The 123770-nt window shown below is 34.2% G+C and overlaps 12 protein-coding genes, 1 long non-coding RNA gene, 1 other non-coding gene and 3 pseudogenes across 24 annotated transcripts; 2 read left to right on the forward strand and 15 right to left on the reverse strand.

The window, feature by feature from the left end:
* Nucleotides 1-654: 654 nt before the first annotated feature.
* Nucleotides 655-1878, reverse strand: LOC145621940 (uncharacterized). The gene has a single exon (XM_081676369.1). The coding sequence runs from the start codon at nucleotides 1876-1878 to the stop codon at nucleotides 655-657; it is 1224 nt and encodes a 407-aa protein (XP_081532495.1).
* A 5304-nt stretch (nucleotides 1879-7182) lies between these two features.
* LOC145609976 (uncharacterized) lies at nucleotides 7183-12412 on the reverse strand. The gene is made up of 3 exons (XR_014106202.1): nucleotides 11927-12412; nucleotides 10953-11539; nucleotides 7183-8384 (listed from the first exon to the last, which is right to left on the reverse strand). It is a non-coding gene; the product is annotated as an uncharacterized LOC145609976 (long non-coding RNA).
* A 1398-nt stretch (nucleotides 12413-13810) lies between these two features.
* Nucleotides 13811-19450, reverse strand: LOC145609987 (transcription factor GTE6-like). The gene is made up of 9 exons (XM_081665246.1): nucleotides 19296-19450; nucleotides 18840-18939; nucleotides 17986-18207; nucleotides 15952-16029; nucleotides 15431-15655; nucleotides 15199-15297; nucleotides 14610-14668; nucleotides 14303-14453; nucleotides 13811-14199 (listed from the first exon to the last, which is right to left on the reverse strand). Exons 2-9 carry the CDS (start codon nucleotides 18903-18905, stop codon nucleotides 13993-13995), a joined length of 1107 nt encoding a protein of 368 aa, XP_081521372.1. The 5' UTR covers nucleotides 18906-18939; nucleotides 19296-19450; the 3' UTR covers nucleotides 13811-13992.
* Nucleotides 19451-29151: 9701 nt separating this feature from the next.
* LOC145610003 (trans-resveratrol di-O-methyltransferase-like) lies at nucleotides 29152-30803 on the reverse strand (annotated as a pseudogene).
* A 2029-nt stretch (nucleotides 30804-32832) lies between these two features.
* LOC145610011 (trans-resveratrol di-O-methyltransferase-like) lies at nucleotides 32833-35688 on the reverse strand. The gene is made up of 2 exons (XM_081665260.1): nucleotides 34644-35688; nucleotides 32833-33528 (listed from the first exon to the last, which is right to left on the reverse strand). Exons 1-2 carry the CDS (start codon nucleotides 35421-35423, stop codon nucleotides 33217-33219), a joined length of 1092 nt encoding a protein of 363 aa, XP_081521386.1. The 5' UTR covers nucleotides 35424-35688; the 3' UTR covers nucleotides 32833-33216.
* A 6175-nt stretch (nucleotides 35689-41863) lies between these two features.
* On the reverse strand, nucleotides 41864-45542 carry LOC145610022 (trans-resveratrol di-O-methyltransferase-like). The gene is made up of 2 exons (XM_081665268.1): nucleotides 44684-45542; nucleotides 41864-42327 (listed from the first exon to the last, which is right to left on the reverse strand). Exons 1-2 carry the CDS (start codon nucleotides 45461-45463, stop codon nucleotides 42013-42015), a joined length of 1095 nt encoding a protein of 364 aa, XP_081521394.1. The 5' UTR covers nucleotides 45464-45542; the 3' UTR covers nucleotides 41864-42012.
* An 80-nt stretch (nucleotides 45543-45622) lies between these two features.
* Nucleotides 45623-48196, reverse strand: LOC145623673 (trans-resveratrol di-O-methyltransferase-like; annotated as a pseudogene). The gene is made up of 2 exons (XR_014110185.1): nucleotides 46785-48196; nucleotides 45623-46578 (listed from the first exon to the last, which is right to left on the reverse strand). The product of XR_014110185.1 is annotated as a trans-resveratrol di-O-methyltransferase-like (transcript).
* A 256-nt stretch (nucleotides 48197-48452) lies between these two features.
* On the reverse strand, nucleotides 48453-49655 carry LOC145621971 (uncharacterized). The gene has a single exon (XM_081676370.1). It carries the CDS (start codon nucleotides 49653-49655, stop codon nucleotides 48453-48455), a length of 1203 nt encoding a protein of 400 aa, XP_081532496.1.
* Nucleotides 49656-51308: 1653 nt separating this feature from the next.
* Nucleotides 51309-56291, reverse strand: LOC145623675 (transcription termination factor MTERF15, mitochondrial-like). 3 transcript variants are annotated; one of them, XM_081676527.1, is made up of 2 exons: nucleotides 54937-56291; nucleotides 51309-51881 (listed from the first exon to the last, which is right to left on the reverse strand). In XM_081676527.1, the coding sequence occupies exon 1, from the start codon at nucleotides 56155-56157 to the stop codon at nucleotides 54943-54945; it is 1215 nt and encodes a 404-aa protein (XP_081532653.1). In that variant the 5' UTR covers nucleotides 56158-56291; the 3' UTR covers nucleotides 51309-51881; nucleotides 54937-54942. The 3 variants fall into 3 exon arrangements, with proteins under 3 accessions (XP_081532653.1, XP_081532651.1, XP_081532652.1); XM_081676525.1 differs by lacking the exon at nucleotides 51309-51881 and adding an exon at nucleotides 51891-53272; XM_081676526.1 differs by lacking the exon at nucleotides 51309-51881 and adding an exon at nucleotides 54658-54807.
* Nucleotides 56292-56595: 304 nt separating this feature from the next.
* LOC145623674 (uncharacterized) lies at nucleotides 56596-64783 on the reverse strand. 3 transcript variants are annotated; one of them, XR_014110186.1, is made up of 5 exons: nucleotides 63515-64783; nucleotides 60290-60376; nucleotides 58428-58726; nucleotides 57835-58003; nucleotides 56596-57023 (listed from the first exon to the last, which is right to left on the reverse strand). XR_014110186.1 is itself a non-coding variant. In XM_081676524.1 (2 exons), the coding sequence occupies exon 1, from the start codon at nucleotides 64733-64735 to the stop codon at nucleotides 63521-63523; it is 1215 nt and encodes a 404-aa protein (XP_081532650.1). In that variant the 5' UTR covers nucleotides 64736-64782; the 3' UTR covers nucleotides 61455-61788; nucleotides 63515-63520. The 3 variants fall into 3 exon arrangements, 1 of the variants encoding a protein (XP_081532650.1); XR_014110187.1 differs by lacking the exon at nucleotides 60290-60376; XM_081676524.1 differs by lacking the exons at nucleotides 56596-57023; nucleotides 57835-58003; nucleotides 58428-58726; nucleotides 60290-60376 and adding an exon at nucleotides 61455-61788 and having other exon boundaries at nucleotides 63515-64782.
* A 1364-nt stretch (nucleotides 64784-66147) lies between these two features.
* Nucleotides 66148-69494, reverse strand: LOC145610033 (uncharacterized). The gene is made up of 3 exons (XM_081665280.1): nucleotides 69141-69494; nucleotides 67219-67310; nucleotides 66148-66530 (listed from the first exon to the last, which is right to left on the reverse strand). Exons 1-2 carry the CDS (start codon nucleotides 69492-69494, stop codon nucleotides 67224-67226), a joined length of 441 nt encoding a protein of 146 aa, XP_081521406.1. The 3' UTR covers nucleotides 66148-66530; nucleotides 67219-67223.
* Nucleotides 69495-70299: 805 nt separating this feature from the next.
* On the reverse strand, nucleotides 70300-75538 carry LOC145621987 (uncharacterized). The gene is made up of 4 exons (XM_081676371.1): nucleotides 75533-75538; nucleotides 73869-74861; nucleotides 71474-71552; nucleotides 70300-71245 (listed from the first exon to the last, which is right to left on the reverse strand). The coding sequence occupies exons 1-2, from the start codon at nucleotides 75536-75538 to the stop codon at nucleotides 73905-73907; spliced, it is 963 nt and encodes a 320-aa protein (XP_081532497.1). The 3' UTR covers nucleotides 70300-71245; nucleotides 71474-71552; nucleotides 73869-73904.
* Nucleotides 75539-76447: 909 nt separating this feature from the next.
* On the reverse strand, nucleotides 76448-80774 carry LOC145623677 (putative serine/threonine-protein kinase PBL1). The gene is made up of 5 exons (XM_081676528.1): nucleotides 80344-80774; nucleotides 78530-79194; nucleotides 78141-78398; nucleotides 77748-77867; nucleotides 76448-77312 (listed from the first exon to the last, which is right to left on the reverse strand). Exons 2-5 carry the CDS (start codon nucleotides 79151-79153, stop codon nucleotides 76692-76694), a joined length of 1623 nt encoding a protein of 540 aa, XP_081532654.1. The 5' UTR covers nucleotides 79154-79194; nucleotides 80344-80774; the 3' UTR covers nucleotides 76448-76691.
* Nucleotides 80775-85262: 4488 nt separating this feature from the next.
* TRNAS-GCU (transfer RNA serine (anticodon GCU)) lies at nucleotides 85263-85344 on the forward strand. Its single transcript has one exon. It is a non-coding gene; the product is annotated as a tRNA-Ser (tRNA).
* Nucleotides 85345-93422: 8078 nt separating this feature from the next.
* Nucleotides 93423-98462, reverse strand: LOC145610042 (putative tRNA-splicing endonuclease subunit sen54). 6 transcript variants are annotated; one of them, XM_081665322.1, is made up of 6 exons: nucleotides 98175-98461; nucleotides 95991-96212; nucleotides 95777-95908; nucleotides 94728-95195; nucleotides 94011-94178; nucleotides 93423-93928 (listed from the first exon to the last, which is right to left on the reverse strand). In XM_081665322.1, exons 2-5 carry the CDS (start codon nucleotides 96134-96136, stop codon nucleotides 94040-94042), a joined length of 885 nt encoding a protein of 294 aa, XP_081521448.1. In that variant the 5' UTR covers nucleotides 96137-96212; nucleotides 98175-98461; the 3' UTR covers nucleotides 93423-93928; nucleotides 94011-94039. The 6 variants fall into 6 exon arrangements, with proteins under 6 accessions (XP_081521448.1, XP_081521431.1, XP_081521439.1 ...); XM_081665305.1 differs by adding an exon at nucleotides 96697-96734 and having other exon boundaries at nucleotides 93423-94178; XM_081665313.1 differs by adding an exon at nucleotides 96673-96734 and having other exon boundaries at nucleotides 93423-94178; nucleotides 98171-98461.
* Nucleotides 98463-101461: 2999 nt separating this feature from the next.
* LOC145623678 (small ribosomal subunit protein eS10z-like) lies at nucleotides 101462-103780 on the forward strand. The gene is made up of 5 exons (XM_081676529.1): nucleotides 101462-101571; nucleotides 101703-101751; nucleotides 102353-102629; nucleotides 102739-102874; nucleotides 103450-103780. Exons 1-5 carry the CDS (start codon nucleotides 101569-101571, stop codon nucleotides 103537-103539), a joined length of 555 nt encoding a protein of 184 aa, XP_081532655.1. The 5' UTR covers nucleotides 101462-101568; the 3' UTR covers nucleotides 103540-103780.
* Nucleotides 103781-109321: 5541 nt separating this feature from the next.
* LOC145610078 (RING-H2 finger protein ATL74 pseudogene) lies at nucleotides 109322-110668 on the reverse strand (annotated as a pseudogene).
* Between the last annotated feature and the right edge of the window lie 13102 nt (nucleotides 110669-123770).

The following is a 123770-nucleotide window of genomic DNA, read 5'->3' on the forward strand; positions in this document are numbered from 1 at the left end:
GTTGTTTATACTTAGAACCCATTGCTTGGAGTTCCTAAGTCCAAACCATACAGAAAAAAATCTATAATCAAGCTTTTAATTTAAAGCAATAAAGCATACATTACACTTAACTTCTACTCATTGCAAAACAACAAAAAATGGCATTGCAATGAAACCTTCACAAATATAATGGTTTACAGCCTTTCCTAGTTCATTTCCAGCAGTAGATATGAAGGCTACTCAGAACAAGGAAACAATATTGCGAGAAGATTGAAAGTTAATCTGATAAAAATAACAAGGTTATCATTGCCTGATGCCATATGCACTGACTAACATACAGCAGCACTAGAATTTGATGACACCTTTAAGATTGGCTTTTACATGTTACCACATTGAGCGGCCCTACTGTAGAGCTTGTCAGCTGAGCATAAACTTCATTGACTTCCTCAAATAGAAGAACAAGCCTTTTCAAAAACACAGACTCATTCAAGATGGCAGCACTTGGAAGAGAGTAATTCATTTGTATAAGACCTTTCTGTAGTCTGAAGATTACTGAAGTCAATACTCTTTCTTATAATCAAGAGTTGTAACATCAGAGCACTGCAATCAGTTCACTTCCAGCAAGAATGCGTGGTAAATATATCAAAATTAAATATCACCTAATACATTGCACTCTTATCTAGAAGCAATGGGATTCGATGTCATATTTGGAAATCTTCTTCCAGTGAGTGACCCTACTGTAGAACCTGTCATCAGAGCGTAAACTTCATGCACTTCCTCAAACGGAATAACAAGCCTTTTCAAGAACAGAGACTCGTTCAATTTGGCAGCACTTGCAAGAGAGTAATTCATTTGTATAAGACCTTTTTCCTTCAAAACCTGTAAGACTCTATGCCTAGGCAATAACCTCTTCTCAATGCTACAAGTGAATAAACAGATATTGGATACCAGAAATTCGGGCTTAAAACCCAGCTGGTTCATCAAAAAATCCAATCTTGCCTTGATCTTTGCCTCAGCCGCTGTCAAGCACATAGGATTTCGTCTTATCAATGTATTAACATCAGATTGAGTCCATCCAAAGCTCTTAAATATTTCACATTTATCCTCAATTCTCTTATCACTTAAGCCACTTATCAATTGAAGGCCATAATTGAACATCGAAGAGTCTCGAGAAATCCCAATTTTTTCAACCCGACTCAAGTTATCTTGAAACAAATCAGTCCTCATTAAATAAGGTTTAGGGTGACGACAAATTTCTTTCCGGATTTTGTCAATAGGAATGCTGCAATAATTTTGCAATAATTCAATATTGAGAATCAAATACTTAGCAGAGATTCCAATATAGGTTGCATGGCATCGCTTGAGCATAGTAATTACATTATCATCACTACCCAGAACAGTCCTAAAAGCATGAATTGCAGGACCAACATGTGTATTCAAAATTGATGGGTTCATAACAACAGTTTGAACAAGATCAGACCCAGAAATACCAAATTCATTAAGAAGCTTAATTTTGGGAATTAGGGTTTTCCCAACCCTAGCAACTAAAATCCGCGGAAATCGACAAACAATTTTCCTAATATCAGATTGTTGAAACCCAAGTTGATTAAAGAACTGAATTACAGAAATAGCATTTTCAACAGTATCAAATTCACTCACCCTCCTCGCCCCTACAGCTTGCCGCGCCACTGCGAGCTTAGCGGAAGTAGAGTGAGATTGTTGGGGAGAAAAACCCAGAGAATTGACCAATAAATTGGGCAAAGTAGAAGAGAGAGAAGGGTTACCTTCCTTAGTTGATGTTGAGTACAACAATGGAAGGCGCCAAAAACCAGGTAGGTAGGAGTAAAACCCTCGGACGCCATTGTTGATGCTTCTGCAACTGCACCCAATTTTTATCATTTTAGGAGTATTTTGTGGGAATTTGCTTTGAAATATTTTGTACTTCATACTCCGTATGATATTGTGTGGGTCAATAGCAAATGGAGTCGAATTCGGGTTTCATATGGTTTAATTAGGATCGTCTTTCTCATGTCAAGGTGTGAAGTATGTGTTCGATAATCGATATAGTAAGGGGTAGTGATAGACCACTACCAGGTATGGACTCATTGGGTCCATACCAGGGACAAATATGTAATTTTGCGCAATATTTCCATGGTAAGTCATCAGATTGTACTATGGTGTAAAAAAAATATTCTCTCTCCTCTTACAATTCTACAATAACAGTATTCAACTCTATGATAATTGTATTAAAATTAACCATAACAGTATACAATTCAATAATAACAGTATACAAGTCAATAATAACGCAGCACCGACAACCAACCTCTACCCCCTCATATCCAAAATCTTTCGATCTCTGAGAATTGAACCCACCGTTTTTCATGGCTGCAATTGTAAGTATAGACCTTGAACATTCTTCGTCAACCTTCGACTATCATCTTTCATCAACCAAACTTCGAATAACTCCTTTAATTTGAATCAGCCACAAAATTCTCACCTTCAGTACATCGAGCACCGCTCCTTGAAGGGAAGATTACTGCAACTTTGATGGGGTTTTTGTGGGACTGATTTTCCGACCACCGGAGCTTTTCTCGTGAGTGGTAGTTTTTTGAGTTCCTGTTTTTTTACCCTCTAATCCTTCTTCCTTTTCCATTTTGTTTTAGCTTTTTAAATTTTACAATTTTTTTTACGTATTTTTTTTATTGTGGTATGGACTCCAACTATCCATACCTGGTAGTGGTCTATACTTACTCATATAGTAAGTACTTGGGTGTTGTGTAAAAAAAAAAAAAGGTACTTGGGTGTTGAAACACGTTTGTGTACCTCGTACGTAATTGCTAGTTCCCGTAGATTAGATGCGTTTTTCTCTAATTTTATCGAGTATTTGTTAGCAATTTATATTCTACAGTAGTTTAATCTTATACCCTTTTACATTCTCCTTGTTTGGGTCCAATTTATGTCAATTGGACCGGTCCATAAATGATTCAATTATAAGCCCAAGGTCAAAGGTCCAATCCTCCAATCCATGCCAAGTCAAAGTCAGTAGCCCAGTCAACATGACAAGCCCACTTGGCTTGCGGCCCATATCTCTAATTGTGCTGAGGTATAAAAGCATTCACTTCTCCCACTTTGCATTTATTCACAAATAGCCTCAAGCAATTAATACTCTTGCATAGCACATTCTCTCTACAGGAAACCCTCGGCCCTGCATCACAAAGGACCTTGTCGAAGGTCCCATTGTTGCCACCACCTCATCTCTGAGGCAACCACTAGATCAACCACCACCAACCTAATAATGTAAACATGACATGACATGTCAGCAACATGTGTTGGCGTGCCGCCTATCACCTTTTTTGATTTGACAACTAAAAATATTTCGACAAAGACTTGAACTCAAGACCAACAAGTAATAAGTTACACTTAAGTCTTACCACCTTAGCTATCTATTTACTGTGTTTTTTTATCCAACAAAATTATAGTTAAATTGGATAAAATGATTGATCTTTAATTGTAGTATTCGTTCCTATGATGCAATGATCATACGATTTAGAAACATTAATTTTGAAGTTTAGGGCCTGTTCCGATTGACTGAACTCAGCTGAACTGAAGTGAACTGAACTGAACTTATTAACTATGGATTAGTGATCTTTGATTATTTATTGATTATTTATTACTATATATATGTGTATATACAAATGTACATATTATTATTATTATTATTATTAATTATTGTTGATTATTATTATTATTATTATTATTATTTATTGATTATTATTATTATTGTTGTTGTTATTATTATTATTATTATTATTATTATTATTATTATTATTATTATTATTATTATTATTTATTGATGATTATTATTATTATTTATTACTTATTGATTATTATTATTATTATTATTATTATTATTATTTTTATTGTTAATATTATTATTATTATTATTATTGTTGTTGTTGTTGTCGTTGTAATAAGAGCTTAAAAGAATGAAATTTGGCTTTATATCATTAGCAATATCATTAGACGTAAATTAAGTGCTGAACTGAACTGAATTTCAACGGAAGAGAACAGACCTTAATATTGTTTTTCGACTTGATGAAGAAAAAAAAATTATATTTGTGTTAAATAATCAATAGTTGTTGAATATATTTAAATCATAACATACAAAATATTGATGAAGACGATTCTCCTAATACAAATATTTTTCAAATTATAAAATTGTTAGATGATTATTAAACATTAAGAAAAAAAAACGACAATATTATCAAACTGAACAAGTACAAACTAGCAACCTGAGACATTATTAAATATAATTAGCACAATTTGTTTTCTTCTTATGATTACATTTGGTTTGACCTAATCAACCTCAAAAAGACATTCAGATTTGAATAGTCTTAAAACCTTATTCTTAAGCTGTACATAAGAATATTTAATAAGTTGATCTAATGTGTTCATAAAAAGGGCGTGAACAAATCAAAGCTCGTTCGTTATCGATACAAATGAGCTTCAACATAAATTTAACCAAATGAACTCAATTTGAACTATTATGCATTTGATTCGTTTAAGCTCCCGAACAAGAGTTGACTTAAGTGATAAGTCGTTTGATGTCGTTTAAGAAAGGTCTTGATTTGAGCCTCACCGAATGCTAAAAACTTTTGTTGGGAGACTCGCCTACCATTAATCATATGTGCGACTTGGGTACCAAGCTCCGTTGAATTTGAATAGGTGGGGCATACTAAAAAAAAATCACAATTTAATATATATAAATAAAAAATTATAATACATTGGTCACGAGCTCTATTAAATTAAAATTGACAAATTGAACTAAACCTAACCTAATTTTTTAAATTTTTTTTTTTTTGACAAGAACATAACCTAAATTTAAAGTTTTTGTTCCTCTCAAAAGACTTTCAAAAAATTGATATAAATATTACTTGATTGTAAAGAGTTCATCTCCGAATCCAAGTGACCCTATTGCCACTTTTAGCCTAAAAACACTTGTTTTAAAATTTTACTATTCATCCTGTTATGACCTTTAAAATAGTCTGGTTAAATTTAAGGAAAACTGCTCAAAATAAAGTGTATGTCATTATTAATCAATATATAGGGTTACAAGTTTACAACTTACAAGACATTACTCCCTAATTCTAAATTTGTGTCAAATATTATGAATAAAATATCTAACAAGTCCGAAACAACATGATATACAATTTAAGTATATCAAGGTCAAATTAGGTATAATTTGTGATATAAGGAGAAAATCACTAACTACACTAGCGGTTTTACCTTTTTCTCCTAAAACCGCGTTATTTTATCCTTGGATAACACCCATCCTAAAACCGCGTTATTTTATCCTTGGATAACACCCATCCTAAAACCGCGTTATTTTATCCCTGGATAACGCCCCTTTAATTTCTAAAACCGCGTTATTTGGATAACACCCCTTCTGAAACCGTGTTATTTTATCCCCGGATAACACCCCTTTAATTTCTAAAACCGCGTTATTTTAATCCTTGGATAACACCCTTCTAAAACCGCGTTATTTTATCCCTGGATAACACCTCTCCTAAAACCGTGTTATTTTATCCATGGATAACACCCCTTGATTTATATACAATACAATCTTCTTATAAATTTGTATTTCCCCAGCTCTAACTCATCACTCTATTTTTCTATGAAATTTTGCTTTACTTAATTTAATAAAATGCCCTAATTTCCCTACAAAAACAAACACAATACCAAACATAAATATATATATAAAAAAAAAAGGTTTTTTTCCCAGGCATTACTTGGCTGAACGTCTAAGGTTTTCCAGGCAACATGCCCTCTGTACTTCCTTGGATTTACTAGTTATCAATCGTACACCATACTTGTTGCTTCGAGAAATTGTCGTGTGAATCGATGGAAAAAATAAGCTTAAATCTTTGCCAAGTCTCCCCTACTGTTGTGAATTGGAAATCACTTCAAACAAAACAAGATCCCACTCTAAGATAATCAATTCACACGAGAATTTCTGGAGGCAGCAAGTATGGAGTAGGATGATACGAAGTATATAATAAGGAAATCCAAGCAAGTTTCCTCTACTTGCTTAATCACTAAAACAAGAAGACACAATCTAATTGTCGAATTCATAACCTTTTATATGTGAGTTCAAGACAAACTTGTGAATCTTACGAGACCTATGAAGCATCATGACTATTTCCATAATCTCGTTAAACCTTTCCAAAGAGTTATCAAACTCGTCATAAAGGAATTCGAGTTAAGTCATTGATGCCCATGTCCATTGCCATCTTTTAGATAGTATGCTCGTTTTCTAGCTTCGACTGCTAACTTGCTTAGGAGTGAGCTTTCTCAACTCTTTCTCTACTAACTTTCCTAAAAGTACAAGAGGCTAGATTATAGGCTAATTGCTGTAAATTAGCAATGATTGTTTTACACTCCGTTGGTGCATCATTTTCTTCTCATAGCATCTATCTGGATTAGGTTGCTGGAATCCGTCTCCATCACTGCTCTGCTGATAGATCCTCAATGCTTTTGATTGCGTGGAGGGCTGCTATAGCTTCTGCTGGTTTGTATGGAGGAAATTGCACAAACCTTGTTAGAGCGTTGTGATAAAACCTGATCCCCTATGAACCTGCTTCCCATTCCCGTGTTTGTTTCCCTTCAGGCTTTTCCATGCTCCATCTATTATGGCAAGGATTAAGGACCAACCCTGTTCTTTAGTACTTGAGGATAAAATTCTTTCTGCTTACTGTTGCTCTCAATTATAGTAGTCCTTAGGATAGTGTTTATACTGCTGTGAATCCTCCTATCTTGCGACCCGGACATAATCCATCAGATAACAAGAGAAATTTAAAAAACTGTCCCAAAATTCTATAATCAAGACTGTATTTTAATCAGTGCATTTGACAAAATACAGGAAAGTAGTACTACAAGGCGTATAAAGCATCAAATCCAACATGTATTTTCAATTTCTATTAGCAGGTAAGAAAAAGCTACACTTTATCCTAATTTGAAATATTTTGAAAATGTTTCTCAATAACAAATTGATCAGAATAGTGAAAATCTTCGGGTAAGACTACTTATTAGAACAAGCATACTACAGGTTGCAAAAAAGCAAACATAAAACAGGTTGCAAAAAAGCAAACATAAAACAGGTTGCAAAAAAACAGACATAAAACAGGTTGCAAATATTTGCCTGCAAATAAAATAAGGATTGTATACTTATTTAAGTGATCAGAACAGAGAGGAGTTCAGAGATAAAAGAGATGTATCATGAGCTTTAAGGAGAGAACTCACCTACAAGCAAAGAAATTATTTTATTGTACACATATGAGCATAAAGAACTGCAGAGGGCAGAAACAACCCGCAGTCCCGCACTATTGTCCCTATAAGCAAAAGCCTCTAAACGGAGGATTTTTTTTTAATGCATTAGTCTAAGCAGCATATATTTCAGTTCGTTTAAAATTAACAATGTAAGTAACTGATGCCTCATGATAAAATCGTTTCATCAGGGCAACAGTTAAGGTAATCCGTAAATATATGATTTCAACTAGCTGACTGGCAACAAAAGCATTGTGCAGTTACCCATCATCCAGTAGCATCGGAACCCTGGTTCATATGTTGAAAAATATGACATTCAACTAGTTGACAACAAAAGCATTGTGCACTTACCCATCATCCAGTAGCATCGGAACCTTGGTTCATATGTTGAAATGGGAATTTGCCCTTCCTTGAGTTAGCAGCTTTGCATCAATACCAACATGGTTTGCATAAATATCATGAACCTCCACATATGGGAGTACTAAGCTATTCACAAACTTCAACTCATTCATCCATATAATAGAATAAAAACAGTAATTCTTCTTGATCAAACCTTTCTCCTTTAAAACCAGCACGACTTGATGTCTCGGTTTTACTCTCTTCTCCAAACTACAAGTCATGAAAGCACTTCTTGACATCAGGTAAGCAGGCTGGTAACCCAGTTTACACATTAAAAAACCCAATTTCTTCTTAGTATTTAGCAATCCACAAAAAAATGGAAGGCATAATTCCCAGAAAAAGCAAAACATGGTTCACCAAGGTCATTGAGGTGGTATAATAGTGACATCGGTCTTCAACTCATGGTTTAGGGAAATCTCATGGGCTCGCGTCGTTAGAAGAATTTTTCTTATCTTGTCCCTCAAGTGGGACCCCTTCTTTTTACAATGTTTTGTTTATATATCACGGTGATAAACTTGTATCTTTTTTTCTCCATAAAGGCCAGCCACAAGTAACCACAAGTTTCTTCCAGTCACAAGAAAGCATTATCTTTGGCTTTCCCAACTACAGTTGATTGCTTCTGATCTTCTTGCATGATGTCCACCATAATCACTAGGCTCTCCTCATAATTGAAAAGAAGAAATCTGTACAGCATAAGAATTGCTTTTGAGTTCAAATATAACACCATGTATAAATCTAATACTCCGTAAAATAATTTTCTTAGTACTCTCTTATTGAACAGTTGGATGGCATGTATAAGCATGCAAAAATATATCTACATGGATGTTGAACATAGAACTGCCTATCTGATTGTTATCAATCAGATGGGAAGGTTTTATTAATAGCAAGTCCTTTTAAGGCAAAAGAATATAAGTCTATAACAGGGGAATCATACAAAGATGAGCATGATAAATTATCTTTTAGATTGGGTAGGAGAGGGTCGAAGAAAATAAATAAATAAATAAAATAAAATAAAAGTAAAAATAAAAAATTAGAGCTAAACACAGCACAATGATTTTTAGGGTATATGTGTATTTTGTATGAAAAAGTTAAAAAAAAAAGCAAGTAATAATTGTGTGATATTTTTGAAAGCAGGCACATCATTTAGGGACACCAAAAAAGAAAACAGGCACGTCAAAAAGGGACTGAGGGAGTAGTAGATAAAAAGCTAAAACTTTGGAAGTCAGCAAGTGAACAGGAAAAAAAGGGATGGAACAACGCAATTCATTCCATCTTATGAGAAAATTTTCATGGCACACCACTCTAATTTTAGCAGCTGCCAACCATTCATTTCCCACATGTCCGATTTATGTCAATTGAGTAGCTTTTGAGGGGACAACTCAGCAAGTTCTTGCTATTCCATCATCTTACCAGCAGCTAAGACTGAGACACTCTTTCTCCTAAACTGATATTAAACTGCTATGGGTACCCTCTTACATAACAATCAAATTAGCATAAACTTCAGCTAAGAGACATGATATTAAAGGGAATCACTTGTAGGAGTAAAAACTCAGATCCCCCCAGTTCCTTCAGGCTTCATTCCCCACGAAAGCAACCATAAGTTACTTCAAGAGAAAAAAATGACAACTACTTACTGAGTAGCTTGAACTATTCATCCAGATGCCATGAGTATATATATGTATCACAAAGTCAAACATAACAGATTTACTTTCTTCTATGCTCTCAGCACTAGTTAACTGCCTTCGAGTCTTCGACACATACGAGGTTTCTTCAAGTTCAAAGAAGTTAGTTTACCCTATATATACAAAAGACAACTAAAAATCTGAAATTGTGTGTGCAAATCCTACAAGCCAAACCCACAGCACCATATTTCAGTGCATTCTACTGGATTAAAAAATCAAACAGCATCTGCATATAACAGGACTTGAATTTCGATTTCTGTATTATTAATATCTTTGTGAGTTTTGCATAAACATCTAATAAAACTTTTCAGAAAAAAGTAGACAGTCAACTAGTATGGCATCCAATGATGCATTATAAATTATATCATCCTCATATCCCTTCACCACCAGTAATTCTCTGTATCTGAACATTAGTCCAAAGCTATAAGATAAGTAGCACATACAAGAAGTCAAGAAGCAGAGTCATGACCTAGCTCATTCATGAAAAGATTTATGAGATATTTATCCATCAGATAGCAAGAGAAAATATAAAAAACCGTACCAAAATTCTATAATCAAAACTGTATTTTAATCAGTGCATTTGACTAATACAGGTTAGTAGTACTACAAGAGTACAAGGCATATAAAGCATCAATTCCAACATGTTTTTTTTTTCAAATTTCTATTAGCAGAAAAGAAAAGGCTACACTATCCCCTAATTTGAACCATTTTGAGAATCTTTCTCAAAAACATATTGAACAGAATAGTGTAAACCTTGAGGTAAAATTACTTATTAGAACAGGCATACTACAATTACAAACATAAAACAGGTTGCAAACATTTGCCTGCAAATAAAACAAGGATGATATAATAATTAAAGAGATTAGAACAGTGAAAAGTTCAGATAAAACACAGATGTATCATATGAGCTTTACACTTTGTTTGGATAGGAAGAAATGGAAGGAAAAGAAGAGAAGAGAAATAGAGGGGGACAAAATCTCTTGTTTGGGTAAAAGATTGGGGGAAGGAAGGGGAAGGAGAGGGAGGGATCCATTTTCCCTCTCTCTTTAATAACCATAATCTCTCCAAAATTGGAGAGATTTGGAGGGAAAATGGAGCTCACCTCCCCCTCCCTTTCTTTTCCCTTCCCTTCCTCCATTTTCCCTCCCCTTCTTTTCCTTCCTTCTTTGCTATCCAAACAAAGCGTTAAGGAGAAAACTCACTTACAAGCAAAGAAATTATTTTATTGTACATCTATGAGCATTAAGAAGTGCAGAGAACAAAAACAACCTGCCATATTGTCCCTATAAGCAAAAGCCTCTAGAAGGAGGTTTATTTTTTTGTGAATTCATCTAAATAAAGTAGCATATATTTCAGTTCGTTTAAAGTTAACATTTAACAATGTAGGTAACTAATGCCTCATGATAAAATTATTTCATTAGGGCAGTAAGTAGAAACAAACCTTTAAAGGTTGAACATTACACAGATTTACAGTAAAAATAAATCTACTTCAAGATAATGGTAACAGTTATGGTAATACGTGAAATATATGAATTCAACTAGTTGACAACAAAAGCATTGTGCACTTACCCATCATCCACTATCATCGGAATCCTGGTTCATATGTTGAAATGGGGATTAGCTTTTCCTTGAGTTAGCAGCTTTGCATTAACACCAACATGGTTTGCATAAATTTCATGAACCTCCACATATGGTAGTACTAAGTTATTCACAAACTTCAACTCATTCATCCATATAATAGAATAAAAACAGTAATTCTTCTTGATCAAACCTTTCTCCTTTAAAACCAGCACGACTTGATGTCTCGGTTTTACTCTCTTCTCCAAACTACAAGTCATGAAAGCACTTCTCGACATCAGGTAAGCAGGCTGATAACCTAGCTCACACATGAAAAAACTCAATTTCTCCTTAGTCATTGCTTCAGAATATCCTAGGCAACTAGGAATTCTCCTTATTAGCTCCAAGAAATCAGATCGTGTCCATCCAAAGCTCTTATAAACTTGAAATTTAGACTCAATATTCTTCTCACTAAGGCGCCTTAGGATTCGGACCACATACAAGAACATGGTCGAGTCTCGAGAAATCCCAAACTTCTGTTCAGCCTTAATCAAATCATCCTTAAACAATAGAGGACTTACAACAAAGGATTCAGGGTCCTGCATAACATGTTTCTGGATATTATATGGGATGCCATAGTTTTTCAACAATTCAGCATTCGAAAGCAAATGCTTACGATGAGCTAAGAGCCTTACACACATTCTCATCACTACCCAAAACTTGCCTCAAAGTTTGGATTACAGGATTCAAGCGCATACATAATAATGTAGGATTTAGGACTATAATCCTAGATAAAACAGACCCAGAAATTCCGATTCCTCGAAGAAACTCAAATTTGGGTTTTAGGGTTTTATCAACATTAGACAATAAGATTCGAGGTTGAACTAAGATGATCTTCTAATCTGGGATTCATCAAACCCATTTTGTTTGAAGAAATTAGTGATTAAATTAGCATTACTAGCCTTATTAAACAAATCAGTACTTACATTCGTTGCTTTTGCTGATTTCGGACGCTGAGCAAGCTTGGTAGAAGTGGAGAGAGATGTTGGGAGGAAAACCCTAGAACTTCAACCAAGTAATTCGTTAAAGAAGAAGATGGAATAGCTTCAGTTGAGGAAGAACATGATGTTGAATAGCGTAGGCGATGAAAACCATGGATGAAGTTGAGAGCTTGGACGCCATTGAAGATGTTGCTCCCACATTTCAGTTTCATCATCTTCAATGTGTAAGAATAACTTTGTTGATGTGTTTATGAGTAGGGGTGTCCCACATTTAGGGGTGAGAAAAAAAAATCAAGGTATTGGATTAGAAATTTCTTAGGAATCGCTAAATCGAAACTATAATTCATTATGAATCACAGGTTATGGTCGAAATTCTGGGTACGTAGTAAATTTGAGAACCTGTTGCGACAGGTTCCGATTTTAGTTTCGATTTTCATTTTTCAGGAACATGTTGAACAGGTTCTGATTTTCATTATGTGAGTTTCAACTTTGGTTCCAGAAAAATTTAACAAGTACCCTGCAGCCCCATTCCTGGAAATTTATGGGCCCTAGACATAATGTAAGAAAAAGGCCTCTTACGTAACAAATTTTTTTGCATGCAATAGCTTTAAATATAAGACAATGAAAATAGCTTATATTATTTGAATAGTAAGTTTGCATATACAATACTGGAGTAATAACTTTGCATAATATTTCATAATTGAATAAATATGAAACATTGTAATTGAAAAGATTAATATTTTAGAGCAAATACTCATAGAAACCGGAAGATTAGAAGAAGAAGTGAAGAGGTTATATTGCATTGTTATCTCCACTTGATTGACATCTAAGTAATTTAATGTTAATTGCTAACTAGTAACTAAATGCAGTAATTATCTTTTTTAAAAAAAGCTTTTTTTAACGAGTAAAACTACATAGTAAAATTCTACAGCTATGCAAACTGATTTTTTTAAAAACATTTTTTGTGCCCCTTCCTGACGTAGTTATTCCTAATTACTACGTAATTTATCTAAACCAACTTAACGTAGCATTTTTAGTTTTTTACTAAAATAAAATGCAATTATTTATAATTTTGCGATTTTTGCCATTTACTACGTACTAAGAAACAAATTCTCTAAAAGATTGTACTTTTTCACTTTTTCAGTTTTCCCCGATTCATTTGAAGTTTGGCTAACAAAGTAGAATTTCTCCTGTGCTTCAAGCTGAATTCATCTCCATAACTCCATTGGTGTAAATAAATTTGTGAGCTGTGTAATTTTAAATTCGAGCAGCCAAATTCAAAATACATGTAGGAAACACAATTGTATATAAAAGTAACTAAGAGTGCAGATAATATCATGGAGACATGGACTATACGCCTATACTTATCTACACACTGATGTCTAACTACAGAGTTTGTCGAAAAGGTTGATTGTTATAAGATAATAATGGTGTTGTCACAACTCACAAAGATGTCGGGATGGCGCGCAGATGGATTGCTGAGTTCCCACTGCCTCCTATAGCCATAGTCCCTTGGTGGTTTCACAGATTCAACCCTTTGCTCACCTTCTTCCCCTTCGGAGAAAGGAGACGTAATTTCCTTACATTGAAAATTTTGAATTATGAAGTTCAATAATTAATCCCTTGAAAAATCTCCCAGTGATAGTGATATAGCCAGTCAAAGGATATAAGATACCAAGTATATAGTTCGGGATAGACTCCAAACACTCGAGTTCTAATCGATAACAACCCAGCGCTTGTTCTAGACATGTAAGGGCTGTTGATACCATTCTAAAGTGTGAACCTTCTGTAGTTCGGGTCACTTATGGCCTCGTAAGGCACTTAATAAAGATTCTTATCCAATCATTCCCTGCTCTTCTAAAAAATATTCCAAGTTTAGACTACATCCTACATCCAAACAGCCTACATACAGCATCAAAGACGGAATAATAATTATTTTAAAATATTAAAAAAAAATAAAAATAAACAGTGATCATATTTCCTTCAAGATAATACTATACAGTTGCAGATCATATAGACCATAGTTCATCTATTGGACATTATTCTAACAATCACGATGCTACCTTTTTACGCTTTTTGGCAGTCTTGGCAAGGGCATCACAGTTCTCCCTTCTTCGTTTTGAATTGTTATTATTAATACTATTGACATTATTGTTATTGTTTTCATTGTTGTCGTTATTGTTGTTGCCACCCAAGCTGCCTTGAGATTGCAGTGCGTCTCTTACAAAGAATTTTAGCCTCCATAGTGTGGATTCACTCTGTGCAACCGAAAGCAATGTCAAAGGACAAATAAAAATAACATGATCTGACAATATACGGCAGACAATATATCCTGACTAAACTGGATAAGGAAAAGAATACCTGAGCATCAATATCAAGGTCCACCTCCTCAGCATTTGCTAAAAACCCAGGATTGCTCTGGGAAACAATCTCTAGAGCTCTACTGAGATCATCAGTGGATAGCCTTGTGAGGGCTGTGCCAAGCAGCCTTTTTTCTTCGGTTGACATTTTCCTGAAATTTAGTGAATCAAATTCAGTTTCAAACATGCAGGGAGCACATAGTCCGGTGTTCAGCAAAAAAAAAAAAAAAAAGAAAAGCCACAATCTGATTCAAGGTTGCTAGCAAGTACGGCAACTATAATCTGTACATAAGACAATCATCATTTACCTGCACTTTAGAACCAGCTGTTCCCTAAGATCATCAAGGTGAATGTCTGCCTCGAAAAGCTGATAATTTAGTTCAAGGGAAATATATTATGGTCAAGTACGAATTTAGGTGTGATAATTCAATGAATAGAATTGCATAATGAATTAAAGCATATGCATAAACATTGCCTGAAGGGGGAAATTGTCATGATATAAAAGCCAGTTACCCTGATAAACTTTCTATGAAAAACGAATTTGTAAATCTCTACTTGACAATAAACCAAACACCCGTTAGTCTACTCCACAAAAGAAGAGCACGAGAGTAATGCAGAGTACTATTATTATTATTAGACACTGAAAGTAAATATGGAGCTTTAAAAATAGGTAGTCGTGTAACCATCAAAAAAGTGGTTGTGGAATTTATTTAGCAGCATCAAATTTGGAGTATTTTACTTGTGATTTCAGAAGTATTTTGTTTTTTTTAAAAAAAAGACTATACCTCAGTGAGCTCAATATCTCATAAATCACGTCTGACAGGAACGTTAATTACATGACTGCCAAAGATTAAAGTTTCAATGAAACAAAGCCCAATAACTCCAAAATAAACAAACCTCATTGCTGACATCCCTTGCCATTTTGGCATAAGTAGCCTCTCGAGCTAGCTGCAGACTAAGCTGTACATGAGCTTCCTCTTCTTCTCGCCTTTTTTCCTGCAACAGCAGCCTGCCTTTTTCAGAACCATGTGAAAAAAAGGATAAAATATGGCAAATCACATATAACAAAGAGCTAAGTAGCTAACTACTATTCACACAAAAACAGTGGCCTTTTTCACTGGAATCTCACCTCTTCTGCAACTTTAGGCAAAAATTGTAGCCACTTTTCTTCAAACTTTGCCAGCAAGGTTTTTGCCATGACATGGTATTCATTCTTTTCACCATTATATTTCATTGCATTCTTGAAAACCAACCTCACATCTGCACATATCTCCCGTACATGTTTATAGCCACTACCGTCCTTAGCTTCCATTTGTTTCTTTATCGTACTGAAATCCATAGGTTTTTCAATAATCTGGTATAAGGAAAAAATGTTAAGTAATAACTCATAAGGCACACAAAATGACCAGCAAAAGCAGATAAAGCTTGAAACAAATCTAACAATAATATTCCTACAACTTCTAACAAATTATTGGTGAACAATATCAAACATTGACCACAAAAGATCAAAACAAAAGGTGATAGGATGGAGCAGAGTAGTGTTCACAAAACTCTTTTTTTTTTTTTTTTTTTTTTTTTTTTGAAACAGTGCTAACAGAACAAAACGAAACTAAACCAGTGAAAAAAAATGAAATAAGGACTTTATGTTACCTCATAGTAATCATCCAAACCAAGGCCTTTAACATCTACAGGCTCCATAAAAGGCCATGCACACGGGTGTTTAGTGATCTAAAAAGCAAAGGAATAAAGGGTAATATCAGGACAATTTAAATAACAACCCATAAATTTGCGGCAATTGATCAAGACCGTAAAAACAAGGAAAACAACTGTACAAATGTACAATTGTACAAAGCCATAGGCAGCTTTTGAGGATGTCCACAGATTAAAAGCACAGCAAACATTCAGAACTTTTCCTGAATCAGCATAAAATCAAGTAAAGATGTTTTAGGAGAGGCCTTATTCTTCTTTTATAACTCTAATCCTACAGCAGCCTACACCTTCTTAGCCACCTCAAAGGCATCAGCTTAATTAATTTTTCGATAAGATCATTTCAAAGGTTTAATCTGATAGTGAGGTTGAAAAATGTTTGGCTGGGTCAAAGTAAAACTTCCCAGTTATCCAGCACTACAAGTTTAATCCATGTAACTGAGGACAAGTTGTCCACAAAACAGCCAAAAATAAAAAAATAAATAAGTATATCAAGCCAATTCTATCATATTTTGTCTTTTAACTAACATTGCTGCATTAATTTCAGGAAAAAAAAAAAAAAAAAAAAAAAAAGAAAAAAGAGCACCTTAGCCGTTATCCTATGCTCCTATTCTGCTGAAAAATGTACCTAAAGCAGTTCCCTTGAGCATTCACCCATCCCGTTCAATGAAGACATTAGGGGTGAGCAAAAATTCCGGGTACCCGGAATTGGAACCGGAATCGGTTAGGAACCGGCGGGTCCGGAACCGAGATTGGACCCGGTGGTTCCAATTCCGGGTAATAAATTAAGGATCCGGTTATAACCAATTCCAATTCCAATTCTCAACTTTTTGGACCCGGAACCGGTTGGGTACCCGGTTACCCAATATATCCTAAACTAAATAAATTTCAAATAATAAAAATATGTTAAATGTATCTAATTTGTACAATAAAAAAAGTATTATTAATATCTAACATGAATACAAATAGCTTAATGCATATATAAATATAAGTATTAAACACTAATAATGATACTAACTAAAATGAGAATTATAATTTGTATTATATTTTAACAATTACATACATAAGTGGGTACCCGGAACCGGAACCGGTACCCGGTGGTTCCAATTCCAATTCCTAAAATTTAGGACCCGGTTAAACCAATTCCAATTCCGGTTCCGAATTTTAGGACCCGGTTCCAACCAATTCCAAGTCCGGGTCCTAAAATTTTGATCGGGTACCCGGTTTGCTCACCCCTAGAAGACATCGAAACCCACAATGTGGACTTTTAGTAGTTTAATCTAGATTGCGGATCTTAGTCCATGAGTATAGACACCGGAACTAAAGTGAAATGAGTTAAATTAGATATGCACACAGCACACCCCTCCATTAATTGAAAATTTCCCTCCACTTGTTGGTCATTACGCTCTTAATTACAAATTTTATAGCTATAGTAATCCCCCCACCCCCTCCCCAAAGGACAAAGAGGCTAGAATTGAGGGTGTTGATTTACGGGTTGAACCATTGAGCTGCCGTGCACTTTTACATCCCTCAGGCCTTAGCTAAACATATCTGTTAGAGTCTGCTAATTCCAAGTCATCATGCTCCAAAATTCTCACAAGACTAAATATAATCAATTAGTTCTGACTTCAATCAAGCACGGGAAGCAAAATCAGAAAAGCTCTCCTGTTATTGATCTAATCTATCCCAATGAGCAGTCTATCGAACCGTTGCAATTGATGTTCGGTGCCGACGACAAGGAAGAGATTTGCAGAAAGTAGGTTTTTATGATCTGATAAACTTATTAACTCAAGTTGAATAGCTCACACAAAAATCTTGCATTTCATCTATTGAGCAGTCTCAAATACCCTTTTGTCTCATTTATAATCGATTTGAAATCAGAATTCTGATCTAAATCCTAGTGTTACGATATGAACAATCTAAAAGGTACTTCTAATTTCCTTTAAAAGAAAAGAGAAGAGAAGAGAAGAAAATGACCTCATGTAATATTTTGCCAAAATGACATATCAGCTCCTGCATTCTCTTTGTGACATCTGTTTCCTTGCTTGTTGCATCCTGCTGCTGCTTTTTAGTGAGAGCAACATGTCTCTCTTTATCCTTGTCTTTGTCTCTGGAAGCCAAGCCACCTTTCGAGCTGTTTGCTTGCTTTTTACTGCTGTTAAAGTAGAATTGCTCAATCTCATGAACTTTTTGCTCTATCTGCATATATGTATATATTAAATGTTATTCTATCTCATACAAACAATAAAAACAAAAAGATAAATAAAAACAACACTCTTAGACTGGTCTAGATGACAGTCAACATCAGTAATACAGTTCTAGTGCGAAAATGACTTTCAACAAAGAAAGCATGCTCAAGTAAAATTTTTATGAGATAGATATATAACAGATAGAATCTTAATGAAACAATCTATAACTGCATGTTACCTCACTAGTTATCTATGTTACATTCAAAAGCCAAAACAAACCGTTTCCTGGTTTCACAGTTTATATCAGGAGTTCAGCATAGGACACATACTGCAAATTCAATTGATGTAAACAAAATCCTTACAAAAAAAAAAAAATGGATATTGATGCCAACAAAAATTAAAATGCAAGACGAAACAAGATGAAACATCACAATTTTGACTATTTTAGGAGGGCACCTGACCCATATATCAGTAATTTCAGAGACCAAAGCAATCATTATCGAATATCATATGAGCTTGCATAGTTGCATAATTGAAGGGATTTAGGCCTCTAAACTAGCAATCACCAAACAAATATAACCATTAAAATGAGCAATAATTAGGCAAGTAATCACCTAACTCCAAATTCAGAAGCAAACTCACCCTATTGACATGTGACAACACTACGTCGACACGATTTTTGTAATCTTCCATCCCACAATCGCCCATTTCCTGAATTGTCAATTCAATTCCCACCCTCCATCTGAAATAGCAATTGCAAACTGTTTAGCATAGGACTGATATATCCTCAACAACGAGAATCATACATAAACTATTCAAAAAATCTAATTTGAAAAAAAACCCTAAACAAATTCAAATGCTTTCCAAACATTTTGCAGATGATTTTACTAGCATAATCAAAATTTCAAAAATCAAACACAATTGCACTAATTGATTCATAATTTAAGCCTAAAACAAACATAAGCACAAAGATATATATCTAAATTATCACGAAAAAGCCAAATTCAACAGAATTTAGAGAGAATCAAAATGCATAAACAAATATATAAGAATATTAAATATTCAATCAAATAACAGTAATAATGCTTGATTACATACCAAATTTCAATTTCTATATAATCAGAATAATTAAATTTGATTAATTAGCTTCAAATTGAAGAAAGCAGAGACAGAGCAAGAAGAGTGAGACTTGAGAGAGTGTTCGGAGAGAGCTCGGAAGTTCTTTTTTTTTTCCCTCTATTCCATGGAAATATGGGATGTTGTTAAAGTATAATCTTCATGGAAAAATGGGCACGGGTCATATGTTGGGTAGCCCCACATGTCGTGTTAGTGTCTCGTGCTCAAGTAAATTGTGTCTAAAGAATAAGTTATAAATTTTTTGGTAAAAGAGAGAGAGAGAAAAGTGGGTCGATCCATCGCGCTGGTGATAGGACTGTGCTATTATATGTGGTTTACCACACCGTGTGATAGGGGTTAATTGAGTTACTCGGTCAAGGGTTACTCGATCAGGGGTTACATGAGGGGTTCGGTTAGGGGTTACTTAGTCATGGGGAACTTGAGAGGTTTGGTCAAGAGTTATTCAAGTTACTCGGGAGGGGTTACTCAAGGGTTTACTCACTCAGGGGTTACTTATGCTCAAAATTTGCTGCTTTTTAAAACCGGGAGGTGCCAATGGAGCCTCATCATTAACAACATTCAGATTCTCGCCTATGTTGAGATATTGTTGTGTAATCACTTGCAATTTTTCTACATTCTTCCCAAGTTAAGACTCTGCATTTGGACTAAGTGAGAAAAATAGCTTCCGGTGCTGCACCTAGAGCCTAGAGGGCCTTTGCGAACCGCTCTAAGATCATTATACCCTGGTAGTCTTGCATTGTTGTGGCCCTTGAGCTTGGACAACCTCCCCTTCTCTTTCTCCCTCTCAAAAGCAGAGAATCGGGCATTTTTTTTTTTTTGGTGAAGCACCAAACCATGGGTCGTATTCATATACTACCCTTTTCTCCAAGAGTTTCTTTTTCTACAAATTAAATTGACATTCAATGTATTGTTCGTGTGGTCCATTCGCTCACAATAGGGCAATAGTAACAAAAATTAGCAAGACATCCATATTGAATACTACACCATTTTGAGGGTTGTGAACATATGCAATTTTGATACCCTTACGTAGAGGTTTGTTAATGTCAATCATAATTTTCACCCTCAAATATTTGTCCCAACCAAGAGGATTCAAGTCATCATACTCTAGCAACCCTCCTAAGTGTTCTATAGACTTGGTTGGAACTTATTAGATCTTATTTAACTTTTTTTTTTTTTTTAGACAAGGAGATCTTATTTAACTTATAGGAACTTATAAGACCTTATTAAATTTATTAGACCTTATTAAACTTATTAGATCTTATTGTAACTTATCTGAACTAATATGAATTTATTAGACCAAAAACTTATTTTTAATTATACGGTGGAGAGAACAAGCCTTAGGTGTCAATTAACAAGTTAGTAGTACTTTTGTACAATTTATTTTAAAATGGTTGCAATTGACATAATCAAAACTTTGAAAGACTGCAATTAGCAAAATTTTCTTTTCTTGATATAGTATTTCAATTCAATTTTTGCAATATTCAATTACACTATTTTAATGAGTGTCTGACCAATTTTTATTCTTAATACAATTACATGAGATCAAATGTAGTTGTGTAGTCATGTACCCCCAATTTTTTTTTTAAATGCACTAGTCTAATAGGCACAGTTGTTGAGATGTATCTTTTGATTATTAATAGGAAAATTTATAATAAAAAACCTTTTAAAATAACTTTTTTGTCTTGAAAAACCTTTTAAAAAATTTCTTGGTGTTAAAAATGTTTTACTGATGGTAAGATATTTATCAGTGAAGGGATGAAGATAGGAAGTAAGTAGTAGAATGGTAGGAAAACTCCTTTCTTGTTTTTCAACCTAAGTTCACAATACGTGAACTTTCATTTATATAGCCAAAATAATTGAATACAATATTATACATTATTGAACTTTATACAAATTATTGTACTTAGTAAAGTCTTCATTGACTTTAATTACCACATGTGAAGTTCAACTCAATCATGTTTCTCAACACTCCCCCTTTGAACGTTCACATGGAATGGGGTACAAGTTGCCTCATTAAAAACCTAGTTAGGTAAAACCCTGTGGGATAAAAACCATAGCTAGGGAAAAAGAGTACAACTATATTGTATTATATGTTTTGTTGTACTGTCTCGTTAAAAACCTTGTCAGGAAAAAACCCAGTGGGATAAAAACCTGATCGAAGGAAAAAAGAGTGCAGTACATATAATACTCCCCCTGATCTCAGCATAGTTCACGAAGATGTCGCATTCCAATTTTGTGAACTAACTGCTCAAATTTCTTCGAAGGAAGTGATTTGGTGAACAGGTCAGCAAGATTTTCACAAGACTGAATTTGCTGGATGTTTATTTCCTTGTCCTTTTGCAGATCATGTGTGAAGAACAGTTTTGGGGCAATATGTTTCGTTTTATCTCCCTTAATATATCCTTCAGTTACTTGAGCGATACATGTTGTATTGTCTTCAAAGATGATGGTTGGGTCTTCTGTTATTGTGTTCATTCCACACTCCTTTTGGATATTACTGATCATCGACCTCAGCCACACACATTCCCGTCCTGCTTCATAGAGGGCTATCAACTCTGCATGATTTGATGATGTCGCGGTCAATGTCTGCTTTGTTGATTTCCATGATATTGCAGTGCCGCCATAAGTGAACACATATCCATTTTGTGACTTGGCATTTTGAGGATCTGATAAGTATCCAGCGTCTGCATACCCAATGAGAGCAGCATCTTGTTTTGGTTGGTAATATAAACCAAGGTCTTGTGTCCCTCGTAGGTACCGGAGTAAGTGTCGAACTCCCTTCCAATGCCTATATGTTGGTGCATTGCTGTGCCTGGCTAACAAATTCACAGAGAAAGCTATGTCGGGTCTAGTATTATTAGCTAAGTACATTAAGGCTCCAATTGCACTTAAGTATGGTACTTCTGGACCCAAAATCTCTTCATTTTCTTCTCGGGGTCTAAATGGATCATTTTTCATATTCAAAGAACGAACAACCATTGGGAAGTTGGTTGGAGTTGCTTTGTCCATGAAGAATCGTTTCAAAACTCTTTCTGTATAGTTTGATTGATGGACAAAAATACCATGACTCAAGTGCTCAATTTGCAGTCCAAGGCAAAATTTAGTTTTCCCAAGGTCTTTCATCTCAAATTCTTTCATCAAGTATTTTGCAGTTTTCTCGAGTTCATTTGGGGTTCCGATGATATTTAAATCATCAACATAAACTGCAATGATAGCGAATCCTGATTGTGATCGCTTTATGAAAACACAGGGACTAACTTGGTTGTTTTTGAATCCTTCTCTCATAAGGTATTCACTCAGACGGTTGTACCACATCCTTCCAGATTGTTTCAATCCATAAAGTGACCTTTTTAGTTTTATGGAAAGCAGTTGTCTAGGCTTGTGGTTTTCTGGTATTTTTAGTCCTTTGGGGACTTTCATGTAAATGTCCGTATCGAGTGACCCATACAAATACGCAGTCACTACATTCATTAATCGCATTTGCTGCCCTTTTGTGACTGTCAAACTTACCAGAAATCTTAATGTAGTTGCATCAACCACTGGAGAATATGTTTCTTCATAATCAATCCTTGGAATTTGAGAAAATCCTTGGGCTACAAGTCTTGCCTTGTATCTAACTATTTCATTTTTCTCATTACGTTTTCTCACAAATACCCATTTGTATCCAACGGGTTTTACACCTACTGGTGTAAGGGTTATTTTTCCAAAAACTTCTCGTTTTTCAAGTGACTTTAACTCAGCCAGCATTGCCTCCTTCCACTTTGGTCAATCACTCCTACGTCGACATTCTTCTACAGTTCTTGGTTCAACATCATTTTCATCAGACACGATGTCGATTGCGATGGAATTTGCAAATGTTTCATTAACGATAACATCTTTCCTATTCCACTGAGTCTTTGTAGAGACGTAATTCATTGAAATTTCATTGTTATCGATGTTTTGAACATCTTGTTCATTCCCCGTAGGGTTGTCTTCTTGTTCGTCCCCTTTTGGATTATCATCATTTTCTTTACTTTCATCCACATTTGGTCTTTCTTGACCTTCTGACGGGGGAACATCATTAGTCTCATTTTCTATTCCATCCAATCTTTTCAATTTTCTTGGCTTAGAATCTTTTGAACCAAGTGGTCTTCCACGCTTTCTGCGTGCCTGAGATTCATTTTCTATGGCCTTATTACCAGTTGGGATTTCAATACGTGCAGGGGCATTTTCTGCTGGTATATGTGATTTTGTCACCTTCTTTGTGTCTACAAATGCATCAGGCAATTGATTTGCAACACTTTGTAAATGAACAATTTTCTTAACTTCTTGTTCACACATATTTGTTCGTGGGTCTAACATCAACAGTTGTGTTGCATTCCAATTGAGTTCAATTTCTTTCTTATGTGGGTCCACTTTCTCTCCCCCTAAGGCTGGGAATACTGTTTCATTAAAGTGACAGTCCGCAAATCTAGCCGTAAATAAGTCACCAGCCAATGGTTCAAGGTATTTAATTATAGAGGGGGATTCAAACCCGACATAAATTCCCAGCCTTCTTTGTGGACCCATTTTTGTTCGTTGGGGTGGAGCAATGGGAACATATACAGCACAACCAAAGATTTTTAGATGTGAGATACTTGGTTCTCGACCACAAACAAGTTGTAGTGGTGAGAATTTATGATAAGCTGTAGGTCTCAATCTAATTAGCGCTGCTGCATGTATTATAGCATGTCCCCAAGCAGATGATGGCAATCTTGACCTCATTAATAATGGTCTTGCAATCAATTGTAATCTCTTAATTAGTGATTCAGCTAGACCATTTTGTGTATGAACATGAGCTACTGGGTGTTCAACATCAATTCCAATTGACATACAGTAATCATTAAATGTTTGGGATGTAAATTCCCCAGCATTGTCAAGTCTTATTCTCTTTATTGTATGATCTGGGAATTGTGCTCTTAATTTGATGATTTGGGCAAGTAATTTTGCAAAGGCAACATTTCTACTTGAAAGTAGACTAACATGTGACCATCGTGTAGAAGCATCAATTAAAACCATGAAATATCGAAATGGTCCACATGCTGGATTAATCGGCCCACATATATCTCCCTGTATTCTTTCCAAGAATTTTGGAGATTCAGTAGCAATTTTGTTCATGGATGGCCTTATTATTAATTTGCCAAGTGAACATGCAGAGCATGTTAATTCATCTGATCGGGGAATTTTGACATTTCTTATTGAATGTCCAACTGAATGTGCTATTATTCTTTGCATCATCCCAGTTGCTGGATGTCCCAAACGATCATGCCATAAAATAATCAAATGTTTGTCATCTAACTTCTGGTTAGATACCATATTGATTTCCACGGGTCGTATGTTTATACGATATAACCCCGAAGAGTATGCTGGCAATTTCTCATATATATGTTTCTTGCCATGTTTTTCTGCCGTGAGGCATATATACTCTTTTTGATCTGTCGTCATTGTTTCTAGATGATAGTCATTTTGGCGTACATCTTTAAAGCTTATGAGATTTCTTCGAGATTTACTCGAATATAAAGCATTATTGATTATTAATTTTGTTCCATTTGGAAGCATTATACAAGCCTTTCCAGATCCTTCAATTAATTTAACTGACCCGAAAATAGTGTTCACATTTGCTTGAAACAACTTTAGTTGTGAGAAATAATTTCTATCTTTTAAGATAGTGTGCGTTGTTCCACTGTCCAAAAGGCATTGATATTCGGAACTAACTTCAGGTAGATCCATATCTTCATAAAATAAATTTGAGATTAGTTTAGAATAATATCATACAAACTTTTATTGATGATAAAGATTAAAAGTACATGACTAGAAATTTAAAATACAGGGAACTAAGAAAATACATTAAAACATAGCATATGTTACATTAGTAGATGAGAAACCTAAGCATTGTTGTTTTCTCCAAGAATGAAATCATTTCCAATTTCAGCATTATCCATGAAATAATCGGATACATCAAGGCTGGGACAAGGAGCATTTTCCTCATTAACATAATTTGCTCTGCATTTTTCTCTTTGCCCTTTACAGAAGCCTGGTAAAGATATACCAAATGTTTGGTCGTACGACAAGTACGTCCCCAATGTCCTGTCATGCCACATCTGTAACATGTGTCTTTTCCTTTCGAAGGAGTTTGTTTGTGGCTTCCAGATGACTGCCCCTTCTGTTTTTCAAAAATTTTGAAATTACTGTTTCTTTGAAAATTGTTTCTACCACGACCACGGCCGCGTCCGCGATAATTTCCACGGCCTCTTCCACGGCCATTGTAATTTCCACGTCCACCTCTTCTTGTAGCATTTGACTCGGGTGGATAGGAATTTGTTGCATTTGCCTCATGATGAGTGGCCAAAGACCCAGTTGGTCTCAGGTTATGATTTTTCAACAAAAGTTCACTATTTTGTTCCGCAACAAGCAATATACTCATTAATTCATTGAACCTTTTAAAACCTCTCTCACAATACTGTTCTTGCAACAGTATGTTGCTTGCATGAAAGGTAGTGAGTGTTTTTTCAATCATGTGTTCATCCAAAATTGGATGATCACAGTATCTCAATATAGACACTATCTCATGTATGGTTGAATTATAATCAATTACGGATTTGAAATCCTGGAACCATAAATTTGTCCAATCAAATAATGCCTTAGGAAGGAGCACCCTTTTGTGGTGTCCAAATCTTTCATTAAGACAATCCCATAATTCTTTGGGATCTTCAACCATCATGTACTCAGTTTTAAGGCCTTCATGTAAATGATGCCTTAACAACACTAAGGTTTTTGCCTTATCTTGTTCAGTAACAGGTTTTGCAACAGTCATTGCAGAAGTGGTAGTATCAGTTGTTTGACCAGAGGGACTTTTATTTTCTTTAACAGTATGCTCCAAGCCTTGAGCTTTCAAATTCATCATTGCATCCACTTTCCATTCCAGAAATTTCTTTCCAGATAAATCTAAGATGCTGAACTGTCTTTTCATAAGGTCTCCCATTTTAGCTACAACAAATTACGTGATAATTAGTTTATAATAACAAATTATATGTACAACTCACATGTTTAGTTCTTCCATATTTATAATTAAGTTAATAAGACACGTGATAATTAAATTTAATATAATAATAAACCATAAATAATATAGTTTTTTCTCCCCCTTGGTTTATTATTGTGAGTAATTATATGATTAGACAAAAATTAATCATGTTAGTTGCAAAAAAAAAACGACAACAATAGCAGTAGTAACAATAATTATAATGATAACGGTAATATTATACAATGATGATTAACAACAAACAAACATAATAAAACAAAAACAAGCTTTTAATATACTAAAACGACAAAATAAGTGAGTTTTACTTATACATAATGACAAAAACTAATATTGCTACTAATTGAACTACAAGCGCCGTAATTAGAAGGAAATATTGTTTTATCTTCCTTAAATCTTCTTCAAAGGTGAATTTGTGGGTGTTTTGGGTGTTCTGGTTGCCGTCGTCGGGGAACATATCGGAGAAGAAGGGGGTGATAAAATTTTTTAGGTGATTTTTGGATAAAAAGTGGGAAGGGATAAGGGATTTATGGTGAAATTGGGGGAAAATCCGCCTTTTATAGAGGTAGGTTTATCCGTTACTGTTCTGTACAACTGTAAATATATCATATAATAGTCTAATGTACTGGCATAAAATTATGGTCCGTATATATATATTTATAACTGTAAAAGGTTATCACACTGGGAATGCAAGCCATAGTGGTCCGAGAGCCTAATATCTATAAGAGATCATGGGTTCGAAAACGGAAAGAAACACAAAAAGTATGTAAAAGTAAGAAAAATAATAAGTATAAAAGGCTGCATCTTTTTGTTAATCTAGTTAATAATATGCATGCAAAGTTACTACTTAGCAATTATAATAACTAAGATCAAAATTTACGTAAAATGAGTATGTAATATCAACATGAATCAAACAAAGAAACATCAAAAACAAAAGATGATAGTAATGAATTCACAAGTAAGAGAACTTTCACCGTTGTTTTGAGGTATATATAATACAGTAAATGTTTGAGTTTCTGGTATAGAGGATCCCAAATATGGGCAACTATAGAGCATACTCCTCGAAACATTTAGAAGTAGGTATAAATATACCTAACTGGAAACTGGTGCTGATAACGTGTTAAAAATGTTTTACTGATGGTAAGATATTTATCAGTGAAGGGATAAAGATAGGAAGTAAGTAGTAGAATGGTAGGAAAACTCCTTTCTTGTTTTTCAACCTAAGTTCACAATACGTGAACTTTCATTTATATAGCCAAAATAATTGAATACAATATTATACATGATTGTACTTTATACAAATTATTGTACTTAGTAAAGTCTTCATTGACTTTAATTACCACATGTGAAGTTCAACTCAATCATGTTTCTCAACACTTGGCAAAATAAAACCTATTTGTAACTTTTTTTTTTTGTTGAAAACAACCAAACCTTTTTTTGCGGCGTTGACCCACCCATGTCCATGTCATGTGCTCTTTTATTTACTATTCTCATCCCCTTTCTTCTACTTTTCCTCTAATTCCCTAATTAACCCCTCTAATTTAAACCCTCCTCTCTCTCCCCTCTCTTTATACTTGGCCATGGTCAAAGTTCATTTAATGTGAAGAAGGTAGTTGCTTTGTTGCAATAGAAGGTTTTCCCAATTACCTTTGATTAAGGTAATTGCTTTAGTTCTTAAAAAAAAAAAAAAAAAAAAAAAAAAAAAAAAAAAAAAAAAAAAAAAAGTAATTGCTTTAGTTATGCTTAATTTATCACTTTTTTTTTATGTTTACGGAAGTTTTCAACAAATTAGGGTTTGTTGTCCCCTTTTTAATATTTACGCTAATTTCATAGGCAACTATGGTTTGGGACAATAATTACATTACAATGACTTATATGAATGTGCATTGCCTTACCTGGACTTTAATTAGACATATCAATCTTAATTTAACAAGTACAATAAAATGAAATTGAGTTCAAGCAATTCGCTTAACAAATACACCAAAAGGAACTAACCTTAACAGTTGTTTTAAAGCATGCAACACATAATTTCTGGCCAAGTTCAAATAGAGAGAAAGGTTTAAATTAGAGAGGTTAAGGAGGGATTTGAAAAAGGGGGAGAAAATAGTAAAATAAAAAAAATGGACACATGACATGCACATGATGGGTCAACACCGAAAAATGACGAGTTAACGTGGGGAAACGTGCAATTTCATTTTTGCTTACTTCTCTTGTTGTAGGGATCTTGATGTTTGCTCGAACAAGGTCTGCATCCAATTTAAGAATTACAAGCAATGTTACAAAGCATTAAAAAAATTGTGCTCCCATTCTATGAAGAACGTGAGTATTTCTTTTACAAAAGGGAATTTTTCTCTAAGTCTGTAACATAATGCATGGAAGTATGTGTAGACTTCTATAAATATTATTGATGCTTATATATGATTGTCATTAAACGTGTTGACTTTGATATGATGAACAGATTGGAAATCGATGGAAGTGTGGTTGATTATGAATTGATTTTGAAAGACAAGGTTTTGGTATCGAATGCCTTTGATGAAGTGCTCGCCTACAAAAACAATTACTACAACCAATTAGATACAATTCAAGCTCTCAACAACCGAGTAGCAAATGCTTGAGAAAGAATTCAGCACGATTATAGGTATAATGGAGAAATCCAAAATCTAAAATTAATACCATTTTAGGCAATATTTTAAATGTTTATCCAACGCCCCGAAGACGTTCGTTAGCAAGATCCTTATTATTATTATTATTATTTGAAACAAAAGCATGTATAATTGTATATAGTGCATTGAATAGGAGCGAAAAATGAAGAAAGTATAACGCTAGATTTAATTCAGTTTATTTAAGTACCTTGTTCATCCCATCAAAAAAAAAAGGACCTTATTCATTATTATTATGATCAAACTAGAAAGAAAAAAAAGTTTATAACTTTAGATACATTATCGTCGTAAGTATGATTTTATATTGTATAATATCTTTCACTTTGAAATGAAAAAAGTATGAATATTACAATTTTAAGGTTATCACCTGCGTTTAAAAACTTACAAGGGATAGACCTCAATGATGGACCTTGACTCTAATATAGGATAGATCTTATAGTCATTCAAACCAGCACTGATAAAAAGCTTTTTCCATTCCTCTTCATTTCTTTCCTTACCCCCAGTGGTAGCATTCATCATCAGCATGTCAAACACCAACTGGGAATTCAAGTAATTAGGTATGTTATTAGCATTCTCCACCACCATATCAATGATAATTATCTTGCCTCCTCCATCTTTGCTAGGAATTGCCTCTTTGCATCGCTCGAGTATTTTTATGCAATCTTCATCACTCCAAGTATGCAATATCCACTGCAAAAGTTGCTTCAGACATTCAGTTAGTGCATGGACACGGCAACGACTATATTACTCCCTCTATTTCTAAATGGTCATACAAGTATAAGTATAACATATGACAAAGGTTAGTAAAATTAGATCATACAATACAAATATACAATACAAAAATAGATCATATAAGATGAAGTTGAGTACAAAACAAACTATTTAGCATATGATTAGTATAATGAGCTAGTTCTGAATTATCTAACAAATTAAGTAAAACTTGAAAAGGAATGACAATTAGAGATTTTTACCTTGAGTAAGACAACTTGAGCAGGAGGAACAGCCTCAAACATATCACCTCCAACATACATTAAGTTGCTGCCATACTCTGTGAATCCCTGAACTACATGTGGGAGATCAAACACAGTGCACCTTAACTCAGGGAAAAGCTTAGCAATGGCCTTAGCCATTGTTCCATTGCTGCCACCAACATCAACTAACTATTCTACCCTCTCGAGTAATCCCTTGAACTCATTATCAGACATCAACAAGCTCACAACAAATTGAGTATCTATCACTTGCCATAGCGTTGTTGAAAAGCTTGTTGAACTCGGGTACACTAGAGGCATATTCTCATATACTCTTTTTATGAGCAATATGAAAAGGAGTATCATCCTCACTTTGAAACCAAGTAGCAAAGTTATAAGACGATTCAACCGAGATTGGATCAAGTTCCATAAGCACAAAAGGAGCTAGGGTGAGAGGGTGATCCTTCAACAGAAGTTGGGAGTTTATGGTAAGAACAAAGGCTTCTTCACCACTCGATAATTCTTGCTTGGAAAAAAAGTTGGAATGAACAAGAAGGCACATTAACCTACCTAGAGAATGAGCCTTGCTTGGATGGAGACACAATGGAATAGCTAGCTCCCCAAGACTCATAGGATTTCCATGATTTCGAATGGCATCTGGGATGCCTAGCTGAAGTGCACACTTTAAAGCCATAGGGGTTAGATAAGAGAAAGTATGATTCCATACATGAGTTTGTGCACCCAGCAGCTCTTTTGCTGGTTCATTGGCAACACTCATGAGATCCATATTTGCAAAACAATACACAATTTTTTTTTTCTATCTAAACATATATGTAACAAAGGTTCTTTGTTAAATGCTTTATTGCTGTAGATAAAGTGACAGACTGCCAGGCTTGGTCATAACTTCAACTACAAAACTCTTATGTGGTGTTCATTAATGTTCAAATCAATTCACATAGTTTCATGTTTTGATTGAATTGTCAGATGGTTTGATGAAATTATGGCCATATGTATGTTAATGATAACATATAGTGACAAAAGATTATGACTTATAGTGAGTTTGTATATTGCACTCAGACTTTTAGAAATAGAGACAAAAATCTTGTTGGACATCAGTAATACAGTTCAAGTGTGAAAATGACTTCTAACAAAGAAAGCACGCTTAAGTAAAAGTTTTATGAGATATACATATAACAGGTAAATTCTTATTGGATCAACCTACAACTTCATGTTACCTCACTAGTCAATTATGAACTTTCAAAAACAAGAGCATCATGGTGATGAAGGAGATAGTATGTGGTCTTGTTCTTAAGTCTTTCAAGTTATAACCAATTCAAAAAAGTTCTTTAACAGATCCAGACAATACCAATATTAGCTTAGACTTCAGTTACAGTTATAGTCAGGTCACATATAAATCAACTAGAGCTAGGGATGGGTGTCATAAAGAGTTATTTAGTGCCTCTGATCCATTACATGATTCGAGTAAAGAAATTAAAATGTGGTAAATTTGTTTAAGCATCATAGTGATCATACCATTCCATCATCAGAAGGTTCTTACTTGGGACTGGAATGCTCAATAGGGGACTCTCGATCTACATGTTCATCCTTTATTGTGGAACCAAAAAGAGGCTCTTCTAACTTTACTTGTAAGGTAATAAGCTAGGTATTAGAGAATAACTCGATAGAAAGTGTATACAAAATCATGTACATTGTACATAAAAAATCTCATATGGATACCGCGGTGAGTGTGTAAGACGTCTTCATAGGACACATACACATGTATATCTTCATTAATATTCATTATCACTCATAAAGCATATGGTTTGCTGGTTCAAAAGCAATATATTAGAAATTCACATGGGACAACTTGTCTCAAAATACACATAAACATACTTCTACTCAGTAGATTTACCTTAATTATAACAAAGTACAAGTACCAAAACAATAGGTAGTTATGTCTACTAGTATATTATTACCATACATTATAATTCATAGTGATCTGATAGTGAAATACAACCACATTGACTATGCTTTTGGTACTAAAAACTCTTAACTATTATTATAGTTTGAAGGTTCAAAGCGATAAGTATTCAATGTCATATTGGCTTGCATTATTGAAAGGCTTTAGGCATTTAATGAGCAATAATTAGGCATTTAATCACCATACTCCAACTTCAGAAGCAAACTCACCCTATTGATATGTAACAGCACTAGTCTAGTAGTCTAGTTGTCGACACGATTGATTCTTGTAATCTTCCATCCTACAATCACCCATTTCCTGAACTGTCAACTCCCACCCTCCATCTGAAAGAGTAACTGCACAAAAATGTTTAGCATGCCAGTCATTCCACTTGTCTTGAACATAACAAAAATTACCATAAAATTAAGCACAATTCACACTAATTGGTTCAAAATTCAAACCAGAACTATAAATCCAAGAAATATATTATGGGTATCCAGAAAAAAACTACTTTTTAACCATAAAATGTTTTATAGGACTATTTTTGCTCTTGGATTTTTGTTAAGTTATGGGAGCTTTTGTGGTTCACCAACCTTTATTTCAATTATGTGAGGGGTATTCGTAATAGTGTAAAACTTGTTTGATTTGCATCTATATGACTATATATATGCTTTCAAAGTTTTAAAAATCATAATTTTAACTTATAGCTAAATAGAGATGAACATGAAAAATGATCAAAGGTGTACAGCACGCGTGCGCAAACATAAGTGAAAGTTAAATTGAGGCCAGACTCTAGTACAAACAAAGTTCTTCGAAAAGTTTCAAACAAAATAACTATGTTTCCAAACAAATACAAATAAAATAAGTTATACAAGAATTGTACAAGTTTGTACTGTAAAAATAAAATAAAACAGAGCCTTATGTCAATGACCAGTAACCTTATTCGCAAAAGGTCACTTCCATTAATACATGCACACACAAAACCTTACACCTTAATAATTTGATTATCTCGATTATACAAGCATAACAACATAATTACACAAAACATTACAGCTTAATAATCAAGTAAGTTTGATTGTCTTAACACTCTTGATTATATAAACCAAACAGCATAAGTACACATAACATTACAACGTAATAATGAAATAATTTGGATTATTTTAGCTAAACAAATTAAACAACATAACCACTGCACCTTAAGAATGAAATAATTTTATGGCCATCATCCGCGTATAAAAACTTATAAGGGATAGACCTCAATAACAGACCTTGACCCTAAATTACGAAATATCTTATAGTCATTCAAACCAGCACTGATGAACAACTTTCTCCATTCCTCTTCAGTTCTTTCCTTACCTCCAGTAGTATTCATCATCTGCAAGTCCAACAATAACTGGGAATTCAGGTAATTGGGAATGCTATTGTCATTATTGTTCTCCACCACCATATCAATGATAATTATCTTGCCTCCTTCACCTTTGCTAGGAATTGCCTCTTTGCACCGCTCAAGTATTTTTATGCAATGTTCATCACTCCAATTATGCAAAATGAACTGCAAAAGTTGTTTCGATAATTAGTGCATCGACAAGATGACAACTATAATCATTTCTCTATTCCAAATAAAAGTTTCATTTGCTCAATATACGTTTATTCAAAAGTAATTAGCAAAAGATGAAAATTGGGTTCTATTAACTAAAGGAAAATATAATAAATATAGTAGAGCTTGGTAAATTAAACTGACTTTAGAAAACAAACATAACAGAAATAAATATTTTTAAAAAATAATAATAATTAAAAAAAAAAAAAAAACTAAAACATAACAGAAATAAAACTTTTGAGTTAAGACAAGATTTTTTAATGAAATGAAACTTTTATCTTAGGAAAAAAAAAAAAAAAAAAAAAAAAGAATAGTCAGTTTATACAATGAGCTCTTCTCTAATCATAGGCATTTATAACTCCTACATAAAATAAAATAATAATTAATAATAAAAATAAATAAATAAATAAAAGGACAAACATAAAGAACAATGCACGACTCTTTATATACAATAGTTGTAAGTTTGCAACACTTGGACTTTCTACTCATACAATAACTTTGAATACAATGCCTCATATCAGATGTTATTGAATAATACTCCCTCTGTTTCACGTAATTTTTCTCATTTCTAAAGTAATTTAAGTTTTTTTATTATTATTATTTTTTTATTTAAAAAAGTAGTGTTAGTTAATAGATGTGATCAATTCATGATGTTATTTCCCTGAAAAATGAATAAAGTAATATTGGGGAAATAAAAACATGGAACAACCCAACATAAACAAAAAGTAGAAAGAACCTCGTGAAACAGAAAAAGTATGTTGTTATTTAGTCTCATTGTATATTTTTCAAATATCAATTTATATTGTTTTACAAATTAAATCATAATTTCATATAATTATGGAGGTGCATTGGCAGGTCGCAGGTGTTTCAATCAATAATCTAAAACAAGAGTATAACATATCACTTGAAGTTAGAAAAATTAGACCACATGTATCATATACAAAAGTAAGATAATATAACATGTAGTTGAGTATAAGTTAACATATATAACCTATTATTTGTATAATAAAGTATAATTGAGTTATCTAACAAGGAAAGGAAAACTTGGAAATGACAATTAGCAATTTTACCTTGAGTAAGGCAACTTGAGCAGGAGGAACAGCTTCAAACATATCACCTCCAACATATACTGGGTTTTTGCTGTACCATGTTGATCCCTGAACCACATGTGGTAGATCAAACACAACACACATTAACTCAGGGAAGAGGTTAGCAATGGCCTTAGCCATGGCTCCATTGCCGCCACCAACATCAACTAACGACTTAACCCCCTCCAATAAGCCCTTGAACTCATCTTTGGACATCAACAAGCTCACTACAAAATGAGTATCACTGGCCATAGCATCACTGAAAAGCTTGTTAAACTCGGGTGCACAAGAGATATATTCCCATATGCTCTTTCTATGAGCAGTATGAAAAGGATTATCATCTTCATTTTGAAACCAACGAGAGAAATTATGTGACGACTCAATCAAGATTGGATCAAGTACCATAAGCGCAAAAGGAGCTAGGGTGAGAGGGTGATCCTTCAATAAAAGTTGGGAGTTTACAGTGAGATCAAAGGCTTCTTCACTACTTGATATTATTTGCCTAGAAAAGAAGTTGGAATGAACAAGAAGGCGCATTAGCCGGCCTAGAGAAAGAGCCTTGTTTGGATGGAGTGACAATGAAGTAGCTAGCTCCGTAAGAGTCATAGGCTTGCCATGCTTTTGAATGGCATCCGGGATGCCTAGCTGAATTGCACACTTCAACGCCATGGGGCTGAGATAAGAGAAAATATGATTCCATACATGAGTTTGTGCACCCAGTAGCTCTTCCGCTGGTTCAATGTCAATGCTCATGGGATCCATTGCTCTTCACACACACACACACACACACAGAGAGAGATCTATCTAGCTAATGTAACATAAAGTTCTTAAGCAAAATGCCAAAGATAAAGTGACAGGCTGCCAGGATTGGTTTATTCATCAATTAATAACAAAGTTACAAAATGTTTATAAGGTGTGCATGGTCAATACAATTCAAATTAATTTCGTGGGTAGAATGTCGATTTATGCTACAATGAAAAGATGGAAGCGGAAGAAAATGTGTCCTCGACTCATGTGTAACATGTATGTTGATCATGAGTAACATATAGTGATACAAAATGGTGGGACAAAAGATTAAGGCCCAAAAAAGAGATTGTACAATTGCACTCAGTGTCAAATGCATATTTATTTCTTTCTTTCTGAAATTTACAGATATGCAAATGTCTACATAATCTTAATTATGAATCCGCCTTTGCAAACAAAGATACAAGTTTCAATGCATGCGTTAGTCTTCACTCTTGAGCGATCAGCATCATATGAGCTTGCATTATTGAAGGGCCTTAGGCCTCTAAAGTCTAAATTAGCAATAACTTCACCAAATATAGTATTTCTAAAAATGAGCTACTACCTCCGTTACAGGTTATGTGCAACGATTTGACATAAAGCAGAGAGGGAAAATGTCTAAACGTTGCACACAACCTGTAACGGAGGTAGTATAAAAAACTTCAATTTTCAGAAGCAAACTCACCTTCAACACTACACGTCGATAACACTACGTCGACATGATTATTGTAATTTTCCACCTCACAATTGTCTTTAAGGCGTTCTCCACCCTCCATTTGACATGATCCATTGCTCTTCACACACACACACGTCGATAACACTACGTCGACATGATTATTGCAATTGCACAAAAACGTGTAGTACATACTCAAATGATCAAAATTTCCACCCTCAATGGGCTCCATCTGAAATAGCAATTGCACTAAAGACGTGCAGCATATACTGTTATGATCAACAACCAGCTAAGCAACAAGAAGCGTACATGAATTAATTAAAATAATATGACAAATTAACAAAAACCCTAAACAAATTCAAATGATTTCCTAGCATTTTGCAATTCAGGCCACTTGTCTTATATATAATCAAATTTTCCATAAAATTAAGCACAAATCGCTCTAATTGACTCCAGATTTAAACCAGTATGAACATAATTTCGAGAAAAACATCTAAATAAGTGAATAATAATCACGAAAAATCCAAATTCAACAAAAATAGAAAATCAAAATGCATAAGCAAATATAATTAAAAGAACTAATTTCAATGAATTAAGAAGTAATAGAATATAGTGCTTGATTACATACCAAATTTCATGGTAATGGTGAATAATTAGCTTCGAATTAAAGAAAGGGAAGAGCGCTCGGATGTTCTCCATTTTAAAGGGGAGCCTTCATTATAAAAAAAAAATGGGTTTTTCTAAGCTATGCCCCTAAACTTTTTCGGTTTCTAAGCTGTACCCACGGTTTTTAAAACGTCTAAGCTATGTCCTCCACCTTACTATTTTTAATTAACAATACCCTATATTATCAACAGTAATTAACCGACGTTAAGCTCTGTTAGTTGTCGTTGCTAGTTAAAATAGAAAATAAAAAGAAAAAAAAAACGATTGAATTCCCTTTAAAAAAAAACGATTAAAATAAAAAAAAAAAAAAAACTTCCTGTTCCCTTACACACACTGATCAAACTCCTCTTCTACTCTGTTTCATAAACACTCAAAAGAAAATCAAAACCCTTAAAAAGTAGTGCCCAGAATTTGCGATTGAAATCAAACAAAGAATGCGATGAGCGATCTTCATTTATAAACACAGCTTTCGTTGTTGAATTTCGCGGATCGAAACTCGTCTTTGTGCTTGCGTTTTGGTTGCGAGGTGGAGTCGTGGTGGCTGGGCAATTGAATTATACCTAAGGTCGAAAATTTCGGACTCTAAGACAGGTAATTTCACATAAATTTCTGAAATTTAAAGCTATTCTTTGTTGTTTTACATATATTTGGGCGTAATTGTGATTGTTGATGTAGCAATTGATTCTAGGCTTGCAATTGCACTTGGGACTAACAAAATCCCATTGACAACTAGAAATTGCTGGAGAAGAACGGGAGCTTGTCATCGTAATAGCTAAATTTTTTGGGCTAAATTTTTTGTAGACAAGAAGAAACAGGGGAACTGTGTTATACAAGCCCCCTTTTATAATACAAGTAAAACCCTAACAATTATGGCGGCAAATATTCCCTCCAAACAGAGGTACTTAACAGTTCCACAACTACTAACGGAGTTTAAACGTAATTGGTTATTGTTAATTAAAAATAGTAAAGTGGAGGGCATAGCTTAGACATTTTAAAAACCGTGGGCACAGCTTAGAAACCGAAAAAGTTTAGGGGCATAGCTTAGAAAAACCCAAAAAAAATTGTCAATATAACCTTTGACCCGTTTTTTCTAAATAATACAACCTTTGATCCGTTTTTTTTTAAAATAATACAATCTTTGAATTAAACCTGAATATTACAATTTTTGGGGGTCTTAACTTTAAACAAGACTAAAAACTTGTAACCTCTTAAACCGGTTACTTATGACACGTATCATTGTGTAATCGGTCTAAATATTAAATTTTGATTTTTTAAGTAAACAATTTATTTAAAACAAAACAAAAAAAAAAAAAAAAAAAAAAAAAAAAAAACATCTCCCCCACCCCCAAGCCTACCTTCACGCTCATCCCCGACGGCCTAAACCTCCGATGACCCCAACTCTACCCTTCCCCATTCCCCGCCCAACTAGCAACCGCTAAAATTACCTTCTCTTCCCAATTGATTGTAGATTTTGCATAATTTGAAGGGGTTCCGATAATGGACAAAGGGGGAAGAATCGATGGTCGGGAGACTCGGGAAGTGAGGAATCAAGGCTATCGTGGTCAGAAAGAGGAAGAATCAGGGCTGCTGTGGTCCAGAAGGTGAGAATTTGGGGCTTCTTTGATTCGAAAGGGTAGGAATTGGGAAGTGTAGGTATTTTTTGGTGGTGGCGGTGGTCGGGATTTGGGCCTGTTATGGTGTGATGGACAGTTTCGGATTAGTGGAGGGGAACTGAGGGTTGACAACGTTGGTCGGGAAAGGGAGGGGCGGGTTTAAGTGGTGGGGATGGGGATCAGAGTTGTGTAGTGGTGGTGGGGTTGGGTGGAGCAGTGGTGGTGTTTGGGGAAAGGAGAGAGAAAAAGAAAAAAAAAATTATTTGATTGGAAAGGAAACAATCCTCAAGGAAAGCCCAAAGATTTGGGCCTATAAGGAATAGCTAAATTTGACCTTTTCATAAAAGATAATTCGTCACTCATGCGCACCCCAAGACTACTCCCATCCAAGCACGTTTAATTATGGAGTATTCTTAGCATATGAGCTCCTTAAAAGGAATATGCATCTTGTTGATATGAGTTGTATATCAAATCTTTTTAAAGCAATCATGAGGGGTATTACATGTAGAGTATCAAAAATGCAATAAGTCTTAGCTGCACTCTTATGAAGCTAATTAGATAGCTGCACCAGCACAATAAAATGAACATTTAATAAATAAATGTGAACACATAAAAAATAATGAACATTAAGTAAAAAAAAATATGAACACGTAAAAATTAATGAATATTCAGTGTAAAAATATGAACATGTAAAAAAAATAAATGCACATCTATCTATATATCTATACTAAAAGCAAATGAGTAATGACACTTGTCACTACGTTATGAATAATTTTCCCACCTTTTTATTTTTCCTTTTTTCTTCTCCTATCTTTTTATTTAAGGAAATTAAGGAAAACAATTGGAAGGTGGAACATATTAAGTTAATAACATACAATATAAGTAATATAAATAAGTCAACCATACCATTTACAAATCTGTACAAAATATTAAATATTTTAAATTAAAGTTTGACAAAAATTGTGTTATACTAAACATTTTGCATACTACATCAATACTAGCTAAATATAACTTTGCCTTTACATATAAAATAATTAATGGTTTCATAGATCAAATCAGGAAAAAAAAAGGCGTTGGATATAGCTCAATATAGGGCTAATATAGCTAATCTATGTATGCATTTTTTAAATAATTATTGATATTAATTAAATCATTTAAATAAGTATTAGAAAATTTTAATTGTGTAAAATATTATGAGATAATAGAGGAAATATTAAAGAGACATATGAATCTTTCAAAAAAAAAAAAGTAGACATGTGTAAATAAGTCTTTGTTCATATAGCTGTCATACATACATTTTCTAGCTTTTTATTAAGGAATAAGTAAACTATGAGGGAGTGCAATTTAAATTTTATTGTTGTAAAAACCGGTGAAAAGCAGGAAGTTATGAACCCAAAAGGATATGCATACAAAATTAACATTAGAATCTTCATTTATGTTGTAGAGGCAGTTGGAAAGATTTTTTTTATCCATGGTTTTGATTTAAAATTTTATGAAGTAGGCAATGATTTCATTTTTCTTGAATGTATATATCTTTCTAAAGTCTCATCAACTAATACGTTTTTCAAGATGGAATCCATAAAAAATATAAAAAAATAATAAAAAAATTGGTAAAGACATAGATTAACTTAGCCGAATTTAAGATGATAAAAAAAACCAAAGGGAATGAAATAGTGATACAATGTGAATGCTCCAATAAAGTCTAAAATATCGCGTGTTTGAACTTATCTATTTAAATATGTCTAAAACCGAGTAATTTTATATATTGAGCTATTGCTTTACTTTTATTTTATTTTTTTTAATTTAATTTGATACATATAACTAATTTTAAAAAATAATAAAAAAAAATTAAAAAAAAAACTAGTTTAAAATGATTTTTTTTAAAATTTATTATCGTGCATGGCACGGGACTTAAAACTAGTTTAGTACTAAAATGTGATCTGAATATGTTAAAAAAAAATATGATCATATAGTATACTAAACATGAACATGAATTATCATATAAATATATAATCATACAATTGATGGACCACAATCTTTAAAATGAGCATATAGTAAAATAAATAAATAAATAAAATATAAATTATGAACACGTAAAATAGACATTTAGTAATAAAAAATGAACATTTAATAATAAAAAGTGAATACGTCAAAAACAAAATATGAACATTTAGTGTATTAAATATGAACATCATCATATAATAATAGAATAGTTAAATCAAACCTAATAAAATGAACATTTCACAAAAATATATGAACACTAAATAAAATAAACATTTAGTATAAAAAAATAAATAGGAAAAAAATGAACAGGTACAAAAAAAAATATGAACATGTAATAAATTCAAAATGAACATGATTTTCATATAGGTTCAAATAAATTATATATAATTATTAACGAAAAGTAAGGATAAAATAAATCGCTAAATATGTTCAATTTTTATGTACTAAATGTTCATTCTTAGTGTATAAAATGTTCAAATTTAGAGTACTGTGTGTTCATTTTTTAACCTTTTTTTTTTCCAGAAAATATACCCAAATTCGATTGTAATTATTTTAACTCTAGAAATTTGAAGATTAACCTTGAATCTAATTTTGATTCATCATAGAGACAATAATTATCGATATATAACATCGTACATTAGGAATCACAAATACAAAATTGATATAAATCAACAATTTTATAACATTCACATAAAAAAAAAAAAAAAAAAAAAAAAAAAAAAAAAAAAACTCAAATTTACCTCAAGATTCACCATCGTGACGAAGATGATGGCGATGAAGAATCCTTCATTGGTGACAAATTGGAGAATATCCAAAGTAGAAGGAAAAAAAAGTGTAAAGATTGAAGAAATTTAATTTATAATGAAAGGAACAAAAGAGGAGGGATAAAATTTTGAATGGAAAAGAAAACAGAGGAGGGAGAAAGTTAATAGAGGTAAGAAAGAAGGAGAAAGAGAGTTAAGATAAAAGAAAGGGAAAAAAAATCGTATGTTCATTTTTTAAGAGCTATATGTTCATATATATATGTGTTATAGCTAGCTTAGTTGCACTAGTGTGTAGCTAAAAATTTGTATCCAAAATGAAATTCCAATTGTTAAAATCATTGGCTTTCTAAAAGTCCACTTTTATGGCACACCTAGGGCAAGCTAAAATAATAATTTTGATGGCATTTATGCTAATTGTATACTGTATTTTTTTCTTCAGATTTCATTAATATGCATCTTTAAATATTTTTCTTCTTATTATTTCAATTATTAATTTTAAATAATGTGGTTCATATATATCCTTAAATGTAAATTATTTTTATATCTAATTCTAATCTTTTATATACAATGTAATGCAATATAACATAAATTACAAGAAAGATTAACTCTAACCATGCATCACACGGCGTGCACCCCTAATAAGGTAACATAATGTGCAAATGAAACTATTCAATAATTTTTATTACAAGTACACGCACACACAAAACATAACACCATAATAATCTGATTATCTCAATTGTACAAACAAAATAATATAATTACACAAAACATTACAACTTAATAATGAAACAATTTTGACTCAATTATACTAGCCAATCAACATATAATAATACACAAAACATTACAACTTATAAAGGATAGACCTCAATAACAGACCTTGACCCTAGATTATGAAATATCTTATAGTCATTCAAACCAGCACTGAAAAACAACTTTCTCCATTCCTCTTCAGTTCTTTCCTTACCCCCAGTAGTAGTATTCATCATCTGCAAGTCCAACAATAACTGGGAATTCAAGTAATTGGGAATGCTATTATCAATGTTGATCTCCACCACCATATCAATGATAATTATCTTGCCGCCTCCATCCTTGCTAGGAATTGCCACTTTGCATCTCTCAAGTATTTTTATGCAACGTTCATCACTCCAATTATGCAAAATACACTGCAAGAGTTGTTTCGATAATTAGTGCATCGACATAATGACAACTATAATCATTTCTCTATTCAATAAAAAATTTAATTTGCTCAATGTATGTTTATTCAAAATTAATTAACAAAAGATGAAAAATGTGTTTTATTAACTAAAGGAAAATATAATTAACATAGTACAGCCTGGTAAATTAAACTGACTTTACAAAACTAACATAACAGAAATAAACTTTTGAGTCAAGGCAAGTTTTTTTTTTTTTTTTTTTTTTTGGAAACAAGTTAAGACAAGATTTTTTAATGAAATACAACTTTTATCTTAGATGGATGGAGTAAAAAAAAGAAAATAGCCAGTTAATAATCTTGCATTAAATTAATTTTGGCATTCTTAAAAGATCTTGTATAGCCACTGGAAAATTATAGAAGTAGGACCTGTTCTCTTACATTGAAATTCAGTTCAATTCAGTTCAGTTCAGCTCCTAATTTCCTTCTCTTATAAAATATTCATTTCATTTCAGCTCAGCTCAGCTCAGCTCAGTGCCCGTAATAGATAAGTTTATACAATGAGCTCTTCTCTAATTATAGGCAGTTATAACTACCACATAGATATAAATAATAAACAAAATAAAATAAAAGGACAAACATAATGAACAATGCATGATTCTTTATATACAAAGTATACTATTCCATCTAATAGTTGCAAGTTTGCAACACTTGTTTCTACTCACACAATAACTTTGATTATAGTGTCTCACAATATATATAAATATCATATGTTATTGAATTATACTCCCTTTGTTTCACCTAATTTTTCTCATTAATAAAGTAATGTAAGGTTTTTTTTTTTTTTTTTTTTTTTTTTTTTTTTTTTTTTGTAAAAAAAAAAAGTAGCGTTAGATAATACATGTGATCACTTCATGATGTTAGAGAAACAACACGAGCAAGTCAATTTGAGGAAAATAACATTATTTCCCCGAAGAAAATAAAAAAAGGAATAAAGTAATATTGGGAAAAAAAACACGAAACAACCCTACATAAACAAATATTACAAAGAACCGTGTGAAACAGAGGGAGGCCCTGTTCTTTCGAGCTTCTGGGCAGAGCAGAGCATAACAGATCAGATTTCAGCAGAGCAAAGCAAAACAGAGCAGAGCAGAGCAGATTTCAGCAGAGCAGAGCAGATTTCAGCCGAGCAGAGCAGATTAGATTTTATTATTATTATTATTATAATTATTTCATCATCATCATCATCATCATCATCATCATTATTATTACTACTACTATTATTACTACTACTACTACTACTACTACTACTATTATTATTAAATATTAATTATTATTATTATTAAATATTAATTATTATTATTATTATTATTATTATTATTATTATTATTATTACTACTACTACTACTACTACTACTAATATTATCGCATTATTATTATAATCATTAAATTTTTAAAGTTAAATATTAATTATTATTATATTAATTATAATTATTATTAAATATTATTTAATTATTATTATTAAAAATTAATAATTAGTATTATCTTTAAATATTAGTCATTATCTTAATATTAATTGCTATTATAAAAATCAATTATTGTTATTATAATTAATATTATTAGTTACAAATATTATTATTACTGTTAGTATAATTACTATTATAATTACTATTATTATTATTATTATTATTATTATTATTATTATTATTATTAAATATTAATTATTATTGTTATTATTATTATTATTATTATTATTAATTATTAATAATTTATTATTATTATTATTAAATATTAATAATTATTTATTATTTTTTTTATTTTTTTATTAAATATCAATTATTAATTATTGTTATTATTATTATTAAGTATTAATTATTATTATAATTAAATATTAATTATTATTATTATTAAATATTAATTATTTATTATTATTAAATATTAATTATTATTATAATAATTTAATATTAAGTATTAATTTTAAGTAGAGCAGAGCAGATTGAAGCAAAGCAGAGCAGAGCAGAGCAAAGCAGATTTCAGCAGAGCAGAACGGGGCCGGAGTATGTTGTTAATTAGTCTAAATGTATATTTTTCAGATATCAATTTATATTGTTTAACAAATCATAATTTCGTATATTTATGGAGGGGCATTGGCAGGTATTTCAAACAGTAATCTAAAACAAGAGTATAAGTGTATAATATATCACTTGAAGTTAAAAATTTAGACATACATATCATACAAAAGTAAGATAATATAACATGAAGTTGATTATAAACTAACATATATAACCTATTATTTGTATAATAAAGTATTACTGAGTTATCTAATAACAAGGAAAGAAAAACTTGGCAATGACAATTAGTAATTTTACCTTGAGTAAGACAACTTGAGCAGGAGGAATAGCCTCAAACATATCACCTCCAACATATATTGGGTTTTTGCCGTACCATGTTGATCCCTGAACCACATGTGGGAGATCAAACACGACACACGTTAACTCAGGGAAGAGGTTAGCAATGGCATTAGCCATGGTTCCATTGCCACCACCAACATCAACTAACGACTTAAACCCCTCCAATAAGCCCTTAAACTCATCATTGGACATCAACAAGCTCACTACAAAATGAGTATCACTGGCCATAGCATCACTGAAAAGCTTGTTAAACTCGGGTACACAAGAGATATATTCCCATATACTCTTTCTATGAGCAGTATGAAAAGGATTGTCATCTTCATTTTGAAACCAACGAGAAAAATTATGTGATGATTCAAAAAAGACTGGATCAAGTACCATAAGCGCAAAAGGAGCTAGGGTGAGAGGGTGATCCTTCAATAAAAGTTTGGAGTTTACGGTGAGATCAAAGGCTTCTTCACTACTTGATAATATTTGCTTAGAAAAGAAGTTGGAATGAACAAGAAGGCGCATTAACCGGCCTAGAGAAAGAGCCTTGTTTGGATGGAGTGACAATGAAATAGCTAGCTCCCTAAGAGTCATAGGCTTGCCATGCTTTTGAATGGCATCCGGGATGCCTAGCTGAATTGCACACTTCAACGCCATTGGGCTTACGTAAGAGAAAATATGATTCCATACATGAGTTTGTGCACTCAGTAGCTCTTTTGCTGGTTCAATGGAAATGCCCAAGGGATCCATTTGAGCTTCACACACAATAAAAAAAATTCTATCTAGCTAATGTAACATAAAGTTTTTTAGTAAAATGCCAAAGATAAAGTGACAGATTCATCAACCAATAACAAAACTATTATCAGGTGTGCATTTATGGTCAATACAATTCCCATTATTCCGTGGGTAGACTGTCAATTTATGCTACAATGAAAAGATAGCAACTGAAGGAAATATGTCCTATGTGTAACATACTAACATGTACGCTAATGAGTAACATATAATGATACAAAATGGTGGGACAAAAGACTAAGACAATAGTGAGGTTGTACGATAGTCACATATTTATTTCTTTCTCCCTTAAATTTACAGATATGCAAGTGTCCAAAGAAGCTTAATTATGAATCCACCTTAGCATACAAAGATACAAGATTCTTGAGCGATCAGTATCAGGCATCATATGAGGTTGCATTATTGAAGGGCTCTAGGCCTCTAATTAGCATTTCACCAACAATAACATTTCTAAAATGAGCAACAAAAAATCTTCAATTTTCAGAAGCAAACTCACCCTACGACGTCGATATCACTACGTCAACACGATTATTGTAAACTTCCAACTCACAAGTCACAACCACCCGTGTCCTTCCTCGTCTTTAAATCATCTTCCACCCTCCATGGGCTCCATCTGAAATAGCAATTGCACAAAAAACGTGCAGCATATAGCAATTCATTGCACAAAACATTACAGCTTAATAATGTAACCATTAATTTGGATTCTCTGAACAGTAAAATATTTACGGATATCATGCGAATCTAGAAAATTATAAGGGATAGACCTCAATAACAGACCTTGACCCTAGATTACGAAATATCTTATAGTCATTCAAACCAGCACTGATAAACAACTTTCTCCATTCCTCTTCAGTTCTTTCCTTACCCGGTTACCCCCATTGGTAATATTAATCATCTGCAAGTCCAACAATAACTGGGAATACAAGTAATCGGGAATGTTATTCTCGTTGTTGTTCTCCACCACCATGTCAATAATAAATATCTTGCCTCCGTTTTCTTTGCTAGTAAATTGCCTCTTTGCATCGCTCAAGTATTTTTATGCAATCTTCCTCACTCCAATTATGCAATATCCACTGCAAAAGTTATTTCTAATAGTGCATAAACATGACGACAACTATATTACTCCCTCTATTGCTAGATAAAAATTTCATTTGCTCAATGTAAATTTATTCAAAAGTAATTAACAAAAGATGAAAATTGGGCATTAATTGATTGAAGGAAAATAAGAAATATAATAGAGCTTGGTATAAACTTGGAAACGACAATTAGGGATTTTTACCTTGAGTAAGACAGCTTGAGCAGGAGAAATAGCCTCAAACATATCACTTCCAACATATATTAAGTTCTTGCCATACCCTGTTAATCCCTGAACCACATGTGGGAGATCAAACACGGCACACCTTAACTCAGGGAAGAGCTTAGCAATGGCCTTAGCTAAGGTTCCATTGCCACCACCAACATTAACAAACGATTCAACCCCCTCCCATAAGCCCTTGAACTTATCGCTAGACATCAACAAGTTCACAACAAATTGAGTATCACTGGCCATAGCACATTCAAAAGCTTGTTAAACTTGGGTACAGAAGAGATATATTCCTATAAACACTTTCTGCGAACAGTATGAAAAGGAGTGTCATCATCATTTTGAAACCAACTAGAGAGATTATGTGAGGATTCAACAAAGATTGGATCAAATACCATCAACACCAAAGGAACTAGAGGGAAAGGGTAATCCTTCAATAAAAGTTGGGATTTTAAGTGAGCTCAAAGGCTTCTTCACTGCTTGATAATAATTGCATGGAAAAGAAGTTGGTATGAACATGAAGGCGCATTAACCGGCCTAGAGAAAGAGCCTTATTTGGATGGAGAGACAGTGATGTACCTAGCTCCGCAAGAGTCATAGGCCTATCATGCTTTTGAATGGCATTTGGTATGCCCAGCTGAATTGCACACTTTAACGCCATGAAGCTTATATAAGAGTTAATATGATTCCGTACATGAGTTTGCATCCAGTAGCTCTTTCACTGGTTCAATGGCAATGTTCATGGGATCCATTTTTGCTACTCAACACAAATAAAATGTTCTATCAAGCTAATGTAACATAAATGCAAAAGATAAAGTGACAAACTGCCTGGATTGGTTGATTCATCAACCAATACAGTCAATACAACTCACATTGTTTTGTGGGTAGATTGTCTGTTTATGGTAACACTGAAGAAATGGTAACATATAGTGATACAAAATGGTGGGACAAAAGATTAAGACTCAATAGTGATGTTACAATTGCACTCTAAGACTCAGAGTCACATATTTAATTTGTTCTTTCAGAAACATGCAGGTATGCAAGTGTCTTCATTATCTCAGTTATGAATCCCCCTTTCAAGTTTCAACTTTCAAAAATTATGTATGAAAACTATTTCAATAAGTACATTTTAATTGTAAGCGGACAACAAAATCTTTAAGAGTCCCTTATATAAATGAGATGAGAGGAGTTATTAATTGAGAAGTTTGAAAGAGCTATTGACAATATAGATTGAGAAAGCAAAATATACAATTATAAAAAAAGATCAGTGGAGAAGATAAGACTAGTTAGAAAGCTTATAAAGGCTCTATTTGAGAACTTAGGTCCAATCTAAGTGTAGGATCCATGAGAGAAATTTGTCATGACAAAATATTTATGTTAGGTATAACTAAGCAAACTTCTAGAAATTTCAATGTTAAACAAACCAAAAAAGGAAGAGGTCCTAAAGTAAAAGATGCAGCTTAAAATCATCAACATTGCAGTAGAAAAATTAACAAGAATTACCAAGACGTATCAAAACTCAAAAATAACAAATTTATTCAACAATTCTTTCAGCAGCTAGGATGATGCATTAGAGTGTTTTTGGAGAAATTACTAATCTCAATAAACTAAATGTTACATGCTGAATTGCAGGCTTACCAAGCATCAAGATGCATTGGAATCTGTTTTCGATGATCCTAGAGTCAGCAACTCCAAACTAATACCTGTGTGTTGGGAATAAACTCCATGGACTTCCTTATATGGTAGCACGAACTTCTTCAAGAACTGAGACTCGGTCAGTGAAATGTAAGTTTGAAGGTTGTAATCTGCCTTAATAAATCCTTTCTCCTTCAAGACAGTGAGTGTCTTATGTCTAGGCAAAATTCTCTTCTCCAGGCTACAAGTTAACAGGTTACACCTCTTTGACAAGTAACTAGGCTCGTAACCCAGCTCGTTCATAAGAAAATCCAACTTTTTCTTGATGGTAGCTTCAGAGAGTGCCAAAAGAAAAGGGCTTGATGATGAAAGAGTTGTAATATCAGACTCAGTCCACCCAAAACTTTTAAACATTTCTCGTTTCGACTCAATAGTCTTCTCGCTAACAGAGGTCAGTAACACAATACCGGACAAGAACTGCGGAGACTCTCGAGAAATCCCCAATTTCTCTTCAACCTTCATCACTGCATTCTCAAAAAAATCGAGTTTTCGAAGGAACGGGGATGCATCCCTAAGTAGGCATTTCTGGATTGATTCAATGGAAATTCCATAACTCCTTAACAAAGCTACATTAGGCACCAACACTTTGGGTATACAAGAAAGCCTCAAACCATTGGATTTTTTCAGAATTCTAATCACTAGGTGTTCACATCCCATAATTTCTCTCAAAGCTTGGATTGCAGGAACAATATTGGAATCTAAACCCATAAAATATATAGAAGGATTCACCCTTATAAGCCCAGCAAAATCAGACACAGAAAACCCCAAATCACGAAGAACTTGGGTCTTCGGAGCTAGGGTTTTATCAACATTACACAACAAAATTTGGGGATCAGAAATTACAGCATTTCGAATATGAGATTGTTCCAATCCAATTTGTTTGAAGAATGTAATCACAGAATTAGCATTTTCAATGAAATAGAATTCACTGACCTTTTTTGCACCTCGACCTAAGCGATGGTGAATGAGCTTAGTAGAAGTCGAAAGAGCTTGTTGCTTGGAAAACCCTAGAAAATCAACCAAGTAATCTGTGAAACCAGAGTTGACTTGGGTAGGTATTGAAGATGAAGTTGAATAGAGTAAAAGATGGTGGAATCCATGGATGAAGTTGAGAGCTTGGATGCCATTGAAGTTGCTGCGAATTTTAAGCATCTCTTCCAAACTTTCTGTTTATGTTCTTAGTTTGCTCGTTCCATAATTACACTCTTACTGATACTGAGTTTGGGACTAAGGGTTGGGTTCTGGCCGTCAGGGGTGCCTAAGAAGTGTGAACCGCGTCACTCGCGATTAGGGGCGTTCAAAATTTGGTTTTGACCACCGGATCGAACCAAATTATTTGGCCCGATCTCCGAGTCAAGAATTTTATTTTCCGTTTCCTAGTGGATTCCGTTAAGTGATAGTGAAATTTAAATTATGTGATTTGAGGTGGTAGCAAAATAAAATAAAAGTTAAGATGGGTAATAAAAGTGAACTAGGGTGTTTAAATGGCAGCAAAAGTGAAATTTTACTTAAAATTACCCTTAACAGATTTGGTAAACTTTAGTCGTATGAGCTTTTATTTATACTAAACATACAAAAATAAAAAACGCTAAAATAATATTATTTCTTTATTTTTTTGGACCATTTTTCCGATTCAGTCTTAGCTTAATCGGTTCATTCTCCAATTCTTGAAATTTAATTTTCCGATCCAGTCTGGTCTTGGACTGATGAACAGCCCTGTTGTCGTGATTAGATGCGTCAATTTGGATACTCAAATCGGCTTTATCCTAAATTATTGGGTCTATAAGAGTTGAAATCTAAAATAGGTATTTTTCGAATTGGATCAATCATGTACTTTTTAATACCTCCACTCATGAGTAGTTTGGATTTCAATCGAGTAAATGTTTTGTTGGGTTTGAATTATTTCAAATTAACAAGTCTGTACTCTTTAACTTATACTTTCAAGTTTCAAGCTTTAAATGAGTTTGAATCTAGCTCAATCAGTCATTAATTCAAGAAAAACAATACAAATCTTTTAAAATTTTATTGAGATATGTATTTTTTTTTAATCACATGGACTAAATGTCGTACGAGTAGTTGCTAAGAGAAGCAATTCTTATTTTTCGTAACACGGCTTTACAATGTTTTTTACAGTATAAACTACAGTATAAACTGAATTAAACTTATTAGAGTGAAACTGAACTGAAATGAATATTTTATAAAAGAAGAAAATAATGTGTTGAACTGAACTGAAATGAAGTGAAAATAATCATATCAGAACAAGCCCTAGTGTATGACTATTGACTACCTATAGTTCAAGTGGAGTAAAATTAGTTAAACAAGATGAGACATGTTAGCAATCAACCTTAATTATAGTACTTCCTATCCCAATTGGATACCCCCACCCTAAACATTAGGGTTGAAATTATAAACAACAATGTTCAAGAAAGCTTTGCAAGTATGACACCAAGGTTGAGAAACAAAAATTACTACATCTTCCTCACAAAAACACCACGTAGCTAAATATGGCAACACACCTTGCCCATAAGAAATTTCAAGCATGAAGAAAGGAACACTAAGAGGAAGTAGAAACTCTCTCTTGGTAATGAGACTTTGGTTCCTACTTACGGTTAAAACCAAAATACCTACAATGATTGTATGTTTAAGACGTGGCTGAACCATTCAAAGACCTTGAGTGAGCAAGAATGCTCAGGCCACCAACAAGCAAGCTAGGTGGTGAGCAAGTGATGAAGTTAGAGCTCGAGCTTGGGAGAGTTAACAGGAGAATAATCCTTTAAAAATTACATGCATTTTATAAGACTTGGAATCAATTTGATAATTATAACTCTACCAAGTACCAACAAAACTTGGAATGAAATTACTTAAATACACCAGTTATTGACCCTAGAATAAGAAAAAAAATCTTAGTCACAGAAACCAACACTTATAAACAAGTTTTTCCATTCCGCTTCAGCTCTTTCCATACCCCCCAGGGTAAGATTCATCATCTCACATGGGGATAATCTTGCCATCTTCATCTTTGCTAGGAATTGCCTCTTTGATAATCTTTTTTTAAAACCCGACGAAAGAAGCTTATATTATATGGGGATGATTAACAAAACATCCTGTAAACCAATGTTTGGAGCAAAAACAAACAGACCAGACGCCATGGAGCATAGAAATGAAAATTTTGCTCTCATGACATCCAAAAGTGGATTAACCCGCATCAAAGACTGAAAATAAAGCTGAAAATAAAATCTGAAAGTAACAAGGAAGGCAGCAGCCACTGTAGTAGACATAAGGGAGTCAGCATGCGACTCAAGAGGTGCAGCAGAAATTATTTCAATTGTAAGACTCAAGAGGGCCTCTTTGATCATCCCTGCAATCATACTATATCCACTGCAAAAGTTATTTCAATTAGTGCATGGATACGACTACATACTCCATCTCTTTTTAAAATAAATGTCTTTCATATGCTCGGGTTAGCGGGCTAGACACTTTGGAAGTGAGGGGGAGAAGGGTAAGGGAATCCCAACCCCAAAGGTGCCTCTAGTGGGGTTTGATCCCACAACCTCTTAGTTGTGAGAAACAAACTTGACCACTAGACCAAGCTATGCTTGGTGCCTCAATTTCATATTGACCATCCTACTTTGACCAATTTTGTTTCACAAAAAGTTTCCAAGTAGGAAAAACAATAAGAAATACAGGAAGTAGCAGAGAAATTAAACTAGTATAACCTATAATAGATAAGTTTAGACAATGAGCTCTTCTTTCATTATTACTACTCCGGAGTACTACATAGAAATAGGTTAAGCAGAAACTATAACGCATAGTTACAGAAAACTTGAGCAATTGGACTTTTCTATTCATACTATAACTTCAATAACATTTTTTTTCTCAGGGAAGTTTAACTTCAATAACGTTGTCTTACAATTACTATATAAAAATCAAATGTTATTGTGCAATACACAGTATGTTGTTAATTGGTCTCACCGTAATCTTACAAAAGTTACAATATATAACATATAATTATGGTTAAACTTATGCAGTAATAGGTGTGTCGATGAAACTAATATAAGTATTCTAAAACAAGAGTATATCAGTTTAGGTTAGAAAATTACACTATAACATACAAAACATAATACGGAGTATCATATAGGATAAAGTTGAGTATAAAACCAACTTATAAAACCTATCATTTATATAAAGAAGTACTTCGGAGTTATCAAACAAGGAAAGGAAAACTAAATGACAATTAGTGATTTTAACTTGAGTAAGACGTTTTGTGCAGGAGGAACAGCCTCAAACAGATCTCTCCAACATATATTAAGTTCTTGCCAAGCCCTATTAATTCCTGAACCACATGTGGGAGACTAAGCACAACATACCTTAACTCACGAAAGAGCTGGGCAATGGCCATATCCTTGGACCATGGTTCCACTGCCGCCACCAACATTAACTAATGCCACAACCCCTCCAGTAAGCCCTTGAACTCATCGTTGGAAATAAAAATAAAACTAGAGATTTTACCTTGAGTAAGACGGCTTGAGCAGGAGGAACAGCCTCATGCATATCACCTCCAACATATATTAAGTTCTTGCAAACGCTAGTAATCCCTGAACCACATGTGGGAGACCAAGCACAACACACCTTAACTCAGAGAAGAGCTGAGCAATGGCCATAGCCATGGTTCCACTACCGCCACCAACATCAACTAATTACTCAACCCCTCCAATAAGCCCTTGAACTCATCGTTACACATCAACAAACCCATAACAAATTGAATATCACTGGCCATAAAAGCGTAGAAAATCTTGTTAAACTCAAGAACACAAGAGGTTTATTCCCATAGTCTTTCTATTAGCAACAAGAAAAGGAGTATCATCTTCATTTTGAAACCAATTAGAGAAGTTATGTGACAAATCAGCCTATATTGGGACAAGAACCATAAACGCGAAAGGAGCTAGAGGGTGAGGGTGATCCTTTAATAAAAGTTAAGAGTGGGGAGTTTACGGTAAGATCAAAGGCTTCTTCACTACTCGATAATATTTGCTTGGAAAGAAGTTGGAATGAACAAGAAGGCACGTTAATCGACCTAGAGAAAGAACCTTGTTTGGATGGAGAGACAATGAAACAACTAGCTCCCTAAGAGTCATAGGCTTGCCCTGCTTTCGAATGGCACCTGGGAAGCCAAGCTGAATTGCACATTTAATTGACATGGGGATTAGATAAGACAAAAAATGATTCCATATATGAATTTCAGTACCAAATAGCTCTTTTGCTGGTTCATTGGCAATTTTCATGGATCCATTTGTTCTACGCTACACAATACTTTCTAACTAACTTAAAATACACTTTTTTTTTAATATTAAATGCTAAAGATAGAGTGATATGCTGCCAGGCTCACAAAACTTTTATGGGGTGTGCATTAATGGTCAGATTAATTCACATTGTTTCATGGGTTGATTATGTTGTATCCACGTATGAAAAAATGAAAATATGGCCATATTTTTATTTAGGAAAAAATATAGTGATACAAAATGGTGGGACACAAGATTAAGGCTCAATAGCGAGGTTATACACTTATACTTAGAACCCCATATTTATTTCTTTCTGAAATTTGCGGGCATGCAAGTGTATACACAATCTCAATAATGAATCCACCTTTACATACAAAGAAATAGATCTAAATGCACAGGATGCGTATTTCAAATTTCAAAAAATATATATGATAACCATTTTAGAAGAGTACATAATATATACTTCGTATTAATCATAGGTGGAGACCAAACTCCTTAGAAGTAAACTCTAATAACAGAGATGAGAGGAGAGTAAATCTCAGACGCTAAAGAAGTTTTGGGTTTTAGCACATGCAAGTATGCAACACAACCTTATCTTTTGTGTCTGTTAGATTCATACACAATACAATGACACAACAACAAGAAAAAGGATTACTGATAACTAAAGTAACAGAAGTCGCCCATAGGAAAAGCTATTGACAAAATACTTTGAGAGAGAAAATTATAAAAAAAAACAAAATGAGTGGAGAATATAAGACTAATTAGAGTATGGGAGTTTAGGTCCAATCTAATTCTGATAACCTGTACAATTTGGAGGGAAATGTGTGTCATGAGTTGATATATATTTTATGTATCACAAAGCAAGCTTTCAGAAATTCAGACATTAGAGAGCAATGTTAATATAACCAAAAAAAAAGCTGAGGTCCAAAAGTTAAGTACAGGTACATTGAGGAAACCATAGCATAAGGATGAAGCTCTAAATCCTATTATAGCAATTGTAAACACGATACATTACCAAGAATCACCTAGATGAGTAAGAAAAAAACAAAGTTATTCCATCGATCTTTCAGCAGCTAGGAGGATGTATTAGAGTGTTTTTGGTGAAATTACAGAAATCAATAATTTAAATGTTACATGCTAAATTGCAGGCTTACCAAGCATCAAGCAGCTTTGGAATTTGTTTTTGATGATCCTAGAGTCAGCAACTCCAAACTAATACCTGCGTGTTGGGAATAAACTCCATGGACTTCCTTAAATGGTAGTACAAACTTCTTCAAGAACTGAGAATCGGTCATTGAAACGGAAGATTCAAGAAGGTAATCCATCTTAATAAAACCTTTCTCCTTCAATACAATGAGAGTCTTATGTCTAGGCAATATCCTCTTCTCCAGGCTACAAGTTAACAGGTTATACCTCTTTGACAAGTAACTCGGCTCATAACCCAGCTGATTCATAAGAAAATCCAGCTTTTTCTTGATGGTAGCTTCAGAGAGTCCAAAAGCAAAAGGACTTGATGCTAAAAGAGTTGCAATATCAGACTCAGTCCACCCAAAACTTCTAAACATTTCTCGTTTCAACTCCATAGTGTTCTCGTTAACAGAGGACAGTAACATGACAACGGACAAGAACTGTGGAGACTGTGGAGAAATCCCCAATTCCTCTTTAACCTTAATCACCGCATTCTCCAAAAACTCGATATTCCGAAAAAACGGGGCTGGTGCCCTAACAAGGAATTTCCGGATTGATTCCATGGAAATTCCATAACTCCTCAACAAATTTATATTAGGCACCAACACATTGGGAACACTAGAAGGCCTCCAATGACACTTTTTCTTCAGAAACCTAATCACTAGCTGTTCACAACCCATAATTTCCCTCAAAGTTTGAATTGCCGGAACAATATGGGAATGTAAACCCACAAAATATGCAGTAGGATTCATCCTTAAAAACTCAGCAAAATCAGACCCAGAAAACCCTATATTATGAAAAGCTTGAATCTTAGGAATTAGGGTTTTATCAACATTACACAACAAAATTTGGGGTTCAGAAACTACGATATTTCGAATATGTGATTGTTCCAATCCAATTTGTTTGAAGAATTTAATAACAGAATTAGCATTTTCATTGAAATAGAATTCACTGACATTTTTCCTACCTCGACGTAAGCGATTTTGAGCGAGCTTAGTGGAAGTGGAAATAGCTTGTTGGTTGGAAAACCCTAGAAAATCAACCAAGTAATCGGTGAAACCAGAGAAGACATCTGTTGAGATTGAAGATGAAGATGATGTTGAAGTTGAGAAGAGCAGAAGATGACGGAATCCATGGATGAAGCTGAGAGCTTGAACGCCATTGAAGTTGCTTCGAATTTTGAGCATCCCTTCCAAACTCCCTTTTTTTTTTTTTTTTTTTTTTTTTTTTTTTGAAAGGAAACTCCTTGTTTTGTTCTACTAACTGTCGTATGGAGTGTTTTGTGTTTACTAGGGTCTAGGGGCTGGGGGCTCTAAATTGCCCGGAAAGTCGAATTCGAGCTGCTCGATTCAAGTGCGAGTGAGATTGAGATTAAAAGAAATATTGCACGTTTAGAGTTAGGTTTGGGGAATTATTCGATTTGAAAAGACAAATGCCTTAACACGTATGGTACGTCTGTATTAAGAACCTTGTAATAGAACTATAGAAGTATGTAGTATTTAATTTGAGTTGCTTTAATAGAACTATAGAAGTATGTAGTATTTAATTTGATCTCATTTGAGTTGCTTCAAGCCATCAAATAGACAAGGTCGAACTCTACACTAACTATTCTTTCAAGCACTTAATGAGTTTGAACCTAGCTCATAAAGATGTAATCATGTAATTACTGAAAAACAATACAATCCGTAAAAATAAAAATAAAAATGAAACATATCTTTCAGATAGTAATGAGATTTTTGTATATATCCCACATCTACACATAGTCCTCCGTTCATCAACTCCGAAAATTTTCTTTCTTCAATAACTAATGACAAAACAAATCACAATCATTGAACCCTTCAAAAAACAGCCTGCAATAAGCGCTTCAATCAGTAGCTAGTAATCCCAACCTCATAACTCTGCACAATAAAGCACTCCTTATTACTTATTAGACAACCCATCGACTGTCAAGCTTCTCAACAGGAACCAGTTCGCCAACCCGACTTCCTGTAGTACGTAGTAGAAGTAATACTACGGCATTAGAATGGGGCACAAACATCTCCTTGTATTCTAGCTGCAAACCCAAAACAAAACCCATCAGAAACCCTAGATCTTAATATACCCTAAACCCAAAAAATCTAAATCACACAAAGCCTACAGATATACTGCTATTTGACAATTTAAATGGATTAATGGGATTCTGTTCTTCTTTCACCCCCAAAAAAATTAAATAATAATAAAAAATAAATAAATAAATAAAAAACAAAGATGATATGTATGAGAAAACTAAAAGAATGATTATACTTAAAACTGTGTTCATTAGGTAGACAGTGTGCAAGGCTTTCAGAACCAGAACACATCCAATGTGCTTTCTACTTTTGCAGCTTCTCAATGTTGCTCTCATCAAGCTCATCCCTCCGTGTCTTCTTCTGTCCCAATTCTTGTAAAATCTCTCTTTCTCGGTAGAGATAAAACAATCAATATTAATAAGTGGATTCCAATAAACACTTTGCAGAATTTATGTTGCTTGGCAAGAACAAGAGGGAAATTCCAGCAAGAGGAGGCTCAAAATTGTGTGATGATCGAGCCTAACAAAAATTGGTTTGCCAACAAAAGAACAGGCAACTACTGCAATTAAGATTAGCGTAATAGTATGTTGCGATTGATGGTACTATACACTCATTCTCATCAATTTACTGCCAAAATTAGGCCTAGTATAGTTTGATTTATTCAGTATTGTTTAATATCAAGTAACAACATTGGAATCAATCTCACAACTACACCAAAAAAAGAATATACCAGCATTGAGAATACAATCTGTAAGGTGCTGCAAATAGTCATATTCTAAGAATTGACATAAGTAACAGAACAATATTGATTCATACCATGAGCTTAGACTTTGGTCCCTTAGAAGGGTGTGGTCTTGATAGTATCACGAATGGCTGAAACACCTTAGGCATAGGAGGATTTGTACGAATGGGAGATAGCTTTGCCTCGCGCTTAACATTCTTCAAATTCAGAGACATAGGGATACTATCTGCTCCATCATCTCTCCTGAAACATACACAATTGAAGCATCAGTCTCTGGGCTATATAACATAAAAGAATCTAGTCCACCCAAAATTCAACCCAAAAATAAAATAGAAAACATATTCAAAGGGAAAAAAAATTGTTTTTTCATTTAAAAAAAAAAAAAAAAAAAAAAAAAAGAACTTTATCTTTGTCTATAAATAACTACCCGAGTACTACGTAAATAATTACCCAGCACTCTTAAACATATCAAATTAGCAGACCCATTTGTCAAAGAAAAAAAAACAAATTAGTAGACCCACAAAAATAAAACCCCTTATTCATGCACCAAACAATCAAACATGAACATTAATTATTTAATAATACTTAACAAATAAAATTATAATCAAAGAAATGGATAGTCTACAACTTAAAAATAACTCTGTAGTTATCAACTTTAGAAGTCTACCGGCCGGAAGCTGAGTGACCGACCGAGTTGGAGGGGAATTGTTCTGAGATGAAGTAGCCGCAATCTAACTCATCTTCAAGAATCCATTAGAACTAACTGAGATACTCCTAGGCAGAGTAACACGAGCTTTCTCCTCCTCCCGATTCTTCTCGGTCACACTTGTTCGATTCTGATTAGTACTACACAATCCTTCACCCCAGTTCCCACTCTTTCTCTCCCCTTTTCAAAGCCACCACCATTGTCGCCTATCTACTCAGTAGCTGCGTAGAGAGATGAAGAGACTAATTGCTCCTGATAAGCTGCAGACCACAAACAAAACTCATCAGAACCCCTAAATCAATTAAATTTGAGAAACTAAAAATAAACAGTAATTTGCCAATTACTACCGCAAGTTAATACCACTTTGTAAATTACTACCGCAAATTAAAAAAGTTGTGAATTACTACCGAAAATTTTTTTAAGATGTTGCAATTACTACCAAACCCCCATTAAACCCAACTATAACGTAAAGTGTCAAAGAACATCAATTACTGCAAAGAACATCAATTACTGCAAAAGGTTTTACCAGCAAGGGTATCAATAATTATAATTTATAACACTCCATAAGAGTGCCAAAACACAGTTCACAATCTTAACGATTCAGTAAAACCAAACAAGCATTCAGAAACTCTTTAGTTAGCAGCACCTCAACTCTGAAAAATGGTCACACAAAAATTCTAGTCAATCCAGCACTGAGCATTATACATATGATTCCTGAAATTTTAGCATTTCAGATTTCAAAAGCACCTTAATTATACTGATGAGGTTGGCACATATTCTTGTAGCCATGTGGCCGATGTGGGTCTTTCTATTATACATACAAAGGATCCAAATCTTAAAATGGCAAGTAACAAACAGAAATGTGAGAGCAACTCCAACATAAGCTTATCGATACAGGAGTAAAAAGTAAAGTGTCGGAAAAGGAGTAATTTATACATCAACCATGCACATAAATCAGAATATGCTTGTAAAGATCAGATATCAAACACTTGAAGCAAATGCAAGCAAAAATAAGGAAAAACTAAAATACCAATTGCATAGGTGTTCAGTTGATACCTCTTTAGTGCCAATCAAGAGTTATTCCGATTATAAATTGTTCGCATAAAAAAAGGTATTCACAACCATGTGTATTATCATAAGGGGGAAAAAAAGAAAGAAAGAAGAAAAATGGGAGATTAAGCTATATAGCTTAAAAGCTTCCTTAAATAGCACATAGCTCTACCAACAACATGAACGCGATAAATTTCAAAAAAAAAAAAAAAAAAAAAAAAAAAAAAAAAATTCAAACCAGAAATAGGGCTCAAGATCTAGTGGACCATAACAATGAAATTATCTCTACCACGGCCCATCATTGAGATAGGAACCTCCGAATAAAAGTCACATTATGCCTATGCTCTGTAGAAATTCTTCAGCTTCTTTTCTAAGGGCTGGTTTCTAAAGCTTAGCTTCATATCCCCAAAAATATTCAAATAAATCAGTTCACTCAATTTATAACACAATCAGGCGGTTCTGGTGCCTGACAAATTTTCACATAATACTTTATTTGTCCCTATTTGTAAAGGGGAGTCAAGAAGTCACCTCACTCATCCAAGAGTAGGTGATCTAAGCTGAAAATTTTGTCAACGAAATTCTTAATGCAAGCAAAACTTACAAGGAATACACCCAAATTTGCAAATAATATTCAGAATTCACTATTACAATTCTACATCATCGTAACACGTCACATCAACCACCGGCGAAACCGTATGCATCACCAATTTATAATTTATCACTATTACAATTATCAATCACTGAACATAAAATCAAGCAGAAAAATGAATTACCTTGTCATTACCCAGACAGTCACAGTACTTGAGCTTCTACACATAGATGTAATCCCCATTACTCACCTTAAATTGACACAGTCCCACCTACATCCCACAACAAATTAAATACCCCAATTAAACCTTAAAATCAAAACACACCCAATCTCAAACAAAAGGTACAAAATCATCAAAAGAGACCCAAAAACCACAAAATAATCTAAGGAGACCTAAAAACCACACTAAATTCTTGTTGCCTCAGAATATCAAAGTAAATTACATATCAAAATTACAGCCTCAAAATTGACCTTTAAAATTTCTAATAGCTTCACTAATTGTAGCAATAGTTCAATAATCTAGCATAGAACAACCAAAAGTTGACTTACCTCACAATTAACTTAACGATAAACCCAAAACAGAAATTGATATTCGATGGTTTTGAAAAAAGTATGAGCATATCTCAGAAGCTGCTTCAATATAATGGAGGAAAAAGAGCTTCAAGCTAATGGAGAATTAATTCTCTGCCTTCTCACATCAAAAGTCCCAAAAAAGAGGAAATTGACACCAAAATAAGCAAAAAATCAAACCCTTCTCCCCAAAAAACATAAAACCCTAAAACAATCGCATCAAAATTAACTCTTCCTTCCAATTCAAATAATTTTAAAAAAAAATCAAATGAAAAAAGCAAGGTGAAAGATGGAGCTTAGACATTGGGCGTGGAGGCCATGGATCCGTTCCTGAGAAGTTGTTGGGAAAGAGAGGAGGAAGATGGAGCTTAGACATTGGGCGTGGAGGCCATGGATCCGAACCTGAGAAGTTGTTGGGAAAGAGAGGAGGAGAGAGAAAGAGAGTAGGAAGAGAGAGCCAAATGAGTGATGGTGAGGGAAAACGGGAGAGCAAGAACAGCAAAAGGTATTGGATGGCAGAACTGTAAAACAAACCTAGATGGAGGGTAGTATCGTCCACGCACTGTCCTACTATTCATAAGGAACAGTGCCGGTGAACTTTTCACTTATTAAAGAGTGTAGATTCTCCACCAAAGTCCACATCTACTTAAGCAAATTCTAAAACATAAACAGTTAGAAGCCTCACTTGGGTCAGATGAGATTGCATTAGTATAGATGTTAATTACACTTAAATAGTTAAAACCATTTCCATTACAAAACAAGACTAATAAGACATTCTATAAAGTTCAAGAAAAGACTAATAAGAGACAATTTCCACTCCTATACAGCTCACTCCTTACAATGGCAAGACTCATCATCCCCAGAGGAGTGATATACTAACTCTTGTCTCCATATACAACAAATATGGAAATGTTGTCCTCGCTATTGGTCTCCATCATCATATCTAAAACAATCATCTTGCCTCTTAGGTCGTTGCTAGGAATTGATCGTTGCACCATTGAAGTATCTTTAATCAAGAAATCAATGATCATGACTCAAATCATGCAATGTACATCCTTACAGCCTTCTCAAAAAATTTCTACCATACTATGATCTACTCCCACAGTCTGACCCCTGACAAAATTTGGATCAGAACTGGTCAGTTAGATCATATGTATCAGTTTAATCTGTATAAAAGAGATTCAAGAGAAACCTAACTTTACTAAAGGAGCAACATACAGTATCACAACGAAACAAAAGAGAAAAGGTTCACAAAACCGCAAGTGTAGAAGCAGCAACATTCACAAAAACACTAAGTAGTATTTGCTATGACAATAACAATAAAGCTTAAAAAGAGAAAGCTAACAAAGTCAGGGAAGTCCGGCTTGACTGTATCAGCAATACAGCACCAGGCCTTAAGGATTCAAACAAAATCTTCAAGTTCTTGATAATAGTTAAATAGTAAATTGAAATCTAAATGCAACAAAATCCTCAGCTAAAAAATATTAAAATACAGATAGTAAAAGAGCAGATATAAAAGTAAATTAGAAGTTTAGAACAACACAGCCTGCAAGTAGCAATTCATAGATATCTAGCTTAGGTTGGAATAAGGTCTCAAATAAGAAGAGACATAAAAATAGGTTCAAATTGCCTATTTATAATCATAAATGAGATTGCTAAAAGGAGCAATTCACAAATGAACCTTCTAACAGGAGCAATTCCAAACAAACTAATATTTCCTCAATAAATCCGGAAAAGGCTTTGAATTCTCACTTGACTATGATTTAGCTTATTCTAGTAAAATTTCTTACGAAGTGTACATAATTGATCCTTTTAAAACTGCTAGGGAAAACCAGCAAAGGCTCACTCTTTCTAAGAGAAATAGGACAGTGATTCCTCATTCTAATAAGGAAATATAGGCAAGAAAAGCCCAACAAAGCAATCACGGATTAAAGTAACCAACATCTGAAAAATTAGGGCAAGATCAACCACAGTTCCACAGTTATTTCCAAATCTTTACCAAAATTCTCTAAATTGCAGACATTTCTTTTCCAGGAAACCAGAACAAACGAAATATGATGTCTTTGCAAAACACAATTGAATCACAGCCACCTTACTGACGAGGCAACTGACTAACAGAATGACTAGAAATTTAATTATTCCCTCCATCCCTCTTAAAAATGGTTCCATTATTTCCATACATGAGATTGAGCACTCAGTAGCTCTTTTGCTAGTTCATTGGCAATGCTCATGGCTTCATGGGATCCATGTGTTCGTTCTACACTACACAAAATTTCTACTTTGTACCTAAATAACGTAAAATAAACTTTTTAATTTTTTGTTAAATTTTAAAGATAAGAGTGGTAGGCTGCTAGGCTTGGTTCAATCATCAACCACAAAACTTTTATGCAATGTGCAATGGTCATAAACTCATAATGTTTCATGGGTTTATTTTCTGCATATGGTAAAATGAAAACGTAACCATATGTTTGACCATGAAATCATATAATGATACAAAATGGTAGGACAAAAGATTAAGACTCAATGGTGAGGTAGTGCACTTGTACTCAGACCCAAATATTTATTTCCTTCTGAAATTTGCAGATATGCAAGTGTCTATACAATCTCAACAACAAATCCACCTTGACATACAAAATATACTAGATCTAAATGCACAAGATCCGCGTTTCAAAATTCAAAAAATAAATATGAAAACCATAATAAAAATCCCCATGATGAATCAAAAATAACTAATTTATTTCCATCATTAATTAAGTAGATTGGAGGATGCATTGGAGTGTTTTTGGTAAGTAAACTGAATCCAATAAATTAAATTTTATATGCTACATTGAAGGCTTACCAAGCGTCAAGCAGCTTTGGAATTTGTTTTCGATGATCCTAGGGTCAGCAACTCCAAACTAATACCTGCGTGTTGGGAATAAACTCCATGGACTTCCTTACATGGTAGTACAAACTTCTTCAAGAACCGAGACTCGGTCATTGAAAGGGAAGATTCAAGAAGGTAATCCATCTTAATAAAACCTTTCTCCTTCAATACAATGAGAGTCTTATGTCTAGGCAAAATCCTCTTTTCCAGGCTACAAGTTAACAGGTTACACCTCTTTGACAAGTAACTAGGCTCGTAACCAAGCTCGTTCATAAGAAAATCCAACTTTTTCTTTATGGTAGCTCCAGAGAGTGCCAAAAGAATAGGACTTGATGATGAAAGAGTTGCAATATCAGACTCAGTCCACCCAAAACTTCTAAACACTTTTCGTTTCGACTCAATAGTCTTCTCAGTAATATGGGTCAATAAATAGACACCGGAAAAGAACTGTGGAGAGTGTCGAGAAATCCCTAATTTCTCTTCAACCTTATTCACTGCATCCTCAAAAAAATCGATATTCCGAAGAAACGGGGATACATCCGTCAGTAGGTATTTCCGGATTGATTCAATGGTAATTCCATAACTTCGCAACAAAGCTACATTAGGCGCCAACATTCTGGGCACACGCGAAAGCCTCAATCGACGCGGTTTCGTCAGAATTCTAATCACTGGGTGTTCACAACCCATAATTTCTCTCAAAGCTTGGATTGCAGGAATAATATTGGATTTTAAACTCGTCGAAAATATACGAGGATTAACCTTTATAAGCTGAGCAAAATCAGACACAGAAAACCCCATATTACGAAGAAATTGGGTCTTAGGAATTAGGTTTTTATAAATATTACACAAAAAAATTAGGGGTTGAGAAATAACGGCATTTCGAATATGAGATTGTTCCAATCCAATTTGTTTGAAGAATGTAATCACAGAATTAGCATTTTCAATGAAATAGAATTCACTGACCTTTTTTGCACCTCGACGTAAGCGATTTTGAGCGAGCTTAGTGGAAGTGGAAAGAGCTTGTTGCTTGGAAAACCCTAGAAAATCAACCAAGTAATTCGCGAAACCAGAGTTGACTACTTTTGTGACTGAAGAAGAAGATGATGTTGAAAATGAGTAAAGTAGAAGATGAGGAAATCCATGGATGAAGTTGAGAAATTGGACGCCATTGAAGTTGCTCCGAATTCTGAGCATCCTTTCCAAACTCCCTGTTTTTTTTCTAAGTACAAATCTGTTATTCTTTCGTAAATGGTTTGAATTTAAATCAACTACGAGACTAGTGATCGAGTTGCATTTTCCAAGGAGTTCAAGTGCGAGTGTTTGTGAGATTAGCCTTGTAAAGAGTTTAAGTGCAAGTGTTTGTTACATTAAGGGTCTATAAGTCTGTTCATATTTATTGATTCGAACCGAATTAATTGGAGTAGGGATGTCAATGGGGCGGGTCGGATGTTGGTCTTCCCATCCCCATCCTTACCTTACATTTTCATACCCATCCCCATCTCCATCTCCACCCCCGTGGTGGGTCCAATACTCATCCTCATCTCCGCCCCGACGGGTACAACTCTAAAACCATCCCCGCCCCACCCCACCCCCCCCCCCCACTTGGATATCCATCCCCACCTTATTCCCACCAAAGACCCACCTAATCTCCGTCTTTCAAAGACACAATCCTACATAATTAATACGGATTATAATAAAATAAAATAAAACATTCTTAAAATTACATCATACATTTATGTTTATAATATAAGCATAGTAAAAAGTATTATAAATTTCACGTAATTATTTTACAAAATAGTATAAATTATATAATTTTGCGTTTAAAGATATATAGATGTAGGTATGAGGTGGTGATGATGCGGGTACGAAGTGGGGCGGGGGGAACAACTTAAAATCCACCTCCGCCCCACCACCGGCCAAACCAAGACCCATCCCCGCGCCCACTGACATCCCTAAATTGGAGCAGAACTAAACTGAATTGAAATTAAGCTTAAGTGACAAGCCCTAAATGTGAAGTATTGCATGTAGAGTTATGTTTGGGATTTGTTTGACTCGAAAAAATAAATGCCTTAACATATACTTTGCTGAGTGTTTCAGTTTTACCCGTTTAGAGCGATTTCGGGGCAGTAATGATGGGGAAAGGGAGTGGGGTGGGGTCGTCGGCGTTAGGAGATCGTTTGGGCGCCGTCGTGCCGGCACAGGGAAGGGGTGGCTATGAGGTTTCGGAGCAGCGTAGATTGGGGAAAGGGAGGTTGGATGATGGCTAAAGATGGAGCGGTGGGTAGTGAGGTGGCTGGACTGTGGGTGGGCCCCACCAACAAAAATAGTAACGACATAAGACAACATGTAGTGATATCTATAATTTTGGGATTTGGGTGGTAGTAAGATAAATTAAAAAAATTAAACAGGTAGTACTTGTTGCTAACCATGTGTTAATTACTTCATATTACGTTAGTTTTACACTTTTCGGCTTTTCCCTTACCAATGGGCATGTGAAACAAAACAAATTGCTCAAGGTTAGGGTTTTAAGATCGTTGACAATAGATAAGAAATATTCGATAGTTAGGTGCGAGATTGCATTAATATAGATGTTAATTACACTTAAATAGTTAAAACCATTTACATTACATAACAAGACTAATAAGACATTCTATAAAGTTCAAAACAAGGCTAATAAGAGACAATTTCCTCTTCTATACAGTTCACTCCTTACAATGGTATGATTCATCATCTCCATGAGGAATGATATACTAACTGTCATCTCCATCTCCAACAAAAACGGAAATGTTGTCCTCTCCTCACTATTGGTCTCCATCATCATATCTAAAACAATTATCTTGCCTCTTAAGGCGTTGCTACGAATTGCATTGTTGCACCATTGAAGTATCTTTAATCAAGGAATCAATTACCATGACTCAAATCATGCAATCCTTAGCAGCCTTCTCAAAAAACTTCTTCCATATTCTGATATACTTCCACAGTCTGACCCCTGACAAAATTTGGATCATAACTGATCATATGTATCAGTTTAATCTGAATACAAGAGATTAAAGAGAAACCTAACTTTATTAAAGGAGTAACATACAGCATCACAAACTGCAAGTGTAGAAGAAGCAACAGTCACAAAAACACTAAGCAGTATCTGCTATGACAATAACAATAAAGCTTAAAAAGAGAAAGCTAAGTAAGTCAGGGAAATCCAGCTTGACTGTATCAGCAATTCAGCACCAGGCCTTAAGGAATCAAACAAAATCTTCAAGTTCTTGATAATAGTAAATTGAAATCCAAATGCAATAAAATCTTCAGCTAAAAAATATTAAAATGCAGATTGTAAAAGGACAGATATAACAGTACATTAGAAGTTTAGAACAACACAGCCTGCAAGTAGCAATTCATAGATATCTAGCTTAGGTTGGAATAGGGTCTCAAATACAAAGAGACATAAAATCAGGTTCAATTTGCCAATTTATAATCATAAGCTAAAAGGAGCAATTCACAATTGAAGCTTTTAACAGGAGCAATTCACAAACGCACCAATATTTCCTCCTTAATAAATCCAGATAAGGCTTTGAATTCTCACTTGACTATGATTTAGCTTATTCTAGTAAAAACAAACTTAGTATACATAACATAATTGAGCCTTTAAAAACTGCTATGGAAAACCAGCAAAGGCTTACTCTTTCTAACAGAAACAGGACAGTGATTCCTCATTCCAATACGGAAAAATAGGCACGAAAAGCCCAACATCACAGATTACAGTAACCAACATCTGCAAATATAGGGCAAGATCAACCATAGTTCCACAGTTATTTCCAAACCTTTAAGCAAATATCTCTAAATTGCAGACATTATTTTCCAGGAAAGCAAAACAAACGAAATATGACGAGTTTGCAAAATACAATTGAATCACAGCCACCTTACAGACTAGGCAACTGACTAACATAATGAATAGGAACTTAATTATTCCCTCCATCCTTCCTAAATAGGGCACATTTGGTGAAGGAATCGGCCTGTACGATACCACAATTATCCTTGATTATGTAAGAACTGAGAATAAGCATATATTGTAATAGTCCTGGTACAAGGAGCAACAATAGGAGACAAAACAAATTAAGACTAGGGACTTAGGGAGTGTGGCTACATAGGACTGAATTTTGATACCTTTGAGCAGTAGAGGACAACCATTACTAATATTAGGTTATTTTGCAGTTTTGCTTGACTAAAAAATAAAAGTAGCAAAGCAGTAGAAAGGTATGAGATTTGTATTGTGGTCCGTGGAATGAGCTCTTCTTTCAGTATTACTACTACGTAGAAATAGGTTAAACATAAACTACAATGCATAATTAAGGGGTAAAGCTCTAAACTACAATGCATAATGAGGTCCAAAAGTTAATACAGTTACATTCAGGAAACCATAGCATAAGCATTAAGCTCTAAGTCCCATCATAGCAGTTTTCAACATGATACATTAACAAGAATCACCAAGATGAGTTAAAATACAAAGTTATTCCATCAATTTTTCAGCAGCTAGGAGGATGCATTAGCGTGTTTTTGGTGAGATTACTGAACTCAATAAATTAAATGCCACATGCTAAATTGCAGGCTTACCAAGCATCAAGCAGCTTTGGAATTTGTTTCTGATGATCCTAAAGTCAGCAACTCCAAACTAATACCCGCGTGTTGGGAATAAACTCCATGGACTTCCTTAAATGGTAGTACAAACTTCTTCAAGAATCGAGACTCGGTCATTGAAACGGAAGATTCAAGCAGGTAATCCATCTTAATAAAACCTTTCTCCTTCAATACAATGAGAGTCTTATGTCTAGGCAAAATCCTCTTCTCCAGGCTATAAGTTAACAGGCTATACCTCTTTGACAAGAAACTAGGCTTATAACCCAGCTTGTTCATAAAAAAATCCAGCTTTTTCTTGATGGTAGCTTCAGTGAGTCCAAAAACAGGAGGAAATGATGATGAAAGAGTTGCAATATCAGACTCAGTCCATCCAAAACTTCTAAACACTTTTCGTTTCGACTCAATAGTCTTCTCACTAATACGAGTCAATAAATAGACACCTGAATAGAATTGTGGAGACTCGAGAGAAACCCCCAATACCTTTTCAACCTTATTCACTGTATTCTCAAAAAAATTTGGTATTCTGAATAAACGGGTAAGGTGTGCTAAGTAGGTATTTCCGGATTGATTCAATAGAAACTCCATAACTCCGCAACAAAGCTACATTAGGCACCAACATTTTGGGTACATACGAAAGCCTCAATCGACGCGATTTCGCCAGAATTCTAATCACTAGTTGTTCACAACCCATAATAACTCTCAAAGCTTGGATTGCAGGAACAATATTGGAATATAATCCCATAAAATATATAGAAGGATTCACCCTTATAAGCTCAGCAAAATCAGACACAGTAAACCCTAAATTACGAAGAACTTGGGTCTTAGGAATTAGGTTTTTATCAACATTACACAACAAAATTTGGGGTTGAGAAATAACGGCATTTCGAATATGAGATTGTTCCAATCCAATTTGTTTGAAGAATGTAATAACAGAATTGGCATTTTCAACAAAATAGAATTCACTGACCTTTTTCCTACCTTGACGTAAGCGATATTTAGCGAGCTTAGTGGAAGTGGAAAGAGCTTGTTGGTTGGAAAACCCTAGAAAATCAACCAAGTAAATGGCGAAATCAGAGTTGACTTCTGTTGAGATTGAAGATGAAGATGATGTTGAAGTTGAGTAGAGTAGAAGATGACGGAATCCATGGATGAAGTTGAGAGCTTGGTAGCCATTGAAGTTGCTGCGAATTTTGTGCATCCCTTCCTGTGTTTGTTGTAACTGGAGTACTGACTGAGCATTGACTAAGGAGTAGTTCCTAGGGGCTGGGGTTTGGGCTTTGGGACTCTGGAAGTCTGGATCGCTCCGAGTAGGCGAGTACATCCGTTATATGTTACGTGTAACTTTTAGGCGGTATGTATAGGTAAAGAAAGTAGCATGTTATTATATATACGTAGTACTTTTTTGACTTTTTTTTTTTTTTAAATATTACTTAGGTTTTGTGAATTAAGAAAAAGCGTAAAAAATGGAGTATGTTAAAAGTGTTTATAAAAAAAAAAAAAAAAAAAAAAAAAAAAAAAAAAAAAAGGACAAATGGGAGATAGAAATGGTGGGATAAAACTGCAAGAGTGGTTGTTATAACAGGTGAACAAGGGTAAGTAGGGAATTTCGTGTATTAACACGACCAAAAAGTGAAAAAAAAATAAATAAAAAAATACTCCGTCTGTCCGTCATAAGGAAATGGTGTAATTAATATGCAATTTTCCAAAGTGAAAAATGGTACTCCCTCCGTCCCTAAATTACATTCCTCCTTTCTATTTTTGGTATTCCAAAATTACATTCCTCCTTTCTATTTATGGTAAGTTTTTTTTAGTAAATCAACTCTCTTTTTCTGTTTTATATTTAATGCTTTCTCACTCATCCTTACCTAATCTCACTCATAATTCTTGTACCAAATTCCAATGAATATGATTGGTTAAAAATTTTCAATTAGGAGCATGTGATTGATCCTTTTTTTTTTGCAAGGATTGATGACATGTCATGAGTAATAACTAATCTATCTTTGTACTTCCCATCACATTATCTAATTATTGTTATTTGTCTTATTCTTCCCTCCTTAATTCCCGTGTAAATTTCCAAAGAGGAATGTAATTTAGGGACGGAGGGAGTACAAATAATATGCAACTTCTAAAAAGGAAAATGGTACAATTAGAAAAACGAAGAAAGTATAATTATAAAAATGGGTGTTAAAAAAGTTGCGATTATTATGAAACAAATTGCATAGTGTTTTACACATCTCCCTAACCAATAAGCATGCCAAACTTAGGAAGTTTATAACAGATGTAGTTTTAGCCTTAACCTTGGGAATCTTTTGCTTATGCATCAATTTTCCTTAAAAATAACAATGGCATTAGCCTTTTAATATAATCTATCTTCTCCTTGTATAGAAACATAAGCATGTCAAACAAAACAAATTGCTAGAGATGTGGTGTTGAGATCATTTACAAGAGATAAGTAATTGTTTTGAAATAGTTATGATTTCCCCTAACCAATCGGTATAGTTTTCAAAGAGTCGAAAGTGCAATTAATAAAAATAAAATAAAATAAATAAATAAAATTAAACAAAAAAGGAAGTACTTATAATTTTGCAATACTAATAGTTAAGTTAGGCAAAGAAAATAAGAAATCTAATCAAGTTTTAGACAATTCTCAGCCAAAGCCCATATCTACTTTACCAAATTCTTCAACATAAATTTTTAGGAGCATCACTTGTGCATTACCGCAGATGTTAATTACACTTAAATAGTTAAATCCATTTCCTTTACCATTACTTATAACTGATAACTAAAGGACGGCCAATATAAAGTTCAAAACCAAGACTAAGAAGAGAATTTCCACTCCTATACAACTATACAGTTCTCTCCTTACAATGGTAAGATTCTTCATCTTGATATCCAAAATGGTCTCCAATATTGTCCTCACTATCGGTCTCCACCCACCTTATCCAGCCTCCTAGGTCGTTGCTACGAAATGCATCGTTGCACCATTGAAGTACAACTCATGCAATGTACATCCTTGGCAGCCTTCTTAAAAAAATTCTTACATATCATGATCTTCTCCCACAGTCTTGACCCCTGACAAAATTTGGATTGTAACTGGTCAGTTAGATCATATGCATCAGTTTAATCTGTATGCAAGAGATTAAAGAGAAATCTAAGTTAATTGAAGGAGCAACATACAGCATCACACAGAAACAAAAAGAGAAAAGGTTAATAAAACTGAAAGTGCAGAAGAAGCAACAGTCACAAAAACAATAAAGCTTAAAAAGAGAAAGGTAACACAGTCAGAGAAGCCCAGCTTACTTTATAGCTGTATCAGCAATTCAGCACCACGCCTTAATCAAACAAAATCTTCAAGTTCTTGATTATTAAAACTTGAATTCTAAATGCAACAAAAAAAAAATAAACACTCAGCTTTAAAATATCAAAATACAGATGGTAAATAGGCAGATCCAGCAGTACATTAAGTTTAGAACTACACAGGAACACAGCCTGCAAGAAGCAATTAGGCCATTTATAGATAGCTTAGGTTGGAATAGTTTTGCAGATAAGGAGAGAGAAAAATAGGTTCAATTTGCCAATTTCTAATCATAAATGAGATTGCAAACAGGAGCATTTCACAAATGAATTTTCTAACTCACAAACGAAACAATAGTTCCTCAGTACATTCTGATAAGACTTTGAATCCTCCCTTGACTATGATTTATTGCTAGCTAGCTTCTTTTTTATTTTATTTTTTTGAAAGGTTGCTAGTTAGCTTATACGTAATTGGTCCTTTTATAAACAACTAGGGAAAACCAGCAAAGGCTCACACTTTCTAACAGAAACAGGACAGTGATACTACATTCCAAAAAGGAAAAATAGGCAAGAAGAGCCCAGCAAAACAGTCAAAGATTATAGAAACCAATATCTGCAAAAATAGGCGAGATCAGCCACAGGTCCACAGTGATTTCGGAATCTTTAAGCAAATATCACTAAATTGCAGACATTTCTTTTCCAGGAAAGCAAAACAAACAAAATATGCTGTAGTTGCAAAAAGCAATTGAATCACAGCCACCTTGCTGATGAGGCAACTGACTAACAGAATGAATAGAAAGTTAAAACATTCCCTCCATCCCTCTATAATAGGGCTCATTTGGTTAGTGGAATTATTCAGGAATTGGGTTGTAAGATACTACATATCCTTGATTATTCAAGAAGATTTGAGAATAAGCATATATCTAATTATATATTGTAATAGACCCAGTACAAGGAGCAGCACTATGAGACAAAACTAATTAAGGAAGCACTAGGGACTTAAGGAGTGTGGCAACATAGGACTGAATTTTGATACTCTTGAACAGTAGCGGACAAACATTATTGATATTAAGTTATTTTGTAGTTTTGCTTGAATATGAAAGGGAATTAGCATAGCAGTAGAAAGGTATGAGCTTTGTATTGTGGTCTGTGGAATGAGAGAGAATGGTAACCTCGGGTAACTAAGAGAGTGATAACCTTAAGTTATCAAAGAGAGTAATAATAGCCTAAAGCTATTAACCTATCATTTGTACCCTCTTTTGCTATTATCAATCAAAACTTCAAGCTTTCATCTATATTTATTTGCCTTGTTAAATCAGAAATACAAAGTCAGATAAGCAGTGTATTACATATATCATGCACAGGAGCACATTATCTTGTAAGCAGACTCAACGTACATTTTCTACAAAACACTAACTGATCATGCCTCTCTTCCATGCTGAAATTTCCTAAAACACAGACATACTAAGAATCAGCCATACCTCTACTAGTATACAACAATCGTATCTTGCCTCTTTTCAAGTAGTTAAGCAATACAGCACAAAAAACCTTAAAGAAATCACGTCAGCACACCAAGTAATTTGTTGGGCACTGATCATATGTGAATAGAGTGACGAGAGCCTAGTAGTAAGGATAATATGGGAAAGATCATAGTTTAATCTGCTTAGTATGGAAATTTGGCCTATTACTTTGAGAGTTGAGGCATACCAAACTGGAAAAGTGGCCAGTTAGAAGATAAAGAGAGTAAGTCAGGTACAATAAAGCAAGCTTCTTTAACTATCCAATTTTCAATTGCATGCAACAGAATATACTTCATGTACCCAGCCAGCTAATACTTAACCCCTCCTACCACCCCCCCCCCCCCCCACCTCCCAGCCTCATTTGCATCAGGTTTGATTATGGGTTACCAAATTAATTGATCAAAATGCTATACATAACTACATACATCTGCCAAAACTTTCCAAGTAAACACCCCTCCCCCTGGAAAAGAAATTATGAAATCAGTAGATAGGCATGTCAATAAAAAACGAACTATTATAATAACCCCGAATCCGGATTAGCCCAAAGGGTAAACCGTGTGAAACACCAAAAAAGAAATGAAGCACAGGAGAATGTAACAATTGTAGGTATGTAGCCAAGACAATGCTATGAAAGATTGTAATTTGAAAGTTCGAGTTCTTTTAAGAGTACCAACAATAACATCCATATTCAAGAAACACTAGTAATCAGCTATTACAGAGAAACTAGCATTTGACAACAAAGACTCTTCAACAGAAAAAATCACTTCCAAGAGCAACTAATTCTATCATCTATTTTTGTAATATCATTTGCGATAATAAAAAGAAGGTACGGCCCAAATGAAAAATCAATCATACTTCATATATTGTACAATGCACTTTACCTATCAATCAACAGCAATTGATAGCTGATATCATCTTCAGGGCTTGTCGTCACCCGCTCTTCCTTCATTTGAAGGTTTCACAGAAGAACGATCTGTAAGTTTAGCTAATTCTTTAGCATAAACTTCACGGATTTCCTCAAATGGAAGCACGTACCTGTTCAAGAAGTGTGGCTCTGACCGGTTTAAAATAGTATATAGAGCGTGATCCTTTTTAATCAAACCTTTCTCTTTCAGAGCCAAGAGGACTCTAATTCGTGGTATAATTCTCTTTTCCAGACTATAACTTAACAAGGCACCATGAGACATCACATAATCAGGGCTAAAACCCAGTTCCTTCATCAGATATTCCAATGACCTCTTGATCCTAGCTTCAGACAACCCCAACAACATTGGATTTTTCCTACCGAGGGCTAAAACATCTGATCTCATACACCCAAAGTTCTCAAACATTCTAATCTTTGATTCAATATTCTTTTCACCAAAGGAAGCCATCAAATGAACTCCATCCAAGAACCTCGACGAATCACGAGGAATACCCAAATATTTTTCAGCTCTAATCAAGAAACCCTTAAACTTTTCAATTTTCCTCAATAAAGGGGAATGTGATTGATATGAAAAGCGTTTACGAATTAAATCAATGGAGACTCCATTACTCCGCAACAAAGCAACATTGGATATCAGATTGTTACTCATACCACTAATTGATGTCCAATGTGATTTCTTCATAATAGAAATTACATATTCATAATTACCCATAACATCCTTCAAAGCTTCAGTTGCCCTAACAAATTGAGGGTGACAATTGAATAATACATAAGGATTAACAGAAACAACCTCAACGAATTCGGGTTTCGAAAACCCAATTTTCAAAAAATGATCAATTTTAGGTTTTAGGGTTTTATCAACTCTACAGAGCAACACCCTAGGCTGAACAGATACAACAATTCGAATCTGGGAATCGTCAAATCCATTTTGCCTAAAAAAATTGAACAACTAAATCAGAATTAGAGACGAATTTCGAGCTACTCACCTCATGTTTGCGTTTATTGACTAAATGATGTTGTTCGAATTTGGCGGAAGTGTAGTGAGCTTGTTGCTTGGAAAACCCTAGATTATCAACCAAGTAATTCGCCAAAAAGGGGAATTTTTTAATGGAGGTTGACGAAGAAGTTGAATAGAATAGTGGATTATGGAAATTATAGGTGATGAAATTGAGAGCTTTGATGCCATTGTTGTTGCAGCAAAGCTTGAGCATCTTGCTAGCCGTAAAGAATGATTTGTTATGGAGGGAAACACAAATATGGAGTATATGAGATGGGACTAACTAATTAATTATGTGAGGGCTAAAGAACCCAAGTATTCCGTACATGGGTCCAACACGAGACACGACCCACGATTGTAACTAGCTTTTTTTTTATTTCTTTCGCAATCATGTTCTTTATTTAATTTCTTTTTTATTGGACATTGGATATAAAATGACATCCCTACACTTCCGAATTGTTGTCCAACCACCTGCATGATCACATTCAGTGTTTTACTTTCATAGGGCCTTTGTTCTGCTACAATTTTGTGGAATATCATCATCCACAAATATATTTATCAAGGCAGTTCAAGGTGCTTGACAACATTGATCTTGATCTAACCATTGTTGAATCTCATCTCACACCCATTGTATTCAAGGCTAATTGAGGCCCAAATGCCATAGAATTCAAGAAAGATTATCAAAAAGGAGTTGAGACAGTGGCGGGAGATTAATAGTCAGTTAGCACAAAGCTAACGACCTCAAGCGGTCCAGCCACCGAAGTTGCTCCCTCCGTAACCCTCAATGAGCAGTCCCACACTGCATCGTCCCCTACTGCCTCTGATCCTCTCTATTTCTACCCCTTCGGTTCAAGGTGATGGGAGTGAGGGGCCTCGTACCTCTCCTGAAGATGGCGGGAATAGGGAGGCTCATAGCCGTTCAATTGAAGGCGATGGAATAGAAAAGACTCCAGTTGAGAATCCAGTTAAGGGCAATGGGTGGGGGGGGGGGTGATAAAGAGGCGTGGTATGTCGCCTCCCTTTAGAGAACCCGTATTGGGCCCAAGAATTAACTAGGGTGTACCTGCAAAAAACCCATAGATTTCAATTTTTTTGGACCAATCACGTGTTGACACATGTCTTTAGTAACTTGTAATAAAAGGTTGTTAGAGGCAAAGTAACCTCCTAGTTGGGACTTGGGATTATTAGATAATAAATTGGGATTATTAGAAATAAATCACAAATAGTTAAAAACATTAACGTATATTTTCCTAAAAGTATCGACTTAGAAAAGAAAAATAAGTACTCATAGATCAATTCAAGAAATATGTTTGATTTAAATCATCTGAAAATCCAAAAATTTGTCATCCTCTACTTTATGTACTTCGTATGAAACAACTATTTACCATATGAAATTTGCTAAATGAAGTAAAGGACTTAAAATTGGAAGTGAATATAACATTTGCAGTGTGATTATTGAGGCCGACTTGACTGACTCAAGAGTCAAGAGTTCAGGGTGATCAAGCTAGAAGCAAGCGAGGGCGAGGGCGAAAAAATCGTAAGAAAACCACATTTCTCTCATAAACTGCAGCATATTCTAGAGGGGTTACACTCGAACTGGATATCTACAAAACCACTATCCTCCACAGGCTATTTCATGAGGCATGTGGTAAAGGGGAGGAACACCATATTTATACTGTATAATAAATCATGTATAACTCGAAAAAGGATAAAAACCCAAAAAAAAAAAAAAAAAACATATGGGGACGAAGAAAATGGGGGGAAAATTCAAGATATTAACAATCAGAACCCTTCAACACTAGATCTTCGGAATCCCACTGATGATGATGATTTTCGGGCCTCTTGGCGTTCAATGTCATCCAATGAAAGAAGTGAAGAACAAGCACGAGGAGGAAGTGACAAGGGCAAAGTGAGAGGCCTTGTTGGAGAGATGGAAGAGGTGTTGGCCCTAGATGGTGAGGGGTGAGAATAACTTTGGCGAGGTGGTAGACTGGGTGATCGAAACATCTGCTTTCCAGCAACAGTTCCTGGTTCTTGAAGAGGAAACCGGCAGGAATGTTTCATATCTTGTATGGATTTGAGGTTCTCCACAACTGTTCTCATTGTGGGTCTCTCTGAAGGGTCTTTCTGAAGACATTTTTGAGCTATATCAGCAACTGTTTTTGCTGCTTTTATGGGGAATCGCCCTTTCAGCTGAGGGTCCATTATTAAGGAGAGCCTACATTCATCGGCAAGGAATGGCCAGCTCCATTTGACTAAGTTCCTCTCCTCTTTGGATCGTCGACTATCCATATTCTTCCGTCCAGTGAGAACTTCTAGGAGAACTATTCCGAAGCTGTAAACATTGCTTTTAGGCGTGAGTAACCCTTTCTCCACAGTCTCCACAGAAAGATTCCCTAGTGCCTGAAAATCAGGTAGCAAAACTTGTTTACAATCTTAGATAAATGGTTTCGTGAAACAAAAGCCACATTCCACTACACGGGGATGGTTCAACCAAACGTAAGGATAATATTTGTGTTCATCCTCAGTACACAGGGTTATTGAGGGCAATCAGAATATAATAGGTGAAAGCATCAGTATAAAGTCTAGAATCTATATCCTTAGAAAAAACACCCAATATAGAGATCCAAGAGCAGTCAGTTAGGAAATGAATGATTAGTGTATTTAGTATTTTCTCAACTCAATCTCATGGTTCTAAAGACTATTTCAAAATGGTATGTGTAAAATTATGAGACAAAAATAAGTTATGTTTATGTTTATCACTTCTAACACAAATCTGCAAACATCAAGAACAAGATTATGACCTATTATACCAAGAGCAATCGCAGTATTACTCACCGAAGAGGTATTGGAAATATCTGTTTCTGGGAGGAGGCCAACGCAACCATATCCTGAAAGCTTTGCACTAAAATCCTTGTCAATCTGAATATTTACTGCAGTAAATTCGTTGTACATTGCCTGCAGAAGTAAGAAGATAGCTTTCATCAGACATGCAAGCTTGTACCCTCTTTAACAACTGAGATCAATCGATTTGTCAACAATGAGACAATCATACATATAGCGACGTACCCAAAGACTGTACTATACAAAACTTGATTGCTACACGGTATCTAAAGATTTTTCTTTGGAAGTTTCAAAGCATAATTATCACAGTTATATAATAAGCTCCAATAGACAGCAAACATTAAATGTATTCATCGCCAGAAAGGCATGGATATAGATCGCAATTACCTGGAATGGACCTTGTTCATGTAAGAAGGTAAGTCCTTGAGCGGCACATAAAGCTACTTTTACTCTCGTATTCCAATCAATTGGAGGACCATCTGATCTACCGTATAATAACCGATCTAAGCTTCCATGATGTAGCCTTTCATAGACCAATATCCTCTGGTCAGAGCCATCTCGTGCATGATAACCAAGCAACTTACATAGGTTGGGATGTTGAAGAGATGCAAGTGTGTTCACCTCATTCACAAAATCCCTTAAACCCTATAAGACCCAAACAACAGCATGTGTGTTAGTATTAATCCTCAAAATGAACTTGCTGTGTAAAATTTCTCAAAAACATTGACGGTTATAGTCTCATTGCATTCACATAATACAATGCAAAAACAAGTTACCTGAGCTGTAGGATAAAACCGGGTAACAGTGGCTTCAATCTTTCTCACACTAGAAGAAGCATCACAGAAGGAAGCCTTAAACATAGTTGAAGAAAGACTCTCGGATGTACAAGTTTCTGATGAAATACTGTGGCAGGCAGATGTAATTTCTTCATAGGAAAAATTTCGAAGTGTTCCTGATGGAGGTAGAGGCAGTGGACCTGAAGTACATAAGGGGCCACTGGAATTTCTCACTTTAAAGCTTCCTGTACTTTTCAGGGAGCCAGATACATGAGGCGAAGGAAGAGGGAGAGGCTGTGGACTAGGCGATCTTTGTTCTTGTGGTAATAGTACATGGGATCTCGGCTCTTCTCTCTCTTCACATTCAGTTGATGACAACTCTCTTTCTCCATGAAAACTTGATGGCGCAGAAAGTGCACGCATCCTATTACTAGTCAATTTTTCTGTGGGTTGAGCAGGCTGCCCTCTGGTGCGAAAACTTGGAGGGGCTGATTGCAGGGCATGACTGCGGATTTGTGGTTCAGGAAGGGTTGTTGGTGTACTTTCCTGGGGGAGTACACGTTTGATATGTACACTATGATCAGTCTTCTTCTTTTTACCTTTTAAGACTGTGAAACAACCCATTTTATTCACAACTCTTCAAGCATGTAACTCAGTCTAAAATCCTGTGACACATGCGAAAACAGAAAATGAGCATCGACCAAAAAAACACAGTTTGCTGTATCAATTACTGAAATCTCACCACACCAAAAAAACAGCATAATTGAAAACATTTTACAGCATACAGGTACAAACAACAATAATGTGAAAGCCTTAATCCCAATAAGATGGACCGATCGAGTCGGCTACACAAATGTAAAATAAGAAGTCAAACTGATAATGATGCCTTATCTAATAACCAAAGCTCCTAAACTACAGCCAAGGAACCTAAAGCTTGTGGCATTGCCTCTCACAACTCGATAGACTACTAACATCCAATCAATAATATCACCTATCCTAAAAGACAACAAATTAGAACCAATTAAACATTCCTATGCCTCCATATGAACATAAAAATCGAAAAACTCGATCAACCTCATTCGCACCAGCTGCTCAACCAAATTAAAACTCCATATATGTTCAAATTTATAGTGCTAAACTACGACAGAATCCAGAAATAAGTAAGGAGCTTAACATCAAATTATTCCATTATTTCTTAACACCATACTGCCCCACTCACCTCTGATTTAAAGAAAAACTGAATGTTTAAAAAAAAAAAACATCCATGAATAGATATTGAAAAGTATAACAAGCAAACAAGTACTATTTCAAAAAAAGCATATTAATTCCAAATTAGAATTGTCAAAGTTTTTATCCATTCAACTGTAACTCCCCCTGAAAATCCGCCAGCAAAAAGTTAAAACGAATCTGAATCACCTGTAGATTATTACAGCAAGTACACTATCAATATTCATCATTAACACATAACCCGATACTCGAGATCGAATCCCGTCTACATCACTAACTTTGCAACTCTATGTACAACCAAAAAAGGGGGGAAAACTAAGAATACCCAGATCCAAAATACACCCATAAATCATCCTGGCAAACAAAATTAATGACAAAAACCCAAAATTGAACTAATCTACAACAAAACCCCAAATTCAAAAAAAAGAAAAGAAAAACATAAACTCCAAATAAAAAATAAAACCCCCAATAAGTATAATGGATCAAACTAGCAGCTCAATTAAATTTAATTAAATGTAAACAAATTGCACAACTTTAATTGAACAAATTAGCCCAAAAAAATACAAGGAAAATTAGAAGAAAAATACCTGAAATTAGCTAACTTTATACAATCAAAGCTATGATCTTTATTGGTGAGGAAGTAGGAAATGCAATGAAAAATTAAAAACCCAGCAAGTCAAATGAAAGCTGAAGAAGAAATGAGGAAAGGTCATAAAGATTTTTCAAAATGCCAAAAAAAAAAAGGGAAAATATACAAGTACTAGTAATACTATGAATTGAACAAGTTTCGGAGTGGAGGAAAGATAGAGAGAGAAAGTAGAGAGAGAAAAGGCGGACCCAATGAGGCAGTGGTCAAACCTACCATAAGAACTTGGATTTTTAAATACCTTTTTTAAAATTAATTTAATGTTTTTTATAAAATTGTTTTTTCTTTTTTTTTTTTTTTGAAGGATTTGTATTCTGTATTTAATAAAATTAGTGTGATGGCATCATTAAATTTGATGAAGTAAAAAGAGGTTGTGTAATCAAAATATTGAAATGAAGCCCAACAGATTTTTGTACTAGTACTTCCCTTTCAGAAATTAAGGTATTAGACGATTTTACCCCTATGTGAAATGACGGTTTTGCTCTTATATTATTGGATTTTGGACTCTACTCTAAGCGTATGTTCTCATTGACTGAACTGAACTGAACTGAACTGAACTGAACTGAATATTTTATAAGAGAAGAAAATTAGGACCTGAGTTGAGCTGAGCTGAATTGAACTGAACTGAATATTTTATAAGAGAAGGAAATTAGGAGCTGAACTAAACTGAACTGAATTGAATTGAATTGAGCTGAACTGAACTTAACTTAACTTAACTGAATTTCAACGTATGAGAACGGGCCCTTAGTAACCTTCCTAGATCGGTAATAACAAACTAGATCATGGAAAATGATTTTGGGTCACTTGTTGTGAGAGCATGGTTTACATCTAGCTTCTTTCAAAGAGGTGTGCCAAAAATCAATTTTCCTAACTTATTAATCTTGAGCTTTAGTGTAATGGCTAACATATGAGACAAATTGGGTAAAATTGAGAGCAGCATAAGCGAATTTGGATCGTAGTAGTGCACATGAATAACATTGTGACGATAAATTCCTAATACCCTAGCGTTGCTTCTTTGAATGGGTAGTTGTTGTATTTTATGGTATTATCATTAGTAAAATTGATGCATGATAATAACTAGCAAGTTTTTTTGCCTATATTTTGATAGTGTCATTCCTCTTTTATGGGTTTTATGCACTCGTCTCAAGTGTTATTAATGATCTGGTTCATTCAATTCATTATACTTGGTATTGAATTTAAGTTGGATTCGAAAAGCTAAGATCAATATATATATGGGATTCTTTATTTATCTATACAAGAGCTAAAATAGATTGTGAAAGTCACATTTTCTATTTTGACAGATTGTTTTAAGCTATAAAGTGTTACAAGCAACAAGATTGAAGTTGAAAATTTAAGTTATGTTCAAATATAACATATTTAGTTGTTTATATAACATATTACGTAACTTTTTTTAAAAGGTATCTTTGTACTTGAGTAACATCCCCATCATCATTCAAGGAATTATAAGGAGTTTAAAAGGTTAAATGGATTTACAACGAGTTGAATAAGTTTCGTTTTGAATGGTCTAAAGACATGATTAACATTTGAATTTTAAGATCTATTAGTTCTATTTTTTTAAGTTGCTTTCATTGTCAAATATTTTTGTTGTCTAGTAATTAATATAGTCATTTGAAGCATAAATATTATTGTTATAATTGGAATGATCAACTCAAACCTTCTCTTCCATTTTTTTGGGTATGTAGTTACAAAAATAATTATTTCAAATACTTCCCGGTGTTATAAATTTTAATACTTTTGATGTTGATTGTTCATCACCTTCCATTTGAATCTGTATAGTTATTAAATATGATAACAAGTGTAAAGCCCTGTTTGATTCACCTTAAAAAAATAATATTAAGTAAAAATAATTTCAATTCAGTAAAAATAATTTCAGTTCAGTAAAAATAAGTTCAGATCAGTAAAATTAATTTCAGTTCAGTAAAAATAATTTCAGTTCAGTAAAAATAAGTTCAGTTCAGTAAAATTCAGTTTTCTTAAAGAAGAATTATAATAGAAAATCAGTAAAAATAATTTAAGTTCAGTAAAAATAATTTAAGTTCAGTAAAATTAAGTTCAGTTCAGTAAAAATAAGTTCAATTCAGTAAAAATAATTTCATTTCAGCAAAATTAAGGTGAATCAAAAAGGGCCTAAATATTATCTAGTAATATTCGGAGTATTTATCAATCATGGAGCACATCAACTTATAATTTCATAATTTGAATAATAAAAGCAGGGGTACAAAGATGACAAGTGTAACCATTAGTTTTTACTAGTCTAAATTATTATTATTATTTTTTTTTTTTTTTTTTTTTTTTTTTTTTTTTTTTTTTTTTTGTATGTGCTCTTAATTCTTAGATCATATATAAACTTATAAAGTATGTATCATGCCATTGCATGACATACACCTTACAAGTAGTTTTTACTAGTCTAAATTTATACAAAATCATGTATTCGTGCATGAATAATATCACTCTCACCTTTCACGTATTGTTGAATTCAACATAATTGTATTTAATTATTACCTCAGCTCGTTTTTTCCTTACTTGTTACACAAATGACATTCACAAAATTTTCCAAGAGTTCATAAAAATTATAATCAAAGATGTATTCCATACAATTAAAGCTTTTACCGATAAGAAATTAGAGCGAGACATAAAAAGTACTACTTCATATTTCATTTAAATTTTTTTTTAAAACAAGTTACTTTATATTGATTAAAACGGTTACTAATAAAATTAAAATAGGACGGAAGGAGTATGACGGTATGAATTACCGATGACAATCTAGTAATCCTCATAAGGACACGAAGCTCATTTTAGACAATCAAAGAAATTGGATGAAATTAGAATAAAAATAGTGAGATCGATGGCCAATTATGTCAATTAAGTAGGTGTCTAAATTTTTCAAAGAAAAGCACCTTGATTGAAGTGACAATCCAGTCAAAGGTCGGAGATATAAACTTAATTAAAATAATTAAATAAATAAATAAACTATAGTATGTGAAAAGGCAAATCCAAAAAATAAAGAAAAAAATTATAAAAAGCATATGTTTTTTATTTCTATTTTCATCACTCATTATCAGTATATTTAGTCAAAGAAACCCATCGAAAGAGGTCTTTGACTCTTAATATCAGCCGTTTGATGAAGAAGAAAGATAATCAATCGACGGTCCAAAATAAGTATGGTGGACCCCACATTTTACTAAATTAATGTTTTTATAATGATATTATATGTACCCTCACGCGCGGTAGCACGCGTGCAAAGGTATATTCTGATTGTAGACGAAAGTGTTAGTGGGCCCCAGTTGAAGTAGTATGATCCTGTTCTAATAAGTGGGACCCACTTCGTGCTAAATTTCAAAAATTGTTTAAGATGTTTTTACATAGTCTTTGGATTTTATGTACAACTCACTTGAGCTTGACGCCATTCGGAATTTGAGACGGCTTTTAGCTATTCAAATCTTTAGATACCTTCTGTCATTAAAATTAATACTCCTTCCGTTTCTTTGTAGTGTCTTAGCGTTTTTTTAGTTTGATTTTCTCTTTAGATATACCTTACAAAGTTACAAGTTTACAACTTTATATGACTATGAATTTATAATCTATTTTATTTAGAAATAGAGGTAACATATTTTATCATTCGCTCTTGTAAGCTTATACCCACGACATTCACTCTCATCAATATTATTATGTTGCCATATCAAAACAAAGTGAATATGCTATTATGGCCATGAGTGTATGTTAAATTTTTCACTATTATATGGGGCAAACAAAAAGGAATTAAGAGAGTATCATCTTATTTTCTCCACCTCTTAAGGTTTATTTTATACAGGACTTTTGCGGTTTACTCTGCATTAATTTGTACGCAGCATAAAATTGTGAAGATGACATTTGAATTTTTTTTTTCTTAAAAAAAAAAGAGAGGAAATGAGACAATTTTAAAGAGAAAAATTTACAAAAATTATTTTTGCTAGATTCATTTCAATTCTTCATTTGTTGCAGAATATTAGTCTCATTTAGGATCGAACACTAAACCTCATGGATATAAATCATATAATATATCACTCTTCTTTCCATCTTAGCATTCTTAGCCAATATCAATCAATATTATTTATATGCACCTTAATAATATATACTTCCTCTGTTCTTTTTTACTTGACCTGTTTCTTTTATCACGCTTGCCAATGCAAAACTTTAACGATCAATAACTTCAATTCTCTATAACTAAAAATTATAAAAGTTATATATTATGATAGTACTTATTGAGACGAATCCAAAAAGATCCTACATGAATATATTTTTCCTTACATATTATTCACAAAAAACGGTCAAAGGAGGGGTGGTGATAATGTAAAAGTCAAAGCGGGTCAAATAATAAAAAACGGAGGAAGTATTGAGTACGACTATGTTATCTTCACCTTATTTTTTTTTAAGCAAATCTTCACCTTATTTTTGTTGAATTGAAATTAATTTTATTAAACTGATATTATTTTACGTATAATTTTACATTATATTTCTTTTTTAAACTTATAAATTTTATAGTGAGCAAAAAAGGCTTGAACTAGGCTTAATTTATTTTTATTGAAAATTATTTCTTAAGGATGAAGAGAACATATTTATTTCATATCTCTATAGCTTTTCTAAATAAATCTAATAAACTCTAACAATTTCGTAAGTATATACATAAAAAAAATGTGATTAAACTACATAAATTAAGCATAAGCTTAAATTCTAAATTCCTACTAGCCTAGTAGACAATGTAAGTTATTCATGAAATATCTCAAATATATTCCAACACAAAATGACAGTGTTATACTTCATAAGAAGTAAATAATTTTAAAATACAGCTGATAACAAGAAGTCGCTTTGGCCGAGTGGTTAAGGCGTGTGCCTGCTAAGTACATGGGGTTTCCCCGCGAGAGTTCGAATCTCTCAGGCGACGTTTTCTTTTTAGACCTTTTTCTCTTTTTCTGCTTTTACCAACTTTTGCAAATACAGTTGGGCCTTTCCAGTTTACTTGTATAATCCAACTTTTTTTTTGGGATTGTAGGTGCACACTGCACACACAACTTGTTAAGATTCTTAAGAGTAGGCCTAGTAAGATTTATCACTACTTGAAATATCCAACCCAACAAGAAATCATTTGACTAGAGATCTGACCTACTTTTAATTGACTCGACAATCATTGTGTATACTATAATAGTAATCATTTTTTGATCCTAAAAGCCAGATTGACACTAGAGCCGACTTGAAACCAAAATCAATCTAAACTTCACTAGACATGATTCAATCCTTTTGGACATAGCTCAAAACTCGATATGTGATGACTCGGAACCATTATAAATGACCTAATTGCCACCTCTACGTTGGGAGTCATGATTATCTGTCCTTACTTACATTGAATATATTCCATCCTGTATCCCTTTTAATTATGAGACATAGTCAAGACACAAACCTAGGAGTCTAGGACCCAGAGTATAATATTATTGGTGAACATAGATGATGGTGTTGAGGGTAAGATCAGAGATAATGAGACATAGTATGAGACAGGTGATCAACTGATTGATTACAGTATGCTTCAATAGTTCATTTGCTTCAAATCTGACTGATTATAGCACTCAAAAAGGGTCAAAAACATCATCACTTAACACATTAAGGTTCTCAAATAAGTGGTCCATATGCTTGTTACTTTCAACCAAAGGGTGCTGCAATAGTTTAGTCATTCTTCAAAGCTTTCTCCACAAATCCAAAGTAATCAAGCTCACAACAACTATTTTCTTGTCTGATGACCCCATTCATATAATGCAGTTACAAACTCTTACAAGTCAAGACACCGATGTACTACTTTGGCTGAACCTTTCACAATGAAAGATGTGGTCACTGTAACCTTGGTAGGATACTAAAGTATAGGCAGAAGAACTCGACGTGTATGTGCCTTGATATTTAAAGTTTTAAACCCACAGGGAGAAGATCTGAGCCATCCTTCAATCAATTCACTTCGCTTGGCCTCGTTCAATCAATCAATCAATCAATCAAAGCCTTAATCCCAAAAGTGGGGTCGGCTAACATGAACCAAATTTGATTATTCCGTGTAGTCATCAACATAAATCTTTCTCCTCCATCCCTTACGATCCAAAACTTCATCCTCACGTAAATCCATGCACTTCATATCCTTCCTCACTCCTTCCAACCAAGTCATCTTTGGTCTCCCTCTTCCTCGTTTAATCCCTCCATGGTCCCACTCTTCCACTCTTCGCACCGGTGCACCCTCGGGTCTCCGTCTTACATGTCCAAACCAACGCAGACGATTTTCCCTTAATTTATCTACAATGCCCGCCACACCTACTTTCGCTTGGCCTCGTTGATATGATTAAAAGGGTGATTAGCAATAGGATCAACACGAATACATCAGTACATATGTGATACGTAAACATAAATATGTTAGGCATTAAGACTACTGAACCTAGCCCAAATATAACTTAGCCAATCAATTTGAAATTATAAAATCAAAACTATTATTGGCATAAGCTCAGAGGGGGAGTGAGGGGTAGGGATTACGGTCTAAATTCTGCGGCAATCCACTACAAAAACTTAAAAGCATAATCGGAAAACCAAAAAAAAAAAATAACAAAAAAACACTAGAATTAGTAGTTTGGATGTTTTTTTATTTTTGTCCTGCCAATTTCAACCATGAAGTAAGATTACCAACAACTTATCGACCATGAACAGGCAATGTGATATGAAACAGATATATAGAGTCAAAAACCTTGAATAAAAGAGAATTGAACCTTAATTATACTATGTCTGACATTTGGCTGCAGATAAAAACCTCAACTTTGCTTACACAAGCATATAGGAGTTTAGTATGCAAAAGTGTTCAATGGTGGTCATTGTAGGTTTGGAAGACACATAAGGTCACTGCTTTCTATCATGCTGGATGGGTATCATAATGTTTGCTCGCAAAATCATCCTAATGGTCAGAAAATCATAGTTAATTTTCCAACATACACGACTATTCAAAGTACACTTCGAAGCTGCAAATGAGAAAAGTTTTGGCTTTTGGGAAGAAGGGAAGCCGTGTGGTACTGTGGTTGGCCAAAATGAAGGTAGAGGAGACAGGCAATCACAAACCATGCTAGCATGCGGAGGCAAAGATGGAGTAAGTGGCGCTGTGGTGGTACTATTGGTAAAGAAGCAACGGCGCAAAAGGCAACTCTTGAGTTTTGAGGAAGATCCTAAGCTATTTGGCTTGTAGTATCATAATTTCCATGTTGTTCTCAGCAATGCAGGCAGGTTCATATAGATATTGTGTCATATATCTCAATGTATTCTCTCTACGTCCTAGTTTTGAAGAAAGCAATGTCTAAACCAAAACTTAACTAACTGGGCAGTGGCCAATTTCTATGATAGGTCACTAACTCAGTATAGGACGTGGCTCACCGGTATCGAAATTCGATCTCGGATACTCGGAATTTAACCATCAAACACCAACCCTACCCAAAGGTGATGCAAGGGAATACTCTATATCAATAATTTTGCAATATCCATCAACCTAAGTCAAATGCAATGTTAATCTTTTCCAGAAAACATGCCTCCTCAATCTTCCATTAATTACCAAACAACAATTATCAAAGGGATACAAATCATACAATCAATGCAAAGACCATAGTTTAAAAATCATGCCTAACATTTTATTTCAGATTAACAAAAAAAATCAACAGTCTATAAGAAACTAAAGAATTGAGCTTAAACCCAACTCAGAAAATGTTACATTGAAACTTCTCATATATATCACACAGTCACACTACTCCAAATTCGCCAACAACTTAAAGAACAACATTAAATCATAATCAAACATTAATGAGGGTACTACATTGAATTTACAACTAAATTCCAAAAATTATCAAGAAACTCAGAAATCCCAGATTCATCAAAATCTAAAAACTTGAGCAAAGGATAACGAAATAAAGATACCAACATTGCAGCAAGCAAAGCGACCCACAAACTTTTAACTGGTTGCAATTTGACGGCACCTTTCTGGGAAGAAATCGACGGAATTTTGAACTTCTTTGGCACTAATTTACTGAAAAATCGGAGGAATTTGGATTTAATAGAGGATTTCTGGGAATAATTTTGGGTATTTTTGAACTTCTTTGGTAGTAATTTACTGAAAAATCGGAGAAATTTGGGTTTTAATTTAGGGTTTGATGACGAAAAAGATTGATAATCTGAGCAAAGAAAGAGATGAAAATTTGGGAATTTAAGATTGAGGAGGAGAGAGAATGGTGAATTGTGTGCGTTACAATTAAGGTTGAAATTGAGAAGAAAATTTTTGGTTTTGATTTTTAATTTCCATGGAATTTTTTGTTGATGAATTTGGTTTTGAGTTTGCAGTTGCTGTTGCATTGTTGCAGTTTCAACAGTTGAGTGAAGTGTGTTGCATTCTTATGGTAACGTTCAGTAGATGGGTAAAATTGTTTTTTAGAAAAAAAAAAAAAAAAGAAATTTTGACTTTTGCTACCCGTCAAACAGGTCGAATCCACTTTTGCTACCCATCAAAACTTTTATTTTATTTTACTATCTAACATATGCCTTTTTTTTAAATTTTGCTACAACTTAACGGATCCGTTGTTAAGTTTTTTTTTTTTTTTTTTTTTTTTTTTTTTTTTTAAATAATTATAAATTATAAATTAAAAAAAAAAAACAAAAAAATAAACCACCCACCCCTGCCACCCCTCCCCTCAACTGCCACCCCTTCCCTCCCCCCTGTCGGTGGCCGGTTCCCAGAGATTCGGCCGGCGCCGGCGCGAACCCACCCCCCTCCCTTTCCCCCACCCCTACGCTGCCAACCAAACCCACCCCCTTCCCTTTCCCCGTTCTCGCAACCAAATCAGCCACCACGCGCAGCTCCTCTCCAAATAACAGCCCACAATCGCAACCCCTGCAGCCACCTCCTCACTCAACCCGCACAAAATCAATTCCCAACCACCGATACTCAAACCACCAATTGCTGCCACCCACATCAATTCCCGAAATCAGAGCAAATCGCAGATCCATCGAACCTCGTCTAGAAATCAATATAAGTTTGCCGAAAAAAGTTGCGGTGTGGTGGTTTAGGGGTTAGGGTGGCCGAAAAGGTTAAGGCGGGTCGATTCGTTAGGGTTTGGAGCAAAGTGTTGCAGAAGCGTGGTGGTAGTGGTGGTGGTTGCGGCGATTCGGATCTTTGATTGTGGTTTCGGTGTGGTGGCTAGGGTCGGGGCAGCAGGGGAAAAGGGAGGGGGTTGGGTTGCGTTTGTGGGGGAAAAGGGGTGGGATGGGTTCGCCGGTCGGGGGAGGGAGCTGGGTGGCTAACGGGAGGGGGCAAGGTTGGTTTCTTGGGTGGTTGATTTAATTTTGGTGGCTGACAGGGAGGCTTGTACGGTGGCAAAGGAGGGAGTGGTGGCCGGAAGGTGGTAATGAAGGTGGTAACGGAATTATAAACGGATTCCGTTCAGTGGTAGCAAAATTTTAAAAAAGGGCATATGTTAGGTAGTAAAATAAAATAAAAGTTTTTATGGGTAGCAAAAGTGGATTTGACCTGTTTGACAGGTAGCAAAAGTCAAAATTTCCAAAAAAAAAAACTATATTTTTATTTTATTTTGTGAATTGACAAATATGGTGCTCTGTATACAAATGGGTGTGAGAGTAAGAGCAAAAAAAACCCCGATTTTTTATCAATTGATCATCTTTACTCCGTGAGGGAGCCCCATTTAATCTCTGTGACAAACAAAATTTGTTTATCACATGCCCTTTTGGTAAATAAATCAACAACTTTATCTAGTTATCATCAATGTAGGATCCACTTTTATTGATAACTAGCGTGGCTAACGCGTGCGTTGCGCGCTATAGCTAGTCTTGTTCGGAAAGCTTTTTTTTTTTTTTTTTTTTTTTTTTTGGTTACATTGATAACATAATATATGTAAACAAATTTTTTTAGAGGCAAAAATGTCTGCATTAGAAGTAAAATTACCCGCATATTTTTCTAAATATTTTTTTTTTTTATAAACAACTAACAATAATAAAAGCCAATTTTTTTTTTTTTAAAAAAAACAATTAACATTAATGGAGACAAAATAAAAAAGGATATAATTAGCATACCTTATGCATATTTACACGGTATTTTATTATATAAATTTGCATAGTAATAATTATATACTTTGTAAAAAATGGAGAGTCTAAAAATGCTTTAAACATTTAAATAAACACAATCAATTAATCAATTTTGGTGATTTTTAGAGACAATTTTAAGGCTTTTGAATTCAATGAACGTAAATATGTAAAATAACATTTTTAAGGATATAAATGTCAATGCACTATTCATAAGAGTATTCTCCCACTTTTTATAAGGATGGGAAGTAGTTGATTTATTATTTACAAAATTGCCATGTGATAAACAAATTTTGTTTATCCCAGAGATTAACTTGTATTTACCCTTACTCCGTAAATCCGTAACAATTAAGTAATTTTTATGCTGACACTGAAACACTTACAAAAAATACATCATATTATGAACATTTTCCTAAATTATCAAAAACAACAACCTAAATCATACAAACACCCTAAATCATACCATCATCAGAATCATCGTCACTTCGTCACCAGAATTCATCAGAATCATCATCACTATCATCATCAGAATCATCATTAACGTCATCAAAATCATCATCAGAATCATTATTAACGTCATCAAAATCATCATCACTATCATCATCAGAATCATCATTAATGTCATCAGAACGTACCATCATCACTATCATCATCAGAATCATCATTAACGTCATCAGAATCATCATCACTATCATCATCAGAATCATCACTAGCGTCAAGCTGAGACAAGTCAAACCGGCAAAATGGGCAAACATGTTTTTTTGTATGAAACCATCTAAGCACACAAGTCTCATGAAACACATGTTTGCAAGGCAACTTCACAAGAGACTTTGTTATAGCACCACCATCAATAGCCCTAGCAACATTATCATCAATCTTTAGACTTTGTAGACATATACCACACTCCCTTTCCAAGAGCTCACCATTATTACCATCCCCATGATCAATATCAACCCTTTCCAACCCCTTGATTAATGGTACTTCCTCCTCCACAACATCACCATCGTTTCCATCTTTAGTCCACTCGTCGAACTCCTCTTCATTACAAACTCGCTCATGACCAACACGAACAATCCCATGATCCAGAAGTTCAATAACACGACCATCAATTAGCTCCATGCTCGTTTATCGCGTAATTCATTCAATTTTTTCATCAATGGGCTCTTAGGTATGTATTTACTAGAGACATACATACTATAACATAGAGATGCCCTACATGAAGAGCAAAAAGGGTTAAAAGGATGATCGTAATTAGGTGGTATATGTATCTTTCTTTTACTCACCAATCGTCGACCGTTTGTACGATAACAAATTATGGGTTCATAATAAATATCAAAGATGAGAATAACTTTGACGATAATTTTTGGGGGTATAGTATCATTACTATCATTGTCATGGTCACAAGAAATCTTGATGCCATATTTTTGGAGCAATTCGAACGACTTATCGACTACGACTCCTTCCATTGTTGTATGATGATCAAGCTAAGAACGAACTAACCTTCGAACAACAACTTATTTTAAAAAAAATAATTTGAGAGTTGTACGTACTTCTATTGTGTATATTGTTAAGGGGATTAGAGGAGACCTATATATATGTATAGAAGAATTTAGGAGGAAGCTTATCTTAATAAATAAATTACTTACCAAATTTATGATCTTAGTTCCTAAATTGCGTTGGATAACATATGATATGATGTTAAAGATAAAATTTTTGTGAATTTCTTGAACCAAAAGGCAAGGCAGGGCAGGGCAAGGCAAGAGTGTAATTAATTTAAATTTCCTGTAAAAAAAAAAGGAGAGTAATTAACTGATCATATCTGCCTTTTGTTTCTCCCTTACATTTTATGTTGTGTTTTTGTTAAAATATATCGACTATGAAATTTCTGCTATTTTTCTGATAAACTTAGCTTGATTGTTTCTTTGTTTATATACTTACCAATGGATCCTTCTGAGCTTTCTTTCTTATATCTGTTTTTTTTTTTATAAAAAGTTTTATCTTATTTGCATAATACTCCGTATGAGGTTTTGCAAAAGTTTATAATATCTTAAAAAAAAAAAAGAAGAAGAAAGAAAGAAAGAAATACTTCAAAAGTTTATAATAAACCTTTTTCTTAACAAAATTTATTTTTTACAACCTACCTAATTTTGCATATCACTCGTTTATTAAGACTAAAAAATAACTCAAATATGTAATGGGTTTGAGAGGTAATTTTGTATTGATTTCAAAAGTAAAATCCATACAAAGATTTTAAACAATTACTTTTACTACCTTCGTTTTTTTAGTATTAAACTTTTATTTTACGACAATTTTTTAAGTGTAACAATTCTTTTTTTAGGAAAGCTATTTCATTTAAATATTAATATCCTATCTCTTATACTCGCCACTCAAACCCACAATTACTTTTATTATTTATATTCACCTTACATTTTTACTTTTTATATACGAGTAACTTCACACAATATCATTTCATATAATAATATCCCAAGTATCCCACTTACAACGTTTTATACTCCGTATTTAGTTAATTAATTTGTTCAAAATATGTCACAATTATCTGTGAAAATAAATGTAATGATTAAAGTGTACACTCCGTAACTCTTTATTTTTAAAAAAACGAAGGTATTTTTTCTCTCGTGACACAGATAATATGTTGTCAATTCGGGTGTTCAAATCGGGTTCGATAAGATCAAGTCTACTCATAAACTTGAGTCATGATAGCTTGTGATCACCCTTTGATCATTATGCTATATAATTTGTCGGAGAGTTCATATCATATGCCAAATTGGTATTTAAGTGTGATAGCTTGTGATCACCCTTTGATCATCATGCTATTAGAATATGTAATCAAGTGAGTACAAACCATAATCTTCATTGATTAATTACATTAATAAACTTGAGAAATTACAAGTAGTATTAAAGATTTCCCACTGCCAAAAGGGGAAAAAGGAAAGAAATAGATTTGGTAATTCACACTTGGTAAAAATAAAAAGATCCTTTATAATTTATCACCAAGTATCAACATCTTGACTCTGTACTAGACGATCTCAATTGTATTGTTAGGCTTTCATAAGGAGAAGTGAATTGCTATTCACAGCAAAGACATCCACCCTACCACTAGCAAGTAGCAACCCATTTGATCATAGCTGCTAACTTGTCGCCACCATTCCATGCATCTGACCACAACTGCAAGCCATCACCAACACTCCACACATCACTGCTTTCAGCCTGCCATCACCATGCCGCCTCGCCACCCCCACTAGATCTCTCCTCTCCGCAGCCACCACTACAGCGCCCAAACCAAACCACTAACACAGCTCAACCAAAACCTAAAAACTATCACTGAATGACAGAGATGCTTGTGGATTCCACCCAGGCTTCTGCAATACATTATAAAAAAAAAAGGGAAATTTTTTGAGATCACAAAATTAATGCAAAAAAGTCTTTGTCCATTCCCTGTACCTTGTGCTTAGAAACTATAATTCATGCAATCACGATAAGACAGGAAGCTCCATTTTGTCAAAGGAGAACAAACTAACTCGTCCATCATCTACATGACCAATTTTGAAAGGAAATCCATTGCTTTGTCTCTCCAGTTCTTTGATATCAGATAGTGAAGGTGGATGGCCACTGAACGACACAATATCAAATTAATTTACATGCATACATTTGGAAAAAAAAACACCCTACTATATTTATCTAAAATAAAGAGCAGTGCTTCAAATGAGATATTGACTAGGAGACTGCAGCGTAACATATTTATCATTTATAAGTTTATAACACTATTTCTTGGTTTTTCGTACATCAAACACGCTCTATAATACCACAGTTAGATTACTTAATGTCATGCAATCATGCCATGTCAGTTCCTAGCAGAAACTTACATCATAATAGCATGTCAAAAAATAATTATGCTCCTCTGATATGATGATATCCCAAATTCTCTGACTGACTTGACCACATGCAATATTTTCTCACGATCCTCACAAATTTGAGATATTGCATGCTTTCTATGTTCTATAACACTCAGGATATAAGTCTCATCTGTTATTTTAGACAAGTGTGTGCTAGGATTTTGCAAAGCTTGACACTTTCTGAAATTTCATTCGACTCGATGATAAAATTTGCAAAATTTCCAGCTATGAAAAGAAAATAGGATTATTTTCCAGAAGCATTTACCTGGAAGGATAGACAACAAAATTTGGATCTCCAGGACATGTCTTCTTGAACTGGCTGTTTGGAAGATAAACTTCATAAACAGGTAAATGGACAACAAATCTTGATTTTTCAGAAAATGTCATCTTAACACTATTTAGAAGATCATCTTCAGAATAAGGACCTGCTTCCTTAAGTTGCAAATTTTTCAATGATTGAACAATGGAAGTCCCAGCAACTAGAATTTGTGTTGAATTATCATTTTCGGATGTATTATCAGGAACCAGTGTGCAACTCTTTACGCTCTTCAGGCTCCATGGAGTGCCAAGCCTCCCTACAATGTAGCCAAGAGACTTAAGATGCTGATATATTTTGAAACCTTCCCAACTGCAACCACTCTTGTCTTCTTCAACTTTCGGATAGATCTCTCTTAAAGAAAGTGCAGTATTTTTATCATCAACAAGAAGCAATGCCCCTATTTGTACTAAAAACCTATCATATTGAACACTTAATCAGAGACTAAAACAGATAAAGGTAAACATCTTTAATGTGGACAATTCCATAAATATCTGATGTGTCGATAGCTTTTCCAAAACATCGGCTGGATAAAATTTATCAGGGAAAAAAAAAAAAGACTCGTCCAAAAAGTAGTTTCATTATGTTTCAGTGACTGCAAAAGAGCTCCTTTTAGTACAACTAAAGGCATTCTAATAAAAGAAGCTTCCAACGTTGATCTAAACAAATCATTGATTAACATTAAGATTCGATAATAAACAGTTAGCAGAGTACACATGGTACTCAGTCTCAGACCCGAAAAATATACTTTAAATCATTGACAAACTTCAGTTGTCAGAGGGTCTAAGATTATTTAGCAAAACAATCTCATAGAATAAAAGGCAACAAATCAAAAGGCATGCACAAAATCCACTTGGCATTTGGCAAAGCAGTGAAAAAAAAAAAGAAAAAAGAAAAAAAGGTATGCATCATATTGATTCCTTGCAGCATCATTGTTAAGGTAAGGGAAATACAACGATAAAAAAGACAGGGCCAAAAAAGGTCACCAAATAACTTACAGAGTCTCTTCAATTGAAAGATATATCTTGCCATTACGATTAATCCCCATTGATTTCAACAAATTGCCCTTGTGTTTCATGATCTCAGCCATACCCATTTCATCATTCCAACAAGCCTTAAAGACAACACTCCTGCAATAGAAAGATCACATGCTGTTTAGTCATTGTGAGTTTATTCAAAATTCCCCAACTTTTGCATATTGGAATACATAACCTGAATTGCAATTTGGTTTGGGAGCCTGCTTCACTGTAAAATTCATCATCCGCAGAATCCTGTGAAGAGAACTCAGAATCACTCAATCCATCTATAGAAGTTGACAGCTCCTCTGCCTCCAATATACCATCCATAGAAGTGTTCATCACTGATGTTGCAGGTAATAGCAATCTACTTCATATCAGAAGGGTCTTCCAAATCAGATCATAGATTTTTTTCCTCCTACAGATTAGCATGTTAAGATAGAAATGAGCACAACAAAATGAGAACATATTCATGTTTAAAGTTATAAACCTTAAACTTCAGTTGTAACTGACCTAGAAAATCTTATGGGAGATCAACAATGAACACAAAATTAATTCACAAGGTAACATTCAGGCAAACGACTTTACGTAGCAGTTGTCCATAAAGACATCTCATATTTGAAATCAATTTTAACTCATAATCTTTTGAACATGAGAACCACCAAATTTTTTGAATAATATGTTATAATTCACATTTCACAAATTTTTAACAACTACTACGGCAATAGGCTGAATTCACAGCTAATAAACCAAGCATACAGATGCGATCACTATAAGCACAAGAGCACAGTGATACCACATAATGTTCCATCCTAAAATCAAACCAATTATTGGCTTAAGGCCTTAAGCACAGAGTGGAAGTGAGGGTTAGGTATTACAGTAAATTCTGAGGCAATCCTCACCCAAAACTTGACTGCATCATCGAAAAACCAAAAGGAAACTGAAACAAAAAAACACTAGCATTAGTAGTTTGGATGTTTTTGTTGGCTCTACCAATTTCAACCATGAAGTAAGATTACCGACAATTTGTCGACCATAAATAGGCAGTGATATGAAACAGAAATATAGGGTCAAAAACCTTGAATAAAAGAGCATTGAGCCTTAATAAAATTAAGTCTGGACATTTGGCTGCAGATAAAACCTCAACTTTGCTTACACAAGAATATAGAAGTTTAGTATGCAAAAGTTTTCAATGGTGGCCTTGTATGTTTGGAAGACACAAAAGTCATAAGGTGACATAACGATAAACTCATAATAATCTGCAGAGATTCCTTTTTCTGCCTTCTATCATGCTGGAAGAGTATCATAATGTTTGCTCCCAAACTCATCATAATGGTCAGAAAAGACGAACATCAAAACAGATAATTTCTCCAATATACACGACTACTAAAGGTACAGTTTGAAGCTGCAAACGCAAAAAGTCTTGGCTATTAGGAAGAACGGAAGCTGTGTGGTAGGCCAAAATGAAGGCAGAGGAGAAAGGCAATCACAAACCACGCTAGCATACGGGAGGTAGAGATGGCTTAAGTGTCACTGTGGTGGTACAATTGGTGAAGAAGCATTGGCGCAAAAGGCAACTCTTGAGTTTTGAGGAAGATCCTCAGCTATTCGGCTTGTAGTATCATACAAAGTAGTTTCCATATTGTACTCAGTAATGCAGGCTGATTCATACAGATATTGTGTCATAGTATATTTTAATGTATTCTCGACTAAGTCCTAATTTTGAAGAAAACAATGTCTAACCCAATGCCTAATTAACTGGGCAGTGGCCAATTTCTATGATAGGATGTGGCTCACTGGTATTAAAACTCGATCATGTAAATTCGGAATTAAACCATCAAACACTATAAGTTCATGTTTCCAGTTTAAATTGCAACAACAATTAAACCATCAAACACTACCCCTACTCAAAGGTGATGCAAAGGAATACTCCATCATATCAATAATTTTAGCAATATTCATCAACCTAAGAAAACAAAATATCGATCTTTTTCAGAAAACCTGCCTCAATCTTCCATTAAAATCCTCATGTTTCCAGTTAATTTGCAACAACAATTGTCAATGGATACAAATCATACAATCAATGCAAAAACCAAAGTTTAAAAATCATGTATAACATTTCATATCAGATTAACAAAAAAAAAATCAACAGTCTTTAAGAAATTGAGCTAAAATCCTACTCGAAAATGTTACACTGAAACTTCTCAGTGTTCTCACAATTAAAGAACAGCATCAAATCATAATTAATCACTAATTCACTACTGAGAATACTACACTGGGTTTAACAACATAATTCCAAAAATTATCAAGAAACTCAGAAATCCCAGATTCATCAAAATTTAAAAACTTGAGCAAAGGATAATGAAATAAAGATACCAACATTGCAGCAAGCAAAGCGACCCACAAACTTCTAACTGGTTGCGATTTGACAGCACTTTTCTGGGAAGAAATCGACGGTATTTTGAACTTCTTCGGCACTATTTTACTGAAAATTTCGGACGAATTTGGAATTAATTTAGGATTTCTGGGAATAATTTTGGGTAATTCTGAACTTCTTTTGTTGATGAATTTGGTTTTGAGTTTGCAGTTGTTGTTGCATGGTTGCACTTTCAAGTTTCAACAGTTGAGCGAAGTATGTTGCATTATCGTGTTTCGTGAACTTTCAACAGACTTATAGATGGGTAAAGAACTAAAAATGTCAAAAAAAAAATACTTGTAGCAAGAAAATACGGGTGATTTAGGGCTTGTTTTCTTCGACTTAATTTCATTTCAGTTCATTTAGTTTCAATTACAGTAGTTCAATTTAGTTTTTATTTTTCTTCTTTCATAAACAATTCAATTCAATAAATTAGAACATGCCTTTAATAATAATATGGACATTATACTTTGTAATAAGGGTTTGTTCTGATTTACTGAATTGAGCTGAGCTAAACTGAACTAAATATATTTGAACTGAACTGAACTGAACTAATTGGAGCTGAACTGAATATTTTATGAAAGAAGGAAATTAGGAACTAAGCTGAACTGAACTGAATTGAAATTAAGCTAAACATGCCCTAACTCTAGTTTAATTCTTATTCTTTCAAATGCATTAGGAATTCTCCTCGTGTGGAAGGTTTCCTTTTTTTTTTTTTTTCATTTTTCTTACCTAAAAAAAAAAGGTACTTCGTATTCTGTATAAAAATTGGTGTAAGATTAAGGGTGGAAAAAAAAACATTCACGATGTTGGTTTTATTTTTTTTATCACCTCTAATCCGTAATAATTGAGCATTTTTTTTAAAAAAAAAAACAATGAAACACTTAAAAAAATAAGCTCATCCACTATTATGAATTGTTTCTAAATTAACACCATAAATGATACAAATATAACACCTATTTTGTAAATAAATCAACACCCTAAATCATACTAGTTTCATTCATCAAAATTATCAATCACTAATGTCATCAGGATCATCATCACTATCGTCATCAGAATCATCACTACCGTCATGTTGAGACAGCTCAAGTCGACAAAATGGACAAACATGATTTGTATAGAGCCATCTAAGCACACAAGTCTCATGAAACACATGTCCGCAAGGCAACTTCACAAGAGACTTTATTATAGCACCAACATCATTAGCCCTAGCAACATTATTATCGACCTTTAGACTTTGTAGACATATACCACACTCCCTTTCTAAGAGCTCACCATTATTACCATCTTCATGATCAACATCAACCCTTTCCAACCCCTTGATTAATGGTACTTGCTCCTCCACAACATCACCATCGTCTCCATCTTTAGTCCACTCGTCGAACTCCTCTTCATCACAAACTTGCTCATGACCAAAACGAACAATCCCATGATTAAGAAGTTCAAATATATAGTGTATACCATCGGTTAGTTCCATGCTCGTAGCTACGTTCCATATCTTATCGCGTATGTTATTCAACTTTTTCATCACTTGGCTCTTAGGCAATTGTTTGTTAGAGACAAACAAATCGTAAGAGAGAGTTGCTCTACATGAAGAGCAAAAAGGGTTATATGTATGATCGTGTATTATAGGTATTTTTCTTTTACTCACCAATCTTCGACCGTTTGTACGATAACAAATTATGGGTTCATAATAATATTCAAAGATGAGAATAGCTTCGATGATGATTTTTGAGGGTTTGGTATTGTTATTATCATCGATATTATGGTCACAAAAAATCTTGATGCCATACTTATGGAGCAATTCGAACGACTTATCGGCTACTTCTTCCATTATTGTTGAATTATGATCAACAACGTTCGTTTTTTTTTTTTTTTTTTGGCTTTTTGGAATTTGAGAGTTGAAAAGGGGATTATAGGAGAGAGCTTATTATTTATATAGAAAAGGTGAGAATATTGGCTAGCAAATTAATTAAGAGGAAGCTTATCTTACAAAAAAAAAAAAAAAATTATTACCAAATTTATGATCTTGGTTTCCTAATTTGTGTTGGATAAGATATGATATGATGCATGATATTGTTTACTAGTCGGTTGCAAAATAATACGATTCAGTATAGGAGTTAGTTGTTATAAGCCTCGATCAACTTATTTTTGTAAATTTCTTGAACCAAAAGCTAGCCTCAGTTTTATTTTGTGAATTTCTTGAACCAAAAGGCAAGAGAGTAATTAAGTTTCCCATTAATAAAAAAGATGAGTAATTTAGTTTATCTTACCTTTTTTTTTAGGTAATTAAGTTTGTCTTAGGGCCTGTTTTGATTTACTGAAATGAGTTGAACTGAACTGAATATTTTATAACGAAGGAAAGTAGGATATGAACTGAACTCATTGAAGCTGAAGTGAAATTAAGCTGAAGAGAACAGACCATTACCCTTAAAAGTTAAAATAAAACGAAGTTTATAATAAACCCTCTTTCTTAACAAAGTTTTTCCATATTTATTACAACTTATCTAATTTAGGCTTTTTAGCATATCACTCTTTAGTTTAGACTTAAAATTAATTCAAATATGTAACTGAGATTGAGAGATAATCTTGCATTGATTTAAAAACTGAAATCGAGACTAATCTAACAAGATTTCAGTTAATTACTTTTACTCTTTTGGTTATGTTAGTATTACACTTTTATTTTAAGAACTTTTTTTTAAAGTGTTATACGTCTTTCTTTTTTTTTTTTTTTTTTTTTTTTTTTTTTTTTTTTTTTTAACCTCCTTCATCAAATATTAATTTTCTATCATCACTCAAATCCACTACTATTTCTTGTTAGTTTATTTTCCTTTCACGTTTCTTATTTTATAATAAAATATTAACATCACTATCTTTTCATATAATATCCAATGTATTCTCAAGTACCCTACTTACATTATTCTCAAATCTCAAGTACCCTTCATAGTCATCTTTTCATATAATGTTTGGACCTAACCAATTAACTATTGGTGCAATGGTGATTGGGGCTACACTTAATATGGTGAACCGCATGTTTGATCCCATATTCCCATGCAACAACAATTGAGGGAAGACTAAAACCTAACCACCCATAATTAAACCTTGAATCCAGATTAGTCCAAAGGGTGAACTGACTGGAATACCGAAAAAAAAAAAAAAAAAAAACTTTGGACCCAAACATTAGACTACAAGCACAAAACAACCAGGCCCAGCCCAATCCTAAAAGGCCCTGAATAATTTTGGCATAATAAAACCGCAATCAAAATTAGGGTTTTGAAGGTGATCTTTTTACACTGCTGCTTGAGTCTTATTACGCCTCTGTTTCTTCTTCTTCGCTTCTTCAATCTCAAGCGCAGCCATGGTTTGTTCTTTGTTCTTCATCTCTTTCTCTCTCCTCACCTTAATTTTTCTGCAAATTTCTATCATCTTATCATTTTCCAATTTCTGTTATATTGATTTTCTGATTTTGATTTTGTTTTTTTTTTTTTCCAGATTATCCCAGAGAAGAATCGTAAGGAGATCTGCAAGTACCTCTTCCAAGGTCTGTCTTTTTATCCTTCTTAATTAATTTTTGAATGGATTTAATATAAATTATTTTGTGATTTTGGGTTAATTTTAGTTCTGTTATTGCTTAATTTTCTATCAATCTGTATGCTTGTTATGTGTTAATAGCTTAATTTTACTTGATTATTTTGTAGATAATTATTGTTTCTTTGAAATTTTGATGAGTATATTTGTAAATGGAATTTGGTTATTATGAACATTGTTCTGGAAATGTGTATATAATTTGTTAATTGGCTATAGAATGTTTATACGGCAGTTAGAAATTATTATCCTTTGGTTTGATTTGTGAATTGAGCTTAATTGGATTAATTAATAGCAGTTTCAAGATTGAATTTTGTTGCTAATTTTGTATATACTTGCTAATTGATTTTCTTGGCGGTGTGAATTTTGGATACATTTAGGTTAATTTCACTATATTCCTAATTGATTTCTGATGCCAATTATACGTAACGTCAGAGTTAGATTGGTGATTTTTGTTTCAGAATTAGTGTTATATTTATGTTGTTTAGTTTTGGGTGTGTGAAAATGATGCTTGATGTTATACATGCCTTGTTGAATTTGCCGCCTTGTAAACGCAGAGGGTGTATGCTTTGCTAAGAAGGACTACAATCTTGCAAAGCACCCCGACATCGATGTCCCAAATCTGCAAGTGATTAAGCTCATGCAGAGCTTTAAGTCAAAGGAGTATGTCCGTGAGACCTTTGCCTGGATGCACTACTATTGGTACTTGACGAATGAAGGTATTGAGTTTTTGAGGACTTACCTCAACTTGCCATCAGAAATTGTTCCTGCTACCTTGAAGAAGCAGACAAAGCCTGCTGGTCGTCCCATGGGTCCTGGTGGTGATCGCCCACGGTATGATATTACTTGTTGCTTATCTGTAATATGCCCTTTGCAGCAAAGGGTTTTCATGTTAGGTGTGATAGTTTTTTTAATGTTGAATGGTTTGCTGTCTGTTGTATAGTGGCCCACCCAGGTTTGAAGGAGACCGACCAAGATTTGGTGACCGTGAGGGATACCGTTCAGGTCCCCGTGGTCCACCTGGTGAATTTGGTGGTGAGAAGGGTGGAGCTCCAGCCGATTACCAGCCTTCATTTAGTGTAAGTGATTTGAAGCACACCACTATCTATATTGAACACATAATAAAATTGCGTAGCTTTTGGTTGTACTAGACCTTTTAGGTTAATTGCTTTCTCTGCATTTATATTCTTTATTTTGTGTGACTGAATATTATCCTCTTCTTGGAATATTACTCACTTTGATGGTTTCTTTGTGCTTCAGAATGAATCAAATAATGAATTAGTTTTTCTATCTTTATTTTTTGGACCATATTTGTTTAATTGAATTGAGTTTAAAATGAAGTGTGTATGGTCAGTTTTTACCTCAATGCTTTGACTTGCTGAAATGTCCCTTGTGTCAACTACAAGGAAAATGAGCTCTTTAAATGAAAGAAGTGTGAAATGTTGTGAAATGAACTATTGTCCATTAGCAGTTTTAGCACCTTAACGGTATACTGTGTGTGTTTGTATGATGGATTGAAAGTATATGCTTGCTTTAAGCTCAACGTATTTTGTAGTCCAGAGAATAGTGGTGCAAGTCATCTATTTATATCGTTATACTTGAATCCTTCATGAAACTATTTTGTATATTGACTTGCTTGTTTCTGAATATTTAGGGTGGCAGGAGGTCTGGCTTTGGTCGTGGAGCTGGAGGATTTGGTGGCGGTGCACCTGGTGCTCCCGGTGCTTCAGGTTCTTTTGCTTAGGATCAGGACTAGGCTTACGTATGGCACCCAGGCTGGATTGTTTTAGTGGTTTCTTTATTAGGCTATAAGAGTACAATTTCAAGCGCTTTTAGTGGGCGTGGCCTTTGTTTTGTATCCTTGTCTTTATTTTCATTGTAACTACAACAAGAGCTAGTAGTAATATTGACTATTGGCATTTGTTTTTTGATTGAAATACCCAAACCCTTCTTCCTACTAAAACAGACTCGATTGTTCTTGTTCAGATCACTGGCTTAAATATGTTCTAATGCATTACCTTGTGTTGCGCTCTTACCAAAGAAGTTACTAGTGAACTGGCATACTGGGCTAATAGAAAGTAGGTTATGCAATGAACTGGATTGAAAGAAAATAAGGTACGCAATGAGCAATGTGTTGCATAAATGTGTGCTTAAGTAGTTGAGTTCAAGCTTAGAAGTTGTGTCTAGCTAATCCGTTGCCATCCCTAATCTCGATGGTACGCAATGAGCAAAGTAAGTGTTGCATAAATGTGTGCTTTGTGCATATGTAATAGAGTTCAAGCTGTGAAGGCGTTTTTAACTAATCTGCTGTTATCCCTGGTCTTTATACATTTATAAGCTCTTGGTGAAATGAATGTTTTATTTGGAATGCATTGGTTGTGTATTTAACCCACAACCTAAACATGGACCTTGAGATTGAGCATTCGACCACCCTTTACCAGTCAGCAGTCACCAATGCTTAGCACCTGATGAACTAGCTTGTTGGACGAACTTGTAAACAAAATGAAGATTCTAGGAAATCAGAAACACTTTGTAGCATCTTCCACATGTTTTATACAGGTCTTAAATTTCGAACATAGACGATTATGGCCAATCTCAACTTCATTGTACTTTGAAACTAAAAAATTATGGCAATTGATAGTAATCACTACTATGTTGAAAATACAGTACAGTATAAAGAAAGGTGAAATGACTTAAATGGTAGAGAATTCATTAGATTAGCACAAGCCAAGGCTTCTAAACATAATTTAAAACACTATCTCAGAAAGTCAGCGAAATCGAACAATTTAGCTACTAATAAAGAGCAGGATCCGCATTGATTATAACCAGAATGACAGATTGGAGGCAAATCAAAACAACATATGTAACCAAAAGATTTTTACTTACTACTCCGTATTGATTGTTGAACTCGACCAAGTTACAGACACTGCAACACAACCAAGTTCGACATTGACACCAAAAGGCTAAGAGAGGACACTCAAGACTCTCAAGGAAGTACTTAATACAGCAAAGGGTCTCTTAATATCAGCTGCTGCTGTTATGGATGTTGCACATCTGCTGCAAATGAAATCTTGAAACATTTCGGAATGCGCCACATTCCAAGGGACCAGAACAATCTTATTGCACATAAGCTAGCAGAGTAGCAGCAAAGGTGTTCGGGTGGTCCTTAAGTCTAAAGCCATAGGTCAGCAGCATGACAAGGTCCTTGACTCGCTTGTTATTCCTATCAGCCTCAGATCAGCTCTCTTCCTGAACTCCATAGTCCCGTTTATTCAGAGGGGACCTTCCACGGAGCCCTTTGGGTCCCGACCCCTAGTAAATTATTGTTATTAATTAGTTAATGAATTTAAATAAACTTATTTTACTCTTAACATATCAGAACATAGTGATTAGTTTTGAGCGAGAGGTAAAATATTTAAATCCCGACCCCTCTAGTATTTTTGGCAAAGATCCACCATTGCGTTTATAACGCAATTACCTTTTATTTGCTATGTCCTAATTAAGAAATACACTATAAACTTGCTAAAATGCTAAATGATCTAGTTAAACAGCAAATAACGCTCTTATTTTGTGTAGTGATTGTTAAATTAAATTGATGTTATTATTAAGAAAGAGTAGGTATAACTATAAGGTACACATAATGCATTGATGACTAAAATGACCTTCACGTAGTCACACGGTTGAGTATAAATGTTAAGATCATTGAAATTAAATAACTTTGTGACACGTACTATAAGTGCGTTTGTATCGATTTCACTTAGATTTTCTTTAATTATTAGTGATTTTATTTCTTGCAAGTCGTTCAGGTAGCTGTATTAATTGTTGATTATTAGTACATAAACTAGGGTTAATTCTAATCTTAACTAGAATAAAACAGTCAATCAAGAGTGGTTTTAAACTCGATATATGTTAGATATCAAAATACTATGTTTGTGTGTAAGTATATGTCGTATGTAGCAGACTAGTTGTATATAAAACTAAGCTTAGGTTTATAAATTTGAAAAATCACTATTATTTCCATCTCATATTAATAATTCGCCATGCGTTACTTATTTACTTGTTCCATTTCTTTAACGGCAAGTTAATTCAAAATTTACAATCTCAATCTGTACTTTATTTTAGGTCTTTTAACCAATCTTTCACTTTCTTTAATGTTGTTCATTTGTTCATGGGACAAGCTTAGAATTAAGACATCAGATGAAATATCAAATTCATCTAAATATACAATTCCGATCAAAAAATTTAACAAACTAAATTAGTCGACATCATTCGTCCTAATAAACCGTGGCAAGTATTAGCATTGTGCTTTCATTAACGTGTACGGGTATAAGATGATCAACTAAGAAATAATAAATGTAGGTCGCACATTTTTATTAAGAAAACTACATTACTATACATGAAATGCTTCAAAAAGTAAGGTCATTGTCATTGATGCTCCGTGGTATGATTATGTACTGAGATTACTAACTTGGTCAATTAAATGAATCATTTAGCTGGTAGATATGTATTAATAAGAGGTGGTCCATTATATATTTTATTTATTAATGAACGTTCATTTAATTTTTGGACATGAATTACGTGTCCAATTTTGCCTTTTCACTTAAATTGTACTTCGGCTTCGTATTATATGAACACGAAAGAATACTTTCCAGTAGCTCCTTGGGTACCTTTCATAGTACTTCTTTCATTTCTGTTTAGGTTCCATTTTATTCATCTGATTTATTTTTCTCGAGTTTATCTTATCTAAAATTGTCATAACTTATTTTTTTAACTTATTTTTGAAATAACTCTTATTTATTTTTTTTTAAAATAAGTGAAAATAATGTGATGATTGAAATACTCATATTTTTTTTAACACTATGTTTGTCTTAATGCATTGTTTTTAAATATTTACTCTTTATAAATTTATAATTGTTATTAAATTATTGATAACTAAAGATATTAACATTTGAAGTCCGGAAACAAGTACAATATTTATTTAATTTGCCACCCGAAATTTCTCCTCCGAACAATTGTGAAACCTTGCACCGGCCACACACCCATGCTGAATGATACATTGCCTACATACCATCCAAGCTATATTTAAGCTGAAGTTTTTTGGCATATGAGAAGAAGACACATACATTTATGAAGATGGTGAGATGCTTCAAAATCTATGTCTTAAATTTGAGGGTTTTGGAGTTTTATATGGTCTAGTATGGGTCATTCATAACACCTCTAAAAATTTAAAATTGACTAAACATGATATCCGATCTGAATTACCCGATCTGAACGTATGTGGCATTAAATTTAATCCAACTAATGTTTGATTAATACAAGCATGTCATGATGATAATATAGTTAAGTTAATAGTTTATGATCACACTATTTAGAGAATTAGATTACATCAAACTTGAATGTGACTCAAATGGAAAAAAACAAAATAAAACTAATCGATAGAAATCTAGAATTACAAGTTTAATTTGTACCAAATTGCTCATTTTCCATCATTAGAAATTGTAAGAGATAAATCTATTAAATGATTTTATATTTTGAAACATAAATTATTGAATGATTTTGTTACTGCAAATCCATATAGTTTCTAAAATAAATCAAAATTTGACAATCGCGTGATAAAATCCTAATTATTACCCATGTGCAACAAATAATTCATGTTAATCACTTGTACTATGGATAATTTTCCAATAAATTTCAATAAGGTTTGATAAATTGTGGAAAAGTTCAAAAACTCTTTTGATAATAGAACGAGGTTGTAAGAAAGTTTCACCAATAATGTGGTCTAACAATTATACATAATGTCTTAGAATCTCTTGAGGCTATCATGCTAAATTGAGTTGATAATCAGTAACAACTTGGACTTCTTTGTCACATGACTAGGTTAACTAGTTCAAACTTGGATAGTGTTAATTGGACCAGTCAAGTCTAAATTACGCTTTATAAGATAGAAAACAATATGAACGTGCAATTGTTAGCGGTAAAACCTAAATCCTTGACGGATAAGATATTCAAGATCATACAATAATTACTCGTAATGCCAATTATCGAAGAAATAAACACTTTCTAATCTTCAAGTGGACTAGATTGATTTAACTGTCAAAGCCAGCCCATTGGTGAGGCTAATTGGCTATCTCAGCATATGCAAGTGTGCAACAAAATTCTGTTCTTAAATTACATGACTACTAAATTGATTTTTAATTTTATTTTTTAAATTATCAGTGTCAAACTACAGATCTTTTTCTTGTATCCTATATATTCTACAATATACACTAAAAATCCTACAAATGAATCTAAAATCATAAAGATCAAAATTTAATTTAGATAAATTGGTGACCACTAGTTTAAACCATATTTTCTGTGGGCCAAAAGATGTCTAGTATGTGACAAACTCACAGAAAACTTGCATATTCCAAAGTTGTCAAATTGTATCTCCAACTGCCAAATTCAATTATCTCAACAGCTTGGACATGGACCCACTACTATCTAATTACTCCACTAATGTGTATTTAATCAATTATTGTTAGTAGCTCTAACTTATTTAATAACACATCCCAAAAACGAGTATTTTGCAAGTAATATGCAGCTTTCACAAAAGAAAAATATTGCAAGTAATAATGAAAAACGGAAGAAGTATACTATGCTTATAAAAGTTGTTGAAAAGCTGTATACTATAATTTTACGTTTAAGATCAAAATTGTGTAGAATATGCGTGTTGCAATGCTAATTGCTTGTTATGTGTGTTTGAATTTCAAGTAGGTACAACGTATCCCTTACACAGTTACACCTAAAAAGAGTTATGTATTGGTTTGTGGTATATGCTTGACTTCTTGTGTTTCCGTGAATCATTTCATTTCGAACAAAAACTTTTCACTATATAATTCCCTTGAAACATAATAGTATGAAACTGTTTTTAAATGCAAATTCAAGAACATATATTTTTTACCAATACATAATTGTAAACATAAACATGGAAAAAATAATTCATAATATAGGGAAACATATAGAGATAAAGTAAACATGTACTTTTTAATCAAATGCCTATTGCACAACTACTCCTTTAGAATATATGAAAAGCCATTATTGTACTTGTACATAATAGAGTGCTTCTCTCACTATCTCACCCAACCCATCTGTATCTATGAAAAGGTTAGTTTTTGGAATTTTCACTTCAAAGTTAAAAGACTAACAAATTGCGTAATTTAATGTATTTTTACCCTCTAATGTGACAACACAACCAAATTATTTAAATAATGGGATACATTGAGAAAACTACACTTGAAAGAGAAAATTGTATGAATTTTCGTCGGTAAACAAAAATTTGAATATTAATCTCTATACATATAATGGACCCAAATACAAAATCCAAAAGGTTAGTTAAGACTCTATTGAACCATCAAGACTCTATTGAACCATCACATTATCGGATTGTAATTGAAGAAAACTATAATAATATCTATTTTCATAAACACATCTCCAATAATTCACTCAATAACCTAACAAGAGAGTTCTAATTGAGCCATCGACCTACAAAACAAAACTACTATACAAAGTATAGTTATATATACCAATTATTGTACTCCAATCAATACATTGTTTCATGTATTACAATTTTCCATTTTATGTACAAAACAAATTCAGTGTTGCTTATATCAAGCATCTAAAATTCTCAATTAAGAAGTAACAAAACTAAAAAATATTAAAACACAAAAGGAAATGAAACACCAAATAGAAGATGAAAGATGATAGTCAAAAGAATACCTTCCAAAATGGCATCTCAACAAAAAAAAGACTGGTGTAATTGATCAATTTGACTTAGCTATCTTAGCTAAGCTTCTCCTCTTTTTGTAATACATAACAATCTAACTTTCTTTTTACAGGACCACTAAATTTTTCCACCAATACACAAAACATAAACTATAAAAATCACAATTAATACTAACTCAACTCCCACCACTCACCTCAACCACCACGTGGTCCTGTCTGCCACTCCTGTTGCCACCGTCACGTGGCGGTGGCGTCAGTAGGCCACCCCCGTCGTTTATTATGTCCCCTCCTGCCGCCTTCGACGTAGAGCCAATAGTCTCTAGTAACGAGTGGCGGCAGTTGGGGCACGACGAGTGGGACCCAAGCCACGTGTCGATACACGACACGTGGAACCTATGGTTACACTTAGGAAGCACTCTCACTTTATCCCCATCAATAAACTCCCCTAGACAAATGGGGCACTCTGTGTCATCACTTGGATCCATACTCATGTCTGATGACCCTCCTTTACTCCCGTCTGCCCCATAGACGGCGACAGGTATTTTCTTTAACGCGCTTTTCTTTAGCCCGGTGGCCGACATCCTTGCGGCCGCCTGTTCCGCGGTCTCCATCCCGAACCGTGGCCCACACCTTAAAATACACCGCACCATAGAGTTCAACCCTAGAGCACATATCAAAGCACACAACAAAGCAGCCAAGATGATCACCATGTTGGTGTCAAAGTTAGCTTGAGTCAACTGAGTATCCATATTAGACGGTGCTCCCGTCCGGTTATTCGTCGTAGTCGGTGCCGCTACCGCGATCTCCAACAACTTCCGGTGCATCATCATAGCAAGCTATAACAAGAGAGAATTTTAGAAGAAGAGAAATGGATAAGCTAAACTAAGCTAAGCAAAGAGTAGAGATAACAAAAGAGGTGTAATATAAGAAAGGCCAAAAAAGAAGGGGTTGTAAGTGTATTTGTAAGGTAGTATAGTTGAAAGGTTGGTTAATTGTTATCCAAATTGGGGACCAAGAGGCTAGTTTTTGTAGGTAGAATTAGATGATTCCCTTAAAATTTGGGGTAGTAGTTTTTTTTTTTTTTTTTTTCTAGAAAGTGAAAATTTCTTGAAAAAAAATATAGGAGGAATGATTTAAATTTATAGTATGAGATTTTTTGGTTTACCTACGTTTGTTTGTTTTGATGTGAAGTGGTACGGTTATATACTTGTGGTTTCTAGAATATCTTAAAGTTGATGAAAGCTAGAATGCTACCAATATAAATTAATTATTGTGAGTAGCTTAGTAGACAATTGGTTTTTTTATTTAAAAAACAATTACGATTTATTTAGATTGGAGTATACAAGAGTAGCAGTCCTTTAGACTGTATATAAGCATTAAATGCATTTCAATAGTATACGTCTGAAATATGATGACAACACGTATATATCAGTCGGTGTTAATAATATGGAGTATTAATCTTTTCTTTATTTTATTTTCTTATATATGGTAGTAAGGGATGCATATATGGAGTGATTTGAGTATTAGGCCTTGTTTGACAAATGGCTGTTGGCGGTTGGCTGTTGGCTGGTTCACTTGGCTTGTTTGACCAGCTGGAATGTTTGGTTGTTTATAATGGTTTTTGAAATTGGCTGTTTAAGTTGGCTGTTTACAAAAGTGTTTGGTAAATTAATTGGTGGTTGTTGGCTGTTTATTAGATAATTTGTGGGCCAACAAGCCAAAAGCCAACAAAAAAGCTACTCAAAGCAGCTTTTTCATTTTGGCTTAAAAGCCAGCTTTTTTGCTGACTAAAAAGCCAATTACCAAACACATTTTTTGGCTGTTTGACCACCTTAAAAAGCCAAAAGCCAAAAGCTAACCAAAAAGCCATTAAAAAGCCAATTACCAAACATGGCCTTAGTCTTTTCTTTATTTCTATTTTCTTATAAAAATTCTATGGTACTCATCCTTAGAATGACTAGTTGACTACCATTATATTAATTTTTTATTGGCTGATATTTAATTTATTTCCATGTTAAAATTAATTGTAAATGTATTTTCTTATTTTTAAAATCAACCATAGAATCATTGATTACTCTTTTTTAATTAAAGCAATGGATGTCAATTAATATTTTATTTTTAATAAAACAAGTTATTTATCAAGATGATGAAATTAGTAAAAGACACAAGTAGAGTGTGACCTCCTTTATGCTGGGAAAAGGGAAGGTTAGATGGGGTAATATTACCAAACTTTTGGTCCCTCTTTGTTTTGTGGAGAAGGTGTGGAGTGATTTAAGCAGCTGAGGAAATATGAAGGACGGACAATGTAGGAATAAAGTGAACGTGTGATACAATTTTATTATTTTAATTTAAAGCGATACACTTTAAAGGTTTAGACAATAACAAGTGTATAGACGTTTATCCTTGTTTGCGGATTAGTAGACATTTTGCGTTAATGTGGCATACAAAAATTGTTCTTCTTGCTTTCAGTTATATATGAAAATGGAATTTAAACTGATATGTTGTTTACATTCCTTATTGGTGACAAAGTTGACTTATGACAATACTTAAATAAATAATTTGTTATTCAATTTCGTGTATCACAAGAGCAAAGCTGAAAAAAGGAGAGAAGAGCGGGAGGAGAAACGAATGTGAACTTATGGATAAAAAAAATTGATTAACATACATAAAAAATACTTTGAGATTTTTGACACAATTTATCACCATTACTAAGTGATTTTTTTTTTTCCGAAGTTCTAGGACATTTGGATTTAATAGAGTTTGTTTTCTTAATTTATGAGAAACCATCGAATTAATAAAATCCATGTAAAACTGTGTACTGTACTTATATGTATGTACGTATATTCTTGTTTGTAACTTTGCTTTCCATGTTAAAATTTTTTTGACAATAAATTTTTAAGGCCAACTCTCAACAAAATAGAAGTATAATGAGATTTAGATAATTTTTTTAGGAGCTGATAATTTTATTTTTTTTGTAAAATTATTTTTAATGTTTCATGATAATTTATTTAAATTCGTGTAGACTATATATCTATCCCTTTAATTTTGTAGTTGTTGTAATTGAAGCTTATGAAGGATTTGGAGTTATGTGACAAGATTGACAACATTCAATATTTATAACTCTCCTAATTTTATTTATTTATTTGTTTAGTTTTAAAGAAAGAAACTTCCACTTACAAAAATCCAAAGAGTCTTGCTTTTTAGAAGGGAACATCTTGGAAAGTTAATTAAGTGGGGGATATCATTCAATTTTCACAAATTTATTCTAGGTCTCAGATCAGAATTAAAAAGCTTGAATCTACAAGTATTTTATTAGATTATCCCAAAAGTTTTTAAGAAAATTTTGTAAGAGATTCTTCAACATCTGTTAAGTGTTAACTTTCATAGCTCCATATTGGACCGTATGTACCAAACTACCAACTAAGAAAAAAAAAAAATTATATAATTGATTATAAGTATTTTTCTAAGATTACATTTTATATGCTTAGAAGGAAGGCACAAAATATTATACAACTTTAGTTACATTTCCAACTTAGAGCTTCCAATTCACTTATGGTCTTACATACAAAACTAATTACCATATTATTTATCACAAATTTTTATATTTACCGTGGCTAGTCATACGGTGTGACCAACCATCATCATATGGGTTACTTAGTTAGTGTAATTCCTAATAATGATTACTTGATCATTGTTGAAGGGGTTACTCAGTCAGTGTTTTAGAGGTTATTCAATCAGTATTACAGGAGTTACTTAATCAGTGTTATAAATGTCACTTTATTCGTTCTCTTATTGTTGGAAATAGTAATGCAATCGGATGACTCGTGCCCGATCGGGCGAAGGTGGTCAAGGAAAATAGGGAACTCTCGCGCTCGATCGGGCGGGCTGCGCCCGACCGGGCGGCGGACTCAAGTTTTTGACGAGCCCGATCGGGCGGCTTCGCCCGATGGCTCGCCCGGAATGGGGATTTCAGATCGCCCGACCGGGCGGTGTCGCGCCCGACCGGGCGCGACACTACGTCTGGAAAACTTGATCTCGCACCCGATCGGGCGGCAGCTCGCCCGATCGGGCCCGCCTTTTTTCCTAGGTCGGTTTGATTATGTGTTTCTTTTTCTAGGACTCATATAAATACGAGTCTTACCTTTTCGTGACATTATTCACTTTTCTAGCCGAAAACACAAACCTACCTTTTGAGATCTGAACAGTTCTTGAGCAATTCCACTCTTCGAGTTCGAGTGCACGGATTACGGAGAGAGTTGCGTTAAACTTGGGGGGCGTGCGTCACTAGGAAACTTGTACCGGTGGTGGCGTATTTCGCTTCTAAGGTAGTGGATAATTGTTCCACGGCGCGACTGTGAGTTTGAGATCTTCAATCCAGGAAAGTTCTAATCTTTATTGTTTGTTATTGATTTCAACAGTTATTTTACCAACAATTTAGAAGCGAAATAGAATTTGATTTATTCTGTTGATATCATGACTAGCAATTCTCAAACTCGTCTATACCTAGATCTGTCTAAGGTTGAGTCTCTTGATGGAATTAATTATAAGAGATGGTCACAAAGGATGTTGATTGCTTTTGAACAAGTAGAGATTGATTATGTTTTGTTTAGGGATGCTCCAAAACCCATTGAGCAAACCAATACCATGATTGAAATTCCTAGTACTCCTGGTCCTGAGAATAAAGAATCTAGTTCTAGTCAAAGGATTACCACTATTATTGCTAATGAATCTGAAATCAAGAAATTTGATCGTGATAATAAATTCGTTAGAGGTCATCTGTTGAACAGCATGAAAAACAACATATTTGATTTGTATGTCAATATAAAATCTGCTAAGGAGATGTGGGAGTCTTTAGAGAAGAAATATGGTGCTGATGATGCTGGGAAAAAGAAGTATGTGACTGGAAATTGGTTGAATTTCAAATTGGTTGGTACAAAGCCTATTATGGACCAAGTCCATGTGTATGAAAATTATGTTGCTGAAATTCTTGCTCAGGGTATGAAGATGTGTGAAATCCTTCATGCTAATGTCTTGATTGAAAAATTGCCTGATTCCTGGTCTGATTATAGAAATCACCTCAAGCATAAAAAGAGGGATCTAACCCTAGAAGAACTTGTGAGCCACATGAAGATTGAGGAAGCCAATAGGCTTAAGGATGTTTCCTCTAAGCCTAAGAATGTGTTAGCAATCAAGGCTAACCTTGTTGAATCTGGTGCTGACTCTGACAAGAAAACAAGTGATAATCGTGCCAAGAAGGGGAACTCTGAGAAGAAGGAAAATCTCCAAGCTAAGGGCAAGATTGGGAAGAAAGTCACTGGCAAGTGTTGGTCATGTGGTGAAGTGGGGCACTTTGCTTCACAATGCAAAAACAAGAAGAAGAAAAATCTGAAATCGAGTGGAGGAATCAAGAGTCATGCTCATCTGGTTGAGAATGAGGATGAAGATGTCATTGCTGCAGTTGTCTCTGAAGTCAATCTGGTTGAGAACAACAGTGAATGGATCGTAGACACTGGTGCATCTAAACACTTCTGTGCTAACAAGGAACTGTTTGTCAGTATGGAAGATGCAAAGGAAGGTGAACAAGTCTACATGGGAAATTCAAGCAGCTCTGAGGTACTTGGAAAGGGCAAAGTGGTTCTGAAGCTGACTTCAGGGAATACCTTGGCTCTTCACAATGTGCTGTATGTTCCTTCTCTTCGTAGAAATTTAATTTCTGGTGCTTTGTTGAACAAAGTAGGAGTTGAGTTAGTTTTTGATGCTAATAAACTTGTGTTAACCCGCAATGGGGAGTATGTCGGAAAGGGTTACCTTAGTGGGGGCCTATTTGTTCTTGAGATTGTAACTGTTCCTTCAATGAATAAGATTTCTACTTCTGCTTATATTATTGAGTCCTTTGAATTATGGCATAGTAGGTTGGGTCATGTTGGTGCAACAAAATTGAAACAAATGAAAAGTTTAAATTTGCTCCCAAATATGTCATTAGATGGATTTGAAAAATGTGAAGTGTGTGCGGAGTCTAAATTCGTGAAGAAACCCTATAAATCTGTCACGAAGAGAGAGACCACACCACTTGAGCTAATTCATTCAGATTTAGCAGACTTTAAGAACTTGGAAAGTAGAGGCGGGAAACGCTACTATATCACCTTCGTTGGTGATTGTTCTAGAAAAAAATAGGGTGTATCTTTTGAGGACGAAGGATGAAGCTGAGTCCAAGTTTCTTGTGTATAAGGCAGAGGTAGAAAATCAGTTGGAGCGGAAAATAAAGAGAGTTCGCTCAGATAGGGGTGGAGAGTATGGCTCCGATTTCCTCAAGGACTTATGTGAAAGTGAGGGTATCATTCACGAACTTTCGGCCCCGTATACTCTGCAACAAAATGGTGTGGCAGAGAGGAAAAATAAGACCTTGAAGGAAATGATGAATGCAATGCTCCTAAGTTCCGGGTTGCCAGACAATTTGTGGGGTGAAGCGGTTCTATCAGCTAATTATGTACAGAACAGAGTAACTCACAAGAAGTTAGACAAGACTCCTTATGAAATATGGAAGGGTTATGCTCCAAACTTAAATCACATGAAAGTGTGGGGGTGTCTAGCTAAGGTGGGCTATCCATCGTTCAAGCGCTCAACTATAGGTTCTAGGACCTATGATGCAGTATTCATTGGCTACGCTGAGAATAGTGCCGCATACAGGTTTATGAGTCTGGAAGATCGCTCTATATCTGAATCTCGTGATGCAGAGTTCTTTGAACAGGTATTTCCTTTGAAGAAAAATTTAGTTACTAACGATGTTTCTTCAGTTCTTTCATCTACAGAGCCAGAAGATACTTCCCCTAGGATTGAAAGTGAGATTCAACCTAGGAGAAGTAAAAGGCAAAGAGTGGAGACAAGCTTTGGACCTGATTTCCTAACAGCCTTTATCGCAGAGTGCGGAAATATAGGTGAGTTCGAAGATGATTTAGATGAGATCATGCTGTGTCTACAGGTTGTGGATGAAGATCCGAAATCGTTTGAAGAAGCTATGAGTTCAGTGGATGCAACCTTCTGGAAAAAAGCTGTAAACAGTGAGCTTGACTCAATCATGTCAAATGGAACCTGGGAGCTTGTGGACCTGCCAAAAGGGAGCAGAGCTATTGGGTGCAAGTGGATTTTCAAGAGAAAAATGAGAACCGATGGCACCGTGGAAAGGTTCAAAGCTAGATTGGTGATAAGAGGATTCACTCAAAAATTTGGCCTTGATTATTTTTATACTTATTCTCTGGTGACTTAAATTGCCACCATTCGTGTTTTGTTTGCTTTAGCTTCATCTTACAACTTGATTGTGCATCAGATGGATGTTAAGACAACTTTTCTGAATGGCGATTTGGAGGAGGAGATCTACATGGAGCAACCTCCGGGTTTTGTAGTTCCTGGGATGGAGAATAAGGTGTGCAGACTAAAGAAATCCTTATATGGATTAAAACAAGCTCCGAAGCAATGGTATGAAAATTTTCATAAAGCTATTCTTAGTTTTGGTTTTGTTGTCAATGGTAGTGATGCATGTGTGTACTCTAAGATGTTTGGTGCGCAATGTGTGATATTATGCCTGTATGTTGACGACATGCTCCTGTTTGGCACAAACATGTATGTCATAAATGAAACTAAGAAATATTTAAATTCAAAGTTCGAGATGAAGGATTTGGGAGAGGTGGATGTGATCCTTGGTGTTAAAGTTACTAAAACCAAGAAAGGGTATTTTCTATCTCAGTCTCATTATGTGGAGAAAATTCTGAAGAACTTTAACTGTTTTGATTTGCCTCCATTGAGAACTCCTTTTGATCCTTCTGGAGTTTTGGTGAAAAATGTGGGGGACGGTGTGTCTCAAACTGAATATGCTAAGGTGCTTGGTAGTCTGATGTTTTTGATGAATTGCACTCGCCCTGATATTGCTTTTGCTGTTAGTAGACTTAGTCGCTATACTCATTGTCCTAGTGAGCAACTTTGGGTTGCTTTGAGGCGTGTGCTCAGATATCTATGTGGAACCATGTCTTGGGGATTGAATTTTGTTGGTCATCCTTTGGTTCTTGAAGGGTATTGTGATGCAAATTGGGTAACGGATAGTGATGAAACAAGCTCTACAAGTGGCTATGTGTTTACCCTTAGTGGGGGTGCAGTTTCATGGAAGTCTGGTAAGCAGACGTGTATAGCTAGATCAACTATGGAAGCTGAGTTCATTGCATTGGATCTTGCTACACAAGAGGCAGATTGGTTGAGAAATTCGCTGATTGATATTCCTTTGTGGGGGAAGCCGTCACCACCTGTATCTATGCATTGTGATTCACAAGCCGCTATATGTGTTGCTAAAAATAGCGTTTACAACGGTAAGAAAAGGCACATAAGAGTAAGACACGAGTCTGTGAGGCAGTTTATTGTGAATAGGGTTATTTCGTTGGACTATGTTCGAACAGAGAAAAACCTGGCAGACCCTTTTACTAAGGGTTTGAGTCGTAGACTAGTGGTGGAGTCATCAGCTGGTGTGGGTTTAGGACCTTTGTTGTAATGACTTGAAGTGGTAGCTATTCTAGCTATGTGACATGATACATTGATTATAATAGATCAAGAACCTGTTTTGGTTATTTTGTTTCATTGCAATGAATCATGTGGATTTGTTATATGTGTATCATGTGTTTGAATCTATTACTCTATAAGGGTGGTAAGTTGATTCTGTTAGGGTGAGTTTATCTCTTAATGTCATTAGTCCAGTTGTTTTCTGAGCAGGGATAGGTGGAGGTTCTTAAAGAGTTAAGACTTTTGTCCCAGTGGCTCCTAAAACAGGATAGATAATGACATCGAAATTGAAGGGTTGAACTTATGTTCTTAATGTTCTAGTTCCATTGCATGGATTTCTTAGGTTTGCAAGGTGCTTAAACATGTTTAAGCCTGCAGGGAAAGACCTTTGAATTTGCTGGGAACATGTGTGAGTAACACATAGGATGAACACCTACGTGAGTACGAGAGGTGGCCTCTCTCAAGGGAAGACTGAAGTATTGTTTTCCTGAAGTACTCATGAGAGCCCAAGTGTTGGCCAAGATTGGCGGAGTTGCTTAAGCTCTAAAGTCAAGGTATGTGCATTCAAGGTCCCTTCCTCGCTCCTAGGAGTTCAAATCTTAGGATACTCACTAGGGAAGTGTTGAAAACCTTGTGCACTAATGTGTTAGTTCAAGCCTTTGGATACTAGCATTTAAGTACTAAGACTTTCATTTACTGTTCAGGTTTCATGTTGAAGATCCGCCCGCATTAGTGGGGGATTGTTGGAAATAGTAATGCAATCGGATGACTCGCGCCCGATCGGGCGGCTGTCGCCCGATTGGGCGAAGGTGGTCAAGGAAAATAGGGAACTATTGCGCCCGATCGGGCGGGCTTCGCCCGACTGGGCGACGGACAAGAGTTTTTCTACGAGATCTCTCGCGCCCGATCGGGCGGGCTTCGCCCGACCGGACGGCGGACTCAAGTTTTTGACGAGCTCGATCGGGCGGCTTCGCCCGATGGCTCGCCCGGAATGGGGATTTTAGATCGCCCGACCGGGCGGTGTCGCGCCCGACCGGGCGCGACACTACGTCTGGAAAACCTGATCTCGCGCCCGATCGGGCGGCAACTCGCCCGATCGGGCCCGCCTTTTTTCCTAGGTCGGTTTGATTACGTGTTTCTTTTTCTAGGACTCATATAAATACGAGTCTTACCTTTTCGTGACATTATTCACTTTTCTAGCCGAAAACACAAACCTACCTTTTGAGAACTGAATAGTTCTTGAGCAATTCCACTCTTCGAGTTCGGGTGCACGGATTACGGAGAGAGTTGCGCTAAACTTGGGGGGCGTGCGTCACTAGGAAACTTGTACCGGTGGTGGCGTATTTCGCTTCTAAGGCAGTGGATTATTGTTCCACGGCGCGACTGTGAGTTTGGGATCTTCAATCCAGAAAAGTTCTAATCTTTATTGTTTGTTATTGATTTCAACAGTTATTTTACCAACACTTATAAGTGGCCATACGGTGTGATCAGTTACACACAAGATGAGCATATATAAGTGTAGTTCGGAATATGTCTTTTTTGTTGATTATTGAGCAGTTGAGCTAAGATAAAAATCATCTTTATATTATCGAATGTACGAAAATGAGGAGATCGTGCACTCTAGATCCATCTTTTGATAAGAACATTTTCCATGTATGAGATATGGATTAAGCATCTTTTTATTTCGGTTGCTTTCAAACCTAGTCATCGAAATTATACTTTATTTTTTTCTAGATTTTAAATACTAGAATACCAAACCTTAACTCCTACCTCTTGGAATTATGGTTCCTCTTGAAGTAACAAGAGTAGAACTTTCTTGTTAGGCTAGCTACTAATAAAGTATATAATTATAGAAGATAATAATAATGTACAATCAAAAAGAAATTAATACTTAGTGGGAAACTAGGTGAATTAAACCTACCTTAGTTATCTCATTTTGACTGATTAATTAGTGACTTTTTTTCCATATCATTAGAGATTAGTACTACGAGTAAGGACAAATATAAAATATCATCATTAGAAAGTTTAAAATTATAATTGATTACATAAATATCTTCCAAGAACCTTTTTACTTTAGTTATCATTGTTGAGACTTTAGATCTTTCTTAGCAAATTGAACTACGCCAGCAGTATACTTTTTTTTTTCCCCCTTTTAAAGAGAATTTTTATTAATGCATAATTTGGTTGGATTTTCTATTGATTTCATAGTACTTGTACATTTTGAATAATGAAGTTGTACCGTACCATTTCTCTTTTTTAGAGGTCAAATTTAGAAACTTTGACTTTATAATCAGGTGTAACAAGGTATTATTTGTGAGAGATAAAAGAATTAGTTTACTGTAATTATATAAATAAAACATCTTCTGCTGCTTCTGCCCCCCGGGAGAGAAATTACACTAATGTACAATAAAAGATAATATACTACCTAGAAATTATTATGTTAGAGAACGTAAAAAAGCAGATGGTGTAATTATTTTGAAACAGAGGAAATAAAAAGCTAGCAGTAGAGTGAACATGAAATGTTTACTAATCAATAAATTGAGACGAAAAGAGTATATATATGATAATCTGTACGGCTAAACAAAGAATTGAATTTGTTTTCATAGCTGATCATCTAGGCTTTCAACGTCGTAGTTGGTCTTATCTTTTGCCAAACAAATATGGAGAATCAATTATGTTAGATACACCACTTCTACCAAAACATTTAAATACTAAATTGAGTAAAGCATTATCATGTGTTTATTTTAAACAATCGTACTCATAATTTTAAACCAATGCAGTCTAAAAGCTATAAATCAATGCGGTTTAAAAGTTATACGGAGTACTTTCTCCATTATTCTCTATGCACACTTTTTAATTAGGATTGTCCATTTCTATATACATTCTAGCTAACTTTTGGGTAAAGTTTACAGACAATTAGACAAATAAACAAAAACTATACACACATCAAGTAGCTCCGTCCAAAAAAAAAAAAAAAAAAAAAAAAAAAAACACATCAAGTAGCTCTAATCAAGTAGGATTAGTTTATGTTCAATCATTATTACAAGCTGTTTAATTTCAATTTGATGTAAATCTTGTACATATTTAAAGTAACCGTACTCCAAATATTATTGGCTTGGAGTGACTAGTGAGCTCACAAGTACAATATGTTATACGTTGTATCCTGTACTTACTCGAAACGAAATGAAATCCTTTTATTTAATTGTAAGGTGTAAGAATTGTGTTATGTAATTATCACAAGTACAATACGTCGTATCTTTTATGTACACATGTACTAAAAGATAATATAATAATCGAGGGATAGAAAGCGTCACTTACAAAATAAGTGAAGAAATCATGGAGAAGAGTACCAAAAACAAGAATCATGAGGCCAATCATAGCATATAACTGCATACAAATACTGAAGATGAACAATAATGTTGAGAAGATTTAAGAAGGTCCATGTGACATAGGCAAACTAGTTATTACTAAGTTACAAAAATGTTTAGTCAGTGATAAAAGGGAGAATTCATTGGAATGGGTCCGACCTTTATTAACCCTTACTATTATAAGTCATGTGATCGAGCCATGAGACCGTGACTCATCGGACCCACGTCCTATAGGGGTTTAATTCCGGCATTGCTCCCTTTCATGTGTGCCTTCATTAGTTCATTTGTTGAAAGACTACTACGGAGTACTTCTAATAGGTGGTGGGCTGGTGGCTGATGGTGTATGTTGTACGTGTTAATCAACTGTTGACACGTGTTCAATATGTATCGGACATTTCAAATGATGTGTACTATAGTAGTGTTTTCAATTAGCCGTGTAACAAAGATATTTTGAGATTTTATGTACGTGGCTTTGAATCTTTGATGATTGACGGTCAACTACCATTTTTCGGTATCATTTTGGGAGGAATTATAATAAGGGTATATTCGCCATTCACTTTTATCGCACTTGGGGAAAAAAAACTCATAACACGCGTTGGTATTTCATTATATTTCAGATGATATCATCATGATACCAACAACCTTATTTCAGTGATATCAACGAATACAAAAGTGTTTTGTTGGTATCGATATACTCTTTTTGTTTTTAAATACTTGTTCCATTTCTCTATGCGCAGAGCTTTAAGAAATATTGGAGAAAGTAATAAAATATGGAGGTAGTGAGGTAGGTCGAAGGATATAAAATTGTAAAAAAAACAAAAATAGCTGAGAGAATTGGAAGAGAGAGAATATGAAATTAATAAAATATGATTTATGGTGAGTCCACTCGATGAGAGCAATGAATAGGTGTTATACTTTGATCGGCACATGATTTTAGACAATTTAATTGACTTATAAAATAAGAGATTATTATTGAGATAGTTGGAGTATTAAAAAATTGTATTACCTTAGTTTTATATTATTTGCAACTTTTGCCGAAAATGAATGTTACATATTATTTGCAACAAATGTTTTCTTTTTATTTTAGATTTTCATTTTTTTCTATCTCTCTTTTTATCACATGCATCCATGTTTTGTATGGGAGTTCGTGTGTCCTCCAAAGTTGAAAATAATATGAATTGGAGTTAGTAAAAGGAAGATAGTTGGTTAATAGTTTAGGAAAAATTGAAACTAATAATGAATCGACAGTAACAATTTTAAGCGTAAGGGCATGTTCTCATACGATTATTTTTAGTTCAGTTCAGTTTAGTTCAGCTCTAATAAGTTCAGTTCAGTTCAGCTCCTAATTTCCTTCTCTTATAAAATATTCATTTCTGTTTTGTTCAGTTTAGCTCTAATAAGTTCATATTACAGCTTCATGCTTCAATGTTTCAGTCCTTATCCTTAAATATAGGATACACCTAATCAAAGCATCCATTGCACTTGATGTAGGGTGGAAATTAGAGTGTCTATGAGATTGTTATGAAATCATTCAATTGGTGTGGCATTACTCATGTTATGTACTCTTGCTTCCTTTTTAACCATGACAAAAAAAAAATTGTGTAACTAGTAACTAAAGTGCAATTCATCATGATGGATCTTTGACATCTTTATAACATTATGATATGTTTCCAAATTGCCTCAAAATGCAATACAAAACTTTAGCTATGGAGTATAATTCATTGGAAAATTTATCAGAAAGTAACTTTTAATTTTATGCTACCCATTTTATGAGAAAGGATCTTTTAAACAAAGTGGCAAAATATGATTGACCTTTTGTGTGTTTTTGGTTGTGGGATGGGACCTTATGTTAGATGTCGATATTGTTTTTTATCACCTAAACCTCCCCCAAAAAAAAAAGGCCGGTAGGTGGGTAACTGGCAGGTTCGTGGATGATTGGGCGGGTATGACAATCATCCACCACCTACCCACTACTCGCAATGGGTATGCGTATGACTTTTGTACCATGCCCGCCTACTTAGCGGTTAAAGTTGGACTCATACCCGTATTTTTATAGCCACATGCCATCCCTAGGTGCACAAACCTTCTAAACAATTACATAGCAACAGTAATAATTTAATTGAATCAATTTCCAACTTTTTTTTTACGGGAATCAATTTTCAACCTAATTTAATATATATCATATAACTAATATATATAGCTAAACTTTACACTTGGCATTTCAACTTTTACCAATATTTCATAGGTATAAATTAAATTATAATTTTATTGAGAATTGATCCCAAGACCTCCTAGAATCGGGAGG

This window comes from Chenopodium album, chromosome 3, assembly GCF_948465745.1.
Source record: "Chenopodium album chromosome 3, dcCheAlbu1.1, whole genome shotgun sequence".
NCBI classification, from domain to species: Eukaryota; Viridiplantae; Streptophyta; class Magnoliopsida; order Caryophyllales; family Amaranthaceae; genus Chenopodium; species Chenopodium album.

Excerpts from the sequence above, each read along its gene's own strand:
- LOC145621940 (XM_081676369.1), bottom strand. The coding sequence starts at position 1,878 with ATGATAAAAATTGGGTGCAGTTGCAGAAGCATCAACAATGGCGTCCGA.
- LOC145609987 (XM_081665246.1), bottom strand. The coding sequence starts at position 18,905 with ATGGGCGATTGTGGGATGGAAGATTACAAAAATCGTGTCGACGTAGTG. Across the intron at positions 15,656-15,951 it reads GTTTGGATGATTACTATGAG|ATTATTGAAAAACCTATGGA; the intron begins GTAACATAAAGT and ends TCCTTATACCAG. Across the intron at positions 15,298-15,430 it reads TGCCTAAAGTTGCAGAAGAG|GAAAAAAGGCGAGAAGAAGA; the intron begins GTGAGATTCCAG and ends CTGCTGTTGCAG.
- LOC145610011 (XM_081665260.1), bottom strand. The coding sequence starts at position 35,423 with ATGGATCCCATGAGCATTGACATTGAACCAGCGGAAGAGCTACTGGGT. Across the intron at positions 33,529-34,643 it reads CTCAAGTTGCCTTACTCAAG|TTCATTTTGCATAATTGGAG; the intron begins GTAAAATTGCTA and ends CAACTTTTGCAG.
- LOC145610022 (XM_081665268.1), bottom strand. The coding sequence starts at position 45,463 with ATGGATCCCTTGGGCATTTCCATTGAACCAGCAAAAGAGCTACTGAGT. Across the intron at positions 42,328-44,683 it reads CTCAAGTTGTCTTACTCAAG|TGTATTTTGCATAATTGGAG; the intron begins GTAAAATTACTA and ends CAACTCTTGCAG.
- LOC145621971 (XM_081676370.1), bottom strand. The coding sequence starts at position 49,655 with ATGCTTAAAATTCGCAGCAACTTCAATGGCATCCAAGCTCTCAACTTC.
- LOC145623675 (XM_081676527.1), bottom strand. The coding sequence starts at position 56,157 with ATGCTCAAAATTCGAAGCAACTTCAATGGCGTTCAAGCTCTCAGCTTC.
- LOC145623674 (XM_081676524.1), bottom strand. The coding sequence starts at position 64,735 with ATGCTCAGAATTCGGAGCAACTTCAATGGCGTCCAATTTCTCAACTTC.
- LOC145610033 (XM_081665280.1), bottom strand. The coding sequence starts at position 69,494 with ATGTACTCGCCTACTCGGAGCGATCCAGACTTCCAGAGTCCCAAAGCC. Across the intron at positions 67,311-69,140 it reads TACGTCAAGGTAGGAAAAAG|ATGTTGGTTACTGTAATCTG; the intron begins GTCAGTGAATTC and ends CTATATTTGCAG.
- LOC145623677 (XM_081676528.1), bottom strand. The coding sequence starts at position 79,153 with ATGGGTTGTTTCACAGTCTTAAAAGGTAAAAAGAAGAAGACTGATCAT. Across the intron at positions 78,399-78,529 it reads GGTTTTATCCTACAGCTCAG|GGTTTAAGGGATTTTGTGAA; the intron begins GTAACTTGTTTT and ends TGGGTCTTATAG. Across the intron at positions 77,868-78,140 it reads ATGAACAAGGTCCATTCCAG|GCAATGTACAACGAATTTAC; the intron begins GTAATTGCGATC and ends TTACTTCTGCAG.
- LOC145610042 (XM_081665322.1), bottom strand. The coding sequence starts at position 96,136 with ATGAACACTTCTATGGATGGTATATTGGAGGCAGAGGAGCTGTCAACT. Across the intron at positions 95,196-95,776 it reads CTTTCAATTGAAGAGACTCT|GTTTTTAGTACAAATAGGGG; the intron begins GTAAGTTATTTG and ends TCAATATGATAG. Across the intron at positions 94,179-94,727 it reads TTTGTTGTCTATCCTTCCAG|TGGCCATCCACCTTCACTAT; the intron begins GTAAATGCTTCT and ends TGTGTCGTTCAG.
- LOC145623678 (XM_081676529.1), top strand. Across the intron at positions 101,752-102,352 it reads CTGCAAGTACCTCTTCCAAG|AGGGTGTATGCTTTGCTAAG; the intron begins GTCTGTCTTTTT and ends TTGTAAACGCAG. Across the intron at positions 102,630-102,738 it reads CCTGGTGGTGATCGCCCACG|TGGCCCACCCAGGTTTGAAG; the intron begins GTATGATATTAC and ends TCTGTTGTATAG.